We start from the raw sequence: 107,753 nt of genomic DNA, 5'->3' as shown, positions 1-107,753 counted from the left end.
CAGAAAATGACAGTGCTTCTGATTAAAAAAAGAAAGGTCATTTTTAATAACATTCAATTAAAATACGACTTTGTCACAATTGTATTTGCTATATTACAGGCATTTTTTTTTTATTTGCTAATTTGTTTCCCATGAAAGTGGAATTCCCCTTTAAAGTATCAATTATTTTTTGAGGCTATGGGGTCAAATCACTTAGGCGCCATGCACACAGGGCGTCAGAAAAAACGAGCTGCAAAGCTATTTCTGACGCCAGGAAAAAGCAGCGTCAAAAATGTGCCTTTAGCAGCATTTCGCATTGGCATCAATGCGCGTTTAGGCGCGTCGGCGCTTAGCAGCGTTTTTAAATAAACACAACCCTCTTCTATTTGTGACCTATCACATTTTTCATTTTTCACATTTAAAAAATGCCTGACGCTGCTAAAAGCCGATATACAGCGTAAAGCCGCGTTTAGCAGCGTCGGGCGTTTTTACAGCTTAACTCTGCTGCTCCTGAACGCACTGGCCCTGGGTTTTTTTGCAGCTTAAAAATGCCTATGGCAGTTGGAGCTCCTAAAAGCCTGTGTGTGCGTGAAGCCATAGAATAACATGGAGGGCCGTTTTTAAGCTGCAAAATAAAACGTCTGACGCTCCTAACAGCAGCTGCAAAAACGCCCTGTGTGCATGGGGCCTAAGTGTGAAATACCGAGCAGCACTGTCAGTCACCACTTTCTGCTCTGCCCCTCCAGCGAGCTTTGGGCTGTGGAGGAGGCTGGAGTGGCTGGCTCAGGTTCACAGCAGCGCGCTGAGAGGCTGAGCCAGCTGCTGGTCAGGCATTAGGGTGGAGGACCCCTGTAGAAGTCTGTTGATGATGAAACGCGTGTGAGCATGCGGTCACCTTGACAACTAGACACCGAGTGGCTAACACAAACGGCTTTGGGTTCTTCCGGACGCGCTGACGAGTGGAGGACGGTGAGACTCCGGCGACTTAGCTGGCGTCTGCATTGGTCATTTGTTCTTTGGAAATTTTACTGATCCCTGATGACGTCAGACGCATTGGTGACGAAACATGTCGAGTCCTGAGGTACGTCCTTTCATCACACCCGATCCTTGGAGCGCAAACTGGAAGTCGGAACCACGTCTCCACATCTCTAGCCGGCATTTGATATCTCAAATGTAAGGGACTACTATTTCTTAATAAATTTACATTGAATACTACACTATGAGCCTCCCCGCATCTTTTACCTTAAAGAATACCCCCCATTCCAGAGGAGGACCCCTGATGTTCCTTTCCAGATAGAGGGATTTCTGAAAATATCCACAGGAACCACTTACCCACGCTAGACCCCAAGGGGTAATCTGGTAAGTGGGCTGCACATATGGTGAAGGATATTCCCACATCAGATTCCTCACTGGAGCCTACATTTGTCTATTGAGCACAATCAGCACTTTATGAAATACTTCAAAATATTGGCACTGTTAAATCACTATATTGGACTTATTATCCGAATTGTTGTTCTTGCACAAAGAAATATTTTTTGCACATATTAATTAATGTTTACATTCACGTCGTGCACAATCACCTTATAATCACAATCTGGTGTTTTATTGAATACGTTGTGCACAGCTTTATATATCAATACTAGCACTATTGTTATTTTGATTTATTAACGTGGTTTTACACATATTTTCATATTTAGAGCTAACAAGAAATTCCCCTTGAATGTGGGACTGTTTAGAGCCCATTCACACTAGCACGACTTGTGAGGCGACTTGTGTAGCCCCAGGTCGCTTGACATAACAAAAGCAATGTTAATCAATCAGTGCCGTCTTAATTGGCACTACTGAAGTCGCTCCAACTTCAGAAAAGGGTCCTGTACTACTTTGAGGCGACCTGTGATCCGACTGTCCCATATACTTCAATGGGAGTCGCCTCCTTATCTTAATTGAAGCGACTTGTTTTCAGACTTTCCAGGAAGAAGAAAGAGATTAGCCAGGCATTCCCCACAGACAAAGTCGCCTGTCTCTTCAAAGTAGTGCACAAGTCTCTTCCAAGTCTCTAAACAAGTCTCTAAACAAGTCTCTTCAAGTCACGGGGCGACTTTCTGGTCGTGGTAGTGTGAACCGGCTCTTAGGCAATAACCCATCACAGAGTAAACTTCAGTAATGAACAAGTATAATTTTATTCAAAATATACAAAATACAGTGAGAAAAAACAAAACAACAACATAACAATTAGACCCCATTCAGACTAGCGCGACTTGTCAGGCGACTTGTCAGCCTGACAAGTCGCGCTCGGTCGCTCGCCATTGATTAGCACAGGACCCGTTCTAATAGGAGCGATACAAGTCGCTCCGACTTAGAAAAAGGGTCCTGTACTACTTCGGGGTGACCTGGGAGCGACTTGCATTGACTTCCATTATGTGAAGTCCCTGCAAGTCACGCCGAAGTCGCCCCTCGAAGTCGGATCGCCTCAGTGTGAACCGGCTCTTAGAATGCATGTGGCTAAATGTTACATCACTTAAGAGGAGGTGTGGGATGAAAAGCATGAGAGTCCCATATGGTGAACTGACGCGTTTCGGACTTGGACTTTTTCAGAGGTCAATGGAAATGCATCTCAGGCCATAAGAACGAAAAACAAGTATGAATAGGACATAAATACATACCTGAACACCTTCCACTTATTTTCATATTTATGTCTTACATTATAAGGGGATCATTTTACAATATTTTTTGAGCGCTGTCCACTATTGTTTGCATAAGTTTTACTGTGCAGTTCATTCATATATTGTGAGTGTATTGGGAGTGGGAAAAAGGGGGATTTTAATAAAGCCTTTGATTGGACATACTGCTCTATGAGCCCTTTCTTTTCTATACAACCCCTCTCCATCCCCTGCCTGAGCTGTATACCACTGAAGGTGTGTGATGGACTGGTATATCCCTGTGGAAACTCGGGTGGAGTATGGATGGATGATTTAAAGGCACAACACATGTTATCAGTTGCCGTATACCATTGAAGGTGTGTGGAAGATCGGATCTGTATATCCTGGGGGAAACTCAGATGGGGCATGGATGGATGAATTAAAAGGCACTGTATATGCTACTAGTTGGTGAGTAAGCATTACCAAAGGGTGGGGGCACGTGCTGCGGTGAAGGCGCATGATCTTGCTACACTTCGTGGTGAACGGCCATCCTATCTTTTGGACCGTGCTAACAGATTGTGAACTCACCTATATATATCCCTATTGGGGGTTATTAGACTTTATAGCGCTGCTTATGTGTCTGACTTTTCATGGTGTTCTATACAGGGGCGTAACTACAGGGGTTGCAATTGCAACCGGGCCCCATGCTCCAGGGGGCCTGTGCGGCTCCCCTGTACACCTGGATAGGAGGGGTGGTGGGGGCAGCATGTAGAGAAATCACTGTCCTCCTTTTTCCTCCTGTAGCTGCAGGAGGAAAATGGAGATCGGTTCCTCCGTATGCTAAATCAGTTCCTCTGTATGTAAGGTCACACTTGCAACCGGGCCCTGGCATTCCACCACCGTGGGGAGGCCCCAAGATGGCAGGAAGGGGGCCCACTGCAGAACTTGTGAAAGGGTCCTGCTGCAGGACCGTAATAAAGGGCCCCGCAACGATCAATGGGAAGAGCCCCAGGCTTGAAGGGAAGGGCCCCGGCCAGGGGTCCAGGGGGCCCTTCATGGTTTCCTGCACCGGGGCCCTGAAGGTTCTAGTTACGCCTCTGGTTCAATAGGAGGAGTTTCACATATTGTTGTATTTAATTTATTTATAAGGCAGCAGCTTCATCGTTTTAGAGCCGGTTCACATATGAGCGATCCAACTTGCCGGGGCGACCTCACAGGTCGCGGTGCGCAGCTCGCACCGTGACCTCGGAGCAGCCGGCACGAACTTCATATCATTGAAGTCAATGCAGGTCGCTCCGGGTTGCCCCAAAGTAGCTCAGGACCCTTTTTCTAAGTCGGAGCGACTTGTGTCGCTCCTATTAGAACGGGTCCACAGCTTCTCTATGGCAGGTGACCTACGGCGACCTGTCAGGCTTTTCCCAAGCGCTGGGTGATTGGGATATAATTGTGGTGACACTCTGAATTCTCAGTCCTTGGTATGTGATAAATGCCTCAGATGTGGTGAATGAAAAAAAGACAAGCACACTTTAAAAAGCCATCATTGGAAATATTGCACACGGATGTGTGATATCAGGTGTCTCTCAGAGGGTGAATTGTCACAGGGTGAGAGTGAGACTTTCACCACCGCCTAATACTATGAGGAAGGCCTTTCGCGCTCTGACTGGCACCTGCCTCAGGTAAGCGCCAGTACACGCCCGCTCGCTGTGGGAGCCACCAATCAGCATTCTGCTCTGGCGCGCCGCAGCCAATCGGTGCGTCCTTCGGAGCAAGCTAAAGGCCGGTGCCAGGCGGGACAAGATGGCGCCGCAGCTTCTGTGGGGGCCGGTGTCTGTTCTCCGGGGAGCTGCGGCTGGACAGGCCGGCGGCGGGTCGGTGCTCGGTCCCTGGAGAGTGAACAGAGAGCGGCTGACACGGAGCCTCCTCAGGAGTGCAGGGAGCCCCGGGCCACAGCCAAGCGTAGGCAGCGCTCTGCAACAGGTGAATGTGCCGGCGTCAGCATTAACTCTCCCCAGGCTGGACGATAATGAGTGCCATGATCCGTGCCTGGACAGGGAGATGGTTTCATGAATAAATTGTACTTCTAGTGGCTTACATTTACTGCCTGAACGTAACCCCTGCCTAAAATATAACCCTGACCTAAAATGTGACCCCCCCCCTCCTGCCTAAAATGTGACCCCCCCGCCTAAAATATAACCCTGACCTAAAATGTGACCCCCCCTCCTGCCTAAAATGTGACCCCCTTCTGACTAAAATATAACCCTGACCTAAAATGTGACCCCCCCCCCTCCTGCCTAAAATGTGACCCCCCCCGCCTAAAATATAACCCTGACCTAAAATGTGACCCCCCCCTCCTGCCTAAAATGTGACCCCCTTCTGACTAAAATATAACCCTGACCTAAAATGTGACCCCCCCCTCCTGCCTAAAATGTGACCCCCCCCGCCTAAAATGTGACCCCCCCGCCTAAAATGTGACCCCCCCGCCTAAAATATAACCCTGACCTAAAATGTGACCCCCCCTCCTGCCTAAAATGTGACCCCCTTCTGCCTAAAATGTGACCCCCTTCTGCCTAAAATGTGACCCCCTTCTGACTAAAATATAACCCTGACCTAAAATGTGACCCCAGCCTAAAATATAACCCTGACCTACAATGTGACCCCCTCCTGCCTAAAACGTGACCCCCATTGCCTGAAATGTGACCCCCTCCTGCCTAAAATGTGACCCCCATTGCCTGAAATGTGACCCCCTCCTGCCGAAAATGTGACCCTGACCTAAAATGTGACCCCTTGCCTTAAATGTGACCCCCCTTGCCTGAAATGTGACCCCAGCCTAAAATGTGACCCCCCTGCCTAAAATGTGACCCCCAGCCTAAATGTGACCTCTGACCTACAATGTGACCTCAGCCTAAAATGTGACCCCTGCTACCTTAAATGTGACTCCTGGCCTAAAATGTGACCTCTGACCTAAAATGTGACCCCCCCATACCTAAAATGTGACCCCCCCTTACCTAAAATGTGACCCCCCCCTTACCTAAAATGTGACTCCAGGGCCTAAAATGTTACCCCCGGCCTAAAATGTGACCCCCCCGCCTAAAATGTGACCCTGACCTAAAATGTGACCCTGACCTAAAATGTGACCCCAGCGTAAAATGTGACCCCTCCCCCTTGCCTAAAATGTGACCCCAGCGTAAAATGTGACCCCAGCGTAAAATGTGACCCCTCCCCCCTTGCCTAAAATGTGACCCTGACCTAAAATGTGACCCCAGCGTAAAATGTGACCCCCTCCCCCCTTGCCTAAAATGTGACCCCCGCCTAAAATGTGACCCCCAGCCTTAAATTTGACCCCTGGCCTAAAATATGACCCCCCCACCTAAAATGTGACCCTGACTTAAAATGTGACCCCCCCTCCAGACCTAAAATGTAACTTGACGCCTTCCACACCGTGTCCCCAACTCTCTCCAGATTAACCTCTTCAGCCCCGGAAGGTTTACCCCCCTTCATGACCAGACCATCTTTTTTGTGATACGGGACTGCGTTATTATAAACTGACCATTGCGCTGACACGCTGTACCCAAATAAAATGTATGTCCTTATTTTACCACAAACAGAGCTTTCTTTTGGGGGTATTTGATCACCTCTGATTTTTTTATTTTTTTTTTTTTGCTCTTTGAACAAAAAAAAGACTGACAATTTTGAAGTAAAAAAAAAGACAATATTTTTACATTTCTGCTATAAAACACATCCAATAAAAATATTGAAAAAAATCAAATTTCTTCATAAATTTAGGATAATATGTATTTTTGGTAGAAAAATCCCAATAAGTGTATATTGATTGCTTTGCGCAAAAGGTATAGCGTAGATTTATGGAATTTTTGTTTTTTTACTAGTAATGGCGGCGATCAGCAATTTTTTTTGGGATTGTGGCGGACAAATATAACACTGAGGCTGGCTTCACACTGGGGCGGCTTCAAAGTCGCCCGACTCTGAAGCCGCCCCGTGCAGCGTGACTTCAGCGTGGCTTCCAAATTCCTTCGCTAATAGAAGTCAATGCAAGTCGCCCCCAAAGTAGTGCAGGAACCTTTTTCTGAGTCGGAGCGACTTGAGTTGCTCCGATTAGAACGGTTCCATTGCACTGAATGGAGCGCTACTTGTCAGGCAGGTAAGTCACCTGACAAGTTGCCCCAGTGTGAATTGGGACTAAGTGACACTTTTTGGGGACCAGTGACACCAATAAAGTGATCAGTGCTAAAAATATGCACTGTCACTGTACTAATGACACTGGCTGGGAAGGGGGGGGTTACACTTCAGGCATGATCAATCCTAGGGAGTGCTTTCACACTGTGCGGGGGAGGTGCTTTAACTGCGGGAGGACAGAGATCCATGTTCCTGCTTAGATCTCCATCTTCCCCTTTTGCAGAACGGTGGTCTGCTTTGTTTACATAGCCAGACCCTTGTTCTGCCTCTCCTAAGAACGATCGCCGGGTGCCGATTAACATCGGGTTCCACCAGACCTGCTGATTGGCTCCTGCTGTGTCCAATCAGAGCAGGAGCAGGTTGTCAGTGGTGCACACCCTAGACCCAATGCACAAAGTCGCGTTCAGGTACGTGATTTCCTGCAGGAGGGCCGCCCTGCCGCAGTATATCTGTGTGCGGCGGTCCGGAAAGGGGTTAATAGTTCACATTTATCCAAACGCTTCCCATGGGGATAAGAGGAGCCTATAGATGAAAACAAACTGTGCAGATCTGACTAGAATAATTCCCTTGCTATAGGTGGAGGCTATTTATGTACGTCTTGAAGCCTGACTGAAAAACTGCCAGAGATGACATCATACGATTGCATTTTGTGTGTAATAGACTTCAGTGGGTCCACACTAAAAAACACAAGTGGTGTGTTTTTGATGGGTTTTGTGAGTTCTGTTCATGGAGTGCAACTTTGATGTGACTCTGGCACTCACGTATCGAATGATTTCCGCTAACTCTGATTACTGCTAACTAGGGATGCACCGAAATGATAATTCTGGGCCGAAACCGAAAATGCAGGATGCCCTTGGCCGAAAACCGAAACTGAAACCGAAAATTACTTTTTCCCCCCAAATAATTTTAAATTAGAAGAGGGGCATACACCAAAAACAGGCAGCGACGTACACCTGTCAGGCAGGTAAGTCGCCTGACAGGTTGCCCCAGTGTGAACTGAGACTAAGTGACCAGTGACACCAATACAGTGATCAGTGCTAAAAATATGCACTGCCACTGTACTAATGACACTGGCTGGGAAGGGGGGTTACACTTCAGGCATGATCAATCCTAGGGAGTGCTTTCAAACTGTGTGGGGGAGGTGCTTTAACTGGGGGAGGACAGAGATCCATGTTCCTGCTGAGAAGATCTCCATCTTCCCCTCTTGCAAAACGGTTGTCTTCCTTGTTTACAAAGCCAGACCGTCGTTCTGCCTCTCCTAAGAACGATCGCCGGGTGCCGGTGAACATCGGGTTCCACCAGACCTGGTGATTGGCTCCTGCTGTGTCCAATCACAGCGGGAGCAGGTTGCCAGTGGTGCACACCTTGTCGCTGCCACCCTGTCACAGTATATGTACTGTGACGGGTTGGCAAGAGGTTAATTTAATTACCAATGATGCAGCATGAGGGGGTTAATGTATTGCCACTGCTGGTCACTGATGCATTAGTGACCGACCAGTGGCAGTTAATTAACCCCTTTGTGCTGCATTAGTGCAACCAGTATCAGTGTTAATTAACACTGGTTGCACTGATACTGGTTGCACTAATGCAGCACAAAGGGGTTAATTAACTACCACTGGTCGGTCACTAATGCATCAGTGACCAGCAGTGGCAATACATTAATCCCCTCATGCTGCATAATACAAATATCATTGGTAAGCTCGCCTCAGCTCCCCCCCCCCCTGCCTCAGTGTCCCCCCCCACTGCCTCAGCGTCCTTACTGTCAGACACTCAGTGTCCTTCATTCAAAAGACGCGCCTCTGGCCGGTGGCCCGCCTCCCGGTGATGTCACTACTACTACGATCTGTCCATGAATGAACTGACACACCGGGCGGGCGAGCGGCTGCTAATAGCTATAACTATGTGAGCGCTTCACTTCCCTGTCAGAGGAGATACCCGCATGACAGGAAAGTGAAGCGCTCACATAGTTATAGCTATTAGCGGCCGCTCGCCCGCCCTCCCGCCCGATGTTAGGTCAGTTCATCCTTCATTCATACACATCGTAGTAGTAGGGACATCACAGGGAGGCGGGCGGCCGGCCAGAGGCGGGACTTTTTAAACCAGTGCTGCGCCCTCCTCTTTCCTCACGGCGGTCATTAATTTCGGCATGTTTAACCCATTTTCGGCCGAAATGGGATAAGCCCATTTTCGGCCGAAAATTTCGGTGCATCCCTACTGCTAACCCTAACTCTAGCCTTTAACCCCAACATGCAACTTTGGACACATAAAGGTTTCTGCACTACTTTGATGCAACTTGAGTGCCAGAATTGTAAAGTCGTACTTTATGAACAGAACTGTCACACTTTTCTATTGGCCCATTAAAAAAAAAAAAATGCATGTTCAAAAAAGCAAAATGCAGCACAAAACATGCAGGAAGAAACATCAATTACAACACAGTGCCTTGAAAAAGTATTCATATCCCTTGACATTTTCCAAATTTTGTCATGTTACAACCAAAAACGTAAATGTATTTTATTGAGATTTTTTTGTGATAGACCAACACAAAGTGGCACATAATTGTGAAGTGGAAGGAAAATAATAAATGTTTTTCAAATTTTTTTAACAAATATCTTTTGTATTCAGCCCCCTTTACTCTGATACCCCTAAGTGTCCTTTCACACGGCACGGTCCGTTTTTTCATCCGCTCGGCACTTTATTTTTATTTTTTTAAACGGACACGGATGACACTTTGGAGTGTCCGTTCCGTATGTCCGTTTATCATCCCATCTGCGGATGATAAACTGACATAATTATGGCTATGAGATTGCGGATGTCAGCGGATAATACCGCTGACATCCGTTTTTGCGTCCGTTCCGTTTTTTAAACTTCCATCTCAAAAAACGAAACTGAACGGAAAGGACGCAAATCGGATGTCAGCGCAATCCGCAATCCCATTGACATGCATTATGTCCGTTTTTCATCCGCAAACGGATGGGATGAAAAATGAACATACGGATTGCCCAAGTGAAAGGACCCTAACTAAAATCTAGTGGAACCAATTGCCTTCAGATGCCAACTAATTAGTAAATAGAGTCCAACTGTGTGTAATTTAATCTCAGTATAAATACAGCTGTTCTGTGAAGCCCTCAGAGGTTTGTTAGAGAACCTCAGTGAACAAACTGCATCATGAAGGCCAAGGAACACACCAGACAGGTCAGGGATAAAGTTGTGGATAAGTTTAAAGCAGGGTAAGGTTATCAAAAAATATTCCAAGCTTTGAACATCTCACGTAGCACTGTTCAATCCATCATCCGAAAATAGAAAGAGTATGGCACAACTGCAAACCTACAAAGACATGGCCGTCCACCTAAATTGACAGGCCGGGCAAGTGGCTCATTAATCAGAGAAGCAGCCAAGAGGCCCATGGTATCTCTGGAGGAGCTGCAGAGATCCACAGTTCAGGTGGGAGAATCTGTCCACAGGACAACTATTAGTTGTGCACTGCACAAAGCTGGCCTTTATGGAAGAGTGGCAAGAAAAAAGCCATTGTTAAAAGAAAGCTATAAGAAGTTCCATTTGCAGTTTACGAGAAGTCATGTGGGGGACACAACAAACATGTGGAAGAAGGTGTTCTGGTCAGATGAGACCGAAATTAAACTTTTTGGCCTAAAAGCAAAACGCTCTGTGTGGCAGAAAACTAACACTGCACATCACTGCACATCACCCTGAGCACACCATCCCCACCGTGAAACATGCTGGTGGCAGCATCATGTTGTGGGGATGCTTTTCTTCAGCATGGACAGGGAAGCTGATTAGAGTTTATTGGAAGATGGATGGAGCCAAATACAGGGCAATCTTAGAAAACGACCCTAAACATACAGCCAGAGCTACAATGGAATGGTTTAGATCAAAGCATATTCATGTGTTAGAATGGCCCAGCCAAAGTCCAGACCTAAATCCAATTAGGAATCTGTGGCAAGACTTGAAAATTGCTGTTCACAGGAATTCTCCATTCAATCTGACAGAGCTTAAGCTATTTTGCAAATAAAAATTGGCAATTATTTCACACTCTAGATGTATATGATAGAGACATACCCAAAAAGACTTACAGCTGTAATTGTAGCAAAAGGGGGTTCTACAAAGTATTGACTCAGGGGGCCGAATACAAATGCACGCCACACTTTTCACATATTTATTTGTAAAACCTTTTTTTTTTTTTATCATTTTCCTTCCACTTCACAATTATGTGCCACTTTGTGTTAGTCTATCACATAAAATCCTAATAAAATAAATTTACATTTATGGCTCAAGATGACAAAATGTGGAAAATGTCAAGGGGTATGAATACTTTTTCATGGCACTGTATATGTTCGATTTCTGAAAGAAACTTGGTCATGTTGAAGTGGATTATTTTTGAGAACCAACCATGCCTCTCATGGACCATATAGAAACATAAAGTGTGAATGAATGAACCACATTTGCACTGTCAAAACAAACACAAGGCAGCTTTTTTTGCAAACATATATCCAGGAAGCTTCACATACGCTCCATTGTGCCAATATCTGGATCCATCTATATAGGCACAGGAAATTTATTTCTGACAAATGTCCACTAAAAGGTGAAGGAGGGACCTTTTTGATGATTAATTACACAACTGTGGTTCTGACTCTCACATTGCGTCATTTGAGTCCAGAAATATTTTTCTCTTTCGTTCATTGACGGACACAGCACTTCATCTTCTTGACCGTAGGGTTATACTGCCCCCTACAGGAGTAAGACACTAGGCAGAGAAAAAAGCTTGAGCACGCCTATGGTGCAGTCGCTGGGGGTATACTCCTACTTCCTGCTATAGGTCTTCAGTTTTTTTTCTGCCTAGTCAGGAGTAAGAACCTAGTTCCTTGCTGGGATCTCTGGTCCTGGCAATTTTTTCTTTTTAAATGGAATTTTTTCCTCATTATTCTGTTCCTGTGAAAATCTACAATCAAGTGCCGGACGACGCACTGGATAATCTAGATCCTTAGGGTCTGGCCAGCGAGCTTGTGCAGACTGCAGCGCAACGCTAGGTCGGCCGCGACATAGCCCCACTGGATGTGGGCTGGCCTGCTAGTTAAACATCTCATCAGGGTGCATATGAACTGGCTTCGGCCTGAGTCGCAGCATTTCCTCCTGGCCGACAGCACCCACATTATGATGGAGCGGTGCCCACCCTATTCCTGGTGTGGTAAATAGCTGTCCCCCCTCTACCACTGGCAGGTTTTTGGGTGGACGTGGGCCCCTCCCTGGGATGGTCAGACCCCCAGGCTCTCCTCCCTCCCAGTTTGCGCCCCCCCCCCCCGTCTCAGTGGTCTATTCCGGCCTGTACCCCCCCATCTGCACAAAACCCCCCCTCCCTCTGGGGCGGACATACCTTTTTAGGTTACATTGGGTGCTGCACTGGCGATGGGGGTGGGGGGGAGCTTGCTGCTGGTGACCGAACAATTGTTGCATGGGAGGGGGTTGGGCCTGTTGGGGGCGTTTGGGTCATTTTTTTGTGCTCCACGGTCCCCTCTGGGACCACCGGCGCTGCGTTGTGCCGCCATTTTCTTGTAGCCTTATGTGCTACAGATCGGCAGCCATGTTTGTGTAGCCTCGGCGACCATTTTCCTTTGGTTTCCCATTGCAAATAGCAGCGGCAATGTGAAGTCAAATGGGCGGTGATTCAGCAGTCGGCCTCTAGTGCTTATACAGCGATATTACTCTTTCTGATCGTCGCATGGCGTGCAGACAGTTTGGGCTGTACTGTAAGTGTAAGTACCTGGCCAGTGGTGGTGAGTGCGTTTGTGGGGCTTACTCCCCCTCTTCCTGTTGTTGCAGCAGTAGTGCTCTGTGCTGGGCCTTGTAGTGCCACAGCGCGGTGGGGTGTCACTTTTGCTGTGTTTTACACTTCTTTTTGTGGGTTCCCCTCTTCATTCATGGAGCATGTTTCACCACCTGACACCCTCTCAGAGGCTGCGGGGCCCTCTCGTGCTCAACAACTGTCTGCACTGACAGCGGTCCTGGAGTCTTTGGTGTCCATAGTAGATTTGGTCCTGGGCAAATGGGCTAGCATAAAGCCCCCCCGCCTTTACCTACTTCTTCTGTCTCCTCAGATCCAGAGTCTGATTCAGCCGCTGCAGAAGCAAGTTACTCTTCGGGGTCTGCGTCCAGGCATCCTGCGTGCTCAGATAGTGAGGATGATTCCTCTGGTCCTCTAGTCACACATCAAAAAGGCGCCAGGGGATGCACTGATTGTATCAGTGTGTGAAACTTTGTATTTGGAAGACGTGACTAACACAGCATTAGAGGCGCGGTACACCTTTGGCACTCACAGGTCCTCAAAAGCGGCGAGGGTGTTCCCCCTTTCCCGCCTTGTTTGACGATATTGTTTCAAAACAGTGGGGGTGCCCAAAACACACCTTTTGCAATGCCTAAACGTTTTGCATTGCGGTACCCTTACAAGGAGTCCCTCCTTAAAAAATGGACAGTACCTCCTGTAATGGACTTCCCGGTTTCCAGGTTAAATAAAGCCACTGTAATTCTGGTTGAATAGTCTCTGGTCTTCTCAGACCCGGCTGATAGGCGTTTGGAGGCCTTGACCCGCCATATGTTCACTGTGGCTGGGTCTGCACTCAGGCCAGTATTTACTATTGCCCTCAGCAGTGGTCCTGCGGTGCATTATCTGGCTAAAATGCTGGTCTGCGGACCAGGCTTCTAAAAAGGCCTTGTCTGATGTTCCATTCGTGGATATTGCCTGTTTGGAGCTTCCTTGGATGACATCATCAAAGGCCTCACAGGGGGAAAGAGTATTCTTCTTCCTCAGGCTTCCAAAGGTAAGGAGTCCCGTCGCAGATGGTGACCTTTCTTTTTTCGGCTCACAAGCGGCCTTTTCGTCCCTCAGGATCTCAAGACAACGATTCCTCCACATGAAGGGGCGCCCTCAGCCATATCCGGGATGGGGGGACGTCTTCGCACTTTCCGGATCCGTGGACCTCCCTGATCCAGGACAAGTGGGTCCATGCAGTCATTCACTCCGGCTACAAGATTGTGTTTCTATCATATCCTCTGGAAAGGTTCTTCCCTTCCAACCTACACCTGTCCCTGGATCGCTTAAAGCATGGGTGTCCAACCTTTTGGCTTCTCTGGGCCACATTGAGTGTAGAGAAATTTTCCCGGGCCGCATATAAAATATATACTATAGTTAAGGTATATAGGTAATAAAATGCCGCCGTGCCCTTCCCGCGCCCCCACCCCGCACTAATTTAACACCACTAGAGGATAATCAAATGAAATGGAATCAGTATACAGAGGTTTACTTCTTCTGAGAGATATTAAAGGAACACTAACCATTATGACCACTTCAGTGATTTGAAGTGGTCGTGGTGGTAGGAGTCAGAAACACTGCACATGCTGGGATATTTACAGTTATGTGCTTGGGGCTAGTTGCACCCCTAGCACATGTGACTTAGGCAGCCAGAAAATGTCATGTCCTTAATCATACATGTATGAACAAGAACATGACATATTATGACAAAACACAACTACTGTAGTTATTGAAAAACATACTGCAACATTTTACACACGATAATGCACAGACCTTTTCTACTTATTTTGCAGACTGTTGGCGGTTACTGCTGGTGCAGTTAGTGCTGGCGGGTAATGCTGGTTGGTACTGCTGGTGCAGTTACTGGTAGCGGTTACTGCTGGTCATGCGGGTACTGCTGGTCATGGCTTCGGGTACTGCTGGAGGAAGCAGCAGCTGCAGTTGAGAGCAGAGCCGATGCTTTCTGTATGGCTCCTGTCACAGGCGGAGTGCATTTCATATCACTCCGCCTGTGACAGAACCAGAACTATACAGGAAGCAGCGGCTCTGTCACTGACTGCAGACATCCTAAGTCTCCCACGGCACTTGCAGCCTACTGCGTGCCCATCCAATGCAGCCTAAACAGCGCCCATCCAATGCAGCTTCACCAGTGCGTGCCCATCCAATGCAGCCTGATCAGTACCCATCCAATGCAGCCTCACCAGTGCATGCCCATCCAATGCAGCCCAATCAGTGCCCATCCAAAGCTGCCTCACCAGTGCATGCCCATCCAATGCAGCCTGATCAGTGCCCATCCAATGCAGCCTCACCAGTGCATGCCCATCCAATGCATCATGATCAGTGCCCGTTCAATGCAGCCTCACCAGTGCCCACCCAATGCAGTCTCACAAGTGCGTGCCTATCCAATGCAGTCTAACTAGTGCATGCCCACACAATGCAGCTTCATCAGTGTGTGCCCATCCAACGCAGCCTGATCAGTGCCCATACAATGCAGCCTCACAAGTGCATGCCCATACAATGCAGCCTGATCAGTGCCCATCAAATGCAGCCTCACCAGTGCATGCCCACCCAATGCAGCCTGATCAGTGTCCATCCAATGTAGCCTCACCAGTGCATACCCATCCAATGCAGCCTGATCAGTGCCCATCCAATGCAGCCTCACCAGTGCGTTCCCATCCAATGCAGCCTCACCAGTGCGTGCCTATCCAATTCAGCCCACCCAATGCAGTTTCACCAGTGCGTGCCCATCTAATGCAGCCTCACAAGTGCATGCCTATCCAATGCAGCCTGATCAGTGCCCATCCAATGCAGCCTCACAGGTGCGTGCCTATCCAATGCAGTCTCACTAGTGCATGCCCATCTAATGCAGCTTCCTCAGTGTGTGCCCATCCAATGCAGCCTGATCAGTGCCCATACAATGCAGCCTCACAAGTGCATGCCCATCCAATGCAGCCTGATCAGTGCACATCCGATGCAGCCTCACCCGTGCATGCCCATCCAATGCAGCCTGATCAGTGCACATCCGATGCAGCCTCACCCGTGCATGCCCATCCAATGCAGCCTGATCAGTGTCCATCCAATGTAGCCTCACCAGTGCATGCCCATCCAATGCAGCCTCACCAGTGCATGCCTATCCAATGCAGCCTCACTAGTGCATGCCCATCCAATGCAGCTTCACCAGTGCGTGCCTATCCAATGCAGCCTCACTAGTGCGTGCCCATCCAATGCAGCTTCACAAGTGCGTGCCCATCCAATGCAGCCTGATCAGTGCCCATCCAATGCAGCCTCACAAGTGCATGCCTATCCAATGCAGCCTGATCAGTGCCCATCCAATGCAGCCTCACCGGTGCATGCCCATCCAATGAAGCCTAATCAGTGTCCATCCAATGTAGCCTCACCAGTGCATGCCCATCCAATGCAGCCTGATCAGTGCCCATCCAATGCAGCCTCACCAGTGCGTGCCTATCCAATGCAGCCTCACTAGTGCATGCCCATCCAATGCAGCTTCACCAGTGCGTGCCTATCCAATGCAGCCTCACTAGTGCGTGCCCATCCAATGCAGCTTCACAAGTGCGTGCCCATCCAATGCAGCCTGATCAGTGCCCATCCAATGCAGCCTCACAAGTGCATGCCTATCCAATGCAGCCTGATCAGTGCCCATCCAATGCAGCCTCACCGGTGCATGCCCATCCAATGAAGCCTAATCAGTGTCCATCCAATGTAGCCTCACCAGTGCGTGCCCATCCAATGCAGTCTGCAATGAAGAGAGGGGAGAGCCGCTGGATTACACAGAGCGGGGATCTCCCGATTACCTGGCGACCACTGTCATACGAAGTCCTGCCTCCTGGACCTACTCCTATGATAGACATCACCGATGTGCTGTCTATTATAGGAGCCGGTCCAGGAGGCGGGGCTTCGTATGAGAGAGAGGTAAGCAGAAGATCCCTGCTCTGTTTGTAATCCTCCGGCAGTCCCCCCCCCCCCCCCTCTGAGGCAGCCTCTGCCTACAGTTAGTTGGAAGTCGCTGTGGCCATACCCCCAACTAGACTGACTTCCTCCCCAGCAAAAAAAAAAAAATGGTCAGGTGGCAGTGGGCCGCATTGCCTGCAGTCCTGGGCCGCATGCGGCCCCCGGGCCGCAGGTTGGACATGGCTGGCTTAAAGGATCTCCATGGCGCGGTGCAAGACTTGTTACTTTAAGGGGTAATTGTTCGGGTTCCAAAGTCTAAACGTTTTCAAGGTTTTTACACAAACCTGTTTTACAGTCCCCAGGAAGGGGGCAAGGTGCCCCCAATACTGGACCTCAAAGCGCTAAACCACTTTGTGCGGATACAGAAGTTCCGAATGGAGTCCATGCGCACGGTGGTGGCGTCCTTGCATCAGGGGGATTTTCTTGCCTCCATCGACATTGAGGATGCCTACCTTCACATCCCAATATGTGTCGCCTATCAGCACTTCCTCCACTTTGCTGTGGGCAAGGAGCATTCTCAATTAGTGGCGTTAACCTTTGGTCTCGCCTCCGCTCCTCGGTTCTTCACGAAAGTGCTGGCCCCGATTCTAGCATTATTGCATCAGCGGGGGTTCGCGGTACTGAGGTACCTGGATGATCTGCTCTTACGAGCAGAGTTTTTGACTGCCTTGTTGGCAGAGTCTTTGACTGCCTTGTTGGACAACTTGGAGGTTACTCTGCAAACGCTGAAGGAGTTTGGTTGGGTTCTGAACCTTCAGAAGTCTGCTCTGGTTCCGTCAACAAGCCTGGACTACCTGGGCCTGACTCTGGATTTGTCCTCAGCCAGAATGTTTCTTCCTCTGGAGAAACTTCAAAAGTTGCAGGAGGCAATTCGGCTTCTGCTCTCCAGCAGACAGTCCTCTCTTCGAATTTGCATGAGGGTGCTGGGCCTGATGGTGTCTACCTTTTGAGGCGGTTCTGTTCCACACGAGATATCTGCAAAAGGAGATTCTGTTAAAATGGAACAAGGATCCACAGTCTCTGGACAATCTGATCCTGTTGAGCCGGAGTACCAGAGAGTCACTGGTTTGGTGGCTTCATTCTCCAGCACTTTGTCAGGGAAAATAATTTCTTCCCCTGTCCTGGACAGTTGTCACCACGGATGCCAGCCTATCTGGGTGGGTAGGTGTCCTCTGCACAGAGTGTGCCCAGGGTGTCTGGTCTCTGGAAGAGTCAAGGCTACCAATCATTATACTGGAGCTCCGTGCAATCAGACTTTGTCTGGCTCTTTGGATCGTCGTCTCCAGGGGTGTCCTGTACGAATTCAATTGGACAATGACACGGCTGTGGCCTATGTTAATCACCAAGGTGGCACAAGAAGTGTCCTGGCGGCTAGTCGCCGATGCTTCTTGGAGATTTCCTCTCAGGGAAGATCTGCTGTCCCAAAGACCAATCTTCTATCCTGCTTTACAGTTGCTGGTTTTGATGGCTTGATTGTTGAAAGCCAGGTGCTGAAGGATGGAGGGCTGTCTGACTTGGTGATTCGTATGCTGTTAAAAGCTAGAAAATCTTCTTACGTACATCGTACGTAGAAGATGTACATTGCGTGGTGTGAATCCCTCCGAGTCTATCCTCGTTCCTTTTTTAGGTGACTCGGATCTTGGCTTTCCTCCAATGAGGGGTTGAGCAGCGCCTGGCTTTGGGTACCATCAAGGGTCAGGTCTCGGCCTTAGCAGTTTTCTTTAAACATCCCTTGTGCACACACTTCTTGGTGCGTACCTTTTCTACAGGGCGTAAGACACTTAGTTCCCCAAGTGTGGTCTCCATTGCCTCCGTGGGACCATAATTTGGTGTTGTCAGTTCTCCAGAAGCTTCCCTTTGAAAATATTAGGGAGGTTCTCCTTCTTACATTGTCTCAGAAGGTGGCTTTTTTTAGTGACCATTACTTCTGCGCACAGGATGTCTGAACTGGCGGCGCTGTCTTGTCCACCTTACCTGGTGGTTCTTTGTCCATGTCCCATCGTTCCTTCCAAAGGTCGTGTAATGTTCCGGTACCTTTGGTACCCTAAATTACACTTTCCACAAGTGTATGCGCCCCACCATTTACTTTTGGAAAGGTGCGCATACACCTTTAAGACTGGAGCTGTCATCACCCAGCGCCGGACTAGATGGCTATTTAAAGCGCCGGTTCTCACTCACATGTGTTCGTTCAAACACCTTTACCTGGATGCTATCCTTGCTTGAAGCTTCCATGCTTGCAAGCTTACCTCGCTGACGGAACCTCGCTGCGCTGAATACTGTATCCCGCTACTGGATCATCCGCCTCTCCTGAACCACCCTTCGGCTGTATCGCTAATAGTGCTAAGTACCCTGCAGGGGAATTCTTTATAAACTTATACTAAGCTTACACTATCTAGCTCTACATAGTAAAGACTGTTTATCACATCTGCATAACTAGATTGCTAGCTCTTGAGACTACTGCTACTTTTCTGCACTGGGTTGATCTCTTTTGTATGTCCATCTGCTATTCTATCATCTGCTATCATACAACATTGCTAAACCTTCCTGCATCCATCTGCTACTGTCTCACCTTAAAGTGTCTATCACCTACCACCTCCACTCAACCTATCCCTCAACCTTCATCATTGTATTACCACATACATAAAGTCACTCTAGGAACCAGCTTGCTAATTGTGTGTATTTACTGGCTGAAATAAGACCTTCCACACATGATGAGTCATTGAGGTTGGGAATGGTATCTCAGCATATCTCTTACATGACTACTGACTTGGAACTATTTCTGCAGCTGAAAATCCACACCATATAAGAAACGCAGGAGCGTTACAGGTCTTCGCTGATTTTCATCTGAATGAAGGCATTGTGTTGCCCTACCTGTGTCCCAAGCCTAAGCATCCTAAGGAAGTTGCTTTGCACTCCTTGGATGTGGTTCGGACAATAAGGGTGTATCTGGCAGCTACGGAGTCTTTTCAGAAGTCAGATTTACTATTTGTCCTCACGGATGGACCTTGCAAGGTCTGGCTAACTCTGCTGCGACCATTTCCAGATGAATCAGACAGACTGGGGTTCATTTTTATTCTATTAAGGGTCAGGTTCCTCCTTTCCCTGTCAAGACGCACTCTACTCAGGCGCTTAGTGCCTCCTGGGCCTTCCGTCTCCAGGCGTCAGTGATGCAGGTTTGTTTGCAAGGCGGCCACTTGGTCATCTGTACACACATTTACAAAGTTTAAAAAAGTGGATGTGTTGGCATCTGCTGATGCTTCCTTTGGCCACAAACTTTTGCAGGCTGCTGTTTAGAGGACTTGTCCTCTTTGAGGGTGTTTTTTTCAGGTGAGCTCCATTTATTGACATTTGAGCTCCAAGTTACCTGGTTGGCTAGGTTTAGCCTTGGGGAAGTTGTTTTGTTCTGCTGTTACTACCTCTCATGTTTGACACTGCTTTGGGACGTCCCTACGGTCAAGAAGATGAAATGCTGTGTCCGTTAATGAACAAAAGAGAAAATGGGATTTTTGACTTACCGTAAAATCCATTTCTCTGATGTTCATTGACGGACACAGCAACCGCCCCTCTATGGAGTTGGGTTTGTTTTTTCTGACACTACTTGTTACAAAACTGAGGACCTATAGCAGGAAGTGGGAGTTTACCCCCAGGGACTGCCCCATGGGTGTGCTCAAGCTTTTTTCTCTGCCTAGTGTCTAATCCTGTAGGGGGCAGTACAACCCAACGGCCAAGAAGATGAAGTGCTGTGTCCTTTATTGAACATCAGAGAAATAGATTTTACGGTAGGTCAAAAATCCCATTATCTCCCACTTCAATTGACAAGCCTTTCTCTTCAAGATCCAATTGTCACTAGGCAAATCTTTGTGAATTAACACCCCTTGCCTTTCTTTGTAATAACATATTTTAGTGTAACCTGAGGTGCTAGCAAAACAAGTAATGCAAAACCCACAATGTGTCTGACTTGTAGCATTGTCCAATGCTCTCCTAACACATTTTTGTAAAACTACTGATAAAATTGTTTAACCACTTAAGCCCCGGAGGATTTGGCTGCTAAACGACCAGAGGGCATTTTGCGATTCGGCACTGCGTGACTTTAACGGACAATTGCGCGGTCGTGCGACGCTGTACCGAAACGAATTTGGCGTCCTTTTTTTCCCACAAACAGAGCTTTCTTTTGGTGGTATTTGATCACCTGTGCGATTTTTTGATCACGCGCTATAAACAAAAAAAGAGCGTAAATTTTGCAAAAATAGCAATATTTTTCCCTTTTTTTTATATGAAATTCCCCCCAAAAAAAATGTAAAAATCAAAATTTTTTAATATTTTCGGCCAATTTGTTTTATGCTACCTATGTTTGGTAAAAAAAATCGCAAAAAGCGTATTTTGATTGGTTTGCGCAAAAGTTATTGCGTTTACTAACAAAGGGAAAGATTTTTGTCATTTTTGTTGTTTTTTTTTTTAACGCGTAATGGCGGCGATCTGCGATTTTTTTTGCGGGACTGCGACATTGCGGCGGACAGATCGGACCCTTGACTGACATTTTTGACACTTTTGGGGTTACCAGTGACATTTCTACAGTAATCAGTGCTATACATATGCACTGTTACTGTAAAAATGCACTGGTAGTGAAGGGGTTAACTTTATTTGAGAGGGAGGGGCTGTGTGTGTCCCTAGGGGCGTGATTCTAACTGTGATTGGCTGTGGCTTCAACTGTATGCAGAGTGATCAATGGATCTACATAGTAGATCCATGTGATCAGCTCTCATACAGAGAGGAGAATGACAGGCAGCTTGTTTACACAAGCTGCCTGACTATCTCCCTCTCCCCCGCCGATCGCAGAGTGGCCGGCGGCGATCGGGTCCGCCGGTCACGCGCGCGGGGGGGTCCGTGACCACGCGGGAGCGGGAGCGCGCCTCCGGCGGCGCGCGCTCGCTCCCTAAACCCTCACAGGCGAGCGACGTAGACCTACGTCACTTTGCCTGTGAGGGGCTGACCGCCGCCGTAGATAGTCGTGCGGCGGTCGGCAAGTGGTTAATCACCCACATACGCTTAAATGTAAAATGGAAATTTGGAATATTCAGAAATACTGAATTTATAAGGGCTTTCTTTAGATCTTCAAATTAAGCCCTTTCCTATTATTAAAAATATTTACCCTATATCCTCAGTAAGTCTCAATAATTTGTTAAGATTTATTCAGACAGATGCTTTGTCTGCAAAAATCTGAATTCATTCTCGAGAAATGTTGACAAGGCCTAAAATCTTCTTATGACAGTTCCATTATTTGGTAATAGTACCTTAAATATTTATTTTTTCTTTTCGTCCATGGACTCTCTTCCGTGTATCTGGAAGGATTGACACAAAAATATGTCATTCTTTGAGCCACAGAAGAAATGAAAACTGTCATGGGATAGCTAGCCAGTTTTGTGTCACTGGATCTTTGCTGCTCTGTAAGGACTGATCGTACATCCCTTAAATGTCACATTCTTTTCAGAGAGTGAAGAAGATAATCTGTTACTGTCAGTCGTAGCTATCACACTTTTTATCCCAATATACTGTTGGTAACTTTCTCGTTTATCGAGTTTATAGTTTTTCACAGATTTTGATTGTACAGCTGCAAAAAAACTTGTACACTGCTTTTTAATATGATTTTCCTGATTATAGCAGAAACAAAGAAATTGTTTGGAGACTGATTGATTTTCTTGTGAAACTCACAGACTGAGACCCGCCCATGAACTGCACTTGTCCAATTACCAGAGAAAGACTCCTCCCACAACCAGAGTTCTTACTCTTACCAGAAATGCTTGTTGCAAAAACTTTTAACAGTTGAGTTTTAGAAACTTCAGGTTGTGCAAAGCATTTACGTTTCAACGTTTGCTGGGTAGCCTCAAGTAAATTGGGACAATCTACTACCTTTTAATTTAATAACCAAATCCAAGTTTGTAAAAATTGCTAGATCATTAACATTGTTTTCTGCAACCTCATCTGTAGGATTGTTGTTAAACACTAAACAACAAGTTATTTTCCATGTATCTAATTTGCATACAGTTCTTTCCACATTCTCAATGAATGGATTATCTTGTAAGCTTTGTTCTTTTGTGGGTTTTTGGAATGACCACATGTAATAACACATATTTTCTTTTAATTTCAGGGCTTAAATATTCATAAAAAGATAATAATTTTACATGCAGCATTAAACTTAGTTGTTTGTCCATTAAAGAACTTATCTACACTCTGACATTGTTCCATAAACCACTGCATGCCTGTATTCCATTCATTGAATATATCAGTTCCCGATAGTAAAGGGACATGTTTATACTTCTGAACTTGAGATGTTAACCATTCCATTTTGTCTGCTTATATGAACAAACACACTCCTGTTAAGAATGACAGTCCTGTGCGCACTTGCCTCATCTAAAGGGAACATCTGCCAGTTTACCTATAATGGTGGGCTTTAAAAAATAACGTGAAGCCTTAGTCCCGTTTTATAGCACTACCGGCGGGCCTCAAACCCGATATCCTGTGAGAACGTCTCACGTGTCCTGGCTATCAGCTTCCTCTGGCAGGAACTATGGTCTTGGCAGAAATATTCATGTACATAACGTCACACTTTCCTAACCTGGAAGTCCCCCCGGATCTAAAAATACTTAAAACCACTGTCCAGATGGTAATGTCAATTAACCTCGTACAAGCTGGGTCTTTTGTTTTTTTTTTCTTGCTGAATTGCAAGCCGTCAAGAGGTGAGAAACACAGACAAACTCACCCCTGGTAGCAGAATCGTTAACTGAATTCAAAGATAAATATATTTCAGCTAGGTCCGCATTCTTCACCAAAATGCTCGAAATAGACTTCTCGGCTGTCAGGATACTTGAGAAAAGTTGTTTATTTTCCTAAAGTAAAGCAAAACATATGAAACACAACAAAACAGAAAAGACGATGTCAGCAAAAAGTGTGTCCCAAGAAGGTAGTAATTCTAAATATAAAAGTAACACCCACTTTTGCATATATGGTTTGCATCTATAGTAAGACCCATCACTCCTCCTGACATACTAACATAGAAACTCAGAATAGAAATACATACATAGCAATATGGCTTCTCTGTCCTTCACAAAGACATAATGAAGTAACCTTTCAAAAACTAACGTATTACATTATAACATTCATATGTATTTCAAAGACTTTTATCATTTAAAATATTATACTCTAAATATCTAACAACTGGCATTAGGTGCTGGTACTTCAGCAATGTTGTTATTTTAGGGACTTTTTAAGCCAGGTCAGGTTCATGTTTAACTGTTAATGAAATTGGAATGTTTAAAGTGGAAGAAAATCCAAACTATAGCTATTCTTAGGGCTCGGTTCACATATATGTGAATCAGATGTGTTTTGAACCGCATCCAATTTGCATAATATCTGAATCAGACCAGCTTTCAGTGGAGCTGGTTCACATAAAGTATATGCTGTGCGGTTGCGGTGTGAATTTTAAAAGGGTTTTTTGCTTTTTCAGCCCGGTTCAGATGCGATTTCAGTCTCAAATTCGCACTTGAATCACACCCGAACCGCTGAATTGAAACCTCACTGGACTCTGCACCAAAACTGGACCCACATATATATGAACCCAGGAAACAGGGAGGGAGCTGCTCCAGGTGGAGTGATTCATCTGTCTGTTCCTGGCTGCGCGAGGGGGCAGTATGGTGGGTGATTTAATGCATCACACCGCTCCCTTTTTTATTGTTTTGTACAAACTTTATTTGAAGTGTACAAAATGTGGCCGTACAGTACCATGCCAGTGCACTGAGATAAAAAGCAGCATGTCTGCTTTTTTAATTGCAACAGGCTGCAGCACAGCCCTAGGTTGCATTTCAGTGTAAATGGGATACAAAGAAAACAATTGTTTCCCGTGTGCCCTTGCGGTGACAGATGTTTTACAATGCAGTAAAACTTCTTTCACCGCACGCTGTGTGAATTCAAACTTCTTGTTAAAGCGAAGTTCCACCCATAAGGGGAAGCTCCACTTGGCAGAGAAGGCAGAAAGTAGACCGATTACCCTTCAGCTTTAAAGGGTAACTCCACTTTTGTGGGGATTAAAAAATAGCAAATAAAGAAAAAACAATATAGCATATACAATTGTGACACAAATCATATTGTGATTGAATGTTATTAAAAATTACCTTTCCTTTTCAATCTGCAACTAATTTTCTGCAAATGCAATGCAATATGGCTACCTGGAGCTGTTCTGTACACAGAATGTGTACTGACCACACCCCAGAAACATCATTTCCTGCTTGTGTGATTGGTTTATCAATTTTCCCAGAAAGTCTGCACTAAGATACAAGTCAGATTTCTGGCATCCTCTGCAACAAAAATTGAATTTTTGGTGAGATACTCCCAATAGGAACACGTCTAAAGGGATGCAGACCCAACAGCTTTCCTCATTAGTGCTCTGCAACTGCCACAGCTAGTTGATAATTATAAAACCACTCCCATTAGACCCACTAAGCACAGAGACACAGAGGAACAAACATGGATTTCTTCAGAATAACAAAAGGTAGGAATCTGCAATAAAATTTGTTAAAATCCTTGCAATGTACATAGATCACCCAGAGGGGAATGATTTTTCAACAAAAGTGGAGTTACGCTTTGAAGTGGTTCTAAAGGCGTTTTTTTTTTTTTTTTTTTTTTTTTAATGCAGTCTATGTATTAAGATTAAGAAAACCTTCTGTGTGCAGAATATTTACCTGAGCCCCATCTAGATCCAGGGATGTTGCACAAAAGACTCGGCTCTCTGGGACTGTACCTCCTGATTGGCTGAGACACACAGTGGGTGCTTTTGTCTCCTGCTGCTGTCATTCAAAGTCAGTGAGCCAATGAGGAGAGAGAGGGGCAGGGCTGAATGGTCTGAATAGACACATAGAGCAGCGGCTAGACTTGGGTTCCCCAATAGCAAGCTGCTTGCTGTGGGAGCACTCGGCAGGAGGAAGGGGCCTGGAGCACCGAAGAGGGACCTGAGAAGAGAAGGATCCCGGTGTAACGTTAGAAAACCATACCTCGTGAAAATTCCATACCCACGTCACTTCCTGTCAGAAACGTAATGGAGCAGCGTAGCAGTGCGCATGCTCACAGCTCCGGATACGTCATTGAACAGCTGGAGGAGCTTAGCATTGCGCATGCTCGGAGGGTAGTACATTTTCACTATAGTGTGTTGTAACGTTACACCGCATCAGCTGTTGCGGCGGTTACATTAAAACAGCTCGGCTGCAACAAGAATCATCTCCGCTCCTACCCCTGTCACTTCCCTGATCTCGGCTACTAAACATAAAAGGGGCGGCGGGTTTTTTCATAGATCCGTCGCCGCTTTTATATTTAGTAGCCAAGATCAGGGAAGTGACAGGGGTAGGAGCGGAGATGATTCATGTTGCAGCCGAGATGTTTTAATGTAACCGCCGCAACAGCTGATGCGGTGTAACGTTACAACACACTACCGTGATAATTCCCTACCCTCCGAGCATGCACACTAGTAAGCTTCTCAGCTGTTGAATGACGTAGATGCGACGTAGGTGCACCGGAAGTGACGAGGGTAGGGAATTTTCACGGGTATGGTTTTTTCACGGAACACCGGCAGCCCTGTGCAAAACCATTTCACAGAGCAGGTAAGTATAACATGTTTGTTATTTTTGAACCAAAAAAAAAAAAAACAAGACTTTAGTATCACTTTAGGTTCCCTGTATTTTGATCCTCACAGGTTCATTTAAATGTACACACCAGTGTAGGTGTTCAAGTGCTAGAAAAGGCGTTAGCATTCAATACTTGTTTATGCAAGCACTGGAGACCCAATAAGTCTAAAATACTTTTTGCCTTCTGTAACAGAGCTACTTATTTTTTGCATTTATCAGCAAGTTAAAGTTGGCAGTTCTATTCAAGTTTTTTTCCTAGTTTCCAAGGAATAGAGTGAGCCCTGGAAACTTGCCACCGCTTAGTGAACGCGCTAAGGAAGTCTCCGGTGTAAAAGATGTGAATGTATTCATCCTAATACAAATGAGGCTGAGTTAAGCCTTTTCACCTTTAACTTTCATGCATGTGTTTTTCAAAATTGCTAAATGATATAGTACTTTAGAACAATTTTCCTCCACTTTTCACTCTGACAAGGTCACATTTCAGATGGGAACAATATTGCATGCATTAGAATATCCAGGCGGATGTGTTTTGTGAGGTGTGGTTGTGCATTTTCAATGGGGATCTGTTCCAGCACAGGCAGAACAATACAATTGTTTTCAGGCAGTATTGTTTGGCATCGTTGGCTAACCTTACTGATACAGAGAAGGGACATAAAGAATAAAATATGTGAACTTAATAACAATGATGTTTAAATTTATATTTAACCTTTTTTGGTTATTGCAAAATGTGCTTTTAATCTGGGTATTTTCTTTTTTTACTCTACTTTAATGAGTTATGTGTATATAAACTCTTAGAATTCATTTCTATTTGTTGCTCACTTTTGGTTTAGTTTTGGGTGTCATTAAGTGATGGTTCATACTAATTGCAGTGTAGGAACGCAGAGGAGTGCGTTTTCCCACACCATACAGAAATGCATTGCCATCTGCAGAAATGCTCCAATGCCATCAATTCTTCATGACATCCTCACGCTTCTAGCAAACGCAAGTCCGTTTGCGGCCACCAAAAATGATTGAGCTGCTGGAAACATGTCGCGTGGGAACGTGCAAAAAATGGCTGCGCTCAGACGCACCTATTTGATGTGAAGGAGCACTAAATATGTTTTATTATATCTGTTTTACAAATACAAAAAAATAAATAAAAAATAGTAGCTGTTCGTGCAGCCAGAAATCTTGTGAGCTGATACCTTTCTGTACTCTCTGACTCTGGACTGTTATCAAATAGCATCGTTCATTGCTATATCCATGGACTACAAAATACCTTCCCTTGTTATGGAGATAAGAGTGAGGTATTATGTAGTCCTAACACACTCCCTGTCCTAGGATGACAACACTGCTTGGATAGGACAGAAAATGAGTCACTGGTATGATTCCCAGGTTTAAATACAGAGAACAAATGTGTAAAAAAGGAAACCAATGCAGCCACCACATCTAGGAACTAGTAAGCTGCAATACTATCATTTTCTTTTTCTTTTTTATTTGCTCTTGGGTTTAACGCATTAATGTAAACCTACCAGAGTATACAAAGACAGCCAATGCTGTACTCCTACTGTGGAAGTGCTAATTACCTGGCTATCGGGTGCTTTCTAATCAGTATGGCGATCTAAAAAATATGAATGTAAAGAGTATGTTACCCCCACATTTCATATTCCTGATATCCTGATATGTGTCTGTGGTACCATGTATAGTACTTGTGTTTTCATGTTTTCTTTACATTGCTTCCTTGTGTGAAATCCCTGGCGATCTTGCCAATCCTTCTGCTTTTCTATTTCAGTGACCACACTAGGCATGAGAGCTCTAGGCAGATTTTAAAATGTGTTTATTCAAAAATAATTAAAAAGACACTGTCACCTTTCCCATTCAGGGAAAAGTAACCGCGTCCATTTAAAGCGCACACACACACACACACACACACACACACACTCTTTGTGTCTATTGACCCACAGAACGGGGGTCAGCTCTACCCCTACTTCCTCCTCACTGGCTCCCGCTGCTGTGTCTGAGCCAGTGAGGAGAGAGAACCAAGAGAGCCACTGATCTTGTGCACATCCCTTGATCGAGATGGGGTTCAAGTAAGTATTGGGGCGCTGGGGAAGGGAGCTGCATGCAGAAGGTTTTTTTTTACCTTTATGCTTAGAGTGCATGAAGGTAAAAACCCTTCAGCCTTTACAACCACTTTAAAGGAGTAGTGACACACTCCTTCTGTCATGTGACAGTGGCAGGCATTGTGATTGGTTGCTAGACTCAAACCCTGTCAAATGGCTGCAGAAGAATGGGGGAATGCTGGCATGATGAAGATCAGTAATTCAGCTGGGCCACTTTACACAGATACTGAATGGGCAAATTGACAGTGTTTTTTAAGCAACTAATATTATTGCCTGAATTTGATTTTGCATCAGCCTCTTTGCTCAAACTGGGATGAAAAGCAGCACAGGGAGCCAGTTAGATGTACTAAGAAGAAAAATGCTAATCTCCTTCACTGTCCAAACACAGGCTGGTGGCAATGTTAACTGAAAAATCAGATTTCCGAGCTTGCAGGGCTATGGAAATCTCAAGAATGAATGGAGAGAAATAAAAATATATTTGTATGTAAAACAGCTGTGATATTCCGTCTGTGTATTTGGCTGTTTGTCAGGCATCCAGTTTTTCACTTTTCCCATCTAATTATACTCACCTTTTCTGTGCTCTGCTGCCACTATGTTGCTCTTTCAGTGCCCTCAGTAAATATTCATCTCGCAGTGGTTCCTTCCTTCCACTCACACAGTGATGTAAGTGTAGCAATACTTCCAGGCATTGAGTCCCGGTTCACATTTGTGCGATGCGGGAACGCTGCGAATATGCAGCGTGATCCCGCATCGCATCCGCACCCCTGGCAGTTCACACTGCCATATGCGATACGCAGGGGGTGTCAATTAAAAGTTAACGACACCCCCAGTTGCGATCGCATATCGCAGTGCGATTTGCAAGTTCGCACAGAATCGGATCGCACTAGTGTGAACCCCTATGCGATCCGATTCTGCTGTGGATAAAAAAAAGGGTCCTGTGCGTGTTTAGTGCGGATGCGGTGCGAATTCAGCCATACAAACTGTATGGCTGAAATTTTCACCGCACATGAGATCGCATGTAATTTAGAAGCAGTGCGCTCCGAATTACATGCGATCTCTGTGATCGCACTAATGTGAACCGGGGCTGAGCCTGATATGGGTCTGCCATTGTTACCGGTAACACTTCCAACACATTTAAGTTGAATACCCAAGTGTGAGATTAGAGACAATGACCATTCCGGCATCTTTGGTTTGTTTTGTTTATTTTGTAATGGGGATTGGAGAATGGAATGAGTGGTATACTCCTCTGGCTTAACTAGGTTTAACTGGGACACTTTATAGAAAAATGCCTGTTAGCGCTGTCTTGACACCAGTTGAATGCCGACCAACGCTTCCTGGAGCTTGAAGATACTGTTTTGCTGAAATGTGCTAGAACTTCAATCTTAACACTCTGGTTAATTCAGAAGATCCAGGACTGTAATGACACTTGACTCTTGACACTCTGTTTAGTTCAAAAGTCCAGTGAACAGCTCCCTCCAGCCCTTCACTGACTGCACGCTGTACACTTAACTCTTCAGGGCCCAACCGTTGGCGCCCCCTTTACACTTTCAGGGTTCTAACTAGGCACCCCCTCTGACACTTCAGGGTCCTCTGACTAGGTACCCCCTCTGATACTTCAGGGTCCTCTGACTAGGCACCCCCTTTACTGCTAGCTAGCTCCTGGATCCTTGGGACCTTCACCGGAGTGGTCCCCTTTAAGCTAGGCAGACCCCAGGGGCAGTTCACAGTATTCACAGTACTCACGAACTTGGAATGCTATCCTGGAACTGAACTCTTTCTCCTCTGGTCCTCGGCACACTGGATCCTCTCTGCAGCTCAGCTCTCTCTCTGGACTCTAAGGCAAGCCACCCGAGACACCCGATCCTTCTGACAGGAGGAGAGACAGCCGTACTCTCCCTCCTGGGACTCTGCTTCCTGCCAAAGACGCTGCGTCATGCGCTCCCCTCAAACTTATACCCACTCCCAGAATCCTCTGCGGCAGAATCTGCCTTCCGGGGTAGATACAGGCCTGAATGAGCCACTGTTTGGGTTTCCTCCACTGCCCAATGAGAATCATTTCATGGAGCCAGTGGGGAGATTCCCATCTCAGCAGCCACACCTGTGAGACATGACAGCCCAGCTGAAAAGCATGACCCTGCTGTTAGGCAGCCAAGGCCCACTATACTTTACCTAGCATCTACCTTGTAGGGTGCTACATCAGAAATCACACAGGCATCTGACACTCCTGGAAGTGTCAAATGCTGACGAGAGACAGAGGCTGCAATGCTGGAAGGGAGGAAATGTAGGGGACATGGGGCCAGCAGAGAGGTGAGTTTAAGAGCTTCTAATGCAGGGAACTGATTTTAGGGAACTAACGAGGTATCTTTTTAGAGTAGAACATCTGTTCATTCTTAGTAGCTGCATGCACCTTGTTTATGGATCTTACAAATTTGCATAAACATTACTAGTTAAATATTGAGCATATCCCCTGTTGTCCTTACACTGCCTATCATAATAGTTCTGCTCTAAATTGATAGGATTGGTTGTTTACAGTGTGCGATAGAAAATGATTGAGTATACTTATCTCACGCCAGGCCTTCAGGGCTGCATTTTAAGACTAATGTGAGATCAAACAATATTACCTAGTGATATACAGCAGAAGTTAATTATGCTTTGCTTGCAAAAACCCCCAGGGCTCTAGAATGGAGTTGAGCGGAGCATGCAAATACAAAAGACAGGAGGATGTTTGTATTTACTAAAAGGAAACATCTGAGGCAACAGTAATGTTTACCATTAATCATGTAGAGCTATTCGAGTAATCGGGATGTTTTGCGCAGCGGACCAAGACACATCTAGACCATTAATGCCTCAATAGTGTTAATTTTGATGCTGCTTTGTGTAGCCAAACTGAAGGCAGAGACAGGTGGTCGGTAGTTGGGACTTTTTTGTCTACCAAGATTGACAGGACTAAGAGCAGGCACACTGGATTATTTTGGTCTGTATTTTATAAAACCTTTCTAGGCCGTGCTGAACTGCTATTTGAGCTGATAGATGTGAATTGCTGTTCGTTCCGGATACATAGAAAATGAGTTTGGAGTAAGAGAAAATGGAACATGAAATGTATTAGAGTGCGAGAGAGCTACTTAAGCCTCCATTTCAGGGAAGAGATGTAGAAATTGTACAAAATTGTGAGTGGGTAGTCATATTTATGCTGAACAAAGGGATTTAAATGCATAGGAAATATTCAAATCAAAGTCAGGCCTGGCAGTAGTTTAACAACAATCTTTGTTGTTAAGTTTATTTTTCACTGTATATTGTTGTACATGGGGCATACTAGCAGAAGTGTCAGGAGTGTACCGTCTATTAAAAAAATAATAATTAGGTATTTTTGTTGTGTGAAATATTACATATTCATGTCGAAACAGCACAGTGTTGTTGTAGACTTTATTTTGCCTTCTATATAAAAAATATCTTTGCTGGAAAATAGAAGAAATATTTTAAAGCTGAACTCAGAAAGCATGTGTGTAGATATACCCTTCCAGTAGGTCCCCCTCTCCGTCCAGACGCAGCTCTCTGATGTCATCTCATAAAGTGCACAACCAGCAGTCCTGTATTGTACGGGAGGATGCCGAGTGACCGCCACATTCCAGGGCATTGAATAGTGAGGGAGAAAAAGGAGTGAGGAATAATGTAAGTATATCTCCCTATTCATTATCCCCTAGGCAAAAATGAGAAATTGACCCTTGCAGTGGTGAAGGGGGAGGGGGGGCTGCAAGGGTAAATATTTCACCCCAAATTTAGCTTTAACCACTTGATCTCCGGTAGGTTTTATCCCCCCACCACCCCCCTCGTGACTAGAGCATTTTTTGTTATTTAGCACTGCACTACTTTACTTGGCAATTGAATAGACATGCAGCGCTGTACACAAGTGAAATTTATATCATTTTCTTTACACAAATAGAGCTTTCTTTTGGTGGTATTTGATCACCACAAGATTTTTTTTTTCTTTTGCGCTGATATCGAAACGAGACTAAAAATTTTGAAAAGAAGAAAATCGGCACGTTCTACTTGCTCTTTATAAAACAAAGCCAATAAAAAAAATAAAAAATTTTTATTTTTTCAAAAATTTAGGTCAAAATGTATTCTGCTACGTCTTTAGTAAAAAATTACTATATGTGATCTACAAAATACTATAGTATATACAGTGGATATAAAAACTTTACACACACCCGTTAAAATGTCAGATTTCTGTAAAGTGAAAAAACTTTGTTGTTGTTCAGTCGTTTAGTCGTGTCCGACTCTTTGTGACCTCATGAACCATAGCACGCCAGGCTTTTCTGTCCTCCACTGCCTCCCGGAGTTTGCTTAACTTCATGTTTATTGTTTCGATGATGCTATCTATCCATCTTGTTTTCTGTCATCCTCTTCTCTTTCCTTCCATGTTTCCCAGCATCAGGGTATTTTCCAATGAGTCCTCTCTTCGCATTAGGTGGACAAAGTATTCAAGTTTCAGATTCATGATCTGTCCTTCCATTGAATATTTAGGGTTCATTTCCTTTAGGATTGACTGGTTTGATCTCCTTGCCTTCCAAGGGACTTGCAAGAGTCTTCTCCAACACCATAGTTCAAAAGTGTAAATTTTTGGTGTTCAGTCTTCCTTATGGTCCAACTTTAACAGCCAAAGGTTACTACTGGACATACCATAGCTTTGACTATACAGCACTTTGTTGGTAGGGTGATGTCTCTGCTTTTTAGAATGTTGTCTAGGTTTGCAATCGATTTCCTCCCAAAAAGCAAGCATCTCCTAATTTCATGAGGGAGATTAAACACAGCGCCTTCTAAGTGCAGCAGAAAGATGCTTTAATAGGATGTATAAAAAAACGTACTCACAATAGTAAGCTTATGAAAAGCACATTAAAAGACATAATAGGGTCTCTTTATCGCGATCCCGGGGGTCCTTAATGGCGATTCTCCCGCTGGTTCTATCATCATATGAGGTTCATCGGTGGAAACCAAAGCTTCCAGAGTCCGTGGACCACACAGGGAGAGAGCACAAAAGGGCCGTGACGTCACTTCCTTGTCACGATGAGAGAACGTGAAAACGGCAGCGCGTTGCAGAGCATGCGCTCCATCAGGCTGCTGGGTGTCCACAAAAATGTAGGCCGTGCCGTGCGGCTGAGTCGAGCGCCTCTGTTGGGGGGCAGCCCCAGTGAGGTTAGCTGAAGCCCCCTGCCTGGCTGGGATCCATGCACTTGCGGCTGGGCCTCCACAAAAGTTTAGGCCACGGCTTGCAGCCTACTAGGCCATGCAGCCAGCTTGGCGCCTCCTTTGGAGGGGTGGCACTGTGGAGGTGGTTTATTTTTTTGATGGTAGCCATGCCGCCATTATTGTGTAGGGCACCTGCCCCCTTTTTAGCGATGCGGGACCATTTAGGTACCCTGCCTGCGTGTTCGCATCACAGCGTACGACCCCCCTTTTAAGGGGGCTATTTCCTATGATGCGGGCCTCTATAAAGGGGCTCAGAGGGCGACCCCCTTGTTTTTCTTTGTGGGGTCCATGGTCCATTCGTGGGCCCTTGGTCAGCATCCCCTTTGCATGATCGAAGTCGGCGGCCCTCCCCTAGTTATGTTTTCCGGGCTAGCTTTGTATATAGTGCCCCTTGCCCTCCCCTGCCTCATCTGTTTCATCAGATCCTGAATCTGTTTCGGCCGCCGCGAACGGGAGTCACCCTGCTGGGTCTGCGCCCATGCACCCTGAGTGCACCGATAGTGAGGATGTTTCCTCTGCTCTGCATGAAAAGGCGCTGGTGGATGCACTGATTGTGTCATTGTGTAAAACTTTAAAAATGAAGGATGCGTCGGAGGCGAAGGTCCCTTTTGGCACCCACAGGCCCTCCAAAGCGGTGAGGGTGTTCCCCTTTTTCGCTTAAATTGTCAAAATTGTCACAAAACAGTGGGGTTGTCCAAAACGCACTCTGGTGGTCCCTAAGCATTTTGCTATGCGATATCCTTATGAGGATTCCCTGCTTAAAAAGTGGACAGTCGAACCTGTAGTGGATTCCCTGGTTTCCAGGTTAAATAAAGCTACCTTAATTTATATCCACTGTATACTGGAATTTACGCAGCTATAGACGCTATACTGTAATGACGATGATCAGCAACTTCTAGTGTAACTGTGATAGGGTGGCGGGCAAACTACCGATAAGAGACGCTATCTGGGAAGCTCACTGACATCGCTAGTTACACTAATGGTGCTTTTCCACTGCATTGAACCGAATGCTTCGGCTCGCTTTTGCGCTTTTCCACTGCATGGTACCGCATGGTAAGGTGTTGGAACGGTTCGGTACAGTATGGTACGGCGGCGCTTTTCCACTACATGGAACCGAACGGTACGGCTCGCTTAAACAGTACCAACTCGGTTGTGGTTCCAAGAGGGCCGTACCGATACCATATCCCACAATCCTTTGCATGCAGCCTTGATTGTTTGTCACTACTAGCCACTGATTGGTCAGAGAATCGTTGTTATCCCACCCACTTACTACTTTAGTGGAAAAGCAAACCGTACCGAACCGTTCCAACACCGTACCATGCGGTACCATGCAGTGGAAAACCAAACCGAGCCAAGCAGGGCCGAGTGGAGCCGAGCCAGTACTTGCAGTGGAAAAGTACCATAATACAGTGATACTACTGTACACTGACATTGTACTCATGACACTGGCTGGAAAAGGGGTTAACATCTAGGGGAATTCAAGGGGTAACTGTGTGCCTAACAATGCGTAATGTGTGCTGCTTTTACTTTACTGTCTGTTTTTTTTCTCCAAAGGCAAGATCGCTGTTTTTGTGTTTCTGTAACCACAGAGCTGGCCGGTCACATGATCGACGAGCAGCACACTGAAATCCGGTATATACAGCATTTTTTTTATCAAACACATAGACAGAGGTACACAGGCTTGGGAAATAAAGAGGATTCTACAAAGGCATGCAAGTGGCTTGACAAACATTTTAAGGCCCCTTTCACACTTGTGCGACCTAAAAGGAATGCGATTTGGACTGGACTTGAAGCAGTGCCTGTGTAATCTTGAAATCTATGGACCTCAAAATGCATCAAAGTCGACCAAAGTAGTGCAGGGACTACTTTGAAGTCGCTGTGACTTGAAGTCTCACAGACATGAATGGTACTCATTGGAAATCATGGAGTATGACTTGTCATGCGACTTTGCAGTCCTAAGTCGCAGGACAAGTCCCACAAGTGTGAAAGGGGCCTAAATATCGAATGCCGGGCCACTACATATTTACCACGTGCAATTTTTCTTAAGTCATTTTCACTCCTGTTTTTGCGGTATTTACCGAGGGTAATGACTTTACATTTTTAGGATTGCATTTGGTATTTGGGAAAACACTTAAGTACCGCATGTGATCTGGTTCTGTGAATTGAGCCCAGTATGTCACCATAGTGACACTGTACTACTCTGGAGGGGTTGATCAGGTATTTTTTTTTGTTTTTTACACTTTGCTGTTACAGTGATGATCAGCAGGACTGGCCTGTAGCTGCCGCCCACTCACAGTAAAACTACTGTAGGCTGGTGGAAAGTGGTTAAAATCAATAAACGCATTGCGATATATGTTTTTAATGTGGGATGCAATGCGCTTTGCATTCAATGTGAACACCATTCTTAGTGCATGTCATGATGCTTCTACATCTTAACACACATGTTGAATTGCATTTTGATGCATATACATTGATTTCAATGGAAAAACATTACACAAAAAATGCAAAGGTGTGAATCCAGCCTGAAGGGAGCTTGACTGCATGCTTGTAATACAAAAGTGGTTTAACTACCTCAATACTGGGCACTTAAACCCCCTTCCTTCCCAGACCAATTTTCAGCTTTTAGCGCTGTTGCATTTTGAATGACAATTGCGTGGTCATGCAACACTGTACCTAAACCAAATTTGTGTCATTTTTTTCCCCACAAATAGAGCTTTCTTTTGGTGGTATTTGATCACCGCCAGGTTTTTTCTTTTTTGGTGCACAAAAGGGACCGAAAAGTTTGAAAAAAAAAAAAGTTTTTTTGTTTAGGTTATAAAATGTTGTAAATAGATACGTTTTTTCCTGCACTGATGAGCACTGATGACGCCGCACTGACAGGCACTGATGAGGAGACACTGATGGGGTGGCACTGATATGCAGCACTGATGGGCACTGATGGGTAGCACTGATATGCAGCACTGATGGGCACTGATATGTGTCACTGATAGATAGCACTGATATGCAGCATTGGTGGGCACTGATAGACGGCACTGATGGGCGGCACTGATGGGCACTGATAGGTGGCACTGATGAGGGGCACTGATAGGCAGCACTGGTGGGCAATAATGGGCAGTGGTGGGCGGCACTGATAGATGGCAATAACGGGCACTGGTGGGCAGCACTGATAGATGGCATTGGTGGGCAGCACTGATAGGGGGGCACCATTGGCAGGCTCTCTGAGCCCTGTTTGCCATCCCTGGTGGCCATGGTGGGCATCCCTGGTGGTCATGGGTGGACATCCCTGGTGGCTCTAGTGGCACCCCCCCTCCCCAGGGCTGCACTGGTAATCAATGTTCTGATTACCAGCACAGACCCCCCCTGTGATCAGTGAGTAATTAGAAATACTCACTGATCCCCCCCCGGCTGCAGCACCGATCCTCTCCTTCTCCTCACTGACAGGATCTGTCAGGAGGAGAAGAGATCGAAGCCGTTACAACGGCTGTGTTTACATTACATGACGGCTGTGATTGGACACAGTCGTCATGTGATCAGGAGGGCCAATCACAGGGCCCTCCTGCCGCATCTTGTTGCTCTGTGTCCGAGGGACACAGGCACATCGAGATGGCGCCGCTGCGCGTGCCCGCGGCGGCGCGATCTCGCTCCTTCTGAAGGACGTTCCGGAACGTCCGATCAGAAGGACGAGACTCCCACCCGGCCGTATATGTACAATGGCCCGGGTGGGAGGTGGTTAATAAAGAAGTATTTTTTGGGGGGGGAATCATAGTTACCTGCCGCTCGTTCTCTCAGCTCCGTGAGCAGAGAGCCGGTGACTGTCAGTCTCCGGCTCTCTGCTCTGCCCACCCCGCACTCAACTGCAGTGCTGGGCTGTGGAGGAGATGGGAGTGGTCGGCTCGGGCTGTCAGCCACTCGCTGGGCCGGGTGCCAATTCAGGCATGTGGGCGGATACGGACCATAGGGTCGTGATCTTTCCTGAGCTTGGACCTGCTCTGTGACATCAGCCGACAGGGGGATTTAGCCCGCTGTCTGCTGAAAACGGGTCACAGGAGTGCAGAACGCACTGCACTCCTGTGATCCCACAGAAGTACAGCCAAACGAGCTTTAGCTGTACTTCTTTTTAATTGGATTCCACCAAATTCAGTTTAACAAGATGCCCACAAAAGGACTTTTAAAGCGTATCTCCACTTTTGTTGAGAAAAAAAACATCCCCCTCTGGGTGATCTCTGTACATTACAAGGATTGTAACAAACTTTGTTGCAAATTTCTACCTTTTGTTATTCTGAAGAAATCACTGTTTATTCCTCTGTGCTGAGTGGGTCTAATGGGAGTGGTTTCATAACTATCTGTCAGCTGTGGCAGCTGCAGGGCTCTAATAAGGTAGCTGCTGGGCCTGCTTCCCTTTAGACGTGTTCCTATTGGGAGTATCTCACCAAAAATTACATTTTTGTTGCAGGGAATGCCAGAAATCTGACTTGTATCTTAGGCAGACTTCTGGGAAAATTGGTGAGCCAATCACACAAGCAGGAAATGATGTTTCTGGGGTGTGGTCAGTACACATTCTGTGTACAGAAAAGCTCCAGGTAGCCATATTGCATTGCATTTTCAGAAAATTACAACAGCTACAGATTGAAAAGGAAAGGTAATTTTTAATACCATTCATTTACAATATGATTTGTGTCGCAATTGTATACGCCATATTGTTTTTTCTTTCTTTCTTTTTTTTTCCCCACGTAAGTGGAGTTACCCTTTATCTAGTTTGTTCTCTTCCATAAAAGCATTGATAATAATATGACTGAAAAAGTAGAATTGTATGACTTGGTTTTGAGGATTCTCTTAAGTGTTCTATAGTAAGAGTGATAATACAGTTTGTTGTGTTTTTGTGGGTACTCAAACACAATGCACCAAAGTAGCGGCTTCCTTTGATTTTCATGTTGCCCATTATGAAGCATAATTACACTTCACGACAATGGGTTCTTGATGCCGGATTTCCTGTTGGGCCTCTTTGACTGTTGTCTTGGTAACTGTCAATGTCTTCTGTAGTCCATTGTTGGGCCTCTCTGTACAGACTACGCTAGCAGCAAGAGGCTATGGATAAGGTGGAGTTCTAGCAGCTAGATCATTATTTCTGAGCCTCAAGAAGCAAGATTGTATTTTTCTTAATGTAAAGACATGGACATCTCACTTTGTTTTGTTAAAGTGAAATCTGAAATTGAATGAATTATTCTAATAGTAAAGAGTTGTGATCATTGGTCCTGTGATTTATCTAGGCAGACCTCTTGATGAAGAAAGCAGTCTATAGTTCAGGCATAGGAATAACATACATAATTATGCCTCGGTGTTCAGTGGGTAATGTGCAAGGCATAATTTTGCCATTACATGCCATTATCTTTTATTTATATAGCATATATGTTCTTCCATAATCTTCTCTAGTCGTTTGTAAATAGGGAGTCTTTCACTAGATGTCTTGTAAAACGTAATTACTTATCAAAAGATCATTTGTCATTCTGTACAGGTTAAAATAAATCCTGAGAATATTCTAATGTGCTTATTCGCAAATAAGCATCATTTTCGCTTATAGCCTAAAATCGTACCCACAACCCTTCAACTTTGACATATATTCTTAAAAATTTTAAAGGCTCTCATCCAGAGGAAAGCAGGCAGCACCCAGTGAGACTCTCCTGCGTTGGTATGAGCAATGTCAGTCGTAATTTTTTTTTTCTTGATGCAATACAAGCAATCAAATTAATTCTCAGAATAAGACACTTCATTAATGCACTCTTAATAATTATAGCTGGAAGAAATGCAGGCGTGCTAGCCCCTTAATTAATTTGCCTTTATTAATTCTCGTTGGCAATTCGTGTTCAGCAGCTCAAAGCCCTTATTTTAAAGGAAGAAGGTTCTTTGTTTTTTTGGCAGAATTTGTTTTTCCGTCAGTTTCCTGCCCGTTTCATCTGTGTCGCTCTGGCTCAGATAGAATGACATATAGTTACATGGTTGCTTTGGTTGAAATACAGCAAATGTCTGTCAAGTTTATTTGCTCACAAACTAATGGGCCATACATACTATAAGATTTTCTGAAGACTTTTTCCTTTAGACTTACGAAAACCATATAATATGAGGTCAAACCTAAACACTTTCAATTTGTATGCAATCTGGCAGGCCCTTGCACTACATAGAAAAGGTAAATCTGAAGGAAATCTAACTACAAAAGTTGGATAGTGTGTATCCAGCTTTAGACAAGTGTTTTACCATACAGAAGCCACCCCTTCTGCAATTTAGCTCTCAGGTAGGGTGGAAGGTTTACTTCATGAAAGGCATTCCAGAAAATACCCAGAAAGGCATTCAGACTAGTTCCCTGGATCAAAATAGCACCATACATTCCTTAAAGCAGCCTTATGCAACCATTTTAAATCAGTAGTAAACCGCTGCAAAAAAAAAAAAAACTTTTCCCTGTAAGACAAATGCATAATGTGCTAGTATGCATTGCATACTAGCATATTATGTGACCAGCAGCACACTGTCACCATTGACAAGGCTTCCATTTTCACCCGGTCTTCCTTCCAGGTTTGCAGCCTCCGGCTACATGAGTGGCCGGAGCCGGGATGACATTATGCGCGCAGGAGCCCTCGTTTACGGCACAATCTCTGAAGGTCCGGCGCGGTACCCTGGACCTTAAGAGCACATGCGCTGGTGACGCTACCGCCTGCATGCAGTGTGAATATCTCCTAAACCGTGCAGGTTTAAGAGATATTCACTGTTCCTTCAAGTAAGCCCTATTATAGTGAGTTTACAACCACTTTTTAACAAGGTGAACCCTTAAAAATCCCTTTAAATTCTTAGGACATCCTTACTAATAAATACTATATCTACAGCTCACAGTATTTTAGCGTGATGGTCATTGAAAAAATTGCTCCTTACATTTGTAATCAGTATAATCACATGCACGTTTTTCTCTTTGAAGTACCTGCAAGTAACACAAAAAAAAAAAAAATGCAAAGTAAATACAATCAGCTCTGCCCAGTTTTTTTTTGCTAAACTACTAAATCCCTCCCACTGTACTCATCCCTACAGCATATGGACTAATTATTCTTTAGGCCCTTTTCACACATGCGGACTGTTCAGATCCGCCTGTTAGTTTTTTAGGCGGATCTGAATGGATGCCCATGCATCTCTATGGGGCAGCGGATGTCAGCGGAGACATGTCTGCTGACACCCGATCCGATCCTGTCCATCAAATCCAGACGGATGGAAACAATATTTTCCATCCGTCCAGCGGATCAGATGAGAATGGACAAGCGGTCCGTTCTCATCCGATTCCCCCATAGAGGACAGCTCAGCGGGGATCGGCATACAGTGTGAAAGGGGCCTTAGACAAACAGAAGAACTTGGAGGTCTAATTACACTTCTTGAGATAAAACAAAGTGTGCAAATGACACACGTAGCTCTGAATTTCTAACAAGATCAGTAGCCATTTTTTTTTAACCTATCACACAGATATATTAAAACACTTTTTTACTGGTATATTTACCAGACCAAATGGAGCAAATAAGGGAAGTTCATTACATACAGTGGAAAGAAAAGTATGTGAGCCCCTTGGAATTAACTGGTTTTCTTCAGTAATTTGCAATATAATGTTTATCTGATCCTCATTTAAGTCACAACAATAGACATTCACTCTGTGCTCTGGCCATAATAACAGAATGCAGTGATTTTTAAATCTCATAAACCCATATTTCTCTATCGTTCATTGGCAGACGCAGCTCCATATTCTTCTTGACCATTGGGTTATGCTGCCCCCCACAGGAGTAGGACACTAGGCAGGAAAAAGCTTTACCATGCCTATTGGGCTGTCCCTCAGGCATACACCCACACACTCTGCTATAACCCTCAGTTTGTTTCTGCCTAGTTTAGAAGTCGGAACTAGTTCCCTGCTGGGACTTCGGTCTTAGCTGTTTTTTTTTGGGAACCTTTTTGTAAGACTTTATTTTTTTAGTTAGTGTTCCTTGGCCCCCTCCCTGAGAAAGTCAGACCCTTGGGTATCCCTCAGTTCCACTGGCCTCTCGGTGATACCAGGCCCCCCTTAGGCCTGTCCCCTCCCACCACAAGAGGGTTCCTACCTCTGGGGGGCAGATGTATTGCTGCCGCTGCGGCAGTTCTGCGGGGGAGAGTTTTGTCCTGGCGAGGTCCCCTCCTGGGAACCCCCCCCCTATGCAACTGTCTGATGAACCCCCTGGGGGGTCCTGGAGTCTGCATGGCGCGTCGTGGGGGTCACCATTTTGCTATAGTTTTCTGCTTTGCATCAATGTAAAAAGTTTCTTATTGGAATGCATGGGCGGCCATTTTCTTGAAGTCCACGATCACTGGACAGCAAGGGAGAAGCTAGGGGCTCTGACCCAGGTGTTTTTCTGTTCCTGTGTCAGATCGTTTCTGATCTCTGCACAGACCGTTCCTGTAGTCTCCAGACCGTTTTGGTGGTATGTTCCTGGGGTCCCTGTAGCTATTCCTCACTCACCCTGGTGCAGGCTGAGTTAGGGCTGGGACTTGTTGTACCTTGGTGCAGCGGTGTGGATCGCATTTTTTGCAACTTTTCTTAAAGTGACACTGCTTTTTTTTTTTTGGTACTCAGTGATTATGGAGTCCCAGGACCAAATCTCGCCTGCAGAGATCCCCTCAGTGCAGTTGCGGGACCCTCTGGGGTCGCAGCCGCTGTCTGCTTTTACAGCAGTTTTGGAAAACCTAGTGTCAAAGTGGATTTCGTTTTAAAAAATGCCACTAGCCGAAAGTGTCCTATGCCTTCACCTGCCTCTATAGGCAGATGTGGCCGCCGCAGACGCATACCATCCTGGTGGATCTGTGTCTTCACATTCTGATATATCCTCGTCAGCAGCCGCACGGGAAAGCGCGCTGGTGGAGGCACTTATTGTGTCGGTGCGGGAAACCTTAAAAAGGGTGGATGAGGCTACAGCGTCAGGGACACAGGTGTCTTTTGGCACCCGCAAATCCCAGAAGTCGCGCAAGGTCTTTCCCTTTCCGGAACTTTTTGACAACATTGTCAATGAACAGTGGGGGCGCATCAAACAAATGTTAGTGGTGCTTAAGCACTCTAAATGGCACTACCTCTTTGCGGATGCGATTTCCACTAGGTGGACCGTGCCACCAAAGATGGATCATTCAGTTTCCAGACTAAACAAGTCTAATGTGGTACCGGTGGAAGAGTCCTTGGTATTTACAGACCCCCTAGATAGACGGATTAAGTCTCTGTCCCGCCATTTGCATTTGTTAGCGGGCTCAATACTAAAACCGGTCTTTGATCACTCTGGTGTCACAGACCATCACAGAATGGGTGAAGTTGCTGAATGGTGACTTGGAAACGGAGCAGCTCTCACTGGGCCTGATAGAGCTAATGGACCAAGTGGTCCAAGCCCTTCTGTATATATGTGATGCGTCGCTGGATGCCGCTCCATTGGTAGCCAGAGTGTCTGCGGTGGGGATTGCTATTAGACGCATGGTGTGGCTAAAAAGCTGGTCTGCAGACCAGGCTTCCAAAAAGGCTCTTTCTGACCTTCCCTTTATGGGGGACAGGTTGTTTGGATTCTCCCTGGATGAGTTGATCAAAGGCCTTACGGGTGGGAAGAGTACTCTTTACCTCAATCCACCAAGGGCAAGGTACTGCGTATTAGACTGGGGCCTTCATTTACTGCTCATAGGCGGCCCTTTCGTACCTCCGGGTCGCAGGAGAAAGGAGCTAAGCCATTCAGGTCTTCTGAGGGTTCCAAGAAGACATGGTTGGGTAAGCCGAGAACAGGCCAATCTGGACCTGCGGACAAATCCTCGTCTGCATGAAGGGATGCCCTCACCCATTTCTGGAATGAGGGGACGTCTTTGCTTCTTCCTGGAACAATGCACTTCCTTGATTCAGGACAAATGAGTCCACAAACTGATCCGATCGGGTTATAAGATCGAATTCCGGTCTCGACCGTCGGACAGGTTTTTCCCATACAATCTACGCCTATCTCCTGACTGGTTAAGGGATCTATGAGAGGCGGTGCAAGATCTGCTGTTGCAAGGGGTGATTGTGCCAGTTCCTTCTTGGGGACCCTTTAAGGGGTTCTATTCAAACCTGTTTACTGTGCCCAGAAAAGAAGGCAAAGTACGTCCAATCCTGGACCTCAAGGCTCTGAACCGCTCTGTGCGAGTACAGAAGTTTTGAATGGAGTGCATTCGCACGGTAGTGGCGTCTGTACACCAAAGAGACTTTTTGGCCTCCATAGATGCCAAGGACGCATATCTACACATCCCTATTTACGCTGGACACAGCATTTCCTTTGTTTCGCTGTAGGACAGGGGTCCTCAAACTGCAGCCCGCCAGGGTCCTGAACCCGGCCCGCAGGCCGGGATGTATCATTCATGTTGTTTGCCGGGCATGGCGGCTATCGGGGCACCACGAGACTCCAAGACTCCATCTGCATAGGGCTGACTGCCTGTCACTCACTGAAGCGCTAATAGGCTTCAGAAAAGGGTGGACCCGGGGCGCAGAGCACTGCGCCCTAGCCAACCCATTTGTGTGACAATAGCGAATTTTCATTCACACGGATTTTCTTTGTCACACGGATCCTCCTCCTGGCCAATCAGGAAGCGGGTCCGAGGCCCGCTTCCTGATTGGCCGAAAGGCGAACCCATGCCATTGGCCGAGGAGGAGGCAGGAGGACTCGAGGAGACGCGGGGGACTGAGGAGAAGCCGCCGCTGCAGGTAAGTGCACTGTTCTCTGCATTGAAGGGAGCACGGCACGCTGTGGTCACTCTGCATTGAAAGGGGGCACGCTGTGGTCACTCTGCATTGAAGGGGGCACGGTACGCTGTGGTCACTCTGCATTGAAGGGGGCACGGCACGCTGTGGTCACTCTGCATTGAAGGGGGCACGGCATGCTGTGGTCACTCTGCATTGAAAGGGGGCACGCTGTGGTCACTCTGCATTGAAAGGGGGCACGCTGTGGTCACTGCATATATATATAAATAAAACAATAAATATTGTTTTTCCTCTTTTTTTGTGCACTACAAATAAAATATGCGCATTGGAATTCGTTATATTTTTTTTCAAACTATAGTCCGGCCCCCAACAGTGTCTGAGGGACCGTGAACTGGCCCCCTGTTTAAAAAGTTTGAGGACCCCTGCTGTGGGAGAAGAGCATTATCAATTTGTGGCATTACCCTTTGGTCTTGCCTCCGCCTCCATGGTCTCCACCAAAGTGTTGGCTCCGGTAGTGGCATTACTGCGACAACGGGAGGTTAGGGTACTGAGGTACCTGGACGATCTCCTATTAAGAACAGACTCACATTCAGCCCTGTTGGGCCACTTGACATTTACTCTACGGACTCTGCAAGAGTTCGGTTTGAAACATCAATTCAAAAAAATCTGCCCTGGTACCATCCTTGAGACTGGATTATCTGGGCCTGACTCTGGACTCCGCTTCGGCGAGGGTTTTTTTTCCCCCGGACAAGCTGCAAAAGTTGCAGGAGGTGATTCGTTTGCTGTTAGCCAACAATCTGTTCTCTCTGCGGACTTGCATGCGGGCCTTGGGTCTGATGGTGTCAACTTTCAAGATGGTTCCATTTGCTCAGTTCCACACGAGACCCTTACAAAGGGAGATTCTTGTCAAATGGAACAAAGATCCAAAGTCCTTGGACACTATGATTCGGTTGAGTCAAAACACAAGGACTGCCCTATTGTGGTGGCTTCACTCGTTAGCACTACGCCAGGGCAAGTCCTTCCTTCCACTGTATTGAACTGTGGTAACCACAGATGCCAGCCTGTCCAGCTGGGGAGGAGTGCTGGGGAAGCTCTGTGTCCAGGGGTCCTGGACAGTAGAAGAGTCCAGACTTCCGATCAATATTCTGGAACTCAGAGTGATAAAACTTTGCCTGAGTCACTGGACAAATAGTTTAGAGGGTTGTCTAGACCGGATTCAATCAGACAATGCCACGGCCGTGGCTTACATCAATCATCAAGGGGGCACCAAGAGTGTCTTGGTGGCTCAGGAGGTGGCTGAGATTCTGGAATGGGCGGAAAAGTTTGTTCCAGCCTTTTCTGCAGTGCACATCCCAGGTGTGAGTCGTCAGGTGTTTGATCAGGGGGAGTGGTCCCTGCACCCGGAGGTGTTTCACCTCTTGTGTGTCCGGTGGGGGACACCCAATGTCGTCCTGTTTGCTTCTTGACGGATCAGAGGTTTGTAGCCAGGTTGAGGGATCCTCTGGCCGACGCCACAGAAGCACTCCTGCTGAGGCTTCTGCACAGAATAGAGGTGGAAGGGATTCCAGTCATTCTGGTGGCCCCAGACTGGCCTCGCCGTTCTTGGTACGCATATCTGGTAAGGTTGGTCGCCGATGCTCCTTGGAGAATTCCTCTCAGGGAAGATCTGCTGTCTCAAGGGCCAATCTTCCATCCTGCTTTACAGTCATTTTAATGGCATGGCTGTTGAAAGCCAGGTATTAAAGGATAGAGGTCTTTCTGATCCTGTGATTTCTACACTGTTGAAGGCCAGAAAGTCTATTTGCAGGAAGGTCTATCATCATACATGGAAATCGTACATCTCATGGTGTGAATCGATGAAGGTGCATCCTCACCTTTGTTTCGATGGCTAGGGGTTTCTTCAAAAAGGGTTCAACAGCGGTTGGCTTTGGGCACTATCAAAGGCCAAGTGTCGACTTGCATGCCTTTATTCACACTTTTATACAAGGGGTTTGCCATATGGCTCCTCTGAGGCGATCTCCGCTACTTCCGTGGGATCTTAATTTGGCTCTGGAAAGGCACCATCAATGCTGAAAGATACACTATATTGTCAAAAGTATTGGGATGCTTGCCTTTACATGCACATGAACTTTATTGGTGTCCCAGTCTTAGTCCATAGGGTTCAATATTGAGTTGGCCCATCATTTGCAGCTATAACAGCTTCAACTCTTCTTGGAAGGCTCTCCACAAGGTTTATGAGTGTGTCTATGGGAATGTTTGACCGTCCTTTCAGAAGCGCATTTATAAGGTCAGGCACTGATTTTGGATGAGAAGCGCATTTATGAGGTCAGGACTCTGTGCAGGCCGGTCAAGTTCCTCCAACCCGAACTCGCTCATCCATGTCTTTATGAACATTGCTTTTTGCACTGATCCAAATCATTTGGTGGAGGGGGGATTATGGTGAGGGGTTGTTTTTCAGGGGTTGGGCTTGGCCCTTTAGTTCCAGTGAAGGAAACTCTTAAGGCGTCAGTATACCAAAACATTTTGGACCATTTCATGCTTCCAACTTTGTGAGAACAGTTTGAGGATGGCCCCTCTCTGTTCCAACATGACTGGGCACCAGTGCACAAAGCAAGGCGTCCTCATACTTTGGACAATATAGCGTATATACCGGTTTTATTTATTTATATGCTCCCATCCAGATGAGAACTTTTTCAGGGAAGGTCATGTATATTTCAGCAGGACAATGGCAATGCACATATTTGCATCTATGACAACAGCATGGCTTCATAGTAGTGAGGGAGCAAGGTCTAACTCCTCCTCAGTGATTGGGACCTCCATTTCCTTGCAGTTACTCTGCCATGCTTGTAGTTCTCAATGAACTACCAGGGCACTGTTGATCGCTCTAGTCTACGTGGTTTATTGAACTTCCTGACAGAGTGTAACTGCCTGCCTGTATTGGAGGTAGGGGCAGGCAGCTACACAGACAGTCTTCAGGATGCATGGGATGCAATGCTTTACAGGTCCCTAAGAAAAAAAAAAAATATATAAATGCATATTTTTTTATTTGCACCCCCCCCCCCCAAAAAAAAGGGCGAAAGTAAGAGGAAAAATAGGGAGAATTGTTCTGAGGGCCATGTTGTCTTCTGAGGGTTGACCAGATGGAGGCAGAGCCCACCAAGTCTTACACCTCCAGGTCCACATTCCCCTTTCTTTTTTTCTTTTTTTTTTACCACCAGTGTGAATTCACCCTAATGGAGAAAAACGTTTTGTTTTTTTGTTTTTTAAAGTAAAATGACTGTTAGCCACCATAAGAAAAATAAAATGAAGGCACCTTGTAAAAGAAGAGCTTTTGATATATTTCCTTCTGGTGGGGAGTGAATTACATTTTCTATCTCTTGAAGATTTATGGGTGTGTCAGCTAATAAATCCCCTGCTGGATGTTGTGGTTCCTCCCGTTGACCACTACATCATTACAGTACACAATAGTAATGTAGCAGTCGCCAGGAGGAACTACAAAACACTGCCTGACACAACTGGAAGTGTTAGTTACTAGCAGCATTCATAGCTCTTTAAGAGAAACTGTAGTGAGAGAATAATAAAAGCTGCCATCGTTGAACTCTGACTCAGTCACTGGGTCACTGACTCAGAAAAACTATAGAAATAAGTAGTTCTGACACTCATTTTCTAGCATGCTTGTTCTGGGTCTGTGACTGAAACATGCTGAAGTCAGACATAGCTAACTATCTAGCATTTTTAGACCAAGGCCTGCAATGACTGACTGACTGTGCTCTGCGACTGAGTACCCGGGAGGACTGGTGAGTATCTTAGCGACTGGTGAGTATATTAGCGACTGGTGAGTACCCCAGGTTTAGTACCAGATAGGGAATTGTAGGTTGTTACTAATTATCCCCATAGAGTAGAGGGTAATAATGTCCAACAGGATTGGGGATGCCACTCAGTGCACTTCTTGCTGCATGTATGCGTTTCTTGATGAACCAATCAAGGGTGAATACTGCTGTGCAAGATGTGTGCGACTTGTTTCTCTGGAAACCCAGATCCTGGATCTAGAAAACATAGTGGCAACACTGCGTAGCATCAACAACCTGGAAAGGAGCTTGGACATTACCCATCAGGCGCTGGCATGGGCTGGCATAGAGGAGGGAGGGGTAGAGGAGACGCAGGCATCAGAGGTAGGCAGTTGGGTGACTTTTAGGAAGGGTAGAGGGATGAGTGCCAGGGAGGCCAGTCCTGAGTTGGTACACCCTAACAAATTTGCCAAGTTGCATGTTGAGGGGGATATCAGCTCAGGGGTGGCAGTGCTGGATCAGGCGCCCTCCCCCAGCTGCCAGGGGAGTGGCAGCTCCAGGAAGAAGGGGGGCCGAGATTCAGGAAAGGTTAGACAGGTTGTGGTAGTGGGGGACTCAATCATCAAGAGGACAGAAAGGGCAATCTGTCGAAACGATCGCGGTAGCCGGACAGTATGTTGTTTACCGGCCACTCAAGTTCGGCACATCGCGGATCGGGTAGACAGATTATTGGGCGGGGCTGGGGATGACCCAGCTTTCATGGTGCATGTGGGCACTAATGACCAAGTAAGAGGAAGGTGGAGGATCCTAAAGAACGATTGCAGGGACTTAGGGAATAGATTGAGGAATAGGACCTCCAAGGTGGTTTTCTCTGAAATACTGCCGGTACCTCGAGCCACACAGGAGAGGCAGAAGGAGATTAGGGAACTTAACAAGTGGCTGAGAAATTGGTGTAGGAAGGAGGGGTTTGGGTTCATGGAGAACTGGGCTGACTTCTCAGTCGGCTACTGGCTCTTTAGTAAGGATGGGCTGCACCTTAATGGGGATGGTACAGTTTTTTTGGGGAGAAAGATGGCCGCCAAGTTGGAGGGGCTTTTAAACTAGGAGACGGGGGGAGGGCTCAGAAGTATAGTCAGTCAGGAGGGAGCAAAGGACAGAAGGCAGTATTAGAGTCAACAGCGACAGTAGTTCCATAACATCAATGGGGGGGTCTGTGCGGGAAAACCTCAGACCGAACAGGAATAAAAATAATCACCATTCACTATCAACTTACACAAAACTAAGAGGGGTATATGCTAATGCCAGGAGCCTAGCTAATAAAATGGATGAGTTGGAAATTTTAGTACATGAGGAGGACATAGACCTTGTGGGAATAACAGAAACTTGGTTTGACCCCTCACATGACTGGCTGGCCAATATCCAAGGGTATTCGGTGTACCGGAAGGACAGGGCAGGAAAAAGAGGGGGAGGGGTATATCTCTATGTCAAGAACAATGTAAGGGTGATAGAGAGGAGTGATATTACGGAAGGGATGAGTATGGAGTTAGAATCCATATGGGTAGAACTCCACAGGGAAGAATAAAAGAGAAAAGTAATTGTGGGGGTTTGCTATAGGCCACCCAACCAAAGGGAGGAGGTAGAGCTGGAATTTTTTTATCACTATTGGGAAAAGTGGTAAAACTGGGGGACTTCAATTATCCCGACATTGACTAGGAAGAGGGGACTACACACTCACAGAAGGCCTGTCTATTCATGGAAACCTTACAGGATAACTACATGTCTCAGTTGGTGGATTCTCCTACTAGAGAAAATGCAGTCCTGGATCTATTGATCACTAATGACCCAGACCTAATCTCGGAGGTAGGAGTCCAGGACAACCTGGGCTCTAGCGATCACAAGATGATCACTTTTAGCGTAAATAACAATATAACAAGGCAAGTGGGGAACTTAAGAACCCTAATCTTCAGAAGGGCAAACTTTCCCAAATTGTGCTCCATGATGGAAAGGGTAAACTGGGACCAAACCCTAGGAACACTGACCCCGAGGAAAAATGGGATTGCTTTAGGAACATATTAAACAAATGCATCTCGCAGTGCAATCTATGGGAAATAAATTTAGAAGAGACAAAGCAAAACCTGGCTGGCTAAACCGTAATGTTCAAAAACTTATTAAGGGAAACAAATTGGCCTTCAAGAATTATAAATCAAAGGGCACAGTATCGGCTTTCAAGCAATACAAGGAGGCAAATAAGAAATGTAAATACAAAATAAAAATGGCTAAAATCAGCTTTGAGAGGCAAATAGCGGAGGATAGTAAAAAGAACCCAAAGAAATTCTTTAAATATATCAACAGCAAAAAAACTAGGGCAGAGCATATTGCACACATAGTTAACGATGATGGGAGGATGGTTACAGAGGACACAGAAAAGGCAACTGTGCTGAACGCCTTTTTCTCGTCAGTCTTTACACATGAAAAGGAGGGGTACACTGACCATGACTGTATGGTTAGTAGTAATACACAAGACTTGCCGCTATGGCTAACAGAGGGTGAAATTAGGGAAAGGCTGGATAAAATTAACACAAATAAATCACCAGGCCCGGATGGCGTACATCCGAGAATACTCAAAGAACTTAGTAAGACTATATCTAGACCACTGTTCATGATCTTTGCTGACAGTATTATGACAGGAAATGTACCAGGGGATTGGAGGAAAGCTAACGTGATACCGATATTCAAAGAAGGGCAGAGGCATGTCCCGGGAAATTATAGGCCTGTCAGTCTGACATTGATAGTATGTAAACTTCTGGAGTGGATGATAAGGGACTATATCGTAGAGTTTGCTAAAGACAACATCATCAGCAGTAACCAGCACGGGTTTACAAATGGGCGTTCTTGTCAAACCAATCTCTTAACATTCTACGGGGAGGTGAACTATATAGGGGGAGACCATTGGATGTGGTGTACCTAGATTGCGCTAAGGCATTTGATACAGTTCCCCACAAGCGCTTAATTTATAAAATAAGGGCTGCAGGCATCGACCACAAGGTCTGCTCTTGGAAACGGAACTGGCTAAAAGGGCGTATCCAAAGGGCGGTAATAAATAGCGCATACTCAGACTGGTCTGAGGTGGTAAGTGGGGTCCCCCAAGGCTCAGTCCTGGGACCAACCCTGTTCAATTTATTCATAAATAGCATTGAAGACGGGATCAGTAGCTCTATATCAGTTTTTGCAGACGACACAAAATTTTCGTCTGCAAAAAGGGCAATAACGGCACAGCATGAAGTAGATATCCTACAGAATGACCTGGACAAAATAACAGAGTGGGCAACGACGTGGCAAATGAGGTTTAATGTGGAGAAGTGTAAGATTGTGCACTTGGGGACTAAAAGCATAAAAGCACAATACACTTTAGGTGGGGAACCTTTGGGGGAATCAAAAATGGAGAAGGATCTGGGAGTCCTGGTAGAGGATGGACTAAGCAATAGCATGCAATGTCAAGTGGCAGCTGCCAAAGCAGGCAGAATATTAGCATGCATAAAGAAAGGGATGTATTCCAGAGATAAAACTATAATCCTACCACTTTATAAAACTCTGGTCCGACCACATCTGGAGTATTCTGTCCAGTTCTGGTTGCCGGTCCTCAGGAGGGATGTGTTGGAGCTGAAGAGAGTCCAGAGAAGGGCAACTAAACTAATTAGGGGATGGGAGGACCTTAATTATGAAGAGCGTCTGCAATCGCTTGATTTATTCTCCCTGGAGAAGAGACGCCTGAGAGGGGACATGATAGCAATTTATAAATATCGCAATGGTGATCTCAGCATAGAAAAAAAGCTATTCAGTCGGAAAGATTGCATGAGGACTAGAAGCCATACAATGTGTCTGGAGGAGAAGCGTTTTTTAACCTCAGGCAACGAGGGGAGTTCTTTACTGTTAGGGCTACAAGATTGTGGAATTCTGTACCACAAGAGGTGGTTTCTGCGGGAAGTATGGTGGCTTTCAAAAGACTCTTAGACGTACATCTCAAGAATCAGAACATTCAGGGGTATGCAAGATGATTACGGCCACACACACCTACACAGGTTGAACTGGATGTACTATTGTCTTTATTTAACCTCACCTACTATGTAACTATGACAGCTCCTGTACTCGCTTTTAGGAGAGCAAAGATTTCATTCACTGCTTGCCAAAATAAAAGCAATTTCTCAACTTCTTTATTCATAGTAGGGATCGGCTGATTATCGACAAAGCCGATTATCGGAGGGCCGTTATGCACTTTTCCCGATATATCTTGCTGATATTATCGATATTGTGCGTGGCACACAAGTGACGTCATTGCGTGTGTTGCTCCTCGTGTCTCTGTGCACTGGGCCTATTACACACGTTCTGCCTTCTTAGGCCGCCTCCCTCACCTCGGACAGCGTCCACGGACTGGCAGCAAGCAAGCAGCCATCCAGCCACCCACCCACCCAGGCACCCACAGCAGCCCTGTGCCAGCCAGCCACCCACAGGCCCTGGCCTCAGCCACCCACAGCCCCAGTGCCAGCCAGCCACCCACCACTGGGTGCCAGCCACAGCAGGGTGCCAGCCACCGGCCCACAACAGGGTGCCAGCAGCCAGCCACCCACCCCACAACAGGGTGCCAGCCAGCCACCCACAACAGGGTGCCAGCCAGCAGCCACAGCAGAGCAGGGTGCCAGCCAGCCAGCAGCCACAGCAGGGTGCCAGCCAGCTACCCACCCCACAACAGGGTTCCAGCAAGCCAGCCACCCACAACAGGGTGACACCAAGCCAGCCACCCACCCCACAACAGGGTCCCAGCAGGCCAGCCACCCACAACAGTGGGACACCAAGCCAAGACAACAGGGTTCCAGCAAGCAAGCCACCCACAACAGGGGGACACCAATCCAGCCAGCAGCCACCGCAGGGTGCCAGCCAGCCAGCAGCCACAACAGGGTGCCAGCCTGCCACCCACCCAACAGGGTGTCAGCAAGCCAGCCACCCACAACAGGGTGACACCAAGCCAGCCACCCACAACAGGGTGACACCAAGCCAGCGACCCACAACAGGGTGACACCAAGCCAGTAGCCACATCAGGCTGCCAGCCAGCCACCCACCCCAGCAAAGCCCACAGTCACTTGGAAACCCTGGGTTGGATCGTGAACCTTCAAAAGTCAAACTTCACTCCAGGTCAGTAGCACAGTACAGTTTCTGGGTTACCAGATAAATTCAGTAGAGCAAAGAATCTTCTTTCCAGAAGAAAAGAAAAACAAAATCCAGAATGTAGAAGCTATGCTACAGACAAATCAGGAGATGTCGGTCAGAAAGGTTATGTCAGCCCCTAGGGACCCTAACCTCAGCTATGACAGCCATTCAATGAGCAAGGTTTGGGATCATAGTCCAAAAAGCCTAGAAGCAAAGATAAAGATCCCCACCGGGGTCAAAAGGACCCTTTGGTGGTAGAGGAATCTATCGATCTTGTCAAAAGGCTTACTATGGACCTTTCCGATCGAAAGAAGAGTGACAACAGATGTCAGCATGTGGGGATGGGGGGGCCAGTAAGAATCAGAATCTGGCACAAGGAGTTTGATCCCGAGCCGAGGCAATTAAGTCCTTGAACTAGAGAGAGGTAAAGGCAGTCTCCTTTGCTTTGGCTTCCTTCTCTCCAAACCTCCAGAGGTTTGTGCAGATTTTATCAGACAACGCCACTGCCGTGGCTTACTTGAACAAACAAGGGTTCACGAGATGCAAGGCCCTTCAGTTGCTGTGAGCAAAAATCCTGGAGTGGGCAGAAATTCACTTGCTTTCCTTATCATTGGTCCATCTCAAAGGCACGTTAAACTGTGTGGCAGATTTTTTGAGCAGACTGAAAATTCAGGAAGCAGATTGGAGCCTGAATCCAGAAGTCTTTGCATTAATCACCAGAACTTGGGGGCATCCACAGGTAGACTTATTTGCATCAAGAGAAAATGCACAGCTCCCTCAATTCTTTCCTCTCCACCGAGACAACCATTCTCTGGGGATAGATGCCTTAATGCATCCTTGGAACTTTCGCCCGGGTTACGCTTTTCACCCTTTTCAGCTAATTCCACTGGTATTAGGGAAGCTACAGATAGAGTGTCGGTAACTCTGATTATTTCATTATGACCAAAGAGAGCTTGGTTCTCCACCATTCTACAGATGGCAGTCAAACCATTCTGGCAGCTTCCTCTAAAATAGGATTTACTACTTCAAGTATCTGAGGAGGGGCTATTGAAGAATAAGGAATTCTCGGAACCTCTAGTAAACACTTTGCTTTCCAGTAGGAAGTAACTAGAGCTATTTACGCTTAGGTTTGAAAGGTCTATAAGGCCTAGTGTAATCCAACAAATCAAACCTTTTGAAGATAATGTGTCAGTGTTGAATTCCTACAGAATGGTGCAGACAAAAGTCTGGCAGTTAGTACTCTTTGGGTGCAAGTGGCTGCCTTAGGAGTAATCCTGGAGAGACCAACTTTTTCAGAAGCCTTGGTCATAAGATTTTTTAGGGCACCTACTTGTTCCAGACCAGCGCCTGCTTAACATTTTCCTAAGTGGGATTTGTCAGTGGTTCTACAAGCTTTCACAAAGGAGCCTTTTGAATCTTTAAAATCTATTTCTTTGAGCAATCTATCCCTCAAGACAGTATTTTTAGTTGGAATTACATCTGCAAAAAGAGTCAGTGAACTGCAGGCATTATCAGTTATACTCAAAACAGGTCCAGGTTTTTTTGCCAAAGGTAGCATCAGTTCAAAATCGGTCTCAGGATTATATCCTGCCAACTTTTTGTTCTAACCCTTCAGGGGTTAAGGAGAGACTTTTTTCACAATCCAGATCTGAGAAGAATCCTATTGGGTTACTTGGAGTTATCAAGGGACTTTAGGTATTCAGACTCTTTTTTTCAGGAACAAAAAGGGCAACCAGGCATCTAAGGGGTCAATCAGCTATTTTGAAGGCTTACTCCCAGATGGAATTATCTCCCCCGCTGGGAATTCGAGCACACTCTACTAGAGCGCTTGCCACTACATAGGCAGAAAAAGCTGGTGGCACTCCAGATCAAATTTGTAAGGCGGCTACGTGGTCAAGCTATCTAACGTTTGTCTGTCATTACAGACTGGACCTTCTGTCAACAGAAGATCAGGCTTTTGGCAGAAAGGTCCTTCAGGCTGTTTTCCTTACCTAGTTGGTAAGTCTCGTTTATCCTCTCAGGTGCTGTCCTGAAGGATGTGAAGGGAAAATTCAAGTTAGACTTACCGGTAACTTGTTTTCCAGGAGTCTTTCAGGACCACAACGACACGCCCTTGTGTTTTTTTGCTGTTATTAACCATATTGTGTTTATGTGTACACAACTGTGGGGAGAAGCCTCCTTTTAAAGTCTGGTGGAACTGGAGTTTCCTGTTGGCAAGTGGGAGGAGCCATCTCTCAGGTGCTGTCCTGAAAGACTCTTAGAAAACAACTTACCGGTAAGTCTAACTTGAATTTTTTTTTCTTTGCGCTGTTTTCAATGTGGAACGTGAAACTATATATTAAAAGTGTAAAAATATTATCAAGCAAAGCAAACAAAATTAGAGTTAATAAGGGGTTAAAAAGGGGAACATTTAATAAAAACAACAAAAAAAAAAATGTTGAAACTGATCGAAGTTCACCCTTTTGGTCTGTGGATGAATAAACTGAAAGATGCAAAAAGAAACAATATTTCTTTTTATCTTTCTGTTTCAGCAGCTGAGCAATGTTGTTGATAAATCTTGCCCAGCTGTTGTTTTTTTTTTCTTGGTTTTTTTTTTTTTTTGACAGCTCTAATTGGCGGGGCTTCATGTTTACACTTTAGCTGTCAATAGGGGAACCCCACTGACAGTTGAATGAGTCATTGGTTATTATCCACTTCCCGTCTGCGCTATAGCCGAAAGATAGCTACAGGGCGAGCCTTAATTGCCGGGAGGGCGTCCATGTATGTCCTCCCTTGCATTAGCTGCCTGCGCTCCCTGCAGAGCGCACGTGGCTCACTCTGTGATCAGCGAGTCCATGATAGTACACCCCTAAGTGGAAATGTCCGTAATGGGCCCAATTAGCCATTTTCCCTACCCGTGTCATGTGACTTGTTAGCGTTACAAGGTCTCAGGTGTGAATGGGGAGCAGGTGTGTTAATTTTGGTGTTATCGCTCTCACTCTCTCATACTGACTACTGGAAGTTCAACATAGCACCACATGGCAAAGAACTCTCTGACAATCTGAAAAAAATAATTGTTGCTCTACATAAAGATGGCCTAGGCTATAAGAAGATTGCCAAGACCCTGAAACAGAGCTGCAGCACAGTGACCAAGACCATACAGTGGTTTAACAGGACAGGTTCCACTCAGAACAGGCCTCGCCATGGTCGACCAAAGAAGTTGAGTGCACTTGCTCAGTGTAATTCACAGGTTGTCTTTGGGAAATAGATGTATGAGTGCTGCCAGCATTGCTGCAGAGGTTGAAGGGGTGGGGGGTCAGACCATACGCCGCACACTGCATCAAATTGGTCTGCATGGCTGTCGTCCCAGAAGGAAGCCTCTTCTAAAGATGATGCACAAGAAAGCCCGTACAAAGACAAGTGTATCTTGCCTACAGTCAAGCATGGTGGTGGGGCTGCATAAGTGCTGCCAACACTGGGGAGCTACAGTTCATTGTGGGAACCATGAATGCCAACATGTACTGGGACATGCTGAAGCACAGCATGATCCCCTCTCTTCCGAGACTGGGCCGCAGGACAGTATTCCAACATATTAACGAGCCCAAACACACCTCCAAGACGACCACTGCCTTGCTAAAGAAGCTGAGAGTAAAGGTAATGGACTGGCCAAGCATGTCTCCAGACCTAAACCCTATTGAGCACATCTGTGGGGTATCCTCAAACGGAAGTTGGAGGAACGCAAGGTCTCTAACATTCATCAGCTCCGTGCTGTCGTCATGGAGGAGGGGAAGAGGACTCCAGTGGCAACCTGTGAAGCTCCGGTGAACTCCATGCCCAAGAGGGTTAAGGCAGTGCTGGAAAATAATGGTGGCCACACAAAATATTTTACACTTTTGGCCCAATTTGGACCTTTTGATCCGGGGATGTACTCACTTTTGTTGCCAGTGGTTTAGACATTAATGGCTGTGTGTTGTTATTTTGAGGGGGCAGCAAATTTACACTGTTATACAAGCTGTACAGTCACTACTTTACATTGTAGCAAAGTGTCATTTCTTCAGTGTTGTCACATGAAAAGATATAATAAAATATTTGCAAAAATGTGAGGGGTGTACTCACTTTTGTGAGATACTGTATATATTATTTATCCAATGCTAAGTGCACTGTGTAAACCACACTGCTCTCTCCATTGATGTAACCTTTCCAAATCTAACTTTTCACCGACAATAAACTTTTGTTTGTTTTAAATTTTTTTTTTTTTAAATTGATGCGACCATCAGAGCAGATCGAAATAAGCAAGCAGTGGGGACTCTCTTCCTGTGATGTGACATTTTTCTTTCGCCTTTCCACATTGATATATTTTCAGTAGATCCTGCCTGTTCAAAGGAGTCCAGGAGAATTGAATGACACTAGGGACAGTCACTCCTTACAATTCTTCATACCTGACCTCCACAAAGACTTCTTTTATGCTTCATCTGTAAAGATCCTTTTCTTTTCCTTACCTCCTCAATGAAAAGATGCCTGCTGGTTATGCAAGTTTAATTGTGCTCAGTAAAGGTTAACAGAATAGGAGACCATTATTTCCTGCTTTATATTTTTCTGCTTTCACAAAAATATTTTCGGGAGCCTTAAATTACGAACAAAGACATGTCTTCCATTTGTGTGCTAGCATGGTCTGATTGCGCAGCCGGTCGCAAGAATTTCGATCCTATAGTCAATGTAGATTAAGCTGTTTCTTTTAAGATGATAAATATGGTTTAATGGGATAGATTTCTTTTTGTGTTCTGTTGGTTACTCAAGGGCAGATCTAAGAAACCCATTCTCTCCTTTTTTTTTTTTTTTTTTTTTTAATTTTATTTGAGGTACAGCAGCAAACTTGTCATTCTATTGTCCTGGGGTATAGACAACAGACTTGTATCTTTTATCCAGCATTAGTAAGACTTTTTTCTTGTCCTTTCTCTACTGTCATTGATACTTTTTACACAGAACTTTTTTTTCCTCAGCGTGTTCAACTTACTTTTGGAGTTTGAGATCCTTGCCACCTTCTTTTGTCTATTCAATTTTTGTGGAACTATCTCAAGAGCATATGTGATATAATATGATGATGACATAAAGGTAGATAATGGTTCAGTAAGGTAACTGTCTTTAAAGTAGATCTCCAGGCACCTTTCAAAAAAATAATAGCAGCTACAAAAAGTGTAGCTGCTGACCTTTTAAAAAAACAGCCACTCACCTGTCCCACGGTCCAATGGTGAGCTTACCCCAGCCGTCTTCATCCTCCGGCCTCCCTCGGCAGCGCCGGCATCTTCACTATGGGCACCCGGCTGTGACAGCTTGCGGCTTCACACCCGGGTGTCCATTGTGCATACGCAAGTCGCTCTGCGCATCCTGACTTGTGGATGCAGTCTTCTGGGACCTGTCAGTGTGCCTGAAGACTGCAGGGGGGAGGGAGGGAGTGGGTGCAGGTACCTGTCTAAATCCATTACCTGCTCCTCCCCCCCCCTTCCTCCTCAAAAGTACCAATTGTGCAAGATGAGCGGGGGGAAGGGTCCTAAAGAGGAACTTCCCCTTTTGGTTTATTTTTATGCTTTTGTTTACTTTTGTTTATTTATTTTTTGGTCAATTCTGCACACTAAAGTATGTTGCTCTGCATTGTAGCTGTGCAGCTTAAAATGCAACCTGCCTCACTTTTTTCAGAACACAATAAAGTTGGCCATAGATTGATCAAAATTTGGTTAGCATCAAGAGGCATTTCAATCTATCTATGGCTGTTCCCATTCATGAGAAGTCAATCTGATAACTCCTGTATTGAATCGTACTGTAACTGTACTGTCTGCCTTCATGTTGTAAAGCGCTGTGCAAAATGTTGGCGCTATATAAATCCTATTAAAAAAGAATAGCGCACACATGCAAAAGAAATGACTATCAAATATGGAGACAATCCATAAATAAAAATGGGGATTTAGTCCCACCATATGGCCATATCGTGCTCAAGCCCACCACTACGTCAAAGTACCTCGCTTGGTTCATAGCAGCACCGGCTTTAGATATACATGTTCAGGGTTTGCTCCCCCAATTTTTTGCTTGTTTGCTATATAAATCCTGTTTAATAATAGTAATCTAATGATTGACTTCTCACAAATGGGCTTGTTGGAAAACCAGAAAGTACAGTAGGCTAAAGAAAGGAAGAACAAAAGAGTTCCTGGGGTTCCAGGATTGCAATTATTCGCAGGGGATGGCTAGGAGAGGTGTCTTACAGGAACATAGTCAGTGCAGATGGGTCAGCCCAGGCGCAGGCAGAGACATGATCAGCATACAAGCAAAGGATCGATCCAGGCAACAGGTAAAAACATGATCAATAAACTGGCAAATCAGGAACACTGGTTCTAGCTACACTGGTCTGGCATAACTGTGGCTGGTGTGGTGGTGATCGAAGAACTGTGATTGGCTGCACTACTAGGGTTTATTCACACATGCGGTTAGGGGGTGCATTAAAACCTTGCAGTTGATCTATGGTTTTACCACCCCTCAACCATTGCCCCCTTTAGCTTCAGAGGCTGGGGGTTTACATCTGTCGTGGCTGCGTGGCTGCGATGCTTTGATTCACAGCTGTGGAAGGAATAAAACTCCTGTATGTCTACTGATCGTAACCCATTCAAGTAAGTGTGTGTGTTTATATATATATATATATATATATATATATATATATATATATATTTTTTTTTTTTTTTAACATACTGTCACCAGAGTAGTGCAGTGTCTCCATAATGACAATGTACACATTAGGAAGGTGATCTGTATTTTTTTTTTTTTTTTCCTACACTATGATTGCTTGTACAGTGGTAATCACTGTAGAAGCAATTATCATATCTATCATGAATAGCTTTCAGTATTGTTTCAGTGTGTACTATTGTGATTGCTATGATTGGTTACAGCTATCACATGGTACAGGGCCGCTGTAATTGGTGCTGAAGTTGATCTGCCAATCAACTTCAGTACAACCAGCCTGTCAGTTTTTCTTGTGCAATCACTGCCTATGGGCTATAGCTGCCAGTAGTGATCAATGTATTCTGATGGCAGGGAAACCACCTGCTGTCAGAATACGATAGAGGGGGCGGGGGTTGAAGGAAAAAAAATTGCATAATTGAGTGGCTTGCTTAACTGTGCTAAGGTGTGTGTTGGGGTATGTTCCTGAAACTGTAGGAACTGATGCAGTTTCTTGCTAAGCTACAAAACATTTTTTAATATTACAGAACAAGTCCAGTTGAATGTGACTAACTACTACTAGGTACACCAAGACCTGGATTATCAAAAACATAATCCTAATCTCCATTATTCTAATCAGTTTTTAGGGAATGTACATTGTGTCTTTCTATACTCCTTTTTTTCCCACCATCTTCTTGTATTCCTGGCACCTCCCAAGTCTTTATTTTTCTAAGGTAATTGTGTAGCATAGTCTGTTGCGGTGCGTTGCAATAGATTTCCACATAAAATATATTCATTAATTTATCTGTAAAGTTACTTCTGTGACCGTAACTGTATTCCTGCAGGTTTAACAGCAGTGAAATGAGAAATGGTAAATTGTACCCATGTAGAAAGTAAGCCAGAGAAAACCACTGCTCGAGTCTGTTGGAGAGAATATTTATATGGAGCACACCTTGGAACATTTGGTAATTAATTTTCACTAAGATGGTTTTAATTCAGCTGGAGGAAGTAAGTCTGCTGTGAAATGTGATCCTAATTTGCATGTGCAGATTCCACTGTGCGAGACGTCTGTAGGGCTAGAGCTTGACACAGAGAGAAGGTTGTTTATTGTGTGTGTGCACAATAGCTATTACGAATAGTACAGTGCTCATTGGCCATATGGCTTGAAAGGCGGTGTATACCCCTTAGGATATTAAGCCTGAGAATGAAAAATAACACATTATATGTTTACTCTGCAAGAGCATAGTAGGTTGTTATTCCTTCAGTTCAAAGAGATTTGTTTATAAAGCAGCACTGCATTAAAGGCTTACCCCAATTCACCAAAGACATCACAATTCATATAAATGGCTCACAACAGAATGCTAATAAATAAAACAAAATGAAATAAAAAACATTTTCCATCATCACTTACCTCTATGCAGTTTTAATGACCGTTTCAAGTGCAGAAGCCTTTTAAGGGTTAAGCTGCTTATTCTACTTGGCAATACTAATTGTGAATATTTAAACCTGAACTCCAGGCAAGCAGCTAAATACTCGGTGAGCTGTCTTACCTGCTAAAATTTATCATTTTGTTTAGCCAGGCTTGTGATCTAAGCTTCTCTGCCAGTCAGCAGAGATATCATTTTACTTTTGTTCACTTCACTTAAGCAGCACGGCTTGGTCAAGGACCTGTTCTAACCTGTGAACGGAGGATCAGCACCACACTTATGAGGTCATCGCTCTATTTATTCTGCTCTAATCTGAAATTAGCAATTCCAATTGTTAAATCAACAGCACTGTGTGTTGCAGTAGAGCCTGATTGGCTCAGAGTACAGCCCCTCTATTTTCTGGTCCGACTGTGGAGAGGATTACATGAAGCGTCTAATATAAAGCCAGACCTTAATACTTATAGTAGTTATTAGATTTAGGGATTTCTTTAATAGATTAAAAGTGCATTTCGAGTCTAAACCTTTTTTTCCTAGCTTTAGATAGAATGGGAAATGGCTAGCACCTGTGTAAGGTTTTAAATGTAGTCTACCTGCCCAGTGTGGAGATTTGCCCCCTCGCTTCCTGTCCTTTTGGCCCCTTTATAGTGATCAGACAACAAAGGCTTGTCAGCATTGTGTCACTTTTCAGACCTGTGTGTAATTGTAACATTAGCTGCAGAGTGCTTTCCAGAGCCATGGCATTGTTTAAGTGTGACCATGTCTCTTTGTAAGTAGGCTGTGCAGGACAAACATCAGATTTACTCTTTCCCCCATTTATCATTGAGGAAGCACTTTCTCACTGCTTTTTTTTACTGCAAGAGACACATGGAACTCTTGGTTCATCCCTGCTGTCCATTTCCAGCAGTCGGGTTCATGAGTATTGGAGGCCTCACCTCATATCCAGAGCAAGTGACATGTCTTGCAGTGCAATGTGTCTGATTCTAGACACGAGGGCCAGTCCTGCTGTTCTAGGTGCCTCCAGCTCACATAACCTAACTAACATGGACAACCCCAAAGTTTACCTTATGCTCGAGTCTACGCCATTTTCAGAGTCTTCTTTAGTCAGCAAAGGAAGGTCACATGAGCACACATCGGTACTATGTAAAAGGTATTTAGGATTAAAACTTTAAAAAACACACATATCTTGATAAAACAGAGAGAATTGCAGTTATTTATACATGATATTTTCAAGCCACAGGGAAGAGCAGCCAAAGGGAAGAGGTGGGGAGGAGATCGGCTCTCGCACACAGGCCTCATAACTGACATGCAGTAATGGAGGAGGAGAGGGAGAGGCTCAGAGTAGAGAGTGGGACCACAATATCATGGATCAGCAGCCATAATTATGATGGTCAGCATACACAGGGGGACACAGGAACAGGCAGAATCAACCAGGTATTTTACAGCATAGAAAGGGACAAATTACATGGCACAAGCACTATTCTTTAGATCAGGGATATGCAAACTGTGGCCCTCCAGCTGTTGCAAAACAAGTCCCATCATGCCTCTACCTATAGGTGTCATGCTTGTGGCTGTCAGAGTCTTGCTATGCCTCATGGGACTTGTAGTTCTGCAACATCTGGAGGGCCACAGTTTGCATATCCCTGCTATAGATCATGCCTTAAAGGCTTTTTTTTTTTACTTACAGGGTTACATCCGCTTTAATGCTAGCTCAAATGTTGGATATCTAGATGACTTCCTCCTGACCGAACAGTCGGAGCACAACATAGCCGAGACAGTCCAGATCTTGCAGAAGTTCTGCTGGGACCTGTAACCGACTCATTGCTTGGAATATCTAGGTCTAATCCCAGATACTGCTCAAGCCAGAGTTTTTCTTCCCCATGAGAAACTTTAAATTCTATTGTACCATTCTCAGACTCTTTAGTCCAGGACACCCCTAACAATTTGGATACCCTGTCAGTGTAGGGAACTTGAACGTCAGAGGAATTTAGTCTCCTGATCAACCTTCTTGAACTACTGTCGATTTTGTTGTCTGTTGGCTGGATGGTCATGAGATTTTTTTTCCAGTCAGACAATGCCATGACAGCGGCATACATCAGTCATCAGGGAGGAAACATAATTCTTGCCGTGGCAGAAGAGGTAACTTGGGAAGAACTTCATGCTTCAGCTCTATCCACCATTTAAATGCCAGGTGGGGTAGTACTGTGGCTACTCTTCCTGGAAGTAGGGGCTGAGCCAAGAGGACTCCCAGGGCACAACGCAGTATCCTCAATGAGATAAAGAAGAACCCATGAGTAACATCTGAAGGCTTGAAAATTCCACTGGAACTGGCAAAAATCCTTGTTCATAAGTCTACCATACGCATGTCTTTGAACAGGCAGGGTGTCAATTGCAGAACACCACGAAAGAAGCCACTGCTCAACAAAAAAAAACATTGCTGTGCACCCTGGCGCAAACCACAGTGCTACTAGTAAAATATTTTGTTTACTTATGAAACAAAAGTTTAATTGTGTGGGAAGAATACTCAGCACTATGTATGGTGAAAAAAAGGACACCGCTTTTCAACATCATCCCAACAGTGAAGTATGATGGGAGAAACATCATGATTGGAGCTTGCTTCGCTGCCTCAGGGCCTGGACCACTTGTCATCATTGAGGGGAAAATTAAAGAGGTTGTAAACTCGTTTAAAAATTTTTTTTTTTTTTTTACAACCTGCAAGAGAAAGACATAATGAGCTAGTATGCATCGCATACTAGCTCATTATGAAATACTTACCTTAGAACGAGCCCCCGCCGTGCCGCTCTCTTACCTGTATGACGAGCGACATGTTCAGTCGCCCGTCTTCCGGGATCGCGGCATCCGGCCATCTGATTGGCCGGAGCCGCGGTGACGTCACTCCCGCGCACGTGCGCGGGAGCCGACGGTCACGGCACGGGGCTCTGAAGGAACGGCACGATCAGCCGTTCCTTCAGAGCGCATGCGCCAGTGACGTCACTGGCTGCATTAAAGGTAAATATCTCCTAAACCGTACATGTTTAGGAGATATTTACAGTACCTATAGGTAAGCCCTATCATAGGCTTACCTATAGGTACAACTTCCTGAGGAGGGTTTACTTCCTCTTTAATTCCAAAGTTTACCAAAATATCCTTCAGGATAATGTCAGGGTGACTGTCCACCAGCTGAAGCATAATAGAAATCGGGTGATGCCGTAGGAAAATGCAGCAATGACAAATATTGAAGTAAATCCACCACAGATTGGCTTCAGAAAAAGAAAATGCTCCTTTTGGAGTGACTCAGTCAGCTGAGACCTTAACTCCATAAAAATGCTGTGGAATAACCCCCGAAAACCTGTTCACATCAGATATCCTACAAATGTGTTTGAGATGAATTTGTTTTGTAAAGAGAAATTTTCAAAAATTCCTCATAAATGTTGTGCGACTCTGATCTAGATCTACTGAAAATGCTTGCTTGAAATCATTGCTGCTATAGGAGGTTTGGCCAACTATTATCTTCAAGGGTTCACTTACTGCAGAAAACCAGTTACCATATTTACCAGCGTATAACACGCACCTCAAATTTAGGAAAAAAGGCTAAATTTGAAATAGCATTGAACTCAGAACTTTTCTTATTTAATCAAATGCAGCCTTACCAGTGCCCGTGAATGCAGCCTCATTAGCGCAGTGTCCACAAATGCAGCCTTGCCAGCTTAGTGTCTAGCAATGTAGCCTCGTCAGTGCAGTGTCCACAAATGCAGCCTCGCCAGCTTAGTGTCCAGCAATGTAGCCTCGTCAGCGCAGTGTCCACAAATGCAGCCTCGCCAGCTTAGTGTCCAGCAATGTAGCCTCGTCAGTGCAGTGTCCACCAATGCTGCCTCGTCAGCGTAGTGTCCACCAATGCTGCCTCGTCAGCGTAGTGTCCACCAATGCTGCCTCGTCAGCGTAGTGTCCACCAATGCTGCCTCGTCAGCGTAGTGTCCACCAATGCTGCCTCGTCAGCGCAGTGTCCACCAATGCTGCCTCGTCAGCACAGTGTCCACCAGCACTGCCTCGCCAGCGCAGTGTCCACAAATGCAGCCTCGCCAGCACAGTGTCCACCAATGCAGTCTAGCTAGCGCAGTGTCCACCAAAAAAAAAAGGCCAGGCAGCACTGAGAGGCAGAGGGGGGCGGGCCGGGCCGAGGAGAAGAGAGGACAAGCGGCCACTGTCATCTGAGGTCCCGGCGCCTATGATAGACGTCACAAGTTCCCGCGTCCCGGCATTCGGCCACTGTGCTGTCTATCATAGGAGGTGGGACTTCCTATGACAGCAACAGCTCCTCCTTCCTTCTGCTCGGACCGGCCCTCCCCCCTCTGCCTCTCAGCGCTGCCTGGCCTTTTTTTTTTTGTTATATTTCGGCGTATAACACACACTGCTGTTTTGTCCTCCATTTTTAGGAGGAAAAAGTGTTATGCGCCGATAAACAAGGTAATTCCAGTGTAGTCACATACTTTTTCTTGCCACTGTATGCAGATACTGCAAACATTTATTTTATTTATTTATTTATTTTTTGAATAAAGGTTTTACATAAATAAAAGATGATCATTCTAAGCACCCCTGCCAAAGGTTTGTCAAATAGTTTGTCTCTTCCCTGTAAATGATACAGTACATCTACAAGAGAGCTTGTTCTTTTGAAAAATAACAGACTTACTGGCCAGATCACCAGGTGACAAAAAGGTAAAGAAAGCCTAAAAAATAAAAAATGCAGCCACCTCATCCAAAAATTGGTAAACTGCAGTGTAATAAATGTTTTCTTTTGGGTTTAATACTGCTTTAACTGCAGTGAAATAAGTAAGGTCACCCTTCTGGCAGCACTGCTTTGCACTGGTGCCTGAATCACAACAATGTTTGAAGAGACTTACAAATCTTTTGTAGGTATAACACCTTGCATAAATGTATTTTCAGTGGTGTATTCTGTCGTTTGACATTCAGCTCCAAGTGACCAGGACCAGTAAATGGTCATAGCTACAAAAGTGAGAGTTTTGTCTTTGAAGTATGTTGCTTTTTAAACTCGGCCACAAATGTTTTAATTTAATTTTACAATCTAATTTAGATCTACCAACTATGAAGAATAAAGCTTGGTACACACTATTAGTTTTTTCCAGTTTTTTCCCGCTGGGTTGAACACAAAAAAACTGTCAGCTTATGTGTTCTGACAGGGGGATGCCCCCCCCCCCCCAGTCAGAAGTCAGTCGGCTGCTGGTCAAGCCGGCCAAACAGCCTTTTTTCTTCTTTTTTTCCTGAACTGGCAAATGTCTTCCAACATTTATTCTAGATCACGTATCAAACACAAGGCCAGAAAGCTAAATCTGGCCCTCCAGGCCTTTTCATCTTGCCCTCACACCTATCCTGCAACTACAACATCCCCCCATCTCCACTCCCACTCTTCCTGCAGATCCTGCCCCTCTCTGTGCAGTTGTAGCACTCCACCTCCCCTGGTCTTAGCATTCAACAGACTCCAACAGCTGACCCTAGCCCTCCTTGGGTCCTCCTTTAGACCATGCACTTTCTGCTTCTCAGATCCACCCAGCTTCCCGGCAGCAGCCAAGGTAAGAGGGGTGCACTGTAATGCAAGAGAGGGTTGGGTACTCTTGACTTCTGATGAGTTTTTTACAGATACAACTGGCCCTTAGAGTGCAACCATAATGATGATGTTACCTGCTATTAAATTGAGTTTCACACCCCTGTCCTAGATCAATGCATGTATTTAGCAGCGCATCACGGATCGTCAAAGTCATCCAAAGATTTTATTGCAGAAAGATCACATCACAAAGGACGAAGTACAATGCTTCAGAGCTGTGCAGGGCTCCTTCGTCAGGCTTATGACAAAGGGGTCCTGGGCAGCTCTGAAATGTTGCACTTGGTATTTTGCAATGTGATCTTTCTGCAGTAAAAACTTTGGGACGGCATTTAACGATCCATTTGCTCTGGTGAATATGTACATTGATCTGTGATGATTCCAGTTTCCAGCAGGTAGTTGCTGTAGCACCCGCTACTTTTTGAGCCATTTCCTGTAACGTGTCCAATGGGAATATTGACAACACTTTGTGACTGACTTCCTCATTTCGCACCCCTGGGGATCCCCCAAACGTTGGGTTATACAACTTGACAATCACATGCCTGAGGTCCTGCACAGCTCTGAAACCGTGCACTTGGTCCTTTGTGCTGCAGCACTCTTTACTTAAACCACTTCTGGATCGGGCCTTTTTCTGACACTTATTGTTTACAAGTTTAAATCAGTATTTTTTTCTAGACAATTACTTAGAACCCCCAAACATTATATATATATATATATATATATATATATATAATGTATATATAGTGCCTTGCGAAAGTATTCGGCCCCCTTGAACCTTTTGCCACATTTCAGGCTTCAAACATAAAGATATAAAACTGTAATTTTTTGTGAAGAATCAACAAGTGGGACACAATCATGAAGTAGAACGAAATTTATTGGATATTTCAAACTTTTTTAACAAATAAAAAACTGAAAAATTGGGCGTGCACAATTATTCAGCCCCCTTAAGTTAATACTTTGTAGTGCCATCTTTTGCTGCTATTACAGCTGTAAGTCGCTTGGGGTATGTCTCTATCAGTTTTGCACATGGAGAGACTGAAATTTTTGCCCATTGCTCCTTGCAAAACAGCTCAAGCTCAGTGAGGTTGGATGGAGAGCGTTTGTGAACTGGAGTTTTTAGTTCTTTCCACAGATTCTCGATTAGATTCAGGTCTGGAATTTGATTTGGCCATTCTAACACCTGGATATGTTTATTTGTGAACCATTCCATTGTAGATTTTGCTTTATGTTTTGGATCATTGTCTTGTTGGAAGACAAATCCCTGTCCCAGTCTCAGGTCTTTTGCAGACTCCATCAGGTTTTCTTCCAGAATGGTCCTGTATTTGGCTCCATCCATCTTCCCATCAATTTTAACCATCTTCCCTGTCCCTGCTGAAGAAAAGCAGGCCCAAACCATGATGCTGCCACCACCATGTTTGACAGTGGGTATGGTGTGTTCAGGGTGATGAGCTGTGTTGCATTTACGCCAAACATAACATTTTGCATTGTTGCCAAAAAGTTCTATTTTGGTTTCATCTGACCAGAGCACCTTCTTCCACATGTTTGGTGTGTCTCCCTGGTGGCTTGTGGCAAACTTTAAACAACACTTTTTATGGACATCTTTAAGAAATGGCTTTCTTCTTCCATAAAGGCCAGATTTGTGCAGTATACGACTGATTGTTGTCCTATGGACAGAGTCTCCCACCTCAGCTGTAGATCTCTGCAGTTCATCCAGATTGATCATGGGCCTCTTGGCTGCATCTCTGATCAGTCTTCTCCTTGTATGAGCTGAAAGTTTAGAGGGACGGCCAGGTCTTCATAGATTTGCAGTGGTCTGATACTCCTTCCATTTCAATATTATCACTTGCACAGTGCTCCTTGGGATGTTTAAAGCTTGGGAAATCTTTTTGTATCCAAACCTGGCTTTAAACTTCTCCACAACAGTATCTCGGACCTGCCTGGTGTGTTCCTTGTTCTTCATGATGCTCTCTGAGCTTTAAACGGACCTTTGAGACTATCACAGTGCAGGTGCATTTATACAGAGACTTGATTACACACAGGTGGATTCTATTTATCATCATTAGTCATTTAGGTCAACATTGGATCATTCAGAGATCCTCACTGAACTTCTGGAGAGAGTTTGCTGCACTGAAAGTAAAGGGGCTGAATAATTTTGCACGCCCAATTTTTCAGTTTTTTATTTGTTAACAAAGTTTTAAATATCCAATAAAATTCTTCCCACTTCATGATTGTGTCCCACTTGATGTTGATTCTTCACAAAAAATTGCAGTTTTATATCTTTATGTTTGAAGCCTGAAATGTGGCAAAAGGTCGCAAAGTTCAAGGGGCCGAATACTTTCGCAAGGCACTGTATATACAGTATATATATATATATATATATATATATATATATATATATATATATATTTTTTTTTTTAGCAGAGACCCTAGAGAATAAAATGGAGATCGTTGCAATATTTTTATCACACCGTACTTGCGCAGCAGTCTTACAAACGCAATTTTTTTTTGGAAATAATAATAATTAAAAATAATTTTGAATATAAAAATAAGAAAACAGTAAAGTTAGCCCAGTTTTTTTCTATAATGTGAAAGATAATTTTACGCTGAGTAAAAAGATACCATACATGTCATGCTTCAAAATTGCGCACGCTCGTGGAATGGCGACGAACATTGGTACATAAAAATCCCCATAGGCGACATTTGAAACATTTCTACAGGTTACCAGTTTGCTCTCGCTTGAATGATCGCAGCGATACCTCACATGTGGTCTGAACACTGTTTACATATCTGGGCGTGACTTGCGTATGCGTTCGCTTCTGTGCGTGGGCTAATGGGGACGGGGCACTTTAATGTTTTTTTCCTATTTATTTTAGCTTTTATTTTTTATTTTTACACTGTCCTTTTTTAAAAAAAAAAAAAAAAAGACCTCACATCTACACTTAAAAAGATGAAAAAAATGGGCTCTCTGGAGGCGTCGCTCCGGTCCTCTGAGGCCATAGAGTCAAGTAAGGGCCATCTTGCCCTCACTCGACTTCCTGCCTGAGGGGACAGTGGACCGAATCCTTTTCCCCGCTACCGACGGGCCCGGTAAGTGGGGAAAACGATCGGGAATTGGCGGGAGAGGGCACCACTCCCGCCACCCATAAAGGTGATCCCGCGGCGAATCTGCTGCTGGGAACAACCTTATGTTAAAGCAGACCGTCCGCCATTTAAAAAAATACTAGGGTTATGGCAGCTATCTGTTGCCATAACCCTGGTATTTCACGTCAAAGTACTGACGTAAATACACAGTGGGCGGTCCGTAAGTGGTTAAACAGAATTCCAGGAACGTATGCAAACTCCTATATTTTAGAACAAAAAGCTCTGTGAATTCTTCTTAAATACACCCCCTGAAAGTGACCAAAAAGGAAGTAGCAGAGAAAACCATACAAATGTATATATTAAGTGTGCTTAATGCTACATCTCTAGCAACTAAGTTGTTTTATTGTTGTCTAGCTGCTGTGCATTGATGAAAACAGAATTTTAGTTGCTGTGGGCTGCTCCACTTTACTGATCATCATTGTTCTTTTCTAATAAGATAATGTGGATGTTGACAATTTATGGGGATGCTAGGAGAATACACATCCTTCCTTGTAAAATTTACTCTTGAAGAAGAAATAATAACTGTAAATAGAAGAAGCTGTTCATTTTGTGTGTGCTAGGAATAAGCCTTTCCTTGCAGTGAATATTATTAACTATTGGAAGGTTCTAGAAGGTAGTCCTCAGGGAGCAGATCACAGCGAGAGGCTCTTCAGAACAGCCTTTTTAATGCTGAAATTCACATTTTGTGTTCTGTAATTGTTATGCATTCCGGTAATCTGTCATTCAACTTGCACTAAAGTGACTCATTTGTTATACACAAGACAGATTGGGAATTATCATGTTAATCCATAGCGGCAATTAAGACACCTCATATGTGCATATTATATCTGTTTAATGCTGCTACAGTTGGATCTGAAGGGTCGATGTTGAATATTCTTTTTAAATTAAAGGTCATTTTCACAGTTGTTATATTACTTGGTCAAATGAGATACAAATAAAAAGTTGACAAATCTCAGCCTTTCTCAAACCTATATTTGTAGTGTACCAATGACCTCTGCCACACTAGAGGCTCTCCTGTGAGGATTCCGCCACTCATTATTCTAGCAGTGGCTTTGCAGAATACGTACACCACTTGCCTACATGTAATATAGTGGAAAAAATGCAATCGCTCTGTAGGGGGGTCAGATGTAACCAATATGCAAACAATGGTCAGACGATAAAATGGCTCATGATTATAAAAGGAGGATTTGATATAAATTATATAACAAGACAATCATATACATGGGGAACCAAAATATTCAAGTCCATAGTAAAAAATGAAAGTCCCAGGGAAGAGACAGTGGGCCAAAAGGAATTGGATGTAAGACTGCAGTAAGGGCTAGCTCCACAGCACAGGGAAGTCAGCTCTGTGGAAGAAAGCATATCCCCGCGGACCACCGGTTTATACAGAGCCTATGATCTTGTACCCCATGTGAGTTTATATTATTGTGTGCTTCCCTGGAATAAACCAATACAGCACTTAGAGGCGCTCTGCTTGTTTCTTCATATACTTACCTACATGTAGACAGCTATCCCTTTTCAGATGACTCCTGTTTAAAAACAATCATGTCATAAGATCATGTTGATTTATTAAAACTGGAGAGTGCAAAATCTGGTGCAGCTGATGGATGAAAAACGGAAATCAATGCATTCCTATGGATAAACGGATGCTCATTCATTTACATCCATTTTCATCTGCTTCCATCAACATCCGTATTTTTCATCCATTAAAAAAATGGATCGGACAAAAAAACTGATGAAAAACGGAAGACAAAGGATGAAAAACTGACGACAAACTGATGTTGACTGAAAAAAACTGTTGACAAAAAAACGTGACTGAACTGATGAAATTAATAGTCTTTTGTGTGAAAATAGAAATTGTATCAAATACCGTAATTTTCCTTTCCTGACACCAATTTGTGGCAGCATACATATGCTTTATCTCCGCCCCTATATCCACCCACAGGACCTTTTTAAATCTATAAAAGTCTGAGTGAGAGCAACCTCCCCCCATTCTCTGTATAAAGCACTAAGACCAGAGGGAGGGTTTGTATGCTGCCATGTATTGGCGTCAGGAAAAGAAAATTACGGTAAGTATTTGATATAATTTTTTAATTTCCTGACGCCAACATGGCAGCATACATATTTCTTTTGGGAGGACGTAGTCTAAGTACTGCTCTCATGAAGCGTGCCACTAGCGGACTTCCTGCCCATTTCCTTTGGGTAAAGGCCGAGATGGCTGAGATTTTCACTTTAAGTCCAGTCCGGGTTTGTAGAAAAGACAGGACTTGGGACACATTAGGGTCACTGGGGTCAAATTGAAGCCTGTCTACAAAGCTTGCAAACCTATTCCATATTCTGGAGTATATGGAGTTGGTAGACCCTTTTCTGGAGCTCTGTAAAGTTCTGATGACCTCTGGGGAACATCCTAATTCTTGTAACCCCTTCCTTTCAATTTCCAGGCCACTAGAGCCAGCCAAGATGGATGTGGATGCAGGTTTTCTCCTTGCAACAGAAAATGAGGAGTCACTGGCAGCATGATTGGAGGGCAAATGCTGAGATCCATTGCCAGCGAGAACCATGGCCTGCGCAGTCAGTAGGGCAGTATCGCAACAACTGTCAGATTCTCTGCCAATAATCTCTTCAGAAATGTCAATATCAAAGAAATTGGAGGGAAGCCATAGGCCAGTTACGGCACCCAAGGATGGTTCAAGGCGTACATCCCCTCTGCCACTGGATGTGGATATTGTGAGAGGAAGTGGCTCACCTTGTAGTTGAGGAGGCAAAAAGATCCAGTTGCGGATCCTTGAATTGCCTGAATAGGTGATCTGCTTCCAGGTTCTGACTGCCTGGACGATATATTGCCCTCAAATCCGTTCCACCTCTCTCAAAAGAGATTGGCTGTGTGTCCCACCTTGACGCTGTATGTAAGATACTGCTGCTGTGTTGTCCATAGGGAGCAGGACTGGTTGACTTCGTATGTGAGGCAGTAAGGTGGCTAATGCCATAAAGGCCGCTCTAAGTTCCAGGATGTTGGAGACTAGGCCCTGAGAAGAAAATTTCCATCTGCCCTGGATCTTGTATTGTTCCCAGGTGGCGCCCCACCCGTCTGCGCTAGCATCTGTGGTAACAATGATCCATTGTTGCGGCCCCAACAGGTGATGCTGTAAGAGTGTCTTGACGTATCCACCACCAGACACTGGCGCATCTGGTTGTTGATATATTGCCTGGGATAAATACACTTTCTTCTACTGCCTCAGGAAGCCTTGTTGGAAAACTCTTGAGTTTCCAGTGCGCCCAGGGGATCATCGGGACACATGATGTCATTGTCCAAGTAGACTCATGCACTGGGATAATCAAAAAAGTGAAAATATAAGCGCGACTATGTGTGGAATCGCACAATGGTAATCAATAAAACATTTTGTAAAGTGATCACAGCAGCTATATCAAATTATGTGAATCACTGCACAAACAAAGATAATAAATGAATGAATAGATACAGCGCCACTGACATAAATAATGTGCAAATATGCTTATAAGTGCTGAATGTGTTAATATAGTCCAGATATGATAATACAGAATCAATAGGTATAAAGGTGCTAGCAAAAATATCTGGTGTAAAACATATATAAACTCACCCAATATTATATATATAAGGTTTTTTATTTGTTAAAAAAGTTTGAAATATCTAATAAATTTCATTCCACTTCATGATTGTGTCCCACTTGTTGTTGATTCTTCATAAAAAATTACAGTTTTAAATCTTTGTTTGAAGCCTGAAATGTGGCAAAAGGTCGCAAAGTTCAAGGGGGCCGAATACTTTCGCAAGGCACTGTGTATATATATATATATATATATATATATATGGAGAATTGTGCAGTTTGGCAAAAATATATAATATATAATGCAATACAGTGTCATGAAAACCTTTAAAGTTTATAGTCCATATAATCAATAACTAAAATAGCCACTAAAGTGCTCGAATGCTCATCCAGTGACCAATATGGATAATATAATATCACTGTTGTTAGGTGAGATCACACAGTCTCTTCAGTAGCCACAAAGTGCTCAAGCGCTCAAATGGATGCTTGTGAACCCACAACCAACATCAGATGGCTTCTCACCTCAGGCTATGGCCCGTGTTTCACCACTGGGTCATACACGCTAGATGTCCTAGGGAGATGTGCAGGGTCACGTCACCAAATCTTGGAGTCCTGGGGCACTGGAAGGGCTAGGGATTGGCTATGTCTTCCCTATCCATAATCACAATTCACAGCATATGAACATAAAAGAAGGGAGAGGGAGATTTAATGCTCTCTGTTAAAAATATTAATTAAAAAGTAACAGAAAGAGGGGCGTGGCCTGGAACGGCATGCGGTGGGACGCGGGTAGGCAGAGCTTCGTCAGCCTAATCTCCTGCCATCGTAAATCCTGCACCCCTGTGATCCGCTCTTTGGCTCCCCGCGATCTCTACACTCCCCTGACGCCGCCGCACTATGTCCCCGCATAAGAAGCCTGCAGACACGCTGGCAAAACTTGATAAGTTCCGCCGCCAGGACAAGGAGTTCTCATCCGCGTAGGCGGAGACGAACTCCACAGGAGCTGACACCACTTTATCTCTGTCTGCCAGGCATCCCTTACATCAAAAATCGACGAGGTTAAACTTGACATATCGCTGGTCAGACAGGACTTGCAGAAACTCAGGGAGCGGGTGACAGAGACAGAACAGCAGATAAGCGGTGTGGAGGACTTCCTGGCCTCTAACCACCTCTTATCGCTTGCAGCTACAGGTGAGCCAAATACCGATCAAACAGGATAAATGGAGAATAGACTGCGGCGCTGTAATGTGAGGCTGATTGGCTTACCTAAGGGGGCTAATTTCTTGGAGCAACTCCTCATAAAAACTTATGGCTGTGAGGCCTTCTCCCCCACCTTTGTAGTGGAACGTGACCATCGGCTGTCGGACAGACCACCACCTCAGGGGGCGCCCCCACGCACGTTCATTGCTAAACTTCAGAGATAGGGATGCTATCCTCAGACTGACCATGGAAAAAGGTAACATTTCCTTTGGAAATGGTCGCAATTCAATCTTTCCGGATTTTTCAGCTGAGGTACAACGGAAACGCAAGACCTTCACTGAAGCCAAACGCAGACTCCGTATCAAGAATCTGAAGTATGTTGCTCTTTAGAGTTAATCATTTGGAACATTTGTATGCGGATTTTAACACATTGTATTTACTGCACACTTCACTTGTATGTGAATTTCACCTACACAGAATAAGCGCACTTTTTACTTTACACAAGAATCTGAACTATTGTAAGATTCTGGTACCTTTGGTACCCTTATTGCCCATTTTCCTTTTCATATTGCGTCCCACCTTTTTAGTTAGGTGGAACGCATATACCTTTAAGCCGTATGACATCATCACTGAGCGCCGCTCTGAGCGGCTATTTCAATCGCCGGCTTTCTCTCTCAGGTTGTTCGTTCAAACCGCATGCTTACAAGCCTTGTCTTATGCTGCCGGAGCCTCCAGCTATTCTCTTTACCTGGAACAGACCGGAACCTCGATACTGATCCCGTATCTCGCTACCGGATCACTCCCTCACTACCGGACCCCTCTACTTACTAACCTTACTAGTGATAAGTACCCCACAGGGGATTCCTCCATAACAACCTTACACTATCTACTTCTGCACATTAAGGACTGTTACTATCTATGCATTACTAATTCTATCATCTGCACTGTTACATAGATTGCTAGCTCTTGAGTCTACTACCATCTATCCTTGCACTGGGTTAGTCTCTCCTGTATATCATCTGCTGTCCTTACCACCTATTACCATACATGATTACTAACCTATCTGCATCCTACCTATTACCGTCTATTACTCTCCTGAACATTACTATCAAGTGCTTATCATTGCTATCACTGCTCACCCCTGTCCCTTCAGCACATCACCTCAATACTGTCATATACATCCTATCACTCCAGGAACATCTTATTGAGTGTGTGTATATCTGTATGCTGAAGCAGGCGGGTCCACAGTGATGAGTCTGGAGAGTTGGATCTGGTAATTCAACACATCTCTACATGACTACTGAGTGGAGATTCTGCAGCTGCAAATCCAGCTTACTATAAAAACGCAGGAGCGTTACAGATTGAACGAACCCAAAAAATGGATTCAGCAGAATTACCCACTCAAGTGATACAATTAACACAAAAAGTAAATGCATTAATACTTGCTCTTACTGAAGTAAAAGATGAAAATCAGACTCTGAGACAGCAGATAACCCGTCTTTCACAGCTTACTGCTGCTCAGCCCCCTGAACCTAAAATAAACCCTCCTCTAGTGTTTACAGGTGATCGGAAAAAATTTTGTGAATTCAAAAACGCATGTCAATTGCTTTTTTTGCTAAAACCTCGTACTTACCCTACTGATCAAATTAAAGTCTGTACTACTATCTCATAGTTAACGGGTGATCCACGGGCCTGGGCAGACTCTCTCTTTGAGAAAGATGATCCTCTTCTCAACTCCTATCCCTTATTCCTAGCGGAACTATGAAGACCCCAATAGGCAGAGTACTGCTGATATCCAATTGAGGGCTTTAAAACAAGGAAGGAGACCTGCTGAAGACTTTGTAGCAGAGTTCAAAAGATGGACCCTTGATCCAGGGTGGAATGATACATTTCTGCGAACTCAGTTCAGGCTCGGGTTGTCAGAAGCCGTTAAAGACGAGCTCGCCCGAGCGGATTTACCTGGCACTTTAGATGCCTTAATACAACTTAGTATCAACATTGACAGGCGACTGCGAGAAAGAAAGGCTGAGAAAATGGGAATGCCATTGTCCAGTCCTTCTCGGATTTCGGCCGTTGACCCTACTCCTATGGAGGTAGGAACTATACGCCCACCTTTATCGACCACTGAACGAGCCAGGAGAAGATCCAGAAATCTCTGCATGTACTGCGCATCCCCGGATCATTTGATAAGCGTCTGTCCCCTTGTCCGCAAAAAAGAGGGTGAGTGTTCACATGTCTTACTAGGGGGATTAACGACTTCCTTTTCTAGTCCCTACCTCTTTGTTCATTTGACATTACAGTGGGACCAGACTAGGATCACCACCAAGGCTATGATCGACACAGGATCTTGTGGGAACTATATCGATACACGTTTTGTTACTTTAAATAAAATACCTATTATTTCAAAACCTAAACCTGTCTCTGTTAGTTTCATTAACGGTATTCCGTTATCTTCTGGTCCAATCACCAATCAGACACAAGCACTCCTTGTCACTGCTAACGAGTCTCATATGGAGACCACCACTTTTGATGTACTACCTTCACCACATTTTCCCATTATTTTGGGACTTCCCTGGTTACACATACATCAACCAACCATAGATTGGAAAACACGGACTCTAACCTTCCCTTCTCACTATTGCGAGATCACGTGTAACCTCCCATCTTATGGAAAGATCCTGTCTGTGGTGTCAGATGAGATTACACCACTATGCTATCAGGATCTGTCCGAAGTCTTCCATGAGAAAAATGCTCAAGTGTTGCCTCCCCATAGGGACTATGATTGTTCTATCGATCTACTCCCTAATAGCAAATTGCCTTTCGGCCATGTTTATCCTCTTTCACAGGATGAACTTTCTCATCTCAAGGAATACTTGGATGAGAATTTGGCGAAAGGGTTCATCAGACCCTCTACTTCTTCCACAGCTGCAGGACTTTTCTTTGTCCGCAATAAGGATTCAAGTCTTAGGCCTATTATTGACTATAGGCAACTAAATACCATTACGATAAAGGATCGTTATCCTTTACCGCTCATTCCTGAACTCATTGAACAAGTGCGTGGGGCTACTTACTTTTCTAAATTGGACCTAAAAGGGGCATACAACCTAATCCGAATCCGTGACGGAGATGAGTGGAAAACAGCATTCAGAACCAGATACGGATTATTCGAATATCTTGTGATGCCTTTCGGGTTGTGTAATGCTCCCGCAGCTTTTCAAAGATTCATAAATGACATCTTCAGAGACTTACTTGATGTCTGTGTTGTGGTATATCTGGACGATATACTTATCTATTCTCAATCTTTGTCTGAACATATAAAACATGTAAGACTTGTGTTATCCAGATTACTCGCACACAACCTATACGTGAAATTAAAAAAATGCCTATTTCATAAAGAAGAAATACTATTCCTAGGATACATCATATCTAAAACCGGAATCAAGATGGATATGAGCAAGATATCGTGTATTCTGGATTGGCCTATACCAACAACTCGTAAGGCATTACAGCGATTCCTCGGATTTTCAAACTTCTATAGGAAGTTCATCAAGAACTTCTCTGCTATTGTGAGACCTCTCACACAACTTACAAGTATAAAGAAACCATTCAAATGGTCAGAAGAAGCAAATGGAGCTTTCCGCTTGTTAAAATCAAGCTTTACTTCTGCTCCCATACTACGCCATCCAGACCCATCCCTCCAATATATTCTGGAGGTAGATGCGTCAAACATGGCAGTAGGAGCAGTTCTCTCCCAACGACCAACAAATACTTCACCACTCCACCCAGTTGCTTTTTTCTCTAAATCACTAAGCAGCCCAGAGGTGAATTACCCAGTGGGTGAAAAAGAGTTGCTTGCCATAAAACTGGCACTAAAGAATTGGCGACATTTACTTGAAGGTACCCGGTTACCAATACTCATATATACAGATCATAAAAATCTTCAATACCTTCAGACTAACAAATCTCTTTCCCACCGGCAGGTACGATGGTCATTATTCTTCCTAAGATTCAACTTCCTAGTGACCTACACACCTGCAGACAAAAACAAAAAAGCGGATGCGCTATCACGATTAACCGAAGATAACTGCGCTGAAGTTCCTTCTATTCCTATAATACCCTATGAACGTATTATTGGTGTTGTTCGTTCCCTGAAGGAAGAGATTTTGCACAGTATAGGATTGGATTCACCTCCACCACAACTAACTACTGATGCAGAAGGCTTCCTCTACTACAACGACAAACTCTACATACCCCCTACTATGCGCACCAAGATCTTGGAATTGTCACATGATGTGCCTATGGCAGGACATATGGGTATGACTAAGACCCTTAATTTGCTTACCAGGCAGTTTTGGTGGCCTGATATGAAGACGTCTGTACAAAAATTTGTTGCTTCATGTGACATCTGTGCAAGGTCCAAAATGGACACTACAAAACCATCTGGTCTACTCTGTAGTCTACCAATACCCCAGGTTCCATGGGAAGTTGTGTCCTTAGACTTTATAGTAGAACTACCACCTTCCAAAGGATTTAATACCATTCTAGTGTCAGTGGACCATCTGACAAAGATGGCACATTTCATTTCTATTCGCAGACTACCTTCATCTAAGCAAACAGCGGAATTATTAATGAAACATGTGTTCAAGTTACATGGAATTCCAAAGACTCTTTTATCCGACTGTGGTTCACAGTTCATCTCCAAGTTTTGGCAAGCTCTATGTCACATACTACGGATTGAGCGAAAGCTCACTTCTCCTTACCACCTTCAGACCAACGGACAGACTGAAAGAGTCAACCAGTGCATTGAACAATATCTACGTTGCTACACCTCATACCTACAGGATGATTGGGTGGACCTCCTCCCTCTGGCGGAATTTGCTTATAACAACGCAACCCACAGTACTACTAAGCAAAGTCCGTTCTACTTAAACTATGGGTTTCATCCCACACTTCTTCCACCACGCATCCTACCATCAAGTAACCCAGTAGCCTCGGATTATCTTACCCAAATAAAAGACTCTCTGGGTTTACTTAATACCACCATCTCACACGCTCACAGTCAACAAAAAAGGTACTACGACCTTCGTAGAAGACCTTCTCAATATGCTATTGGGGACCTCGTTTGGCTATCGACGAAAAATTTAAGGTTAAAGATCCCTAGCAAAAAGCTTGGACCTTTATTTCTGGGACCCTTCCCAATTAAGAAACTCATTGGAAAAGCTGCAGTACAACTCACTTTACCGGCAGATCTTAGAATACATCCCATCTTTCATGTGTCGCTACTGAAACCACATGTTCCTAGCCAAGGAATAAGGCCTACCATCTTGCCTCCACCTCCAATACAAGTTGAAGGCGGAGAAGAATTTGAGATTAGGGAGATTTTGGATTCTCCTATCCACAGAGGAAGACTCCAATATCTCATAAGATGGAAGAACTATGGACCCCAAGACGACACCTGGTTGGATACTTCTGATGTTCACGCACCTAGGCTTATACGAAGGTTTCACTCTAAATACCCGGAGAAACCAGTGCTATAGGCCTTCCGGAGCCGGCCTTAAGGGGGGGGGGGTACTGTAAGATTCTGGTACCTTTGGTACCCTTATTGCCCATTTTCCTTTTCATATTGCGTCCCACCTTTTTAGTTAGGTGGAACGCATATACCTTTAAGCCGTATGACATCATCACTGAGCGCCGCTCTGAGCGGCTATTTCAATCGCCGGCTTTCTCTCTCAGGTTGTTCGTTCAAACCGCATGCTTACAAGCCTTGTCTTATGCTGCCGGAGCCTCCAGCTATTCTCTTTACCTGGAACAGACCGGAACCTCGATACTGATCCCGTATCTCGCTACCGGATCACTCCCTCACTACCGGACCCCTCTACTTACTAACCTTACTAGTGATAAGTACCCCACAGGGGATTCCTCCATAACAACCTTACACTATCTACTTCTGTACATTAAGGACTGTTACTATCTATGCATTACTAATTCTATCATCTGCACTGTTACATAGATTGCTAGCTCTTGAGTCTACTACCATCTATCCTTGCACTGGGTTAGTCTCTCCTGTATATCATCTGCTGTCCTTACCACCTATTACCATACATGATTACTAACCTATCTGCATCCTACCTATTACCGTCTATTACTCTCCTGAAAATTACTATCAAGTGCTTATCATTGCTATCACTGCTCACCCCTGTCCCTTCAGCACATCACCTCTATACTGTCATATACATCCTATCACTCCAGGAACATCTTATTGAGTGTGTGTATATCTGTATGCTGAAGCAGGCGGGTCCACAGTGATGAGTCTGGAGAGTTGGATCTGGTAATTCAACACATCTCTACATGACTACTGAGTGGAGATTCTGCAGCTGCAAATCCAGCTTACTATAAAAACGCAGGAGCGTTACAACTATGCCATGTTATTCCCTGCTTAGGGTTGATGGGGAGGACCGGCCACACTTCTTTTTGAAGATCCGGAGGCCGTCATTGCTTGGCTGGAGCAGCAGGAGGCCCGAGGCTGAGAATACCTCGTGCCTTACCCCCCTCAGTATCTCTAACATCATGGAGTTACATTCTGCGATCCCCTGGAAAGACCACTGAGTTCTTCTGCCACGGTTGATGTTCCCAGTTCACCTTACCTGTGTCCCTCTGCTGCATCATCCAGACTCTGCCTATTCTCCTTGTATCTCCTGCGCTGTGGATCCTTGCAACACCGGACCCCTGTTATGGTGCCCCTCATCTCCTCTTTATCACTCCAAGTTATATTACCCCTTTCTTTTTCCTTTATTGACTGATTCCCATGTGAGACTGCACCTGGTCATGGGGATTTTGATTGTTTGTTGCTGATGGAGCGTCCTGTCTGGTTTGCAGTCCTAGCCGGAACCAGGATCGGTCCTGCTGACATGTTCAGCTACCCAGCGAAGTTTCGCTCCCACTGCCTGTCTGAGACAGCAGTTTCTACCCACCACCCCCCTGCTGCCTTTTTTGGTGGCAGGGGCACTTGCCATGTTTATGTCTGAAGATACTACTATACCCACGCCTACATTTGTTTTTTTTCTGGATCTTATGGATCTATTTCCAGTGTGGTTGGAGGCGGGCTTTCTAGCTAGAAGTTTGTCTGACCATAGCCCATATTGGGTGAGGATTGGACTTCAGCATGGGCGCCCTCCACCAGCCTGGAGACTCAATCCGGCCTGGCTCAACCTCCTACCGGAGGAAGAGGATTTGACTGGGGAGTGCCGGCAGTTCTTCCAGATTAGTGACCACTCTGCCCCTCCCTCTGCGGTCTGGGAGGCATTTAAGCTCCATGCCAGGGCAAACCTCATTTCCAGTATCAATAATTTGAAATCTGCCTCTGCTGCAACCCTTACTCATGCCTCCCAACAGCTATCCTCTATAGAGCAGTCCTATGTGGCAAACCCTTTACCCTCCATGGCTGCAGAACTTAAATTGACAACTAGAGTGGTCGCTCAGTTGGAATACGAGAAGGCCCGGATGAAACTCTTCTTTCAAAAGCAACAACTCTATGGACACGGGGAGCGGGCGGGAATCTCTTGGCCTACTTGGTACATTGTGAGGACAAACCCCCGGTGGTGATCAGCCTACGCCTGCCCAGCGGTGAATCCGTGTCGGAGCCTAGATTAGTGGCGAGTCAATTTAGGGAATTCTTTGGTCAGTTGTATACTTCCACTGCCCCCGCTGACACTTCCCCAATTTTGACCATCCTAGACTCGATCAATTTCCCTCGGTTGACCGCTGAGCAGGTAGAACAATTGAAAGCCCCGATCACGGCTGATGAACTCCTGGATGCCTGGTTCCTGGTTCCCCAGGTCCAAGTCTCCGGGCTTAGATGGCTTGCCAGTGGAGTTTTACTCCCAGTACTTGATGACGTTGGTACCTCTGTTGTCTATGTTAACCCACGCCTTTGACACCTTCTCCCTACCCCCTTCCATGCGGGAGGCCTTAATTGTCCTAATACCCAAGTCGGGCAAAGACCCCGAACTCCCTGAATCCTACCGTCCAATCTCGCTCCTACAGGTAGACGTTAAAATCCTTGCCAAAGTGTTGTCCCTTCAACTAAATCGAGTGATCCTCTCCCTGATCCATGAGGACCAATCGGGCTTCATGCCGGGTAGGAACACCTCATTTAATCTGCAAGGTCTATTTATGAACCTGCAGGCCCAGCATATTAATACTACGGACAGGTCGCGCTTCCTCGCCCTATCCTGCCCCTCGTGGGCACACCCATTCATGGATCCGTTGTCGATTATAGTCAGTGGACTCCGGGGAGCTGAGACTAGGGGTGATAATATGTCCCTACTTTATCACTATAGGCGCGTGTCGATGTCGTGTCAGAGAAACTTGCTTTACCCCAGTTCCGTGACCTCACCCCCCTATGGCATAACACCCGACTTCCTGAATTCTGTTCCATACCAGAAACGCACGTGTGGACGCAGTTTGGGCTATGTTACCTTTCGCATATACTAGTCAGTGGTGCACTTAAACCCTTTGACACTTTGAAGAGGGAACACGGCTTGCCGAACCATATGTTTTTCTGTTATCTGCAGATTTGCCACGCCTTTTTGGCGCAATTCTCTCGGTCCATCCCCGACATTTACTCGGTCCCGATCCTTGAGATAGTCAGGAGTTCTGACCCCAAGCACCTTATATCAATTCTCTACAATGCCCTCCATCTCCCTAAGTCAACAATAGAGGCATATGCCCCCAAGGTAAAGTGGGAGGGGGACATGGGCGCGCTGGAGGACGATGCGTGGAGTGATGCTTTGGACGCTTGTAAACTGGTTTCCCCTAAGTTGTCTGACCATCTTACCCAATTGTATGTCCTCCATCACTCTTACCTCACGCCTCTCATGCTTGCTAGATATGGGAGGGACGTTTTATGTGTAAGCTTACCCAGGGCACCTTTTATCATTTGATCTGGGTCTGTCTGGAGATACAGGGCTACTGGACACAAGTTGTTAGATTTCTGCACGACACCATGGGTTCCCCCCTGACATTGCTCCCCAAACCCTGTTTGCTGGGATTTTCCCAGACACATGTATGGATAAATTCACCACACTATTCCTTCAGGAAACTTTATTCATGGCTAGAAAACAGATAGAAAGGCTCTGGATGCGTGAGAAGCCCCCCACGTTTAATGATTGGCTGAGGGAGGTGAACAACACTATCCCTTATAAACGACTTATCTATACTCACAGAGGCTGTCTGTCTAAGTTTAATAAAATCTGGGACAAATGGCTTCAAGCCCCTAAACGTGTTTAGCGGGTTTCCTCACGTGTGTAACTGGCCGCACGACCTGTGCTCCTGATGATCATTTGCCTCTTGACCTCTGGTACATTACATGCCTCTCTGCGAATGTATACTTTGCCTATTCCCATATGTTCTGTGTATCTCCCATATGTTGCTCGCTCAAGGTTGTTTACTACTGTAGTGATCTCTTGTATGTGCTGACTGTACCATCCTTTTTTTACCTGCCTACTGTTTAGGATATTGTATCCTTTCTGTGTTTATCTTTTGCTTCAATAAAGAAACTGATTGAGTAATAAAAAGTAACAGAAAGGATGCACTCACATTACAGTGCACATAAGCTGTACGGGCTGATGCAGACACTGACACACAAGGGGAGAGACACAGGAAGCTTTCCTGTGATGCTGCCTGGTCACTTCCAGACGCGCCAGGTCCAGTCCAGATGTGCAATATAATGTGAGTGCATCCTTTCTGTTACTTTTTAATAAATATTTTTAACAGAGAGCATTAGATCTCCTTCTCCCTTCTTTCATGTTCATATGCTTGGAATTGTGATTATGGATCGGGAAGACATAGCCAATCACTAGCCCTTGCAGTGCCCCAGAACTCCAAAATTTGGTGGCGTGACCCTGCTCATCTCCCTAGGACATCTAGCGTGTATGACCCAGTGGTGAAACACGGGTCATAGCCTGAGGAGAGAAGCCATCTGATTTTGGTTGTGGGATCACGAGCACCAACGTTATCCGTTTGAGTGCTTGAGCACTTTGTGGTTACTGAAGAGACTGTGTGATATCACCTAATAGCAGCGATATTATCCATATCGGTCACTGGATGAGCATTTGAGCACTTTAGTGATTATTTTAATTATTGATTATATGGGCTATTATCTTTAAAGGTTTTCATGTCACTTGTATTGCATTATATATTATGATATATTTTTGGGAAATTGCACAATTCTCCATATATACTGTGTATATATATATATATATATATATATATACAGTATATATATATATATATATATATATATATATATATATACAGTGCCTTGCGAAAGTATTCGGGCCCCCTTGAACTTTGCGACCTTTTGCCACATTTCAGGCTTCAAACATAAAGATATAAAACTGTAATTTTTTGTGATGAATCAACAACAAGTGGGACACAATCATGAAGTGGAACAAAATTTATTGGATATTTCAAACTTTTTTAACGAATAAAAAACTGAAAAATTGGGCGTGCAAAATTATTCAGCCCCCTTAAGTTAATACTTTGTAGCGCCACCTTTTGCTGCGATTACAGCTGTAAGTCGCTTGGGGTATGTCTCTATCAGTTTTGCACATCGAGAGACTGAATTTTTTGCCTATTCCTCCTTGCAAAACAGCTCTAGCTCAGTGAGGTTGGATGGAGAGCGTTTGTGAACAGCAGTTTTCAGTTCTTTCCACAGATTCTCGATTGGATTCAGGTCTGGACTTTGACTTGGCCATTCTAACACCTGGATATGTTTATTTGTGAACCATTCCATTGTAGATTTTGCTTTATGTTTTGGATCATTCTCTTGTTAGAAGACAAATCTCTGTCCAAGTCTCAGGTCTTTTGCAGACTCCATCAGGTCTTCCAGTATGGTCCTGTATTTGGCTCCATCCATCTTCTCATCAATTTTAACCATCTTTCCTGTCCCTGCTGAAGAAAAGCAGGCCCAAACCATGATGCTGCCTCCACCATGTTTGACAGTGGGGATGGTGTGTTCAGGGTGATGAGCTGTGTTGCATTTACGCCAAACATAACGTTTTGCACTGTTGCCAAAAAGTTTGATTTTGGTTTCATCTGACCAGAGCACCTTCTTCCACATGTTTGGTGTGTCTCCCAGGTGGCTTGTGGCAAACTTTAAACAACACTTTTTATGGATATCTTTAAGAAATGGCTTTCTTCTTGCCACTCTTCCATAAACATTTGTGCAGTATACGACTGATTGTTGTCCTATGGACAGAGTCTCCCACCTCAGCTGTAGATCTCTGCAGTTCATCCAGAGTGATCATGGGCCTCTTGGCTGCATCTCTGATCAGTCTTCTCCTTGTATGAGATGAAAGTTTAGAGGGACGGCCAGGTCTTCTTAGATTTGCAGTGGTCTGATACTCCTTCCATTTCAATATTATCGCTTGCACAGTGCTCCTTGGGATGTTTAAAGCTTGGGAAATCTTTTTGTAACCAAATCCGGCTTTAAACTTCTCCACAACAGTATCTCGGACCTGCCTGGTGTGTTCCTTGTTCTTCATGATGCTCTCTGCGCTTTAAACGGACCTCTGAGACTATCACAGTGCAGGTGCATTTATACGGAGACTTGATTACACACAGGTGAATTCTATTTATCATCATTAGTCATTTAGGTCAACATTGGATCATTCAGAGATCCTCACTGAACTTCTGGAGAGAGTTTGCTGCACTGAAAGTAAAGGGGCTGAATAATTTTCCACACCCAATTTTTCAGTTTTTAATTTGTTAACAAAGTTTGAAATATCCAATAAACTCCGTTCCACTTCATGATTGTGTCCCACTTGTTGTTGATTCTTCACAAAAAATTACAGTTTTATATCTTTATGTTTGAAGCCTGAAATGTGGCAAAAAGTTCGAAAAGTTCAAGGGGGCCGAATACTTTCGCATGGCACTGTATCAGTCAGCTGCTGCACATGCAAAGCTCTAAGGGCAAAATTGCTGGGTCTGCATCCCTTTAGATGTGATTTCCTATTAGGAGTTTTCTTACCAAATATGACATTTTGTTGCAGGGAATGCCAGAAATCTGACTTGTATCTTAGTGCAGTAATTAATCTGGGGGGAAATACAGTATCTGTATACAGAACACCTCTAGGTAGACATTTTGCATTGCATTTCACAGAAAATTACAGCATCTGCAGATTGAAAAGGAAAGGTAATTTTTAATAACATTCAATTACAAAATGACTTGTGTCACAATTGTTAGACTATATTATTTTTTTTTATTTGCTATTTTTTTTTTTCCCACAAAAGTGAGGTTACCCTTTAACTTTTTTTTTTTTTTTTGTTTCGGATTTATATCATGGCAATGATCTTGGGGCTAAAAATTGTGTCTCTTTTTCTCTGTAGGCCAGAGTTCACCCTGGAATTATCATTGCTGTGGTTGTAGTTGCGTTGCTGGCATTGTTGGCGGCCATTTTCATAGTGAAGAAATATTGCTTTCCAGAAAGGTAAGATCATTTACACTTGTCATATGATTATCACATTAACACCATCTGAAACAAACACATTTTGGGTTATAGGCTTGGAATCATCTTGTGTGTGCTAGTACTTATCACTCTCAAGCATGGTACACACAGGCTGCCTATATCGGCTGGTATCAGCCAGTTCAGCAGAAACCTGACGACATTGTGGCCATGTGTACATCCGCCTGTCTTACAGAAGCCAGCCATGCAGCCGGCTTCTGTCAAACAGACAAGCTGGAAAACCAGCATCCGGATTGGCATCTGATCAGTGCTGGCAGCCAATGGCTGTGAGAGCTGACCAGTGTGTTTTGGCAGGGGGGCAGTCCCCCTGTCAGAACACAATAGCTCAACAGGGAGATCATTGTACTGACATTGAATAGTACAAGATCTCCTCCCAAGCTCTTCAGTTTTTCCTGGTTCAGCTTGCTGGGTTGAACGAAAAAGACTGATAGTGTATACTAAGCTTCAGAGCTAATGGGCATGGATGCAAAAAACACAATGGGGTTTATTTCCTAAAACTGGAGGGTAGAAAATCTGGTGCAACGTACATAGAAACCAATCCGCTAACTTTAGCTTTTTCAATTAGGCTTTGGCCAAAAAACCTGGAAACTGATTGGTTTCTGCCAAGAGCTGCACCAGATTTTGTGCTATGCAGTTTTAGTAAACTAACCCCAGTGGTTTTTCTCTTATTTTTGGGATATTTTGGATCTGTAAGCAGATGTATGTTTTGCTATGACCCCATGCACACAGCTGTGTAAAGATCAGTAAACTTACTATGAGTTCAGTTGCATGAAATCAAAATAGAAAAATCTGCATCTACAGTCCTGCATATGGGCTGTATTTTATGCCCTATGCGTGTAAATGTTTTTTGCTAACATTTACATGTATACTGTATGCGGTACAGTGCAAATGTACTTTATTGGAGTACTAGTGCTTCTTTCTTCCTAGCAGTGAAGGTTGCTAGGTGGCGATAGCCAATAGGCTGCTCAAGTGCTGCATGTAAACGTTACTCAGTAAGATCCTTTACACTGTAAAACATAGTATGCCCATGAGTCCTTATGGCTTTTTCTAAAAGTGAAATCCCAGCAAAGGATTTGTAATCCAGGCATCCTTCCAGACAGCACAGTCTGTGACTTCACTTTTTAATCTACTACCATTACAAAAAAAACTGTAATCCAGGTTACCTTAACTGGATGCACATTTTGATGGGTTAGTTACCATAAAATGGCAGGTCCATCAGTACTAGTACTAAGGTGTATGGGCTGTGTTCTGTTAACCAGTGCAATTTCCAACATGTAAGGCACATGCTAGGTTTAACTGGCCTTAATCCAGTTATACCAGGCAATGTTGTGGGTCTTCTTGGGGCTGCACATCAGCCAGTGGGGTCCTCAGCAACTAACTCTTTGGGTTTGATGTGCATTCACCTCCCCCTCCAAATAAAAAAAAAAAACAAATACTACATTTTGTTACCTGACCCCACCATCACGTGTGCCTCACTGATGGCTTCCAGCCAGAGATGTATAGTAACGAAGTAGAACTACTTAAGTACTGTACTTAAGTACCGAAATGCGGTATCTGTACTTTCCTAGAGTAGAATTTTTTTCTCCTACTTCTACTTTTACTTCACTACATTTTTTCGATGATTTCGATACTTCTACTCAAGTATTTTTTTTTTGTGCTGCATAGTTACTCGTTACTTTTAAAAAAATTACCACTGCCAGAACAGTAGATGGCAGGTTGCATAACGCTCAAAAAAATGTGTATAATGTCATTTGTAAATCAGCGCATACGAAAATAAAGGCTGTGTATAATAAAAGCTGCTATACCAAATCTTTCCAATAAAAAGAAAATATGAAACAAACAAATAAATGGTGCTACAGCGCTTAAAGTGCATCAAGAAACTACTAACAAACACAGGTTAATCATTTGAATAAATCATTTGAAATAATAAAAACAATATGATGTTCAAACTTTTGACTTATTTCTTTAATAACTACATAACACAGTACTTGTACTTCTACTTTCAGTACTTGAGTAGAAATTTTTTTTCAAAACTACTGGTACTTTTTACTTTTAGTACTTAAGTAGCAAATTTTTTGAAAAAACTACTTGCAATACTTAAGTAAAAAAAATGTTGAATACTTTAGTACTTCTACTTAAGTAACTTTTTCTGCGAGCACTTCCACTTCTACTTAAGTAATTTTTTGATCGAGCACTTGTACTTTTACTCAAGTAGAAATTTCGAGTACTTTATACAAGTCTGCTTCCAGCAGCAGGATCCTCTCAGGTTCTGAAGAGTCCAATGATGGCATTATGCATGAGCAGCCCAGCTCAGGTCCAGTGACCACTTATCTTGTTGCTGCCCCTTTTCGTGATGTCGTCATGCCATCATTGGACTCTTTAGAACCTGTGAGGATCCTGCTGCTGGAAGCCATCACCAAGCAGTAATGTAGACACCCAAAAAGGACCCCATACCCTGCACAGAGGAATGGAAAAGGCTCAGGACCCTGTATGTCACATGATCACAAATTTGGATACGTATTTAGATGAGCTTGTAAATTAGGATTTAAAAAATTGCAATAAACTGGGTGGGGGGTTTAACCGCTGCATGCAGCATAGCTTTAAATAGACATTCATATTTATTCCAAGCATTATGCAACATGAGGGAGAATAAATCAGAATAGAGATTAAACATGGTGCAAATGCTTTCAAAATGCAAAGAACACGGTGCAGATGGTTGCAATTGCAAAAAAATTGCATGACACATGAGTTTTTGTGCAGTTACCAGTCATTGCAGTAGACCTGCTTTATGTGTGGAAACACACAAAAATGCTATATGCCCTGTGTCGAAGGGCTCATGCACACACAGGTTTTTTTTTCCTCCCCTGAACGCCTTTGACAGGAAAAAAAAAAGCAGCTTGAAAATGCGCCAAAAGTTGTGTTTTGGACATGCTTATAGGCGCATTTAGACGCGTTCAGGCACATCAAGCGATTTGAGCGTGCATTGATTGCATTGGCCAGAATATATTTTTATTCTAGCAATTTTAAAATGGATGATTAATTGAATTCTCAAGTGCTAAACTTGTCTAGTGCTTAAGCCTATTTAGACACATTTACATGCATTCAGGCGCATCAGGCATTTTTTGCCCAAAAGCTCCTCTCCTGAACGCAATTGTGATGGGGTTTTTTTCAGCCTGTAACATGCCTGTAAATGTCTATGTGTACAAAGCCACATAACATAACCATATAACATAGAGGTGATTTTACAGGCTGAAAAAAAAATGTAAAACACCTTTAAAAGCGGCATTTATTTAAGCCCTGCGTGTGTGAGGTCTTAAAAGTGTGCTAAGTTGCAGCAGGTAGATGCGACTAACAAAATAATAATCAATAGACATTTGTTATTGACATGCTTTTTCCTGCCAGAGAACATACACATTTTACTGTGAATGAGGCCAGAATAATTACTTTTGATGAATTGCTATGAGTTATAACAGTAGGCTTCTCGTATTATGTAAGTTACTAACTACATGGCTCTATTAATGACTTGTCTACCTGACTACACTCTTCATGTATACTGTATTTACTTCTGTTGGAAGACATTATGATGCGGGTATTTAAAAGAATAAAATAATTTCATGTAAAAAAAAAAATATTACTGAAGTAAATATAAAGCACCAACATTGTTTTTAATTTATACAGGAAGAATCTAAATTTGTTCAAAATTACAGTTGCCAAACTTTTTTTTTTTTCTGTCGAGAGATTTGGAATTCTCTTATGATGTAGCTCAATACATATATCACATACATTTTTTTTTAAACTAAATCCAGAGTATTGATTTTTTAGGTTAGACCAGCACAGCTAGAATCTTATAGAATGCTTCATACTGTATATATAAACCAATGGAAAGAAAAACAAGAAGTGTTTATTCTCAATCCTACATTTGATAAAAACAAGAGCTGGGATCTGGATGTCATTGGCAATATATTTCACCTTCATCCAATTTCCAATTCTTGTTTTTTCTTGATATATAAATTGCATTTTTTTTGCTTATTTTAAATTGTATTCAGGACTAATAAAAAGTGTATTTTTTTTTGTTTGGTAAATACAAAATAATGCACATTAGTATTTCATATTTACAATTTTCAAGCAGCAGGTGGACTTTAGGCTGAGCCTACATTACTAGGCTAATCTTAACTGCTTTAATTAAAAAAAAAAAAAAAAGCCTGTTTCATACAAAAGCTCAGTACCCAATGTTCAGCTGAAGGAGTTAGGCTGGCCATACACTATACAATTTTCTTATTCAATTTCCTTTAGATTTACCTTTAACTATGTAGTGCAAGGGCCTGCCTGATTGCATACAAATTGAAAGTGTTTAGGTTTGACCCTATATTACATGGTTTTGGTAAATCTAAAGGAAAGTTGAACAAGAAAATTGTATAGTGTATTGCCAGCCTTAGAAGAGAGACTTATTTACTCACCTACCTCTCTACCTGCTCCTTACAGCTCAAAAAAAAAATACTTTAAAAGGGAGAGAGAGACAGCCTGATAGAAAGCAGTTTTTATTGTTCTCTTAAGAAAACTGAAAATGCACTGTGTCACCAATATCATGAGGGTAATCAATGTTTATGCATTATAAATGGTAAAATACTGTGTGTGTATATATATATATATATATATATATATATATATATATATATATATATATATACTCAAAAAAAATGAAAGAATCACTTTGAAAACAAATCAGATCTCAATGGGGAAAAATATCACACTGGATATCTATACTGTTACGGATTGGGTAATATGTTAGGAACAAAAGGATGCCACATCATTTGATGGAAATGAAAATTATCAACCTACAGAGGGCTGAATTGAAAGACACCCTGAAAATCCAGTGAAAAAATGATACAGCAGACTAGTCTATTTTGCTGAAACCTCATTGCAGCAACTCAAAATGGTACCCCATAGTTTGTATGGCCCCCATGTACTTGTATGCATGCCTGACAACATCAGGGCATGCTCCTAATGAGACAACGGATGGTGTCCTGGGGTATTTCCTCCCAGATCTGGACCAGGGCATCACTGAGCTCCTGAACAGACTGAGGTACAACCTGACGACGTCGGATGGACCAAAACATAATGTGCCAGAGGGGTTCTATTGAATTTAGGTCAGGCGAGTGTGGGAGTCATTCAATGATATCAATTCCTTCAACCTCCAGGAACTGGCTGCATACCCTTGCCACATGAGGCTGAGCATTGTCGTACACCAGGAGGAACCCAGGACCCACTGAACCAGCGTAGGGTCTGACAATGGGTCCAAGGTTTTCATTCCGATACCTAATGGCAGTCAGGGTGCCATTGTCTAGCCTGTAGAGGTCTGTGCGTCCCACCATGTATATGCCTCCCCAAACCATCACTGACCCACCACCAAACCGGTCATGCTTAATGATGTTACAGGCAGCATAACATTCTCCACGGCTTTTCAAGACCCTTTCACATCTGTCACATGTGCTCGTGGTGAACCTTTAAAGGTTCATCTGTGAAAAGCACAGGGCGCCAGTGGAGGACCTGCCAATTCTGGCATTCAATGGCAAACGCCAATCAAGCTACACAGTGGTGGGCAGTGAGCACAGGGCCCACTAGAAAACATTAGGCCGTCATGGCACCCTCATAAAGTCTGTTTCTGATTGTTTGGTCAGAGACATTCACATTGGTGGCCCGCTGGAACTAACTTTGTAAGGCTCTGGCAGTGCTCATCCTATTCCTCCTCGCGCAAAGGAGTAGATACCGTTCCTGCTGATGGGTTAAGGACCTTCTACGGCCATGTCCAGCTATCCTAGAGTAACTGCCTGTCTCCCGGAATCTCCTCCATGCTCTTCAGACTGTGCTGTGCGGGGACACAGCAAACCTTATGGCAATGACACCTATCGATCTGCCATCCGGAAGGAGTTGGACTGCCCGTGCAACCTCTATAGGGTCCATTCATTGCCTCATGCTACCAGTAGAGACATTGACCCTAGCCAAATGCAAAACTAGTGAAAAACAGTCATAAAAGATGAGTAGGGAAAAAAAATGTCAGTGGCCCCCTGTTTTGGGGGTCGTCTCATTGTTGCCCATCTAGTGTACCTGATAATTTCATTAACACCAAAGCAGCTGAAACTCCTTAACAACCCCCTCTGCTACTAAACTGACCAGAGCAATATCCCAGGAATGTAATTGACTTGATGCTACACTCTGATTAAAAAAGTGTTCCTTTAATTATTTTGAGCAGTATATATGTATGTGTGTATGTGTCTATATGTGTGTGTGTATATATATATATATATATATATATATATATATACAATCTCAATTATAATTTCTGAATAAGAAAAGCTTTTTGCATATTTAGAACAATGCACAGTTACTACAATAGGATGCACAAACAGTCGATGATCTTCTAGAGTGTTATTTCATGATGATTCATTTGCTCAGAGAAAGTCGTTTTGAGGCAATCTGGCTAATTCCTTCAATATTCTTTTCAGCAATGCTTCATACAGATACTCTGATCTCAGGACACAGCAAGAAGAGTTAGACAACAGCGCCACCAACAGGCTACAGGATGATTCAGACGAGGTACAGCAAGGGTTTTACTGTTATTCGTATCTTTATGTGTTGTAATTATGAATGGACATAAAGCAGAGTACAGTGCCGAAATGTGCTTGTGTTGCCCAAAGCAACCAATTAGATTTCAGCTGTTTTTCAAGAGTAGGTCAGAAAGGGAAAGCTGACATTTTTCTGCACTAATGAGGTCTACTGCATCTTTGGGTTCTTTATGTAAAGAAAAATAAAAATGCAGGGTATAAAAAAGGAAATGTCAGCTGTAACAAAACTAATTAAAGTGTACCTTCAACATTATTATTTATGTATTGTAAAGTGCCATCGTCCCCTGTGGCATTCGAAAATGTAAGTAATACAAAAAGGGATAGTAACACAAAAAACACAATGATAATACATTTCTGCTGACAAGTAGAGTTGTATAGCAAAATATATATTTTAATAACTTGATACATTAGGTGAATGAGCCATGCTGTACAGGCTATGGGTGACCATTCATGCCTAGGAAGATAGTGGACATGTAAATAGAAACAGTGCTGGATCAGTGACTGATATGGAAATCTGCAGTTTTGTTATAAGCATATCAGAACAATGCTACCCATGGGACTTTTTAGAGGTACTAAAAAAGGCCCCTGGGTAGCATTGTTCTGATACACATTTAAGTATTAGAGATGTTATACATCACCTGGTATACCAAATCGCAATAAGAATATTTCAGTTATTTTATATGACTGCCTCACACAGTACACGCAGGTCTAAGCAAGAGCCTTCAACAGAACTCAGTGCTCGAAGACACATTACAGTCCAGCCCGCGTCTCCTTTCAACGCGGTCCAGGTACGTCTTTTGTGGTAATGCCGAGGATCAGGTGATCTGGAACGCTGCAAAATAAGCCCTTTCTGTCTCTGCCGCAAATAAAACTTGCTAGGAGAAAAATAATCTTGGTAAAAAGGAAAGAGAAGCTTTTGTTTCTCTCAGAGAAGACCTCCATTCTTCTAGGACACTAGCAAAAAAACGGAGGCATGATGGGAGTGGGAGGGGTCGCCTGTAGGTGGCAACAAAACCCAATGTACCTGAATAACCTTATTCTGTGTGTCTTAATCGTATTAAAAAAAAAAAGTTTTGGCTATGAATATACTTCTGAAGGGAGAATTCTGTTTTCATTAAATATTAATATACCTAGGCCAGCCTCTGACTCCTTTTTCTTCTTTTATCACCTTCTCTGATGAAATATTTTTGGTAGTACGGCCTCTCCTCCAGGCCTGGTCCTCTTACTCCTATTTAATAACCCGCATTTTACTCCTGGCATTCACTCTAGGAAAATTCTCACAACAGAGTCCTCTCCCAAAATCCAGCTTCTACATATATTGCTTCTCGCTCACCATACTTTGCAACTTCACCTTCAGCCAATCACCCATTAAGCAACACATGACTGTATGTGACAAATTGTGTCCAATGTTTGAAATCTAGGGATTTTTTTTTTCATGGGCTTTCACGCAATTTGAATCTCAGTGTGTAATCTCTGAAACAACTGATCATGCCCCTTTGGTTCTTGACGCCCTTTTTGGGTGGAGGGTCTGCCTGGGGAAGAATCCTTATATGGTGAAGTGGGAGAGGGATTTAGTCTGGGTGTTCTAAGAAGAGAAGTATTTAAAAATGCTTACTCTAACTCCTAATTCAGGAGAAAAATGTTAATATATTACCTAGGTGGTACCACTGTCATTAGACTGTATCTTTTTAACTTTAGAGTCCTCTGTCAACATGCAGTTTTGATATTTACCTGCACACAATACCTTGTAACTTCACCTTCAGCCAACCATCCATCACCTTCAGCCAACCATCCATCAGACAACACATGGCTACTCAGATGACAAACTTTGTCCGATCGTTTAAACCTAGGGACATTCTTTCATGTCCTCTCACACAATTTGAATCTCTAAGTGTAGCCTTCAAAAGAACTGATCATGCCCTTTTGCTTATTTATGCTGTTTTAGGGGAGTAGGCTTGCCTGGGGGAAGACTCCTTATATGACATGGTGGGAGAGGCAATTAGGTTGGGTCTTCTCAGAGGAAGAATCTCTTTAATTGCTCACACTGACTTAGTTTAGGAGAATATGGTAAAATATTATCTAAGTTGCACCACAGTGCCACCAATTTACAGCAAATCTTTCCCTCCCGCTCTGACTCGTGCTGGCTTTGGCTGCAACATAAAGATACATCTACAAGCCTAGTGGAGTTACAGTAAAGTGAGACTGTTTTGGTAAAAAGTTTGCAATGCCTATTGCATTAAAGAGGATATCCTTAGATTTTGCCTAATAATTGCCTAAAAAACATTTTCAGAATATGGAAATCCAATGAAATTCTATCTCTGGCTACATGGCCTGTGTCCTAGATGACAGAATGCATAAAGATAATCTGCTGGCAGTTGACAATAAGCATAGGGATTCTTTATGGCAGTGTTTCTCAATTCTGGTCCTCAGGGCACACTAACAGGCTGGGTTTGCAAGAAAACTGAAATACATCACAGGTGATATCATTTGCTGCTCAGTGATTGCAGTATTCTAGTCTGCATCTCCCCAAGGTAATATTTAAAATCTGGCCTGATAGTGTGCCCTGAGGACCGGAGTTGAGAAACACTGCTTTACGGCAAGAGTGTTTTGGGATAAATACTATTCCCTTCCTCAGTCTCCTAACACTCTATGCTGGATCCATAGGGCCCATTTGGACACCATCATTATTGTAACAGTTCATAGGATTTCCCAGAGTACTCATTTATCTGTTCCTGTAATTGGCTCACTGTCTTTCTTAGACATCTGGCCAGAGATTTAACTACAACCTTCAGGGCCCAGTGCAAGAAACCATGAAGGCCCCCCTGACCTCTGGTTCTGGAGCCATTTCCCCTGAGCAAAGGACCCTTCCCACTGATCCCCTGGGGCCAACTAATCCCTTTGCAGGGCCCTTTATTACGGTCCTGCAGAAGCCACCTTCCTGCTGTCTTGGTGCCCCCCTATGGTGGGGGAACGCAAAGGCCCAGTAACAAGTGAGACCTTTGCTACCTTGGTGGTTCTTGCACTGGTTTGTAAATTTACAAAATTGCCAGTATACACATTTAAGCAAATATATCTAGAGATGTATCCTATTATTGACCATTTAATAGTTACCTTCAGCCACCCCAGTGCTTTTAATAGCTTCCAACTATCAAGCTCTCTGCAGCAAGTTGTTAAAGTTATTGAATAGCAGGATTTCTAGACAATTTGCGTTTGTTGGCAGACACAGCCAGGCGGGCCGATAAACACAGGCACAGGTAGATGCAGGCAGACAGTGCTACTGCCATAAGGCCTCTTTCATACTTGTGTGACTGCGACTTGGACTGCCAATATCAGTACCACTTCAAGTCACAGCGACTTCAAATTAGTCCCTGCACTACTTTGGCCCGACTTTGATGCGACTTGAGGTTCATAGACCTCAAAATTACACATGCATTGCTTCAAGTCCTGTCAAAGTCAAAGTAAAATCGTGAAAAAAAATTGCGGCAAAGTCACACAAGTGTTGAAGGGGCCTTAATGTTATAGATTTTACCGGCATGTAAGACTCCTGGCTTCTGAAAGGCTTCTACGCAGGATGTGACTAACTGGCTCAGTGCGTGGACCCCGAACAGATCACAGACGACAGGAGAACCAAAATACCTGCTTCCGACCTCAGGAATATGAGCTGCAGTGGTGCAGGAGGCTCTGAGAGCAAGTGGCGCAGGCTGGGGATACCAATGGAGGATGCAGATGGTGGCTGAAGGATGGAAGGTCAGACTGGCGGCATTAGGCTAGGAGCGGCGCGGGGGGGGGGGGAGTCAGGCAGCAGCTATTAAGTGGCAGTTATCAGACCCAGCTATGCTAGAGCTCTCCCTCCTTACATCCGCTACATCAGGCACCGGACCAGACATTTTTTTCTGCTGTCTTGGGGCCCCCCCCCACGATAGCGGAACGCCAGGGCCCAGTTGCAAGTGTGAACCTGGTAGTTCCACCACTGCATCTGGCTAAACCTTGGAACCAATTACAAGCAACCTATTGCTTACAATATTGTCACATACCTGGTCCTGAAGACGAAATGCTGAGAGGGCTCTCCTTGTGGCTGAGTGCTCAGTGTCCCTGAAGATGGAAACAGGGAACACGAAGCCAAGAGAAGCAGGGATTGCCGGCTGTGCCACAGAAGAGAGATATAGGTGTGGAGATCTCTCTGTAGGTGGATACCAGATAAGGTGAGCAGTAGGACCCAGTTGAGCTGATGATAGTGCAGACTGCACACAGCAGGAAACAGGTTGCATCGGAAGATGCAGTAAGCTGGATACAGCAAATGGGTATTGCAGGCTGGAGCAACAGGTAAGTACTGCAGGTGGGTACTGCAGGTAGCCATCGGGGCGGATCACAGCAGACAGGGTGAAGCAGGAAGTGTAGTCAGGGATGGATGCCGAGTTTTGTAAGCCAGTGGTCAGCAGACAGAAGAACAGGTATGTGGTCAGGCAAGCCAAAGTCAAACACAGGACAGGAGACAAGAGCAGATCCATGGGCAATCTGAGGTCAGAGGTATCCAAGGGCAGGCCGGGTCTGTAACAGGTGATTGGAAGCATAAGCATAAACACAGGAAGCAGGAAGCTGAAGACCAGTGAGCAATGTCCATATGCTGCAGGGCACCAGAATTCGACAAGCGTTGCGTGGGCCAGCACGCACACAAGTCTGCCATGGTGAACGTGCGTTCACAATACGTGTGCATGCATTTGTGCGGGTGCAGCCATATTGGAAATTGGCCACTGTGCCAGGCCTATGGGCAACTCTCCTCTGGCTAGTCTCCTGACAAAAATGCTATTCCTGTCAATGTTGGATTAACAGTGCATTGGAAGCTTCCATCTTTGTCTTAGAAATGGAACATCTAAAGTGACGCTAGGAATGTAATTCTTATTTATTATAACAGTGGTACTGATTGCGTGACTTTTCCAAAAGCAAACATGCCACATAGGGACTCAATTTGTAAGATGTGAGTAAGAGCAGTGGAATGACTTATCTCTATATAATGCAATTTATAAGTCTGAACACTTACAAATAACATTATAGAAGGCTTTAATGAGCCCACAAACAACAGAATGCAGATAAAGCATAAATTGTGTTATGTGAAAAACTTCACATATTTAGAGAGAGCATTATTAGTAAACATATACAGGGAAAACAAGAATGCGGTTTCCTCTATTTTCCCATGCTGGCGTTCCTGTTTTATTGATTTTTCTTATGAAGTACTAAGAAAGATAGCACCTTTTGTTGCCAAAGGGACATTGCGTTTAACGCACTACTTATTTTAAGAACAAATATTTTTTTCCTGGCTCCATAGCTTGTGATTTACTGAAACTGTGTAAAAACATCAAATCAAAACAATCTTGCGTGATATCAAATGGTTTAGAAACTGGAGCCCGATGGTGTGACAAGTAAACAAGCAGGATTATTCAGTTTAACAAAATAGGTCTAGGCCTGGGCACCATTCAGAGAACACTTTGTATTTTCTCAGTGAATGCAAAACATTCTGTGAAAGGACGAGGTGGAGAACATGTTGTCACGGTCCCACCTCCCCACGTCGTCCTCTTTACTTCATTAACCACTTCCTGCAAACCGACATACCTGTACGTCGGCTTGAAAAAGTGGTTGTACTGGGATGATGCCTGCAGCTGCAGGCATCAACCCGGTATCTTTTTTTTTTTTTTAGGACCGGCGGTCTGCTTTTCACGCCCCAGAAGAAGTCTAACATTGGACGAAATACTGCGTCGGGCGGGACCTGTGATGCAGGACGTCACTACGGAGTGAAGCAGTGGTCATCTCGTTGGCGGTCAAACATTTCTGGCAGATAAGCTCTTTTTACTCTTATTACCTGTAAGCATTTATTTGGCATAAGGGAAATTAAATGGTGGTTCATTAGGTGTTGCACTATGGTCTTTTTTTTTTTTCTTGCTTTTTTTCTGGTATATATGAGTGATCAGTCTGCCTTGTACCATCTGTATGGAGTCGCACCTAATTGGCTTGATCCTGGAATCGCTGAGGATTTCTGGAGGAGCGGTTTGGTGGAACCTTTGAGCCTTCTTTTATTAGTGGGACGGTAAGCAGCAGTGTGATTGGGGTTGCTCTCTCTCTCTCTGGTGGTGGCACTTCAAGGAGACCAATCACCTGGACCCTACCTATACCTAGACTTTTTATATAGCGCTGCTTTTCAATTTTATACAGTCACCATCTGCCATGATCTTGGAGCCTAGGAAGATAACATTTTGTCACGGTTTCCAATTCTTCTCCTTCTATTTGCCATGGAGTGATGGGAATGGTTGCTATGATCTTAATTTTCTTAATGTTCAATTTCAGGCCAGCATTTGTGCTTCCCTCTTTCACGATTATTAAGAGACTCTAGTTCTTCACTTTCTGCCATTACTGTGATATTGTCTGCATATCTCAGGTTGTTGATATTTCTGCTTGCAATTTTAATTCCAGCTTGTGATTCATCGATCCTGGCATTTGGCATTATGTATTCTGCATATAAGTTAAATAAGTAGGGTGACAATATACATCCTTGCTGCATTCCTTTCTCAACTTTGAATCAGTCAGTTGTTCCATGTCCTCATATAACTATTGCTTCTTGACTTGCATATAGGTTTTTCATAAGACAGATAAGGTGGTCTGGTATTCACATTTTTTTCAGTATTTGCCACATCCTGTTGTTATCCACACAATCTGAGACTTTACTGTAGTCATTAAAGCAGAAGTAGACATTCTTCTTCCATTTTCTGGAGCTTCCTTGCTTTCTCCATGATCCAGCGAATGTTGGCAATTTGAGCTCAAGTTCCTCTGCCTCTTCTAAATCCAGCTTTTACTTGTGGTTGCTCTCAGTTTTACATCCTGCTTAAGCCTAGCTTGTAGAATTTTCAGCATAACCTTGCTAGCGTATGAGATGAGTGCGATCATACAGTAGTTTGAGTATTCTTTGGCGCTGCCCTTCTTTGGTATCGGAATGTAAACAGATCTCTTCCAAACCTGTGGCCATTGTTGAGGTTTCCAAATTTGTTGGCATTTTGAGTGCAGCACTTTAACAGCGTCATCTTTTAGGATTTTAAATAACTCAACTGAGATCTCATTACTTCCACTAGCTTTCTTATTAGCAATGCTTTCTAAGGCCTATTTCATGAGAGATTACATTATCGTGGTTATATGGGACATTCAGATCTTTCTTGTATAGTTCTTCTGTCTATTCTTGCCATCTCTTCTTAATTTTTTCTGCTTTTGTCAGGTCTTTTGCCATTTTTGTCTATCATCGTGCCCATCTTTGCACAAAAATTTCTCTTGATATCGCCAATTTTCTTCTCTAGTCTTTCCCAGTCTGTTGTTTTCCTCTAATTCTTTGCATTGATTGTTTAAGAAAGTCTTTTTATCTCTTCTTGCTATCCTCTGAAAGTCTGCATTCAGTTAAGTATATATTCTTTTTTCTCCATTGCCTTTTGTCTTCCTTCTTTGTTCAGCTATTTGTATGGCCTCATCAGATAGCCACTTTGCTTTCTTGCATTTCTTCTTCTTTGAGATAGTTTTAATTTCTCTTTTGTTCATTGATGGACACAGCTTCTGGTATTCTTAACCATTGGATTATACTGCCCCCTACAGGAGTAGGACACTAGGCAGAAAACAATTTTGGCTACACCCATGGGCTGTGCCAGGGGGTATACTCCCTCTATCTGCTATAACCACTCAGTGGTTTTTCTGCCTAGTTTTTCTGCCTAGTTTGGAGAAGGACCTAGTTCCTTACTGGGATATTTGGTCCTGGCAAAAAAAAATATCCTGGATTATTCCTGTGAGATCTACAGTCAACTGCCGGACTGGACAATGCGCTGGATAATCTAGATCCAGTGGTTACCCCAATCTGGCCAGCGCGCGCGCACAGACCTCAGCTCCGCGCTTGGTCGGTCGTGACATAGCCCCACCTGACAGGGGCTGGCCTATTGAGTTAAACTTCTCCCAAGGTCGCATACGACCTGGCCTCGGCCTGAGTCGCAGCGTTCCTCCTGAATGCCAGCCCCCCCCCGTCGATGGAAAGGATGATCTGTCTGTCTGGAGCGGGGCCTGTCTGGTTCCTGGTATGGTGAGTAGCTGTCTTCCCCTGGAGGGTTTTGGGGTGGACGCGGGCCCCTCCATGGGAAGGACCCCCATGGGTTCTCCTTCGTGGCATCACCCCCCAACCTGTCCTCCTCCATCCTACCCCCCCTGTCACTATTGTGGGGTCTGTATGGGTGGTCTAGACACCCCCTGGGATGCGGGCCCGCGCGCCATGCTAGTGATGGGGGCGAGTGGGTGCTCTGCCGGCACCTGGACGATCAGCTGTGCGGGGGGGGGGGGTTGTACCTGGTAGTAGCTCCTGCCAGGGCCCCCCGTCCTGCCTTGTGCCTGTCCTGTAGCTAGGGATACCCCCTGGGTCCCCGAGAGACTCCTGGTGCCGCATGGGGCTGCAATTTTCTTGTAGCCCATAGGCTACAATGCACGGTGGCCGATTTGCGGTGGTTTACCATTCAAAACAGTGGAGCCCTGAGGGCAGCATTTTCGGCAGTGGGAGCCCCTCCTGATCCCCTAGTGCTGACTCCTGGATATTTTTCACTTCCTGATCACATACGTGCAGGATTCTCTTGGTGACTAGCGGTGCCTGGTTCTGCGGATGGTGAGTCTGCTAAAGGGTCGATTGGTGCTTGTAGCTGGCAACAAGCAGTGTTTTACACTTACTCTGTGGGTCCCCCTGGTGACTAATGGAGTCTTTGGAGCACATATTCCCACCTCATCCCCTCTCTAAGGTCGAGTCTGACCATTCATCCATGCACTAACGATGGTCCCGGGGTCCCTTGTGTCCTGGATGGAGGTGGTTTTTGGGCGACGGGCTAGCAAAAAGCACCCCACGCCTTCCCCTGTCTCATCAGATCCTGAATCTGATTCAGCCACTTCGGATGTGGGTCACCCTGATGGGTCTGCAACCATGCGTACTAAACACTCAGATAGTGAGAATGATTCCTCCATGTCTGTAACCACGTACCAAAAGGCGCTGGTGGACGCACTGATTCTATTTGTGCGTGAGCCTCTAAACATGATGGGACACAGAAGTCACTGTGACAGGGGCGCAGGTTCCCTTGGCACTCAGGGTACCCAGAGTTCCAAATGGTGTGTCCCTTTCCCCGCCTATTTTGACAGTGTGAGATTGACTGAAGCGTCCCATTAGGGGCCCTTAGTGGTTTGCTAGGCAATACTCCTATGAAGAGTCCCTTTTCAAAAAGTGGTCTGTTCCACCTGTTGTGGACCCTCTGGTTACCAGGTTAAACAAAGCAACTATGATTCCGGTTGAAGGGTCTCCGACCTTTGGGGACCCGGCTGACAAAGCAGGTGAAGGTTGTGGCCCACGATATGTTCACCCTGGCTGGCTCAGCATGGAGGCCGGTTTTCACCATTGCCCTGGTGTTGCAAACTGACTGTGTGGGCTAAGTGTCATTTAAAGTTTGCCACAAGCCACCTGGGAGACACACCAAACATGTGGAAGAAGGTGCTCTGGTCAGATGAAACCAAAATCAAACTTTTTGGCAACAATGCAAAACGTTATGTTTGGCGTAAGAGCAAAACAGCTCATCACCCTGAACACACCCACTGTCAAACATGGTGGTGGCAGCATCATGGTTTGGGCCTGCTTTTCTTCAGCGGGGACAGGGAAGATGGTTAAAATTAATGGGAAGATGGATGGAGCCAAATACAGGACCATTCTGGAAGAAAACCTGATGGAGTCTGCAAAAGACCTGAGACTGGGATGGAGATTTGTCTTCCAACAAGACAATGATCCAAAACATAAAGCAAAATCTGCAATAGAATGGTTCACAAATAAACATATCCAGGTGTTAGAATGGCCAAGTCAAAGTCCAGACCTGAATCCAATCGAGAATCTGTGGAAAGAACTGAAAACTGCTGTTAACAAACGCTCTCCATCCAATCTCACTGAGCTCGAGCTGTTTTGCAAGGAGGAATGGGCAAAAAGAGACATACCCCAAGCGACTTACAGCTGTAATTGCAGCAAAAGGTGGCGCTACAAAGTATTAACTTAAGGGGGCTGAATCATTTTGCACGCCCAATTTTTAAGTTTTGTATTTGTTAACAAATTTGAAATATCCAATAAATTTCGTTCCACTTCATGATTGTGTCCCACTTGTTGATTCTTCAAAAAATTACAGTTTTATATCTTTATGTTTGAAGCCTGAAATGTGGCAAAAGGTCGCAAAGTTCAAGGGGGCCGAATACTTTCGCAAGGCACTGTATTAGAACATACCTGTCCAGGATTCCTGCTATGTCGGCACCCAAAGCCAATTTTCGTATCGACTCTCAGGTGCTGCCAACGCCATTCAGGGTAAGGGAACCTGGCAGTAAAGCCTTTCGGCTCCACAGCTTGTTCCCTATTGTGCATGCGTGAAGCACGCTGCGCTATCTAATTGGCCCGGCGGCGGAAGAAAAAGGAGAGGGGCCGAACTTCCCGAGGGACAGCACCGTGGCGCTGTCTCCCGGAAGTGAGGAAGAGTACCTGTAAAAAAAAAGATACCCGTTCCCCCCAAAAGGTGCCAAATGTGGCACCAGAGGGGGGAGGAAGCATATAAGCCGAAGTTCTACTTTCTGTAAAAGCATAAAAGGGGACATTTCTGAATTATCATATACAACTGGACACCGTCCTTTGATTAGTTTCCAAGTCACAGACTTGTCATTTTGCAATCAAATCAAATATTTTTTATTAATTCTGGACACCTATTTAGTTTGATTCTATTTAAGATGAAACAACTGACATCTTTGCTGGACAATAAATTGTTTTTCGTGGTGGATTATCATTTTTTTGGGCTGTTTTTTTTTTTACAGTTTATGATGATGTGACAAACTCAACCAGGTTAGGGGCTTTTGGAGGGGAATAGGGGCTACCCTTTTATCCACTGATTATGGCCCATGGAGGAGACTGGGGGTTTTGTTTATATTTTCTAAAATAATTGTATTTTCATGTTCTGTGTGCTGTGGGAGACCAGATATAGTGACTGCAGGGTCCTGGGTTTAGTATTGCTTTACCGCTTGTGGTAATTGTAACCATACTAGTGCACTTGCGACAGAAACAATTGAGTACTGTGCGTGATACTTTTTTAACTAGAGTACTGAAGTAATACTTCGACCTTGATGAAGGGGGTACACTTTAAAAGCTTGTCCTGAAAAATTGTATGTTTAGTACAAATAAGAAAAGTATAACGAACAGTACTCAATTGTTTCTAACTTAAAGCTGAAAAGCAAGGAAAGAAAAAAGTACCCTTGCAGTGAGGCTTCCCCTACACACCGCAAGAGATGAATGCTTGTTAATATATTGAGCACTAGTAAAATGGACTTTTATGAACCTAATCCGTCGCTCCCACAGGTTCCCGCCACACTATAAAACTGGCCCCACAGCCTCTTCAGTAAAATGATGCGGTATTCACCGGCACTCTGATGTCATCAAGTATAATGCAGGGCCAAAGAGGATGCTAAAGAACTGCCCACAAGCCAGAGCGTCATGAAGAAGAGTTGAGCACTGGCTGCTGGGGGATCAAGTATAAGGTAAGTAAGGCAGGCCAAATATTACTCGATTTGCTTTCATTCCACCATGAGTGGAAAGAAAGAAAATTGCACGATTTCCCCATCAACACATTCAGTGTTGATCGGGGAATGCCTCCCACAGCACTATTGTATTCTGCCAATGGTGGGCATGCAGGAGCATTCCTGGCTGGCAGAATACAGTAGTTACTGCTAGTGGCTATAGCCTCTAGCAGTAATCTTTTGTACAAAAATCCGACAGGCTGGTTGTACCCAAGTAGATTATTGGTTTGACTGGGCTTCAATCAGCCTGCTCATACATGGATCAAAATTCACCCAGTCCCTGCTGAACTGCCAGCTTAAAAGGCATTTCTCCTTTTACTTTAGGCATAAATGAACATTTAAACCTTGCAGTGTGGGGGAAGAGTCCCACTGCAAGAAAATTATTTTGTTTTCCTTTGAGTTCAGATTTAAATACCTGGTTTAGGCTTTGTGACCCAGAATTGGAATGCGACTTGATATCCTTATTATAAGTTCTTTTACCTTTACCCTAACAGTACTCTTTCTGTCCATTCCCTATCAGATTAAACTTGACACAAATTTAGATTTGCGGTAATTGTCATATATTTTTATAGGCACAAAATACCACATTATACATACGCTAATCAATCTCTACCATTTTTAAAAGTATGAATAGTTCTATAACGTACTGCTTGCCACGTCTTTTTTTTTTTTTTTCTTTTTTTTTCAAGCCATGTTAAGCTTACACAACATTTGTGTGTTTTCCAGGATCTGCTGGACTAACGAAGGATGGTGATGCCGTGTAAACAGACCAGCACTCAGCGAGAACACTCCATTATGCAATGCAATATTCTAGTAAAGGCTGACCCTACTGGAAAGGGTTTATCATTTATTTGAATATTTCTACTTCTCTTAATGTTTCTATGCACTGATGCACTCAGATATATTCGATTCAAAGTAAACTATATTTGTATATATTTTGATGACATCTGTAGGAAGTGTTTGACTTCTTATAATCCACTCCCTGGATAGCAATTCTGCTATGAAGGCAACTTTATAGAGACCTGTTGCCAGACCATTCATTTACGGTAAAAAGCAATCTTCCTATACACTTTGTGGTGTATTTATTTTATTTCATGTATGCTATTTACCTGTAAAAGCCTCCCTTGTGTAGATATTTGAAAGCCCTGAGATGGCTGCTGGGTGCCACAATCTTGATGTGATGTCAGCAGTCAAGTGACACTAAATAGTATTCCCATTTGCTCCTCCCTGACAGCTACATAAAATGTTATTTAAGGAGGGGAAGATCAGAGGAGCTGGGTTAGCATGGACAGTAATTTGGCAGTCCCAAAAATGGGCTACAAGGAGGCAGGGAGGGAGCTACGCTAGGGAGTTGACTCTTCTGGATTGGTTGAATTCCCTATCAATTTCAAAGGCAAATTGCAAGGGAAACGCTGCAAGTAAGCATTTAATTTAAATTACTAGATTTTTTGTGCTTTTAAAAGCAATTTTTTAAGTTGATGACAGAGTCTATTTAAAGATTGGCTGTATAAACATATATATTTTTTGTCTTTGTGTTTTAGTAAGCCATAGAATGAATCATAACAAAAGAAAAGAAAAATCAGTAGTTTTTTATGTTAAAGCTTGAAGTATTTGTACACCCAAAGGGCTCTTTCACACGCACCTTTTTTTTTTCACGGAGCGGATGACACTAGTGTCATCCGCTCCGTATGTCCGCATATCATCCCATCCGTTTGCGGATGATATACGGACATAATGTAAGTCTATGGGCATTGCGGATGTCAGCGGATGACATCCGATTTTGCTTCCTTTCCGTTTTTTGAATGGAGGAAAAATAGAGTTCTGTTCCGCTCCAAAAAACGGAACAGAACTGAAAGGAAGAAAATCGGATGTCAGCGGATGGTATTCCGCTGACATCTGCAGTGCCATTGACTTACATTATGTCCGCAAATCATCCGCAAAAAAATAGGATGATTTGCGGACATACGGAGCGCCCATG

The 107,753-nt window shown here is 44.4% G+C and overlaps 1 protein-coding gene across 2 annotated transcripts; it reads left to right on the top strand.

The window, feature by feature from the left end:
• The first annotated feature begins 4,393 nt into the window (after nt 1–4,393).
• LOC309562350 (uncharacterized protein) lies at nt 4,394–107,057 on the top strand. Of its 2 annotated transcripts, none has more exons than XM_082266499.1 (4): nt 4,394–4,574; nt 87,379–87,479; nt 94,019–94,109; nt 106,502–107,057. In XM_082266499.1, the coding sequence occupies exons 1-4, from the start codon at nt 4,416–4,418 to the stop codon at nt 106,514–106,516; spliced, it is 366 nt and encodes a 121-aa protein (XP_082122625.1). In that variant the 5' UTR covers nt 4,394–4,415; the 3' UTR covers nt 106,517–107,057. The 2 variants fall into 2 exon arrangements, with proteins under 2 accessions (XP_082122625.1, XP_082122624.1); XM_082266498.1 differs by having other exon boundaries at nt 4,394–4,595.
• Nucleotides 107,058–107,753: the final 696 nt, after the last annotated feature.

Source organism: Pelophylax lessonae (assembly GCF_965119305.1).
Source record: "Pelophylax lessonae genome assembly, chromosome: 8".
In the NCBI taxonomy this organism is placed as follows: Eukaryota; Metazoa; Chordata; class Amphibia; order Anura; family Ranidae; genus Pelophylax; species Pelophylax lessonae.
This window is presented reverse-complemented; position numbering and strand designations above follow the sequence as displayed.

Bases quoted from the DNA above. Each gene is read 5' to 3' on its own strand.
- LOC309562350 (XM_082266498.1), top strand. From the start codon at position 4,416: ATGGCGCCGCAGCTTCTGTGGGGGCCGGTGTCTGTTCTCCGGGGAGCT. The intron at 4,596-87,378 runs GTGAATGTGCCG...TTTTCTCTGTAG, and splicing joins TAGGCAGCGCTCTGCAACAG to GCCAGAGTTCACCCTGGAAT. The intron at 87,480-94,018 runs GTAAGATCATTT...TATTCTTTTCAG, and splicing joins AAATATTGCTTTCCAGAAAG to CAATGCTTCATACAGATACT.